This window comes from Malaclemys terrapin, chromosome 1 (genome assembly GCF_027887155.1).
Source record: "Malaclemys terrapin pileata isolate rMalTer1 chromosome 1, rMalTer1.hap1, whole genome shotgun sequence".
In the NCBI taxonomy this organism is placed as follows: domain Eukaryota; kingdom Metazoa; phylum Chordata; order Testudines; family Emydidae; genus Malaclemys; species Malaclemys terrapin.
Window position 1 is genome coordinate 154,698,885 of NC_071505.1, and position 114,437 is coordinate 154,813,321.

Below are 114,437 nucleotides of genomic sequence, written 5' to 3' on the forward strand. Positions count from 1 at the left end.
AACTCTGAGTGACATTCGGTGCACACTCTCTCTGCTGAGAGCAGTTAATATTCACTCATGAAGAAGAAGCAGAACAATGTCCCTGGAGCAGATTAGATGCCATTCTGCTAAGTGCCTTAGAAGTATGTAGAGAGAGGCTAGACTGGTTGGTTCATTAGGGAAAATGTCTGTGACACCATTGATCACAGGGTGAACTCAGTGTATCCACTGATAGCTCTGCATGAGTCGAATGACTGGATAAAACCCATGCTTGCATTATGGGAATGTAAGTGAAAATCACTCGGATGGGATTGACAATGGCTTTCCCCATACTTACTGATCCTGACTTTGTTCTGTAGCTGTGTCATTTGTTTATTAGGCCTTGTCTACACTGGGGATTTTAACCTTTGGTGGCTGGCTACTGGTGTAGCTGCAAACCCCTAGTATAGATGGGGAAAGTACCTCTGCAGTTTATTCCAGTTTGAAGCAGGGGTAAGCTACCCCTTTGTAAGCCTTGACATTGTAGCATGCTGCTGCCACAGCAAGATAAAGAAGTCTGGATATTGTGCCCAGCTGTTGGAATGAGTTGAGGAGAATGGGATTTCTGGTATCTCAGTACTGTACATGTAAACCAGACATAATGAGCACTTGTATCAAATAATAGCTTGATAAGGCAATGACTCTTAACACTCAGCTGCTGCCGTGCTGGAAAGAGGTTTCTATACATGCTTTGTTCTGTAGATTTAATTTTCTACTCGACCGGTTTTGAAAATAATTTCTCTCTCCGTACCAGGAAGCTAGCACACTACCTCTGGCTGGTACACGCTGTCGATATTTAACCACCTGTGTTCCGGTTCACCACTTTCCGGTCCTGAAAAGCTCTAGTTAGAACTGGCCCCTCAGAGTAACCATGCTGTGAAGAGCCTCCGAGGCACAACTGCTGTATCATCAAGGCCCAGAACTTGACTTTTGCTTGTTTGAACTTGATTCTCTTTCCCTCCATCATTAAGCTGCTCAGGCAAGGTCGATCCCTCTGGTCTGAAGTCGGCTGGAACTGGATTGCTACAATCCAAAGCATACGCTGGTCACTGGTGAATGTTTAAATGAGTAAATAGGCTAAAGATCATGTGGAAGTTGCTTTTCATAGTCACAGAGTTTAAGGCCAGAAGGGACCATTAGATCACCTAGTCTGACCTCCTGTATTGCAGAATCCCTTAAATTTCACCCAGTTACCCTTATACTGAGCCCGAAAACTTGTATTTTTCAGTCTTGATATGAAATAAGATTCTTCTCTCTCCAAAGTCTACAATCTGCATTGGTACAGGGGGTGATGAGGGAGAGAGGAGTGAAGCTTTTTCTTTATTGCTATGTAATTTCAAGTCATATTAAGCTATTCAGTCATGCATCAGACCTTTATCTATCACCCTTCTCCACATAAAGCACCTAGCAAACAGTTAAATTATAATGACACAAAACAACGAAAACATCCTGAAATAGCATAAAGCAAAACTCAGATAAAATGCTCATCGGCCAAATAAAACAGCCATCAACATGTGTGCTCAGCCTTCTCCGCTCCCCTCCACCCCCACTCTCCCTCCCCCACATCTGTCTAGTCTAGTTAGATTACAAACTCCTTGGGGCAGAGACATTCTACTCTCCAGTGTGCATATAGTGAGCTCCATTCTTGATTGGTCCTTAGGCACTACCATAATAAACATGATTAATCAGCATCCCAAGCAACAGAGCATTAGTGGTTATAGGAGGCCTCGGATACTGAATGGTTTAATATTGTTTTCAAGGCATGTTGGTTACTATTACTGGTTTGTGCGTAAATTTTCAATGCCACAGTTGCTAAATTCCTAAAGAAATTGTTAGAAAAAGAAACAGACTGCTACAGTTAGACGAATTACGCTCTGTGCAGCGAGATCGTGAAAATGTTGGAGGCAGTGGAGCTCTGACAATTTACACTGGCTGAGGAGCTGCCCCATGGCACCCATCTGTTTCCAGGGCTCCGTTCACCTAGCACAGTTGTTCGTGTGAAGGATCTCTGCGTGTTGCCAGTATTTACCCCTGCAGGAGAAGAATGACCTTTACATGTGTGGGGTCTGACTGTTGTTAAGCTGATTGCTACACATCCAGAGGTGTTCTCTGCTACTAGCGTTGGTGGCAGTTAGTGTTTTTAGAGTTAATAGCTAGGGCCTAGGGCCAGGAGTTACTGCTGACTTGTTATGTAACCATGGTGAGTATTTAGGGCTGGATCATGACCTGCCCTTACACCAGAACACAGGAGAGTAAGGGGTGCAAAGTCCTGCACAGGCTACCTGCATGACAGGTCACAGCATGCGGGGGAGGGGGGACTACTCTCCATCCAACTCATGGGATATAGAGAATGCATAGGCAGGGAATGGGCAGAGCTCTGCCACTGTCCCCCTCCAATACATCAGCTGGCAGAGCAGTGCTGAGCTGGCCTGGAGGGGGAATTCATCTGCTGCTGTCACAGAGCAGAAGCAAGCTATCTCCCCACAAGAGCAAGGGGGAACCAGGAGCAAAATGTCTCTTTCAGAGTTGCTATTCCCTCCCTGGTCTGCTTGTGGGGCAGTGTAATGCTCCAAGCCAGCTCTTAATCACCATGTGTTGCAGGGTCCCTTTTATAAAATGACAATGATCATTCTTATCTTTATAAAGCTCTTTGAGAGCCTCGGAAGTGTCAAAACAGGGCAAAGTAGTTATTCATTATGAACCACTAGGGTGCGCATGGCAACAGAGGTGGAAATCATTTGCAACTGCCTATGTGGAAAGAGCTAGAGGCAGCATAAGGACTGGCGTAAGCAGTGCTTCATTAAACAATGGTGAAGGTCAAGCAGGCCAATCTTGGAGGATTATAGACATGCTGTGAAGAGCTGACGTGGACTAGGAACCTCACATAGTACTTGATTCTCACTATCGCTGTTATAGTGAATGATAAACAGTATATATTGATTATGTCTAATTATTAATTAGATACTAATCACTAATAATTAATCAGTGTTAATAATTAAGTGTATTAACTATTAATAGTGGACACATATGTAAAATAATCATATATACTATGACAAAGTTCTTCCTCTATCTTGGTGGGTCCTGCACTTATTGGCAGATTTTCTTGCCTCAGAGATTCACCATGTGGGTTGGAGAACAGCCCAGAGACCTTCCCCTCTGGAAGAGCCCACAGTCCAGGTCAATTGGGAGGTTTGGGGGGAACCCGGGCCCGCTCTCTACTCCGGGTTCCAGCCCAGGGCCCTGTGGACTGCAGCTGTCTAGAGTGCCTCCTGTAACAGCTGCATGACAGCTACAACTCCCTGGGCTACTTCCCCATGGCCTCCTCCAAACACCTTCCTTATTCTCACCTCAGGACCTTCCTCTTGGTGTCTGATAACGCTTGTGCTCCTCAGTCCTCCAGCAGCACACCCACACCCACACCCACACCCACACCCTCACCCACACCCTCACCCTCACCCTCTCAGCTCCTTGCGCCTCTTGCTCCCAACTCCTCACACTCACAGCACAAACTGAAGTGAGCTCCTTTTAAAACCCAGGTGCCCTGATTAGCCTGCCTTAATTGATTCTAGCAGTTTCTTCTTAATTGGCTCCAGGTGTCCTAATTAGCCTGCCTGCTTTAACTGGTTCTAGCAGGTTCCTGATTACTCTAGTGCAGCCCCTTGTCTGGTCACTCAGGGAACAGAAAACTACTCATTCAGTGACCAGTATATTTGCCCTCTACCAGGCTCCTGTACCCCACTGGTCTGGGTCTGTCACAATACATAGCACAAACTAATTAGTGTAGCACCAAACTGTGGCACCCTCAATTACAAATTTTTACATTGACTTCAATGAGGCTAATTGTAGTGCTGTACAATGTACTATTCAATGAGAGTAAAGGTATCTGACCGATAAGAAGCATGTTGATAGCAAATTCTGCCCTGGGATGCACATGAGCCGTGAGAGCTGATGCTGCATATCGGATGCTAAATGCAGGGCACTCATGGAGCATAAATGCTCTGTGCTGCAGTCGGCCTGGCAGCCTGAATCTTCCTCTCTCAGCAGTTCACTCGGCCTACAATGTTTTTATTACCACAGCTTGTTGCAGCAGCAATTTTTCTAGTATGCTCAAAATGGCAGCTTTAGATGAGAAGGCAGACACAGCTTTGTATAGTGGAAGCAAAATAGACAAAGTTGGCTCTAAGGGCAGTATTGCATAAAGATGTTCAGCCCTCTCCTCCATCTCTGGTTAGTGGCCTCCCTTTCAGGCCTGCTGTCTGGGACAGTTAAGAGCTATTGCAGTTCTCTTTTCTCTTCTGGGCCAGTGGTTCTCAAACTTATTTGATTGCACAATATGCCACCCTTGCTTCTCCACTGCTGCTGGCGGAGCTGGGCAGCCAGCAACCGCCACTCTCTGGCCGCCCAGCTGTCACATAACTTAGGGTACAAGCTGGACTGTTGGACAGCTATGTCTCCTCAACTCTCCAACCTGGGGTGCCGTTTACACTGCTTCACTCTGAGAGCAACCCCTCCTGGCTTGCTCATGCATTGACTCCAGCATGTAAATCACTCCCAGCTATACTGTATGAGTGCTATAGCCAGCCACTCTTGAATTACACTGCAGAGCGACACCAGCAAATTCCCAGTCCCAGACTTCCCCCTCAGAAATGTGTGTCTTGTACTGCCCAGCACCCACCTGGACAATACAAGCTCATAAAAAGTCCGTCATTTCATTAATAGAAAATGATATGCATAAATCCCGTTATCTCAAATGTAGTTTCCCAAACACTGCAATCCAAACAGACTGGTTTAAATAAAATAATAAAACATGTTTTATTAATTACAGAGAGATAGATTTTAAGTGATTACAAGTAATGAGGCATAAAAGTCAGAATTGGTTACAAAGAAAATAAAAGGTAAAATGCAACTAACATCTAACTTAACAAGCTAAGTGGATTCAAAACGAAATATCTCTTTCACCACATGCTTTTGCAGTCTTGCTTGTAGCCAGGATCCCTCCCTCAGTTCAGTGTTGCTTCAGGTGTTGTTGATGCCGTGAGCAAAGAGAAAGGGAGGAGTAACTTGGGGTGTTCGTTATCTATTCTTATACCTTTCTTTCCTCTTTGAGAGTGATCTCGAGCTGGGGTTCAGGCAACAGCAAGTTTGTTGGGATGGGAACCTCCAGCTGTTCCTTTGCCAAGATGTATATTTCTCACTCACACCCTTCTTCCTTCCAAAGAATGGCCACTTAACCAGGTGCTGGTCCACTTGATCTCATTGAAACCTGGCTAGGGTGTTCGATAGCCTTTCCATCTGTGAGGATCTGGTGTGTGGGTGTTCCTCAGAATTGTAACATGTCTCAGTAGTACCATGCAACAGAAGCTTATATCTTTACATACAATATTGCCACACATATTTCAACATGACAATAATGTTCCGCAGATTATGCGTTTTTTTTCAAATGATACCTCACAAGGCATACTTTGTAGAAAACATATCATAGTCTTGTAAAAAGTGTGAATATGGGAGTACAGACTATCAAACCAGTTCTGAAGGCAGTGCTGCTACCAGCATCAGTGGAGAAATAAGGGTGGCATGGTATGGTATTCCCACCCTTACTTCTCTGCTGCTGCTGGCAGTGGCGCTGCCTTCAGAGCTGGGCACCCAGCCAGCAGCCACCCACTCTCGACTCTGCCTTCAGAACTGGATGGTCAGAGAGCAGCGACAGAAGTAAGGGTGGCGTATTGCTGTGGGTAAAATGTCCACAATACTTTTTTCCCCGAAAGCTTCTCACCCCACCTCCCTGAACACATTCCTTCCCCGAGTTTGAGAACAGTGACACAGAATGAGAGGCTGGGGAGGAATACTTCCTGCAGTGTTAACTAGAAGAGCGAATTGAAGGGCTGGAGTGATGTGAACTCATCTATACAATATAGGGATACACATAAATGAAAGCTTGGATGCAAATTCCATCTATCTACTGTTAGCTATTGAAGGTGGCAGCAGATGTTTCTGGAAAAGTTATTTCTCCTAGGCTGACAATAAAATCATGGATTTGTGCTATAACCTCCATACCCCCACTGTGTGATCTTCATGCGGGTCACATAAAAGCAGACACACATACCATTTGACCATAGATTTGCAAGAATTTTATTAATTTACAGAAAAACAGAGACACCACAGTTATTAGAATCCATTCATTTCTAAAATGTAAAGCCCCTTGGACATGGCTCTCCACTACCTGGAGAATAAGAGATTGGTACATAGGATTGGCATCAAGCGCGGTCTCCTACCTCCAGCCACGGCTTACACATGATGCTTCAGAGGAATGCAAAGGAAAAAATAAAGCAACTGATTCAGATCCATCTCATACCAGTGTAAATAAGGAGTAACTTCACAGAAGTCAGTGAGCTAGATCCTCCACGGGTGTAAATCTGCATCAAGTTACACTCTAGACTGATCATCACTTATACTGGGGGAGGACCTGTCCCAATGAATTTGCATTGTTGCAAAGTGGGAGGAGAATTAGACCCAATACATCTAGCTAATTCCCTTCTGAATCTTGCAGTTATCAGATGATGCCCTGGAGCATACAGGTTGTTTACTTATAGCTTATATAGTTATTAATTACCATAAAATTATCCAGACTCTTTTTAAAGTCCAGCCCCAATGTCTGACACCAACCTCCTTCACCTGTATCAAACCCTCTATGAAGTAGTTTCACCCACATCCTTGTCCTTTGTAACTATAAAAGTTCATCCAGGTGGAGGGGGGAAAGGGGGGGGTGCCTACACACAGTAATAAATAATTATTAATGAACATTTCAGAAAATAAACCTGAAAACAGTGCGGAAAAGTCCAGCTATAAATGGAATGATTCTCAGTCAGCTCTGCCCTAATGATGAATGGATTCTGATGTGCCCATGTTAGTTCAGAGATTTTATTTCCAATTAACAACTAGAAGAAGTACAAGCAGTTGCTGAGGATTGGGCTGGTGCATCCATTTAGTTAATTGCCTCTGGGCTTGGGCTTGGGCTTGGGTTTGGACACGGGCTTGTTGTTGGGTCTTCTGCGGACAGGTCCTTTATCCAGGAATTTTATGGCATCCTGCACCCATTTGAGATCAGGCTCCACGCAGATCTTGATGCCTCGTTTGGTGATGAACCTGCAGGGGAAGAAAAGGAAAGCCAGGCTGCCATTAAAATTCTTCTCTCCAAACCAAGGTCTTGTGTGCATATTTCTATTCTATGGCCTATGTGGTGTGGTACAAAGGTTTTGTCTGCAGGCATTTGGGATAGTTGCATCACTAAAGAGTCACAAAGCCAGCAATGAGCTGGTTCTGCTGTATGGTATGGACATCAACTCTACATACATGGCGTGTGTGTGTGTTTATATATATAGTGTATTCATAAACGTACATAGGCATATACTGTATAGCCAGAAATTTCAAAAGAGCTAAGCACCTGGCATATTGAGTTGGCCCTTTATTTATCCCACAAGAACCAAAATTAAATAGATGCTCATGAGATTGAAGGACCGGTCACATCCTCTAGAAGGAGGGATAATCACACTTCGCTGTTCTGTACGTTTCCTTCACACAGCTCAGCGCAATGCACCTCATTGCCCATTGACAGCACTGTTTGCTATTCCCCAGCATGCCACTCGAAACAGCTCTTGTTCTTTGTGAGATTTCCTCCTAATTTCTTGATCAAAAAGGTTTGTCTGTTCAATCAAAATTGTGGATGCTCCTCTGAACAGCACAAATCCTCCAGACCTTTTGAGGTTCATCCACTAACAGTTACTACCTGCTAGAAATGAAAGAATGCTCTTCAGTAGTATGTTTTGGTCAGATTGACGACCCTCATGCTTGCTGTGATTCAGTTCTACCCCTGCCCTTTCTCTCCTGATAGCAGCAGCGTGTGTCTCTAGATTAGTTTGAAGAGTGGTCCAGATACTTACATCACAGCTTTTACTGGTATGTGCTGCGTCTCATATTTAACAAGTCGTCTGATGTCCAGCTTCTGCGTGGACAGGTCTACACAGGCGCTTTTGGGCGCGATTTGACTTGCAACACTTCCTACAGGGGAAAAAAATAGATGGTAAGCTAATGCTAAATGAACAGTCATTCTTTACACTAAGTGGAAATTATTGCATGTTAAATTACAATTGAAATATCTATAGATGTATGTACTGGGATCCATTTCCTAAGTATGCTTCTTACATAGGAGCTATACAACCAAACTCCTGATCATCTGAGATCATTAAAAAGCCAAGGCAATTGTAAGAGTAAATGTCTTGGCCAAATTCCAGTGTGGATAGTAATTACATTCTGCCTTCCTAAATTGCCTCTGCACTTTCAATTGGGTCCATTCATGTAGCAGTGCTTCGCTATCAAAGAGCTGCTGGGTTCCCAGAGACAGCTTCATTTCAGTTGAAGCGATCTGTGTACATAAAGTATCTAAAGCATTTGGGGATCTTTTGGGATGTGAGGTTCTGGATGAATATGCGATACGTTAATTAAAAGTGGGAATGTGAGCAAGTGTGTGCCTGTCAAACAGCGTCACTCGGAAATAGAAGGGTATCACATGCTTCAACCAGGTGTGTCCATGTAATAATACTAAGAGTTGGTGCTTGCGTAGCACCTTTCCTGGTAGAATCTCAACATACTTTACAAAGGAAGATCAATATTATCATCCCTGTTTTAGAGGTGAAGAAACTGGGGCACTCTGATTTAGGGTATCCAACTTGAGACTTCCTGGGCCTGATTTTCAGAGGTGTGGATTACCCAGAAAGTCATGGAAGCACCCAAAAACCCAGGCAACCAGCAAAAGTGCCCACTTTTGAAAAAGTAGGTGTAAGAAGCAGAGTGGGATTAGAATTTGGGAACTCTGAATTACAATCCTCAAATGTAGCCAGTGGATTTACTGCCTGCCCATGTGGGATTATTTCCACCCTCTCACACCTGGCTCGAAGAATATTCCCTATACAAGCAGAGCTTCTCTAAGCGGTTTGGAAGAAGTCTGAGTAGATATCCACTTTTATGGTGCAAAGATGTGTGCCTATAACTCCCCTCTCTGCCCATTTCTTATCACTGCCCTTTCTGATCCCTTTTATGCTGCTCACATCCCTCTCCGCTTTCCTCTCTGCCTCCCACATACTTATGTGACTCCATTCTTTTCTTCTGCCTCCTGCTGCCTTCTGTTTTCCTCTTCACTTCATTTCTCTCCCCACTTTGCTGCTGCTGCCTTCCCCTCCATTCCCTGGGGCTCTTACTCTCCTTCCCAGCAAAATCTTTGTCTCCCTCTGTTCCCTTTAACCAAAAATTTTTTAAAAATCAAACCCACTTGGAGGACAATTAACTACTGTGAAAAAAAAATCAAATACTTCAGTTTGCCTCTTTCCTCCCCCTTCCTATTCATCTGCCTTTGGAAAGTTCCATATCTTCTGCCCAATTGCTCACATCCACAGAATCACTTCTAAAGGGGCTACCACCTGAGACTTTTGATCTCTGCCCTATCTCCCCATATATTGCCTGATATGCACGGTCCTTCTACAGAAAGTTTCAACTACATTTTATAGCAAATTATCCTGCCAGGGACACAGGGTTGGAACAGCAACAACAAAGACATACTACAGGGATGAGCCCTCTGGATGTCTAGTGCAGATTATTTTGTGTTTGTGTGGGAGGGTCTGTGTTTGGGGTTTGTGGAATTTTGTGAAGGTACTTTTTTTATATTCATCATTGTGTATTCTTGTGGTTCTGTCTGAACTGGGTATGACTGTGGTTGTGCATGTGGTTTTTTTGTTCTTGTTGCATGCATCTGTTTATGTGTATTTGTATATGTGCTTGTGTGTGTGCGGATGAGCTTTTGCAACAAGTGTGGTCTATTACAAGTGTCGTGGTGTATTAATTGTTCATGATTAATAGGAAAAAGATCTAAGTGTCACTGTGGACAGTTAATTTAAAAGACCAATATGAAGCTGTGCTCATAAAAACAAAACAAGTGTGTAAACCTTATTAAGAAAGAAATAGCAAATAAGACTAAAAATATCATGATTTCATTGTATCAGTGAATGGTGTGATGTAGTCTTGAATGCTGTCTTCACTTCTAGCCACCCCACCTCAAAAAGGATTTAGCACAAATACACAAGGATTTCACAGAAAGTCAATGAAAATTACTAGAGTCTTGGGAAGATTTCCATACAGGGAGAGACTAAAAAGACCAGGACTATATAGATAAGAGAGGAGACAAATAAGAAGTGACATGATAAATATAAGAGTTGCCATCCTGGGTCAGACCATGGTCCATCTTGCCCAGTATCCAGTCTCTGACAGAGGGCCATACCAGAGCTTCAGGAAGAGAGTACAGATTAGCACAATTATGGAGTGATCCACCCCATCTTCCACTCCCAGCTTTTGGTAGTCAGAAGTTTTGGGTTGCCCCAAGCATGGGATTGCGTCCCTGACAATGTTGGCTAATAGCCATTGATGGACCTATCCATAAAGCCCTGTGCAGATACAAAATTTGTATCTGTATCCGATCCACAAAAATGATCCACAGATATCTGCACCCGCAGATACGAATATCCACAGATTTGCAGGGCTCTACCCATCCTCCATGAACTTATCCAGTTCTTTTTTGAACCCAGCTATAATAAGACAAAGGTATATACAATAATGAACAGACTGTAGAAAATGAATTGGGAGCTCTCCGATTTCATAACATTAGAAGAAGGGCACAACCAACAAAATTAAAAGGCAACATCCTTGAAATTGCCTGAAAGACATGCTTTTTATAAAATGCATAATCAACCTGTGAAACTCATTACCACAATATATCAGTAAGATCAAAAAAGGTTTAGACATTTATTATGGATAATAAGAGCATTCATCGATGCTTTAGTTAAGCTCAAAGGATATATATCCTCTTGGGCATAAACCAACCACCAGTTGATAGGGGTTAGGAAGAAACTTCTCCTATGGGCAAGTTATTCCACAACTGTTCACTATTAGTTTTCTCACTCCTTCCTCCTACATATCGGGTACTGGTCACTGCCCGAGACAGGGCACTGGATTGGATGGACCACGGGGCTGATATAGTATGGCTATTACCAAGTTCCTGAAGAGTTAAACACTTACCTCTCACGGTGCTCACAGCAAAAAGGCCGAGCCAGAAAATGACCAGGATGTCTGTTGCGTGGAGTTTCATTGTTGATGGCTTCCTTGGAATACCAGAGGAGAAAATGATAATCGGAGCCCCTTTCACTGAGCTTTTATATATCTTGCAATGGTCAGCTCACTTCCTACACCCAATGAAAGGGGCGTCATGGTGGGTGTGAGCAGAGACGGAAATTTTGAGACGCAATCAGTACTTTTTTTTAAAGGTGCAGAAAAACTCCTCTTCCCTTGCTAGACCCCTGTTAAGGCTTTTTCCTGCCACAAACTGAGCTGTGGTTGCCTCTTGCTGACACTTTGCAAGCATGTCTTATTTTAGGCTGAAAAAAAGTCACCTTTCTGCAGTGGAAACCAGTAATGTTCCTGTCCTTTGATATCTAGGCTGTGAGCATACCAAGCTAAAACCCACCACAGAGGCAAAGAGTGACGGCGCAGAGCTAGGTCACTCCTGGACCACTTAAAGGGAAACATGAGTTACAAGAGGGGAGGCTTTGCTAATGGAAACAGGAATCAATTGGATTGTCCTTAGCAGCTGTACGTCAGAGGTGGCTGTGACATTACCCTGGCTACAATCTGGACTGATGGACAGCTGCGTCCCCTCAATTTTCAAACCTGCGATGCCTTTTACACTGCTTCACTGTGAGAGCAACCATTCCTAGTCTGCACACCAGTGACGTATTAACTCAGAGGCCCATAGGCCTCGTGCCCAGTGCCCCTGGCCAATTTGGGGGCCCCCACAGGAGTGCCAGAACCTGTGTAGAAGTGACGGGCCATCAGCACTGGAACTGTGGTCCTGCCCTACTACTCCTATTCCCCTGGGGCCCTGTCCCCAGCCAGGCCAGGAGCCAGAGCCAGGCTGTAGTAAGAGCCACCCAGGGAGCCCAAGCCACTGTGGGGAGCCCCGGACTCTACACCTAGTCTGGGGGTCAGGATGCCCAAAAGCAGCCCCCGGCCCATGTCCCCGCCCCCTGGGGTGCACCACCCAGGGCAGCTGTAGGGGCCGAGGCTCCCCACTGAGGCCCAGGCTCCCTAGGTGGCTCTTACCACAGCCCGGCTCCAGCTTCTGGCCTGGCCGGGGCCATGGCCTCGGGGGAAGATGAGAAGCAGGGGCTCCCCTGCCACTTCTGTGCTGCGCTTGCCTGAGGCTATTATGCCCATGTTAAAAAGTGGGTGGGCATGGCCCCCCTTACCTCTCTCCAATTCTGGCACCCCCTGGACCCCTGGGGTGTGTGAGGCCCAAATGTTCTTTGTGCCCAGGGCCCCAGTAAATGTTAATGTACCTCTGTTGCTCACGCACAGCCTCCAGCATGTAAATCACTCCCAGCGTTTTTGTATGAGGGCTATAACCATTAGCCAGCCATCCATGAATTACACTACAGGGCAACTCCAGCCAACGCCCAGTCCCAGACTTTCCCCCAGAACTGTGTGTCTTGTGCTGTCTAGCACCTTCCTGGACAATGCAAGCTCATATAAAGTCCGTCATTTCATTAATAGAAAATGATATGCACAAATCCTGTTATCCCAAATGAAGTTTCCCAAACATTTCAGTCCAAACACATTGGTTTAGCTAAAACAATAAAACAAGTTTATTAACTACCGAAAGATAGATTTTAAGTGATTACAAGTAATGACGCATAAGAGTTAGAATTGGTTACAAAGAAAATAAAAGGTAAAATGCAAAGAATATCTAATTTAACAAGCTAAATGAATTCAAAGCAAAGGTTTCTGACACCACATGCTATAGCAGTCTTACTGGCTGGAATCCTTTCAGCTCAGGACCCCTCCCCCAGTTCAGTGTTAATTTCCTTGTCCCTCAGGTGTTGTTGATGCCATGGGCAGAGGGAAAGGGAGGAGTGTTTGGGGGCATCTGTTCCCCTTTCTTATAGTGCTCTTCTTCTTGGAAAATCATTTCCAGCTGAGGTTCAGGAGACAGAAGATCTGTGGGGATAGGAACCTCCAGCTGTTTCTTTGCCAAAAATGTAGATTTCTCACTCATACCCTTTTTCCTGCCAAAGAATGGCCACTTAACCAGATGATAGTTCATTTGATTTTGTTGATACCTGGCTGAGGTGTCAGTTTGCCTTTTGTCTTTGAGGAACTGGTTTGTGCCTGCTTTTTTAAATTTGGAACATGTCTCAGTAATGTTATAGAGTAGAATATTATAACTTTACATACAATGTTGCCACAAATATTTTACCAGGACAATAATGATCAGCAAATTATGGGTTTTCAAATGGTACCTCACAAGGCACACTTTGTACAAAATCTATTATAGTTTTGTAAAAAGGGTGAACGTAGGGATACAGACTGTCACAGTGTCTCTTAAAGCTATGGCAGGTTTAGTAATAGGGAGATATTCCCTGCCCATTCTGTGTGGTGGATCTTGTTAAAGCTATTTTGCTCTCCCCTTACATGCACAGGCCCCACGCTGACATCCCTAGGCATAGGCGCTGACTTCCCCTCTTTTCCCTGAGTGTTCGACCCCCTTCTGCTCTGGTCCCACCCCCAATCCACCCCTTCCATGAGGCCCTGCCCCTGCCCCGCCTCTTCCCATCCTTTCCCCACCCCCATTCCAACCCCTTCCCCATAGTTCCTGCCCCAACTCCACCCCCTCCCTGCCCCATTCCAACTCCTTCCCCAAATCCCCGCCCCTCCTCTTCCCCGCCTCCTCCCCTGTGCGCTCATGTTCCCGCTCCTCCCCCCACCCCCAGAGCTTGCTAATGACACCAAACAGCTGTTTGGCGGTGGCTGGGTGGGAAACACTCTGAGGTAGGCGGAGGAGCGGGGATGCGGTGCGCTCAGGTGGGGAGGGGAGTTTGGCTGCCGGTAGGTCCAGAGCACCCACTAATTTTTCCCCGGGGGTGCTCTAGCCCTGGAGCACCACAGAGTCGGCACCTATGTCCCTAGGTGTTTGGGGCATGTTGACAGAAAGAACAAATGCACAAAGGCCTAAACCTCAACTTGCAAGATACAAGTAACTCCACTAGCCTCCATATGAGTTACCCATATCCTGTGCTGGAGAATCTGGCAAACAGGATCTAGTCTAAACTTGCAGGGAGTGGGTCCTGTTTTGGCAGAAGCAGTTTCTAATTTGGTTTCCTCATGGTTGTGTCAGACATTATCAGGTTTCTCACTCCTTCACACAACGCACAGTCAACCTGTGGAACTCATTGCCAGGGGATGTTGTGAAGGCCAAAACTGTAACAGGGTTTTAAAAAGACTTAGATAAGTTAGTGGAGCAAAGGTCCATCCATGGCTATTATCCAAGATGGTCAGGGATGCATCTCCAAGCTTCGGATGTCCTGGACTCTGACTGCCAGAATCTGGAAGTAGACAATAGGGGGTGGATCATTCGATAATTGCCCTGTTCTGTTCATTCCCTCTAAAGCACCTGGCATTGGCCACTGTCAGAAGACAAGATACCTGGCTATTGGGCTGACCCAGTATGTCCGTTCTTATGTTGTTATGTTGAATATGGCCCGAGGAATAGCAATAGCTGCACTCAGCCACATTCCCTCCTTCACCAGAGATGGCAGAAGCAGAAGTGAACAGCGTTAGGCCAAAGTGGCTTTAAAGAGTTTTAGGAATCATTTCTGTCATGGTTCCTGTAGGTATAAACAAGGGAGCTCAAAAGACCTTCCATGTGGGGTCAGAGAGGAGAATCTCTCATCTCTCATAGGCCTAGTCCACAGTAGGAGTAGAATCCAAGTTCATTGCAACTATATTTAAACACAGTGTTGATAACAGGGATCTAACTATGGTTTCCAAGAGCACTGGGGACAAAGACATTTTTATATTAGATCCTTGTTAAAGCAGAGTACTACTGCCACGTGCAGGGCAGTCTCCATGGTCTTCTCTCCACTACAGTTGCATCTATTTTACAGTCCCTCATTTGCAACATTGCTCCACACCAACCGTTTGGTTTTTGTAGACATTCTATAGCCATGCGTTGGAACCTAGGCTGCTCCGGTGGAAGGAAATGGTCATCTGTCCAGTTCACATTCATTAGCACCTTCATTTGTAGCCTCAGCAAAGAGGTCCAAGATTGTGCTAGCTATGGAGATTGAGCTATGCCCTGAGGGCCCCAGATGCCCTAGACACTTTTTCTCAAAATCCCCTCCCCCTGTTTCTAAAACTCCCCCATTGGTAGCCATGGTGATAACACTGGCATAGACAGGCAGCTAGCAGCAGCTGAAGCATCTCCCTTCCTGGTGGTAGGAGACTGAGGCACACAGAGATTAAATAACTCACATAGAATATTTGTGACAGACCTAGGATCTGTACCCAGCTCTCCTGTGTCCCAGCCCTGTGCTGCGACCACAAGACCATCCCTCCCCGCCAGATGAGACACATGGGAGGGGCGATGGGCAGGGTCACCCCCCCACACCCACATTTGCTGCTTGGCTTGTACTGACCATGCTCACATGGACTGAGCATGCTCAGTAACACTACTGAAGTCGGCTGCCCTCACTCTGCCCTCCCCCGCCACTATCGGCAGGCATGGGTCACCTCTGCTCCCCGCTATAGTCTCTTACGACTAGAAGGCACATTTTTTATCTTCTGTGAATATGCGTGTTTATACTGAGTGCTGTAGGCCCAGTTCTCCTCTACCTTGTACCCAGGATAGCCATTTTCATCTGTGCAAAGGTGTGCTCTAGTAGAGTCACCAGCTGCCTCTGAAAGTGCACCAGCAGGGCATTGGGGAGCCAGCTCAGATAGATTAAGAGAACCTCCCTCCCTCAAAACCTTGACCCATTTTTAGAATCTCCCCTGAAATGAGGTTTGGAAGTCTTCCTTCTCCGCCATTGCTCATTCAGAGCCAAAGTCTCACCGCTTTTAAGGCGTAAAGCAAAATGCATCTCTTTCTGCAGACTCTTTCCTTTCAGAGGGCATTAGTATCTTCTTGGTCATCAGTCTGGGTAGCTGGTGTTCCTCAGCTGGGATCTGTTTTCAGCGGGGAGTTTCATAGGCTGATACGGGCTGCAACGTAAAGCACAGATTCCCAAACAATAGTTGTGATCTGAGGGGATCTGGTAGGACACTTGGGGTTCAATTCTGATTTACACTAATGCCACTTTACACTGCCAGAAAGATGTAAAGGGGGCTTGGTATATAGGAGAACCAGATTTGTGGTGTTTCGTGTTTCTAGCTGCTAAGTTGCATTAAAAAGACAGCTACAAATACACAAACTACTTTCCTTAATATTCCTTTCACATAAGCAACCAGACTGCGGAAGGCTTCTATGAAACTTTGGAAGGTCACGCAACCCAGATAGAGCTGGGTGACATTATTCAGCCAAAACTTTTTTTGGCAAAAAATGTAGATACAGAGACACCAACATTTTTCTCAATTTCAGTTTTGCTGAATTGTTCATGGGGGGGGGGATTTTTAAAAATCCCCCAAAGTTAACATTTTTATTTCAACATTTTCTAAGCAACATGTCAGGATTTTTCAATTCAAAATTTTATTGAATTTTTTTAAATAAAAAAAGTTTTTAAAATGCTCCAGTTCAAAACAAAATGTTATGTTCAATCCGACATGGTTTTTTTTTAACTTTTCAGTTCACCAAAAATTTCTAAAATGTTTCATTTTGCGTCTACTCAATTTTTTTTTTCGATTTTTCAGAACAGCCAGCAACTTGAAAGATCAGTTATTCACATAGCTTTAATCACAGTGTACTTTGAATGCTTCAGAAAATGCACTGGCATGAAGCAAAGTGACAATGTCCAGTATGTGGTACATCTCCCAAAGCAAACTGGATATCCAGTAAAGTTGAGTTTAAATGAGACAACTAGCCCTGGATTTATGAACAGTCTGGCTACATTTCAAAGATCATCTTTTTACACAGACAACAGAGGTAACATTTTTGGAGCTATGTGCAAGCTTGAAAGCTTGTCTCTTTCACCAACAGAAGTTGGTCCAATAAAAGATGTTACCTCAGCCACCTTGTCTCTCTAATATCCTGGGACCATCATGGCTACCACAACACGGCATACAACAATGGGAGATATCCTCTTACACAGACATTTGGTGGACAGAGGGAGAACAAAAATATATTATGTGATTGCAGGACTCTTTAATTACTTTAATTGCTAAGTAGTTAATTATTAAACTCACCTCAGCCACGATAATGACAAAATGCTCAGCAACAGCTAGGCAATTTCTGTGACCGCTGCTCAATATGGGTCTCATTGTTACCATGGGCTCCCCTTGACTAGTTGTTGTATTCACCTGTTGTCTCTTATCATATACTCAGATTGTCTGAGCTCTTTGGGATGGATTTTTATAGGTATTTAGACCCCTAAAGGTGCAGACAGGTGCTTTTGAAAATCCCACTAGGCACCTGTCTGCATCCTTAGGTGCCTAAACACCTTTAAAAATCTGGCCCTTTCGGAAAGGGATCCTCTTTCATTATAAATTTGTGCAGTGCCTAGCACAATGGGGCTGATCTCTGTTTGGGGCTTCTAGGGACTAATAATTACTAATAAATAGCACTAATAAATAGCACTAGATAAGGAATAAGGCCAATAATTAAATAACAGTGGCTAATAATTTGATTGATATCAACAATCCATTAACTTGTACTTGGCACTGTGCATTTTAATTTGTTGTAAAAGTACCCAGAGCGATGGATGGGCACTTATTCTTAATCAAAATAAACTGACTCTAATTGAAATACAGAGACACAGACTTGTGCATACACACAGCAGTCATATAAAGTTTTATAGAGAGGAGCCAGCAATTGAAAAGCTCCAGATTCAACAGCGCCCTCAGAGAGCAGAAGCAACAAAATCCTCCATGACACCAAACTGCATAATTACAATAGCCACAGTAGAGAAGGCAACCTCTTAACGGCAGTATCCAGAATGACTAGCAATAATGCTAATAATTCATAAAAATCTTGCACTTCTGTAGTACCTTCCATCTTAGGTTCGAAAAGCTCTTCACAAATGTTATCAAAAACAAACTTCTTAGCCCCAAAGTGAATCAGGATAGTACCATCCCCGTTTTACAGATGAGGAAACTGAGGCCCGGAGTGGGGAGTGGCGTGCAAAGTGAATGCAAAAGGCTATGTGGGTGTAAAATGCTACTATTTGATGTGGTAGCATGCTACACCCACTTTGCACTTCACAAAGGTGTGAATCATGACAGCCCATGAAAAGGAAATGGAAAACCAGACCCAAGGAATTAGAGTCTCACAGCAAATCTGAAGCAGAACCAGTAATAGATCATTCCTGTGCTATCACTATATCACACTCCCTGCTTTGATTTTTTTACTAAGATTACAAGCAAATTTGGAATAATTGTTATTTAACCGAGAGCTTCTACTCTCAGTTACATATTAACACCACCACTGAAGTCGATGGGGACATTCATGTTAGGTGTAAGTGAGAGCAGAATAGGGCCTAGTATCATAATAATTTAATTATTTTATTCTGTTCTATATAGATGCTGATACCATACTTATCACCATAGTAGCTGAGCACCTACATTTGAATGGTCTACATTTTCCTATACCATATTAATAAACCTGACTGACATTGGTTATTTGGTCTCTTGAGTATATGTCATAATGAACCAAAGTGTGGTCAAGCAACTGACTATACAATCTATCAACAAGTTCAGTTATATTCCTCATTATGGCATCTTTAAGTGTCTGTCTGCCTACTTCCACACACCTGGATTTTAATATTTAATTCCATTGCACCTGAAATTCCAGAAATGTTCTTTATTGAAATCAGATATCCTGGTGCTATTCTTTTAACCTATTCCTTAATACTAGAGCTCATCAATATTTTTCTGTCAAAACATTTTTGGAAAATGGCTTTTTCGACTAAATGGAAATTTTTGCAAAAATGTCTGTTTTCATCAAAAAATTTACATTGTCAGCAGAAAAAGAAAAGAAAACTGGAACATTTGGAATCTTGGCTGCTGATAAACAAAACAATTTTAGTTTGGGGGTTTTCAATAAAAATCAACACAATTTTGAGGAAAACAAAAAAATGTGTTTTCATTTAATTTTTTCATGGGAAAATGATTTCCTATCAGCACTGCTTAATGCGTTGGATTCATATAAATAGATAATACTTAGTGCTGCTTTGAATCCAGGAGACTGGACTAGAAGACCTCTCGAGGGCCCTTCTAGTCCTTTATTTTTATGATTCTATGATTCTATAAATAATCACAAGCACCAATCTTCCGTAATGCCATTACAGTCTCAATTCATTTTCTCTTTGTTCTCTTCTGGATGGATTCTTTCTTTTCTATGTCACGTCATTAAATTGTCTTGTGTACAATTCAAACCTCTGCATAAAGAACATCTTTGATCAGTAGTTGGCATTCACATGATTTCTGAGTAATTGGTGTCCCCCATTAAGGGTTTGATCCTGCTCCTGTTGAAGTCAATGGCAAGACTCTCATTATCTTCAACAGGGCAGGACCAAGCCATAAGATGGCATCCTGGTTGCTTTCAACTTCTTCGTTAATTGGTTCCTCGTTAATTGGTTTAGGAATTCTGGGCCAGACCTTCAACTGTTGTAAATCAGAACAGCTTCACTGAAGTTAATATACCTACCCCAATTTATATCAGTTGAGATTCTGTCCTTTTTCTATAATATGTTGATTCATTCATAGTCTCTTTCTTTCTCCCCTACTCCTCTTGCCTTCCCTTTCCGCCATCTCCCTTCAGTCCTATTATAGATGCCCATGTCAATTAAGTTTCTCCTTTTTCTCATTTCTTGTATCCTCATCGTATTTTGCGGCTGCATTATTCATTGTCAAGTTCATAACTGGTCAAATAATTATCTGAACTTTATATCCATTTTTCCTTTCTTCCATTATTTGACACCTCCAGTCAAATTTTATCTCACTGATTCTGTAAATGCTTTTGATGTATAATTCCACCTTCCCTTTCTACAAGATCAGTGCTGACATTCCATTTGTACCATCCTATCTGGCTTGTTATGCCTCACTGCTGTAGGTCCTACTCCTCATCATTTAGACTCTGATTCAGCAAAGGGCTTATGTCTGTGCTTATCTTTAAGCATATGCTTAAATCCATCCCTACTGAGCAAAACACTTAAGCTATTCCTTAAAGTTAAGCATGTGATTAAGTCTCTTTGAAGTCAAATGGGATTTCAGCACATACTTATGTGCTTTGGTGTACCATGGCCTTAGAAACTTTTCCGGTTCATCTTGCTTATTTGCAGTACTCCTGGCATAGAAACATAAGCATATTAGCAACCTTATTCATATTAGACACCTTTTGTTGCAGACCATCTCTTCTTCTTCTATGATATCATTTGTATTGGAATTTTGTACTATGTTTTCTTAGTCCAGCTAAGCTCTCTCCCTCAATGGGACATAAATCCAACAGGCACTTTTGAAAATCATTTCTTTAGGCATCCAATTTTAGGCATTCAAGTATGAAAAAGTAGGCCCAGAATAACCTGGTTTGGAAGGGGCCTCAAACAGGTCATATAGTCATCGAAATCTTCCCATATACTGCAATGGGTGTCAGATCTCAGCCTTGACTGTCTCCAGTGATGGTGATTCCATAACTTCCCTTGCCAGATTGTCAAGTGACTATACAGGAACATAATACTTACTGCTTATATAGCATTCTGTATGTTCAAAGCACTGTACTGGCATTAACATGGATTTTTCCATACCAGAGAGATCTTCAGTCTCTCTTGTTCAGTTTCAGTACCGTGTCTTGATGAGTGGTGTTGCAGTCTGCTCCTACAAGTCTGTAAGAGGAAGTCTCAGATACCTTATCTATCTAATCTTACACAATCTGAACTACTTTAGGCACGTGTGGTCCAAGGTGCTCATCAGCAAGCTAGCTAAGCACTTTGCAAAACTAATGGCACAGCGAAGCCATGAAGATGCTATTTTCTCAGTCTTCTCCCTGTTCCTTTTTTCATCCTATCTTATTCCTCTTTCTTTCTCCTCTTCCTCACCCTCATCCTCTTGTGGGGTTTCTTTCTTTCTCTCTAATTTCCAAATGAGATAGCGAAAGCAGGTTCAGTTTAATATATGCTTGCATAACTCCTCTACAATGTCTGAGATATGGAAGCCAATTTGCATCCCATTGATTTTCAGTGGGACCAGAACAAGGCCTATTGAGTGCAGAATAAATATTGAGTCTTGGTTAGCCAGGTGTAAAGAGTTTCTGTGGAAATTAGAGATGGACATAAACCAATACACTGGATCTCAGCATCCGGGGACTTTAGAAGGAAGTTCAGACACAGATTATCTCTACAATGGGCCCTCTCTTCTCTCAAGATTTGTAGAAGTTCAAAACTAATTTTGCAGCTTGGGCTAATTTGCAGTGCACATATCATTTATCCCCAATGCACTGAACTTTCCTTAACACCATTTGCTAGAGTAAACTAAAGCAAGCAAGGAAGATGATTTCGCAGCGTTAACTCCTTTAATAAAGTGTGAGGGTGGAGATACACAAAGGAGAATGGAAATAAATTGTTTCTAGTGCTTCCTGCTCCTTATGATGTATGAAAGTGGCCTCATGAAGGTTTTTCAAAACCATTTTTTCTCTTTGTATTTTATATTAGAAATATCTGGTCCTCATATCCCTCTTTTTGCTGGAGGACTTTGGTCAACTTTTGGAGGACCTGAAAGGTAACATCACAGCTCTAATGAGCTGCAGCAATCCCAGCTTTGAACTAAGGATGGGAGAGGTTTTTGATTGCCTAAGGCTCAACAGGCCAGACTCTGAACTCCCCTACAGTAGAGTAAGTCAGGAATAACTCTATTAAAATCAACCGAGTTACAGCAGTGTAACATCAGAGTAAGCAAAACCAGGACAACACGCAGTTGAAGGCTGGGATGGATCCACCATAGGTTGCAGCCGTGAGCTGTGATGTTACCAGCCAGATCTTCCAAAGATTTGCCAAAGTCTTCCAACAAAAAGAAGGAGAGATTAGGCCCAGATCTTTAAAATACAAATTACAATCAGAAAGACTTCTTTGGGAAGAAGAAAAGAAAAGAACCCGCACATTTATGAGGCCTTCTTTCTCCTTCCTAAAGAGCACATCTTTTTAAAAATGAATTGTTGCTTTGTCGTTCATCTCTCAAATGATGTACAAGATGAGCTGTCACACTTTCTAACCACGCCATTGATGATGCATGCTGCCGAGCCTCATACTGGTTACTATGAGCTGGCCATTTTGTGGCCACATCCTGCTCCACAAACTACTACAGAACGGCTAAAAACAAAACCCAAGCAACTGCTCCTTATCTAGTGCATGAAATGTAACTTGAGGCTCACGCTTTCTCACTCTGGACATGACACAAGGCGAGAGGAAATATTTTCCTTTCGGTGGGCTTTTTTTCCTTAGATATTCACTCTGTGAACCATTGAGAGTGCAGGCGTGTCAGTGGGAAGGCAAATGAACACAAAATGACTAGGGCCAGGAGGAAAAAATCAGTCTATATCGTTTGCAGTGAACACCCACTTGTCTAAAAAGTTCCACACTCTGAACTTTCCAAAAGAGAATCCTTGGGGTTTATTTGTTCTGTGGGTTTCCCCCTCATAACCACTCCTCATCTGCATATAAAGGCTTTTTAAAAACACTGCACTTGTTTGGCTCATTCACTACAATATGCACAACACTCTTGGTGGGAGAAAACTCTTTTCCCCTTAGAAATAATGTACATTTTATGCTCTGAACTCTTAAAGGATGAATTATATCTATTAAATGCTATTTCACCTTTTCAGCATTCAGCAGTTTAGCCTCACAACAACATTGTGAGGTCGGCAAACGTTATCCCCATTTTACAGCTATAGCAAACCAAGGCACAGAGAGGTTAAATGACTCAAGTCTGCATTGGAGTCAGGACTAGAACGCAGAGTTCCCAATGCTCATGCCTTTGCCATACTCACAAGGCCATCCTGCATGTAATCAATGCTTACGCTGGCTGTATATCTATTTCCGTTCTGAAAGCCAGCCTCTGTGATGTGGGCAGGGAGGAAGGTGTGTGAGATGGCCTATGCTTTCGAAAAGCTCCAGCAAAAGATGGTGAAATTGTTTTGAACGTTTAAAAAATACAAACAAAAGCAATCGTATTTCCTCTCCTTGACTGTCCTTTGCGGACGTGGCGATAAATATCCAGATCCTCACCACGTGTAAAACCAGCATAGCTCCTTTGAAGTCAATGGATCTGGCCCCATGTGTCTGAAGCTCCCGATGCTAGTCTGGCACTTTGGGATGTGCTCCCCTTGCTTTTTAGGAAGAATAGCACTGCAAAAATGTTGTTAGAACTTCTTGCACTTGCAATGCCTGCACAGCATCCACCTGTGTGTTTTACAAATGTTGATTATTCTGTTGGGTTTAGATGCTTGGGATAAGGCCATTAGCTCAGATCCTGTTGAAATGGTACCACCTACAGCTGTTCCTCCTCAGTGTGAACAGGAAGCCACAAGAGCTGGTATTACAATAGCTCCTCCAGTCCTCCTAACTCTGTCTCATAGCTCAGTGCCTCAGGTCTGGAAAACATTCAAAGCCCCCATACCCAGCATTTGTATTGGGAACTCTGGGAGAAGGAGTCCCAGAGTGCACCCAATCTAAAGCAGGCTGTAAATAGATATGCCAGAATCATTCTGTCAGAACCAAGTGGTGCCATGTGAACATTGCTGACCAAGCAAAACCAGCCCTTTCATGCAATCAATGTACCTACAGTAGTTCTCTTGCAGGGCATGGACACATCACTTTTTGGAGCATACCTGATACCTATTCAATGGCCTGTGTGAATTGAGATGGTATTCTCAGTCCCCTTCTTAATGGACAAGTGTCTGCATCACAAAAAATCCTCACTACTTGACAGTATGTCTGGCAGGCTCCGCAGAAGAAGCCAAAGATTTAATCGGCCCTGGTCACGGGATTCTTCTCATGAAAGAAAGAACAAAATCCAGATCTCCTAACATGTAGTCCTCTCTTCCACCCACAACCCTCTCCAGTCTATTTGCTATCAATCCAGGCCAGAGTGGAACTAGTACCATAGAGATGAAAGTGTGTATCCTCTTTCTCCTCCCTGGATTCTTCAAATCCCCTACATTCTTGACCTTTATACCAAAGGTACTGGATTATGGAAAAGAAAATTAAATCATCCTCTAAAAAAAAGGGACAAATCCAGGGAGCCAATCAGGGCCGGCTCCAAGCACCCCACAGGTGCTTGGGGCGGCCAATTGAAAGGGGCGGCATGTCCGGGTCTTCAGTGGCAATTCGGCAGCTGGTCCCTCAGTCCCTCTCGGAGGGAAGGACCGGCCACCGAATTGCTGCTGAAGAATGAAGCGGCGCGGTAGAGCAGCCACCGAAGTGCCGCCGATCGTGGCTTTATTTTTTTTTTCTCTTCGCCGCCTGGGACAGCAAAAAAGCTGGAGCCGGCCCTGGAGCCAATGCCCAGTCTTGGTAACAGGCTGTGTGTTGACTATTGGCCTACTGGGAGAATGGGGAGACTCCTCTCTCCTACAGGCGATGAGCTGCAGACACTCTGTAGAGGGTACTGCAGCCCAAAGATTAACTTTGTCCTCTATGACCACAGCGTGCCCCTTGAGGGAGGGAGACCTGGAGATCTTTCCCAGCAGCAGCAAATCCTCTAGTCCAGAGGTTCTCCAACTGTGGTCCGTGGATCACCAGTGGTCCCTGAGCTCCATTCAGGTGGTCTGCGGATAGTTCCCTCTAAGGTGTGCACCTGGGCAGCCACACACAAGAGAATGAAGGGCCACCCACCAAATTATTGGGAAGGAGATGGAGCGATGGGGAAAAGAGGGGGACAGGGGAAGCGGGGGCAGGTGGGAAGAGGCGAGGGAAGGAAGGGGATGGGATGGGGAAGAGATGGAATGGTGGGTAAGGGGCATGGGATGGGGAAGAGAAGGGTATGGGGGAAGCAGGGGTAGGGGGGGAAGCTGGAGCCCTGCATGCGGCATCCTGTTGACAGAAGCTGGGGATCCCTGTTAAGCCGGCCCATCAAACCCTCACCCTGACAAGCCCCACCTCCCCTGCATCTATACCACCCCGATGAGTCCCCCCCAGACACCATCCCCACTGAGCCCCAACCACCTGCACCTGGACCCCACCCAAATGATCCCCACCTCCCCTGCACCTAGACCCCCCCTGCTGAGCCCCAAATACCTTCACCTGGATCCCTGCAGAGCCCCATTGCCCCTGCACCTGGAACCCCCCCAATGAGCTTCTCTCCCACTGAGCCACCCGCACCCAGATTGTCCCACAGAGAACTCTTACCCCCCTCCCCCGGATCCCCCCACACTAAGTTCCTCTGCACTTGGATCCTGCTGCCCGGCTGAGCCTGCTCACCCACACCTGGTGCACTGGCACAGGGGGGCAGGGCCCCAGGGTGTTTCTGGGGTAGGCCTGACCCTTGCACTGCGTCAGGGTTGGGTGCAGCCTCACTGCCAAGTCCCTGTCCTGGGTGGGGTAGGGTGGGGGGAGGCTGCAGGGTAATCTCCCACCTCCATGCAACCAGTGGCCTGTGCTCCCCGCTGCCATGTTGGAGCCTCCACAATTATTTATTGACAAATAAAATTTGCAGAATTTTAAAATATAATGTGCAGAATTTTTAATTTTTTGGTGCAGAATCCCCTCAGGAACATGGGGTGCTGTGCAGCTGTGATGGTGGGACTGTGAGGAAGGTGCTGCGCAGTGGGGAGGTCTATGGGTGGGGGACGCTGGGCAAGCGGTGTGGTGTGCAGGGTGCTGTGCAGTTGTGGTGGGAGGCCAGCGGGGGAGGTCTCTGGGAGGGGTGGGGGCTGGGCATAGAGATCTGTGATGGAGGTCTCTAGGTGAGAGACGCTGGGCATAAGGGTGGGGCACTGGGCAGGGGGTGGTGGTGCAGGCCTGCCTTCAAGGGGAAGGGGCATGCTGGCAGCACAGGGCTGGGCAGGCCAGTGTGTATCTGGCAGCTACAGGTTTGTAAACAGTGCCCTCCTGCTGGGCTGTGCGGAGCGGGGCTGCTCCCACCGCGCTGTGCCTCATTGCCCCCAGCCTGCCCTTCACTCTGGAGACTGACCATCCCTCCCCCCTGCACCTTGCCCCATGGGGGCCCACAAATATGTTTGGCACCGAGCTCACAAAATGTTAATCCGGCCCAGGACCCACAACTTTTCTGCTGCTGGGTAGCTTGTGCAGCTGCGAGAAGTGGATTTGCCCCCACGAAAAGGCTTTCAGCCATTCACAGAGCAGCAAGGTGTCCTGCCACAGGGAGAAAACTGCTTTCTTATGATTGATCGTGGGTGGGTGTGGAATTTTAGATGGTTAGTACAGAGATGGGGGTGATTAGTTTCCGGCGGAGATTGGAATAGTATTCTGATTCATTTCTAAAGCCATTTGACATTTACACTGATGACAAGGGGCAGGCTGGGAGGGAGCAAACGGAAACAGTGGGAGTGGTGAAGCCACAATCAGGCTTTTGCTCAGCAGATCAATTGTTTCATTGAGAAAAAAATGCACCTGACAGGAGCTCATGTTTCCTCTAATGCTGATCATGTACATTAGCCTGCGTGAGACCAGCTGGTAGATCTCATTCCAGTGCTCAGTGCATGGCTGTCCAGATCACTAACACCACCATTGGAAGTGGATGCTAGCTGGCTGCTGGGCTGGCAGCCTTGGCAAAGAGGCCAGGGAATGATGGGCCACAAGGATAGAGTGACACTCTTGCCACTCTGTATGATCCCTGGAGGTCAGAGCATTTGTAGGGGGAGGACTCCGGGAATCTTGGACTGCCCCTGACCATGCTGTTGTGGTTCTGTAGTTAAACAGAGGACTTCTGTCGCCAGGAGCATCAGTGCAGCAATTTTCACCAGTGCTAGAACTTGCTCAAAAGTAAATTTAAAAAAAGCAAGCAAGAATCATCTGCACAGGTTATAACGAAAAAATGTCATTGCAGACCTTACAGAGAGCCTAAAAATAAGTCCCCGGACGCTTTATGAGAAACGGCAATGGAGGGCACACTCCATTTATGGCATGTCTGAAATGTTTTCTTAATGCAGCCTAGAATTGATTTATGACCACACCCACCCACCTGTTTAGTTAGAGCTTTCAACCAATATTTAAGAGCAGTTTATTATGCTCCCCGTGGCTGACATACTGTAGCAATGCACCAGGCATGAATCATTAGTTAAGCCCTGACAGAATGCAGGCAAGACAAACAAAAGACCTTAGCTTGCCATGCCGCTGACCCAGCTAGAAGAATGTGTTTAGAACAAACCAACCAACACATGGATATTTTTTGCCTTGCAAATCTGAGGAGCTGCTAAATGAATTAAAGTTCCCCAGAGGAGCACAAACTCCTTCACGCTACAGCTCAGTGTGTGGGGCAGGAGTGGAGTTAGGGTATCTGTGTTCCAATCCCAACTCTGCCCCTGACTGATGCTCTCTCCGGCCTCTGAGAGGTCTCTTTGGGTGCTGCTCTACATTGGTTTACCTCTACTCCCACTGAAATCCATAGTGAAACTCCCATTGAGTCAGGCCAATGCGAGCGCTTTTGAAAATCCTGTCCTTTGTGCCTGGGTTTACCTACCAAGAAAATGGAGATTATAATCCTTCTCAACCTCACAGGGGCCCTGCTCTTACCCCCAAAGTTCCCATTGACGTCAACGGAGCGGGGTCAGCCCCATGGTGGTATGAAGTTAACTAATGCCTGTAAACCGTGTTGACATCCTCAGATTTAAGGTACCACCATGTGGGAGAGTGAATTACTGGTATATACACCACAAAAGTAAAAACTCTCTCAAGTGCCTTTGGAGTAAAATTGAGCAAAATAAAAGTGTAGGTTAAACATTTCCTAACGGTGCGGATCTGTTAGACTGTGGACAAATCCCCCAAGAAAGGTCATGGAAGCTCCAGTGCTTGAGTCATTTAAAACAGGATGGGGGCTAAAGCTGTGAGGAATATGCTGTTGGGAACAATCTTGGGTTCACCAGAGGATGGACTAGATGAAACTTAATCTCTAGGGCAAAAAGTCCTGAGGTCTTTACTCAATGTTTACTAAGTCCTTACTCCCAAGCAAAACTCCCATTGGCATAAGTGGGAATTTGACCAAATAAAAAGTGCCTAAGGACTTGAGGATCTGGCCCAACGGTTTTAGGCGTAAGAAGCCAAATTCAAAGGTGGCTGTAGTTCTCCATTATCATGGGAATTCTTTTCAGTAGAGCTAAAGCAAATGCTTGGAAAGAGTTTCTCACCTTGGAAGACCCAGCTGCCCTATGGGTTTTATGCTAGTCTCATGGTTCAAACCAAATAAACATCAGCTCCTGTTCTCTGGCTGGTTCAGCCAAGGATTGTATAAACGGTTGGCCAGGAGGCCTGGGGTGCACAGTGTTGCATGCATGACTGTCTTTCTGCTTGTGCTCCCCAGGTGGCATGGGCAACCTTTGTGGTGCAAGATGTATGTTCTCCTCACCCAGAACCATCCTTTAAAGTTTACAAAAGCAGACTAGCACAGGGAGTGAATGGTCAGTGAGCCATTGAAAGCTTATGTAAAATGGGACAGTGAAGGAGATGCCAGGCCGAGATAATACTGCAAGGAACGGCATGTAATGTGAACACTCCTTCCCCCTCGCTGGCTCCAGGTCAGATGTGCTCAGATGACAAGTCAAAAGATGATGGGTCAAATTTATCCCTAGTGTAAGTCCATTCAAGTCAATGCAATGGATTCAGCGCCTTACCCTGCCCACAAATCAGCCACTGGGCCAGATTCTCTGGTGTAAAGGGTCATAGGTATATTGGCTTCCATGCATAAGCTCATTTACAACTGCTGAGAATCTGGCCAGCTGGCTTAAAGTCACAGTTACACACACTCTCTCTCACTCTCTCTCTCTCACTCACTCACTCCCAGGGCTTGAATTTCCTTTTCTTCTTTTTTCTTAATTATGAAAATGTCTGTTAATGTTGCAGTGCTCAACACAGAAAAGTCAGGAAAAACGAAGCGCATCCTGCAGGAACATTTCACACCTAAATCTCTTGCCAAGCTACAGGTATAAGCAGGCAGTGCAGCTGGCAGGGTATAGGCATCTGGGACTTGCCTAGGCACATGCCCTCGAGTGGCCCTGCTCCCATGTTTTGGGCTAGCTGCAGCCCTCAGTGGATTTCAGGAAGAACTGATCAAACATCAGACCAAACAAATATTTAGCAACTACTGAGGTTTCCAATTGGTTCACCTATATTCAAACCCTTCAATATTTGTGAATTCACACAGCTTCAAAACTGCTCTGCGTGGCTCTGTCAAACACACACAGTCAACACTGAATACATGTGCCTTACCCATTAAAATACTTGGGTGAAACAACCTGGAAGCACGTATGACTGCATTGGAGGGTTCATGAATAATCCCTAGACTTCTATACCATCAGGGGAGCTGGAACAATTTGTATAGTGGGAGGTGCTGAGAGCCATTGAACCAACTGTAAATCCTGTATATGATGGAAACCACTTCAAGCCAGGGGGTGCGGTGCGGTAACACCCCCTTCACCCATAGTTCCAGCACCTATGTCTACTTTCCCTTTGCTGAATATTTTCAAATTCTGAATAGATAAGCAAATAATACGTCTGGGTCGTGCACGCTTGGAGAAGCTGAAATGAAGCCAAAATCTGCCTAATTTTGTAATGAGTGGTGGATGCAGTTTGACCAGGTCTAGTTTCAGGAGTAGCCCTAAATAGAGTGCAGTGCAGAATACTAGCCAACAGCAGAGTGCGCTCTAGCCTATGCCGTTGTGCAGCGCCATGGGAGGGAGGAAAGGCCCTTTGCATTGCCTGTGTTAGCCCAGGCTGGACTGAAACACAGGGGAGAACAAGGGCTGCTCTGGCGATGCTTCCCATTGGGGAGCAAGTGGATGGGGGTAGACGAGGTGGAGCCGGGGCTCTGCCTCCTACATGCCACCAATGTAACTGGCTGGACATGGACGGGGGAGTGCCCTGCATTCCATAATGGGATGTTGCATGTTGATCCCCTTCCCTGGGGCAACAGGGTTGCTCCTTCCTGGAGGCACTGTGCCTCTCTGAGTCTCTCAGGGATCCCCTAGGGCAGTGGTTCTCAAACTTGGGCTGCCGCTTGTTCAGGGAAAGCCCCTGGCGGGCTGGGACAGTTTGTTTACCTGCCGTGTCCGCAGGTTTGGCCGATTGCGGCTCCCACTGGCCGCAGTTCGCTGCTCCAGGCCAATGCGGGCTGCAGGAAGGGCGGCCAGCACGTCCCTCGGCCCGCGCCACTTCCTGCAGACCCCATTGGCCTGAAGCGGCGAACCATGGCCAATGGGAGCTGCAATCGGCCGAACCTGCGGACGCAGCAGGTAAACAAACCGGCCCGGCCCGCCAGGGGCTTTCCCTGAACAAGTGGCGGCCCAAGTTTGAGAACCACTGTACTAGGGTGATACATAGACATACTGTCTCTTGTTCAGGGCTATTCCCTAGAGCCACAGTCTAGCCACTAGACCCCAAGTGTTTCACTTGAGATTGCCTATTGTTCATTTGCCCTGTCAGCTGAAGCAATGATCATGGGGAATTGTAGGAGTAACACTCTACTCTGGGTGATGCTGGTGCTGCTGGCCCTGGTGTCATTGAGTGGTTTTTTTTCGCCCTGAATTACTACTAGACTCTTGTTAAATACTCCACTGGGGTTTTCCCACTCAAAGCACAGCATGTCCCCGATGTGATGGTGGTGTATTTTTTGTGAAAACACAGTGTGCACCTGACCAGATTTGGTGCCAATAACAAAGGAGGAGGAGGAGGAGCAGTGTTACAAAGCACAACCTGCTGTGGATGCCAGAAATAGCTGATAAGAATCCTTTGAGCAATGGAGAAATAACAAACTCGTATCTTAGCACCGGCAGAGATCACTGATTAAGGTGCGGACTGGCACTCGGGATGGCTGAGGGGCTGGTAATGGGATGTAAAGATTTTCATCACCGTGTCATTGATATGAATTCACGAAGTCAACAGTGACTGAAATTCATTACAAGCTGACAGCCCTTCAGTGTGAAATAAGCTGGGTGCCTCTGGCCAACTGCTACTGAACCAGTGGGTATGTCACCAAAATCACCATCACATTTGAGCCAAGGGTCCAAAAACTGTACAGACTAGGGAGGCTGAACTCCACTCTTGTTCCTACAGGGGGGTTCTCTCAGACAGGGCTCAGGAAATGCTGACAGGGCCGGGCAGGGGACCAGCCTTGCTGTTGCACCTGCTGTACTTACTCTGTGGAGGAAGGAAGTTCTTCAGGGCTCTCAGTCTAGGACCTTTCAACAGCACTAAATTCAATTTGAAGACCAAGCGACTTTGCAAAGGAGCTATTTTCTGTGGTCATTGGCTTGTGACTAAGGGTATGTCTACACAGCAATCAGCAGTGTGACTGCAGCGCATGTAGACCTGCCCGAGCTTGCTTCAATCTAGCTAGCTTGGGTACCAAGAGCAGCATAGCTATGGTGGCACAGGTTTCATCCTGGCCTAGCTACCCGCATACATGCTCTGGGTCCTGGGCAGGTCCTGAGTGCTGGAGTCCGTGCAGTGGTGGCTTCCCTGCTGTTGGTACCTGAGCTAGCTAGATAAAAGCTAAGTCAGGTCTGTGTACACACACCCCAACTGCAGTGTAGCTGAACCCGGAGAGGGAGGGCATTGGAAGGCTGTGGAGGGAAAGACGCCAACAGGGTCCTTACAGCCATCTTCAGCCACTCATCCCCTTTGCACCCGAGAAGGCGGGCTGGCGCTCGGGGAGCTAGCAATTCAACCCGTACTTGCTTTGTGAGTGTGAAGTTTCCCAAGCCACGCTCCAGTGATTGAAGACAGAATGATCTCTCCTTTCTAAATCCTGTGATGTGCTTTAGGGAGTGGCTGGGCTAACAAACATGAATTGGATTCTTCCTAATGAGAAGCAAGAAAGGCCGTTTGAACAGAATAATAACTCCGTTTGCAGTTGTTTGCCAAAGGTGGGTAAGCTGGTGTTTCCTTTGTCAGCTTATGGAATCGCTACTGAGATGGTGTCCCAAGCGTTTACTCCTCTCGCTTCTTAACTCCCTCCAGTCCAGTGTTTTTCCTCAGCGCTGCAAACCCAGGCCTGTTCTGCTAGCTTTGTTCTCAGTGTTCCCATTGTTCGGCAGAGTACAGTAAACAGAAGGCTCTAACTGCCATCAGACCTGTTCTATGAACTCTTGTACAAGATGCCTTTACTACTAGTGTTTTGCATTTCTTTCCCCCCATACACATTAACAAATGAAGCCTCACAGTCCCTTTTGAGGGCCTGTGGGCAAAGGATCACTTCTTCCACATATATCCAGTAGGAACCGGTTCTCCCACCACTGAAATTCAGCAGCTGTTTAAAAGTGCACAGCAGCAGCACTCAACAGCAGTTTAGGATGCAAGGTGAAGAAAAATGCTAAGGGCCAACTGCTCAGCTGGGGTAAAACAGCATAGCTCTCCTGAAGTCAGTTCTAATAAAAAAGGGTGCTTGATTTAGATTGTAAGCTACTACAGTTATACGAGATTGAATTTCTATAGCATCTCTCATCTGAGGCTATCACAGTTACTCCTGAGGGCATTCTGCACCAAAAAAATTAAAAATTCTGCGCACGGTATTTTAAAATTTTGCAAGCTTTATTTGTCAATAAATAAATGCAGAGGCTCCAGCATGGCAGTGGGGAGCACAGGCCACTGGCTGTACGAAGGTGGGAGTTCACCGTGCAGCCTCCCCATCCCCCACCCCGGGGACACGGACTCAGTGGTGAGGCTGCACCTGACCCTGACACAGCACAAGGCCTGGGCCTACCCCAGAAACACCCTAGGACCCTGCTCCTCTGTGCTAGGTGCACCAGGTGTGGGACAGGCAGGCTCAACCAGGCAGGATCCACGTGTGGAGGGGCTCAGTGTGGGGGGAGAGGATGCTGTGTGGGACAATCTGGGAGCAGGCCACTCAGTGGGGGGTCTAAGTTTGGGGGAATTGGGATGCACAGAGGCTAATTGGGGGACTTCCAGGTACAGGGGCAATGGGACTCTGCAGGGGCTTCCAGGTGAAAGTGGTTGGGTCTCAGCGGAGGGGTCTGGGTGTGGGGGTCTGAGCAGGAGGATCTGGGGGAAGTGGGGCTTGGTGGGGTGGGGGTCTGGGTGCACCTAGTTGGAAGCATCCCCTTTCTGTTCTTTTATCCAGTCCTGTTGATCATTCAGCTCTGCACAGCTCTCTATCTTGCAAGCAGCGCTGCGTGGGCGGGTCTCTGCACCCACATGGCACCCCTGTGCAGTGAATGGGGCTTTGTGTGGGTGCAGGGCTCTGCTCACATGGAACAGTTTGCAGAAATGGGGGGCTTATGTGGTCAATCGCACCTTACCGCTCCTCCATTGTTCAGAGTAACACAGTCTGCTTCAAGCCGAGGCCGCTTCATTTGTTCACCTTATTTTCCTGTAGCTCTCTTTTTGATCATTTAATTTTAACTCCGCTTTGTTGATTTTCTCTTTGATGATTTGTGCTGGCCAATGCAAAGAGACACCCACAATCAAACCCTGAGCTCCTTACTCAGTAGTTTTTACTTAGTCTTTACTCAGGCAAACCTCCCAGGAATTCCCCATCATCCCCCTGTGATCTGCACATGGCTCTGACTCTTACTGCATAGAAGAAAGGGGTGTCACCTGCTCCCCTGACAGGTGACATGTGCTCCATTCCCCCACTTTCATTGCTCTCTGTGAAGGTCAGAGCTGCATGGAGGGCACTGACAGGCCTGTAGCACAAGTGGGGAGAGCAAGGTTAGGATGGGGTGGGGAGATTCACACCTAGGGCCAAGGCTAGTGAGCATATCCCTGCTGCAGCATTCAGAGTCCAGCTCTGTGCCTGGTGCCTTATCTGAAAGGTCAGACAAGGGAGAAAGAACAAATAGCACCAGTAAAATATTAAACCACATTCTCCAGATAAGCAACTGGGGCTGCTTCATTAAGGAAACATGCCCAGGGAAACCATCTGAAGTTGGCTGGAGAAGGGATTTTTAACTGGCAGGAGCCTCACCCTCCCACAGATCCCAGAACACAAGCCTCCCCTGACTTATATTCACTTTAAAAAAGAAGAAGTGAGGAGCCATCAAACAATGGTCAATCAATCCCATTTATTCTGCTTAATGGAGAACAAACTTGCAGCTTGGACTGGTCAGTTATAGCTCCAGGTACATTTGTTCCTTCACCATTATGTTCGCTGTGGCAACTGGATGATTAAGGATGATGGTGATTTACATGACCTGCGGCTGCATAAGGCACTGCTGTTCCAGCAGCCCTGGAGCACCTGCTAGCCAGAGAACCATCCTCGATTCCCTATCTCCGGTTCTGTTAGCCTTAATCATGTGCTTCAGTGCTTTGCTGAATCTGGACCTACTTAAGTAGAAAGGTGGTTGGTTATCTGACAGACCTTAAAGACTAGACTCCTCTAGACTTATCAAGGGCCAGACTATGATGATGTATATCCAGAATAATCCTGTTGAATGGAGATCCTCTGCATTTGTACTGATGTAACCTACTAGAATTGGTCTTGAGGACCATGGGCCATTCGCATCTCCAGAGACACTCCACTCAGCCAATGGGACTACTCACGTGACTGAAGAACGTGCAGGACCCTTAAGTTGTGTAACCCTTCTGCCCATCTAAGTTGGCAGCAACAAGGGCCGGGTTCTGTATTCAGGGGTTCCGTTTCAATAACGCAATGCAAAACCGGCTCGAGCCCCCACCCAGTGACCTGGGACAATTACATACCACCCTCTGGGCGCCTCTAAGAGGCAATACTTCCCCTCTCGCAAGCACGGAGTCTGAGTGTTGCAGAAAATGTTTAATAACATGAGGTAAACGACATCAGCATTAAATTGGAAAAAACACTACAAACAGGATTCATAACACAAACCATGAACAAAAGACCCACCCCAGCAAATTGGGCCGTGTCCTTTCCCTTTGGTTCTTGAATCCAGCAACCCAAAAATCACCCAGAGTCCCAAAAGTCCAACAACCCCCAAAGTCTCTGTCCTTGGTCAGTGCAGCCCCAGAGTAAAAGGGGGGCACGCAGAGTGTTAAGGGGCACCTTATGTGATCCGAGGCCAACCGGCTGTCTCTCCATGGGGTTCCGCCACAGCCTTCACTACGAGCCAGTCCACTTCCTGCCGTCCCACAAACTGCTCTGCTCTACGAGCTGCTCCGCTCCGCTCACCGACCTGTGAGCCGCTCCAGCCGTCCCCGCAAACGGCTCCACCAGCCGCTTAACAATATAGTTTCAGGCTCTCCCACTAGTTAACACAGCACTCAATGACTTCAGCTCTTAGTAACTTTAGTTCTTTTTATGATTTCAGCTCGTAGTAGGGGAGCCCCAGTGCTGGTGCACCATGGGCCCAAAGTGAATTCAGCTCAGCAGCCTGTAACTGGACTCTTAATGGAATCAAAGTGAGCTCTGACATTCAACAGTGGAGAGAGGAGGTGGTGCAATTGGTGTTTCAGGCCCTCACAGGGGGGTGGGCAGGGGGCATACCACCAGGTACAAATACCTGTCCCCATCCTCCCTCAATTCACTGGGTTGTGGAACCCATGCCCCTTGTCTAGCGTGTGCTACTTAGGTGATGGTAAGACCCTCTGTCATAAAACAGTTTCATTGTCCTTGATTCACATAATCAGGGTAACAACACTTTATTCCTCCTGCCCCAATAACAGAGAAACTGGGGATCCCACCCCATCCAAAGTAACCACTATCAGTTGCTGTTGTCTCATGCCAGGCGGGTGGGTGTGCCTATGCAAACAAGATCAGCCCCTAGAGTTCTTTTCCACACTCGCCATAATTCATCAACAGATGTCAGGCTAGAGCTCATCCTGACTCTGCTTACAGTTGCAAGTGCCTCAGGGCAGGGGCCCTGGGAGCCAAAAAATCTTACCGCGTTATAGGTGAAACCGCGTTATATCGAACTTGCTTTGATCCGCCAGAGTGCGCAGCCCTGCCCCCCAGGAGCACTGCTTTACCGCGTTATATCAGAATTCATGTTATATCGGGTCATGTTATATCGGGGTAGAGGTGTATATATATAAAAGAGCCGGATCCTGGTCTCTTGAAGTCAGTTGCCATTGATTTCAGGGACACCTAGATTTGGTCTGAAATAATAAGTACCACAGAGCGTAGCTGGGGGCAAACAATCATGTACACAGATTTCAGACACCACTTTTCAGGCTGTCTGTGGCCCCACAATAGCTACAGTGACAACAAAGAGAAGCACTAACTAGAGCTGATTAGAAAAGACCAAGTGTCGTCCTCTGGAATTTTGGGGGGAAAATGAAACATTTTGATTTTTCCAGTTTCTTTCACAAATATTTCCCAGTTTTCTTGACAAAGAATTGAATCCCAAATAACTTTCTGCAAACTGGAACATTTTAGAACCAAGAGAAGATTTTCACAGAAGATTTTCCATATGGATGGAAGACTTTCAACCAGCCTATTCATAAGCATGTACCCCCTCCCCATCCTTTCAAGGTTTGCTGAGCACACAAGAAAAATCAACAAAATGGTCTGGACAAAACAGCTCCAGAGAGAAGGACAAAGAAAATCGCAATGGTGACAGAGTAGGCCAATTCCATCTCTGCTGTAACTCCATCCATTGAAATGGCTTTACACCAGGAATGGTTTTGGTCCCGGTAAGTTGTTTCATTTTCCAGAGCGTTTGCTCCATGCAACTTTTTTGAATCCATGATTTAATGGCTCTCTCTACTCAGAAATAAAATCTGAAGACCGGGAAACTCTCTCCTCAGATCCATCCCCCTCTGGATGTCAGAGTCATCTTGTCAGCCTTGTTTCTTTTCTGAACGGTTCTCAGGCATGTTTTAAAATGTCACGCACTCTATATTCTGGCATCATTGCTCTCGCTGTCACCTTCACTGCTAGGAGTCTGAGTTTCAAGAACAGCCTTAGAAAGCGAATGGGCTATCAGTGGATGGATTTACCTGCTTTACTTATCAGTAGGAAAATCATAGTATAATCCCTGAGAGGGCTGCAGACAAGAGCAAGATCTGTGGCTGACTAACACAATGTGGATGAGCACTTTTATATAATAGGGAGTCATAAGTGGAAGAGGAAGAAGGAAATGCTTTGGGCTGAGGAACCCCTGTCCCTACCTCCCAGTTACAGTACAAATGTAAAAACAATAGCCATCTCTGGGAATATGACCCCTGGGCACAACTGTGAGTTTCACACTTGGTTCTTTACCAAATTTTAAAATATACTTTTCCCATATGCAAACTAGAGAGGGGCTCAAGTTGCACAGTTCAGATCTGTATACCAATTTTGAACATCCCAAGGACAATCTAAAGACAAAGGCTAGTTCAGAACTCAGATCCAGATCTCAAATACTCTAAAGCTGGGAAGTGCTGAGATCTCTATTTTAATTTAAGACCATCACTATCACTTACATGACAAATGTCCTCATTTAGGAGGTTGCAGTGTTGTTGTAGCCATGTTGGTACGAGGCTATGAGAAAGACAAGATGGGTGAGGTAATATCTGTTATTGGACCAACTTCTGTTGGTGGAAGAGAAACTTTCGAGCACCACAGGGCAATTCTTCAGGTCTAGATAAGGTAACCAGAGTGTCACAGCTAAATACAAGGTGGGACATATTGTTAAGCATAAGGGTTAACACACGTTGTACTAAGTGGGTTATTAACACCTTTTCAGTCATAGGACAAAGGAGGCTTAGTAGGTTACAAATTGTTGTAATGAGCCATAAAACCAGGGTCTCTGTCGGGACCATGATTTTTAGTAGCTAGCAGAATGTGGCGCTTTGTTCAGGACACCCAGTACTGTAAACTTCTGTGTTACCCCTCTGCCTTAGCAAAAATTAGCTTTACTAGAGATTAGCCTGTGTGTCAGTTCCCTGCCACACCAGTCTGTCTACCTTACCAGTAAACTCCTCAAGATTCTGCCAGTCTTTACCTTGCCTGGCAAGTAACAATCATTGAACTCCAATTCCCGAGTTCCCCAGAGACAGCTCTCTGCCGTGCCCAGTCTCTCTCAATGAGCACTCACAGAAAGGATTAAGTTCACTGCCTCCAAAGAGACAGAGAACACACCAGCCTGTTAATTTTGCTTTACTTCAATATAACAGCACTGAGATGGTTTACAGTAAATCTAAGTTTATGAACAAAGAACAGAGATTTAAGTGATACTAAGCAAAAGAAAGAGACCAGTGTGGTTACAAACAACAAAAGAAAACACGCTTTCCAGTGACTAGAACTTACTTTTAGCAAGTTGCAATCTGTGCCTGAGCAGTTTTCTCACTTACATCAAGATATTGGCATCTCTACCGCTCCAAGCCATGGGATTCAACGTTCACAGAATCTGAGGGAGCTGCTCCCTTGGTTTCTTAAGTGATGGATCACTAGCATGTCTTTTTGCTCTCTTTCCCCCCGCAAAGTCCATTGTCTTTGTCTCAAGAGCCAAGAAGACTTCCTGGGGGTGCAGATTCAGACTCCCAGTGTTCTCACTAAATTGTTTCCTCCACAGTTTGTTAGCTTGATGGCTTCGATTACCTTATGTGTAAATGTACCTCAGTGTCCTCTGCCTGTAATCAAGCTGGTCAGCCAGGTAAATCCATGTTCCTTTGTTGAGGGCAGACTTAATTTATGCACTGCCTCCAAAACATATTTTAAGAATGTATTTCCAGCACACATACATAACTCCTTATATCCAACCCATACACACATCACACAATGATTTTCGGGACCACTGTGTCACCAGTTTACATATGATACCCTACATGATACCTCTTACCTAAATATTATGACAACAACGTGTTGGGGGTACTGATTGTTTCAGCCTTGATATGAGTTACCGTACAGTAGGCTTTTTGCTTGTGGGCATTGAGGGGTGCTTAGGGTAACACAGAGTTATGAATTCAAGTTCCCAAGCTCATCTTTTGAAGGTGTGCAAGTTTCTTTTGAGGACAAGGACTGATAGGTCAAATATGGAGGGACTTAATGGTGCCTATTGCTCAGCAAAGTATCTCAATTGAGTTCAACAGAATGGGTCCCTCCATTGGGTTCAGTTGCCTCATCTTTTTCCCCCCAGATATTCTGATTGGATCTTTCAGATGTTAGCAGGTTTGAAAGGGATCTGACCAACCGCTGGTACCTGGGTACCATTTTAGATGGGTGAAAAAGTGTAGAAGCTGCCCGCCCCTCACCTTTGGTCATCCCCATTGGTTGCCTGTCTGTTGAGTCAAAGAGCAGCAGCTAAGACTGTATGTATCATCACAAGCTGGTATGTACAGTATTTGGAAGACATTTTTCTGGAGTTGACTACGCCAAATAATTTTTTTCCCCACCCCATATACAAATGACTTTTGGGAGTGCATATTTCTCATCCTCTAGCAATACTTATATGGATCCCCTGACTTGTTTGATCTTGAAGCATCAACTTTCCCTCATAACCTGAAATCATCCTGGGTATCACACCAGTAACACATCAGTCAAAACTGGGGGAACCCTCAGGTGGTTGGATTTTAATTCCTCCCCAGGCACACAAACATACATGCACACAGAACAAAATGCCTGATGCACACTCAACCAATTGGCGATTTCCACACATTATCTAGTTAGGAGCATCTTTTTGCAGATGCATTTGAAAATGTGGGCCAAAGCACATAATATTTGCCACAAAACAAAAGTCATGTAGACAATATTTGATAGCAGAGCTGGTCAAAAACTGGGGGGAGGGTCCATGTGGAATGTTTTGGCAATTTTTTTTTTTTAATATTGAATTTTCACTGGAAAATTTGAACTTTTTATTTAAAAAATTGGCCAAGATCCCAAAATAAATAAATAAATACATAAAAATCTGTTGGGGGTGAGAGGGTTGGTTTGCCAATGAAAAATTAATCCTTTTTGAGGAAGGCAGCCCTTTTTTTGTGAAAAAAATTATTTTGTCGAAAACCCAATTTTTTTATCCAAAAAAAAAAAAGTTTTGATGGAATATTTTCAATCAGCTCAATTCCATGGAGCATCAAGCAAAGAAAAAGTCATCATGCGCTGATCACGTTGGACCAGAAATAAGAACATGCTATCAGAACACAGCTTCAAAGCATGCCTCATAGACAGCATGGGACTATTCTCTGAGAATTCCTGCTTTAATCTGTTGACCACAGTGTTCCTCTTGGTTTACGCAGCTGCTTTCAATGTACTGCTTTTTCTACTGACATTCATATAACCATATTGCTGAATAGGCTTTACAGAGATTTTTAAAAGATATAGTCCTTGCCACAAAGAACCTCCAGTCTAAATCAGATAAAGAGAGGAAACGAAGGCAACGCATAGAAAGGGAAAGGCGGAGTGAGAGCTGAGACAAAGATAATATCAGTGCTGTCATACGCATACATGAGAAAGTCACTGACATTCTGATGTTTTTAAATTGAGGCAGACTTAGGGCAAGAGCAGAGGGATCGCCAGCACAGGAGTCAGAGCCAGCACCGCAAAGGTCGGGAGGGATTTGAAGAAGAGATCTGAAGAAGGTGACTGAGGCCAGCTGATGCAAAGGAAGTCAAAGCACATGGGGAAGCGCTAGCAAAGGCAGAAAGGTAAGAGCTGGCGGAGAAGCCCCACAGAGCAACAAGATGAAAAGAGCAGGTGCAGGGCAGGGGAGAAGCATGACCGCCTTCTTCTTGTTCAATGTTGGGGATTAAACTAGGAGCCTTCAAGGCTGAAAGCATCAGTCCATTCATCTTGAGATAAAGAGACAAACTTTGAGGGAGAGAGTTGTCACAGACTATACCCTCTGTGGATCAGGCTTCGGGCGGGGAGGAGACACGTAATGCACACTGACCAGACAGCTGCATTGTCAACCCCAACATTAAAAAATAATGTTGGTCCCCCAAAAAGCATGAGATTTATAAGAAAATATTTTTGGGGTCTTTTTTCTTTGCCTACTGGTTTGAATTTTTAGGGTTCTCTTGGATCACATTTTTAAGCTATTCTTCACAACCAGGAGGGCAAGAAACTAGATCTGGTTGGTAATTTTTCAACAAAACACTTATTTATTGAAAAATGCCAAATTATCAAAACCAATTTTTTTTCCCACAAGAAAGGGTCATTTTTAACGCCCCCAGAAACTTCAAAAAATGTTTGAGTCAAGGAAAGTTTTGCAATTGTCCCATTTTGACATTTTCAAAATGAAAAATTCCAGTTTTCTGGCTTTAAATGACTTTGTTTTGAAATTTAACTAAAATTTTAAAAAATTGTCAAAATCTAAATGACATGTTTTGAAACTATCAAAAACAAAATGTTTCAATTGTTCCAAACCAAAACAAATGTTGGATTTTTGGTTCACAAAAGATTTGAAGATTTTGAATTTTCATCCTGATTTGTAATGGATTTTTGTTTGTTTGGCAAATCTCAATTTTGGTGGGACAGGAAAATCACTTCCTACCCATCTATTAGAAATTTCTTTTTTTTAAAAATGAAAGCTGAGATTTTCACATAATCACATGACTCCAGCAGCTGGAGCTTTAAGAAAAACATCCAATATGATGAGCGTAAAATTGCCAGAGTTGGCAACATTGAGTGGGGTACAGTATTGCTAATGAAGTTATGACATCTCATCTCTCATTTCCTTCTGTAACCTACTCAATGTTGCCAATACTGATAATTTTACTCTCATCACCCATAGTCAAGAAACATGAATTTAAACTGGAACAGGTGCAGAGAAGAGCTACAAGAATGCTTAGGAGAATGTAGGGTCTATCTTATGAGCAGAGACTGAAAAAGCTTGGCTTGTTTAGTCTTGTAAAAAGGAGGCCGAGAGGACATATGATTGCTCCCTAGACATACATTTGGGGGTGGGGGAAGGAAGGGGGTATAAATATCTGGGAGGGTGGAGAGCTATTTAAGCTAGAAGATAGTGTTGGCACAAGAACAAATTGATAGAAACTGGCCATGAACAAATCCAGGCTGGAAATTAGAAGACTATTTCTAATGATCAGAGAGGGTGAGGTTCTAGAACTGCCTCCTAATAGGAGTTGTGGGGACAAACAACTAAAAATCGAAAAATAGAGGAAAAACTATCCTGGCATGTTTTCCAGCTTTTACTACTTTATACCCCAAAGAGTCTCAGATGGATTTCAGATGCTTCTCAGCTAAAACTTCTGATCTTTAAAAATTATCATAAATTGTATGTACATTTAACATTCACAAAAATGGCTGGACTGTCATCCCTCGAGACTGAAATCTTCCCTGCTCTTCCAACATGTCTCAGCACTGTTGGGGTGGGGTGGGGGAAGAATCCCATTCTATCTTTTGCCTGGCTAATGAGTCTGCCAAAAATGGTACAGGTACCACCAATTGTGGTGATAGGTGGTTTGTTTCTGTGGATACTTGGCCACTGGAAACTTAAGCAAGACCTGGGCACTCAACTCCCAGTGATGAGTGAGATATAAATACCTCAAGAATGATAGATACATAAACCAACCTACCAAACTTATTTCTCATAGGTCACTGGGCTGAGCTCAAACCAGTGACTTACAGGCATTAGGCTATTATCGGTTCCCGGAGCTAACCAATCCCCACATCACTAAACCTTCGGAGATTTACTCACTGATGACAGAACCCTTTCTTGAAGCTTTTGCCCAGCACTATATTTTTTGCTTCTTGAAATGAGGCAGGAAACTTCTCCCCACACAGAAATTACCTTTTCTTGGCAGGTGTGTTTTGCTCACTCTGAAGTGACATTGTCTACAAGTAGCCAAAAAAACAAACAAACAACAGTAAATTTAAAATAAATTACATTAAATGTTGGTGAATAATCAGTGTTCATTTATAATAAGGTGTGTCATATTAACTGAGCACAAGCACATACATCAGGGAGGATGGAACCTGGCGTCAGGCAGCGATGCAGTTTGAGATGTGTGTTTTATGCTTTAATATCTTCCAACTACAATGTCATTGAAAACGTTGCTGGAAATTTTTCATAAATGGTCCATCTGGATTTATTGTTTGTATAAAGGGCCTGATCCAGCTCTACTGAAGCCAACAGGAGTTCTTCCATTGATTTCTCTGGCGGTTGGATCAGGTCCAATGCCTTTCAGAAATATCTCTTTAAAGGAAAAGGAAAAAGAACTGCTTAAAGGGACACGGTTAACTTCACTTGGGTTTTGTTAAGAAAAACACGTTTTACTAAACCTCATAAATAAATGTTCACAGGATTTTTAACAAATTAAAATGAAAACAATTTGGGAATGGGGGATCGTCCTAAATTTTCCCCTGCTATGCTAGAGACCCAAGCACAGGGCTAGTGCTTGAGAACCAGAAGCTGATGAAACTGACTAGCATTATTTGTATAATTTGTAGCACCTAGAAGTCCCAATCAAGATCAGGGCCCCATTGTGCTGGGTGCTGTACAGATGTATAGTAAGAGACAATCCCTTCCCCCAATTAGCTTATACAATCTCAGACAGTGGTTCTCAACCTTTTTTCATTTGCGGACCCCTCTGGACATTTTGAATGGAGGTGCGGACCCCTTTGGAAATCTATTGTCTGTATAGATAGTTGAATTCTGTTCAGTCAGTTTTCAGTCTAAGTCTTTCGTGGACCTCATTAACATAGTCCATGGATCCCCAGGGGTCCATGGACTACAGGTGGAGACCCACAGGTCTAAAACAAGACAGAGTGAAAAAGAAGCAAAGTGGCGTGTCCAAGATCAGACAGATATCAGGTCTCATGAATCCTGTTGCCCAGTGCTCTAGCCACTGGATGACACTGCTTTCTTAACAAGGCATGAAAAGTAAAACAGCCCAGATTAGTGTTACTGTCCGGGGGGCGGGGGGAAAGAGACGGGGCGTGAAGCACAAACAGGTAAAAGAAATAGCATATATGGTAAAATGTGAATTTTTTTTTTTTAAAAAAAGCTTTCATTTGTAATAATGTGCGCATAATCAACCAGGTGAAGATTATCTCTAACTACGAAGCCAAATTCATCCCTATGAGCTCGAGTTTTTGTCCTGACAGTGTCTGTAAAATGGTGAGTATTCCTGGGGCATAATCTTTTGTAGCACCCTATGAAACCGACGTCCTTCCTTCACTTTATACACATTCTTTTCATTTGAGAGCATTTCCAGAAATAACCATGGTTTGGATGTTCATTGCTCTGCATAAACAGACTGCTTGGCTGAGAGACCAAGTGTAGTATCTGACAAAGGCTCCAGCAGAGGACTGTACTCCTGGCTTTGCCTGGGGATGGGTGGGATACCCGTCTCTCCCCACTCTAACCACTGTGATGCACTGTAACATGCTGGCCTTGAGCATTTGAGAAGTAAAAAAATCAGTGGAGAGAGGTACATTTGGAGGTCAGAAAGAAAATAATTGGGGCCTCTTTGTGCCAGCTGCCTGCAGGTGACTCAGTTCCTCCTCTGTCTGCACCCTGATGGCAGGAGACTGCATTCACAGCTGTGTGGAGGAGCCAGCTCCAGGTGTAGAAAGAGAGAACGCTGTAGCCTTAGTCATGTCAGTGACAGACTGGGTGCCTCCCACTCCCAGCCTCTAACCAATCCAGACTTTCCTTTCCTTAAAAATAAAGGAGCCCATGGCCATCATGAGGCTTTCACACAGGTCAGCTCTGTGCAATGTGCAACTGTGGTGGGACAAGGGAGGTGAATAACCCATGAGGTGACCAACTTTACCCTCTAGGGATGGGATTCATTTTTGGAGGCTCCCCTCCACAACCAAAAGGGTTTGAGACTCACTATATTTATTTACTACGATGAAGGCTGAGATTAGTGCTGACCTCCAAAGGCTCCCCAAGATCTATGATCCTGTGCTTTGCAAGTCCACGAGCCAGACCTCAGTTCCAGAACCAGGAATGGAGAGCAGGAGCCTTGAGCTCCAGTTCTTTGCTTCTAACGCTCCCCAGGCTTTGAACACATCGGGTGTTTAAAAAATTAGCAAAACTCAAACCTGCTGTACTCATACTAGTGAATTGTGTATTTATTTAGAGGTTTGCTCCAGGCCATTGCCTTATGTTTCACATTGATTATAATGACTTGCTGGTTATTTTTAATGCTGCTAATGAGCACTGTTTAATCAATCACAGAAAATACTGCTAATATAGCATGTTGCTCAATGGCTCGCTTGACTCTCCGTTGTTTTACTGAATGGAAGTAAAATATTGTTATCACTGGACTAGAGATAATTGTTCCGGTGACGGCCTAGTTGAACACCAGCCCTCTGACATCATTCAGCTGAGCTTCCCAACCCCCTCCCCATTAGCTGCAAATAGACAAACCCAAATTCAGTGCAGGTGCCAAAGGTGGCTTGTTCTGCACTATACACTTGGCTTCTTCACTGTGGCACTCAGTGGCATCAAGTTTAACAGGTGACAGAGCTGTTGCTTCTTTGGCCAGTCATGACTGATGCATGTCAACTGATTCAACATACATTAAATCCTCGGTGTGTCTAGGTGATGATCTCACAAGGCTCCACTATGAGCTGAACCAGCTTATAAAGATCAAGAGGATTCAATTAAGAGTGAGTTTAAAGAGCACAAATGCACCCCAGACACCCGAAACATTTTCATGGAGAGCATCAGCGATGTGTGGAAAGGCCTCCAGCAGGGCAGTGTATGAAGTTATAGGGAATGCAGAATTCCAGTAACTCAACATGAGTGAAAATGAGTTTTGTTGAACCAAAAGGCTTTTGCTTAATTACCCTTTCTTCCTCCCTATAACCTTGCATGACAGATACACAGATTCTGACAAGTAGATAGTTATGCTTACCACTTGGTAGCTAGGAAGACACTGATCAGTAGACAGATCCCTACTGGTAAGTAAGTAGACATCTGCCTTCAGTTATACAGTATATCTGTATCTATCAACTAGCTCAGGGATGCAGTTAGATGAATAAGCAACCTCTCTAGGCAGTATTTCAGGGGTTGCCTCCTCCTGGCCAAAATACAACTCAGGACTTCTCCAGTAGAGCTTTAACCCTCTTGCTGCTGCTACCCCAGCACCCACAATGTGTTGGGTGCAGTTAATTTCTCCTTTTCTCCCCATCTCTATTCTTTGCCAGGGAGCAAAGTTTTATGCTGTGTAGAGACAGTACAACTGGCTTTGTGAGGTGCTATGTTTATTTTCTCTCCCTGACTCCAGATCAAACCGACCCAAGTAAAACCATGATTTTTTTCTATCATCCTTGCAAACTCTTCTGGGTTTTGGCTACTCGCCTGCTTTTTTACTTGGGCCTGAAGAGCTGTCACGAGCAAGGGTTTCTTAGAATCATAGAACTGGAAGGGACCTCGCCAGTCATCTAGTACAGTCCCCTGCTCTCAAGGCAGGACTAAGTATTATCTAGATCATCCCTGACAGGTGTTTGTCCAACCTGCTCTTAAAAACCTCCAATGATGGAGATTCCACAACCTCCCTAGGTAATTTATTCCAGTGCAATTTAACACCCTGACAGTTAGGAAGTTTTTCCTAATGTCCAACCTAAACCTCCCTTGCTGCAAGTTAAGCCCGTTGCTTCTTGTCCTATCCTCAGAGGTTAAGAACAACAATTTTTCTCCCTCCTCCTTGTAACAACCTTTCATGTATTTGAAAACTGTTATGTCCTCCTCAGTCTTCTCTTCTCCAGACTAAACAAACCGAATTTTTTAAATCTTCCCTCCTAGGTCATGTTTTCTAGACCTTTAATCATTTTTGTTGCTCTTCTCTGGACTTTCTCCAATTTGTCCACATCCTTCCTGAAATGTGGCACCCAAACTGGACACAATACTCCAGTTGAGGCCTAATCAGTGTGGAGTAGAGCAGAAGAATTACTTCGCGTGTCTTGCTTACAATACTCCTGCTAATACATCCCAGAATGATGTATGCTTTTTTTGAAACAGCGTTACACTGTTGACTCATATTTAGATTGTGATCCACTATGACCCTCAGATCCCTTTCCACAGTACTTCTTCCTAGGCAGTCATTTCCCATTTTGTATATATGCAACTGATTGTTCCTTCCTAAGTGGAGTATTTTGCATTTGTCCTTATTGAATTTCATCCTATTTACTTCAGACCATTTCTCCAGTTTGTCCAGATCATTTTGAATTTTAATCCTATCCTCCAAAGCACTTGCAACCCCCCTAGCTTGGTATCGTCCGCAAACTTTATAAGTGTACTCTCTATGCCATTATCTAAATCATTGATGAAGATATTCTTGCTAGATACAGACCAGAATTAATCTCATTAAACATCCTTGGTTTTAGTTCAGATGAGTAGGCTGTAACTCAAGAGAGACACAGGTTATTGGTGTGGTGGTACAGGATTTTTAAGGTTATATTGTAAATAATAAAGTTTGTGTTTTTAATATATAAATCTTTCCCTCCTCCTTGGTGTCTTGTTTATTACAGGTACTTATTTTAGAGGTATTATTTCACTCAATGGCATTCACTTCTTTTAACATCTGTGCTGATGGACTTTTATTTATTTTGGTTTATAACAAATATCACAAAAGAAATCAGTTCAGGGCTCTAGATGCCTTTGCCAAAAGTTCAATATAAATCAGATCAGACAAAACCAGCAGCTCCTTGCCCCCAAGCGAGCTAAAATAATTAATTGCAATAAAAGCTAATTCTGCCTCCAGGAGAAACAATGGGCCAGATCCTCAGCTGATGTAAATCAGGGTAGCTCCATCGAAGTCAATGTTGGCCAGCTGAGGAGCTGGACCTATATTTTCAGCCTATATTATCCTGACCCAGGTTCACTGTGCTTTTCCCCAGGACCTAGAAATCCACTCATTACAGATGTAAGGACAACAAAGTAGGAAGTGCGACCGTGCCTGCGTTTACCTGCATCTGCCTACAGCCCTGCTCCTGCAGATGCCATACTGCTCTTGAGCCACTGAACCATCCCATATCACCTGTGCATGATTCTGTCTCAGTCTAATGCCAGCAGGACACAGCAGACTTCTCAGTTCCTCCTTGGGAAAGTGGCACTGTGGCTTTGCTGTAGGTGTCCTGGCCTGGCTAGTGAGGGAGAGGGAGCTAGAGGCTATGGAGCCATAGAAACACATGAAGGTTTGGGGCATTGTCACAGCCTTACTGGGACTCATGGAAGAAGAGAGCAAAAGGAGGTGTCATGGGTACAGAGAGGTAACAGGAGTCCCAATCAGAAATGATAGGGGACCTAGATGAGACCCTATTCATAATATTTCACATAGAGCCTTTGAAAATATAAGGCCAAACTTGAGGGGGGATTCATAGGAGAGATTATCTTCCTCTGCCTTCTGCTCATACTCAGCAATAGGATGGGAAATTATGATGAGCAGATGGAGTGGTCCAGGACTCAGAAGTTTCCTTCTTCTTAAGGAGCCAAGGTAAGAATACAATCAGTTTCACAACACTAACAACTCCAGTTCCAAGAGTATGGGCTTTTGATAGCCCCCGTGCAGAGGAGCGGACTCACCCCTGCGGCGCCTCCTGCTGGTCGTCTCGGGAATTAGCTCTTCCATTGTCTTGGAGCACCCCCTTCAGGCCAGTGATCCACCTGTCCTCTGGCCCCCATGTCCCTCCTGGACCCTGGTCCCCCTGTATCTGGGGTGCTGCCCCCTGGCAGTACACCCCTCAGTAGGAGGGTCTCCCCTCCCTGGGGAACCCCCACCCACTATCCCTACCTTACCTCAGAATAAGGCCACTGCCAGTTACCAACTAGCCCCCGCTCCCTGGGGCAGACTGCAGTATAGGCCACTCATCACAGGCAAGGTTGGGTTTGGACCTGCTGCCTTGGCCTACCCATGGGCTGGCCTCTGCAACCCCCAGTACCCCTTGGCCTCCTACTAGGCCACAGCCTGGGGCTATCCAGGCTGGAGCTATCCAGGCTGGAGCTCCCCAGCTCCTCAGCCTGTCCCCAGCCCTGCTGCACTCAGGTACCCTGTCTCTAGCTCCCTGCAGCCAGGCCCTTCTCCCTCTGAACACAGAGAAAGACTGCTGATCTCGTGGCGCCCAGCCTTCTTATATAGGCCAGCTGGGGCCTGATTGGGGCGTGGCCCAGCTGTGGCTACTTCCCCAGTCAGCCCAGTAGCTTTTCCCTTTGCCCCAGCCCTCTGCCAGGGCTGTTTTAAACCCCTCAGGCAGGAGTGGGGTAACCACCCCGCTACACCCCGGAACTGAACTCTTCCATTTAGCCACCATACAGGCACAGTAGCAAAGCAATCTTACCTCCAACTGTCCAACTCACCATGACCCTATTGTTCTGGGACCATCTCTAAGTTGTCAGGGTATCTACCCCAACAAGTAAGTAGTCTGGAAGGGAAAAAACCAAACCATTGGTTATCCTAGCCAATAACACCCAAAGGAGTTCTGTTGCTTATACAAAGGCTGGGAATAGTACATGTTAGAGCTGATTAGAAAATGGAATTTCCATTCTGTGGGAAATACTGACATTTTGAAATATGTTCACATTCCAGATTGGAACGAAAATTTGATGTTTCAATTTTTTTCACAGAAAGGAAATTCCCCAAAAAATTCAGTTTGGGAACATTGAAATGTTTTCTTTAGATAAGGTAAAAAAATATATATAAAATATTACATGTAATTATATATAATATATTACAATTATAATATGCAAAAGTCTAAATGAAACAAAACAATAGTCAAAATGAAATGTTTTTGGCTTATCAAAATGAAACACTTTGACATTATTGAAATGAAACATTCTGACATTGTCAAAACAAAATGAGACAGTTGACACAATTTGCTTCAACATTTTTCCATTGAAAAGTTTTGTCAAACTTGGCCCGTTTCCACAAAGCATCATTCTGACAAAACTGCATTGTCCTACAGAAAAGTGTTACATGGAAAATGATTTGCCCAGCTCTAGTCAGGTAAGGATCAGGTTTGTTTGCCATGATACAGTCTCACTGTTTTGAGTTGAAGCCAGTTGTTGTCACTCAGATGCCATCAGTTCAGGAATCGTATTTCATGTTTGTAAGTTCTGGCAGATAACAGAAGTTCTCTCTTTCCTCCTGGCTCCCATCTCTGTTTCCTTACCTCGATCTCCCGATTGCCATTTCCTTTCCCCTTTTGAGGAAGTGAGCAGCCTTCATCCTTTAATTCATGCTTTTAAGATGGACCCTTGGAGTGCTAAATGTCCTCTACCCACCTACTCTAGGCTTCTTCCTGCAGTGGAACTCATACAGAGTCATGGTGACCCATGAATTGTGGCCTAGGTGTATGCTGTGATAATCAGGGTCCAGAAGCCTCAAGGGGAGAACAGAGGATCTCGGTCCCAAAGATTAAGCAATTGAATCAACCAGGTGTACATAATGTTAGTGGGTATAAAAATATGTTGAGTAAGGTCTTTCATGAAAGTTTGTAATGTTCTGAACTTGATGGTCATTATGCAATATATACGGACTGTAGTTATGAATCTGCGTACAGAATACTATTCTCATGACCTGTACTACAATTTCAACCACACCTCACAGCAGAGAGGGGCTCCTTTCAAGCCGGGTGTTTACCCAAACCAGATGCAAGTAACTATCCATGGTACAACCCAGGAAAAGACAAATGAAGGACCATTACAGTTAAAGGGGAAGACACCGAGATGCCCTGGCTATCAAGTCGAGAGGGAACCTCCTTCCTCCTTCCCCCTCCTCCCCACAATCTGAATAACCATGAATTACCGTAGTCTGAGAAAAAGAAAAAAGCCCTGTAATCCCTGTTAAAAGGGAAGAGGTTTGAAGTGAAAGGTATCCAGAACTGAAGGACAGTCTCGAAGGCAGAGGACTGGCTGTGAATGCTGGATCCTCTCTGTGATGGGGGCATGCTGGGAAACTGCTCAAAGGCAATGGCTGACTTCTATTAGACAAGGGATTTTATCAGATATAGAGATATAAAGCCTGAGATTGTGTCTCTATGTTTATTTTCTCTGTTTGCTTCCCCTCCTCTTTCATCTTGGAAGATGTAATTTGCCTATTAAATAAAGTTTTGTTTTTTTAATTTTCACCCCAAGCAGGTCTCTGTTGTGCCCATTGTGTGGAGTGTGCGTGTGCCAAAGTGAGCTGATAACTGGCGGGCTGGTTTCACACCTTCGAGGGTGGCAGTCTGAGCGGCTTATTTATTTATGCTTGGGGCAGCAAAAATGGTAGAGTTGAATTAAATGGGTTGAATGAAATGTTTTGTTTGACCCAAAAAAATCTGATGGAGAGGGGAGGGGTTTGGTTTGTTACATTTTCAGGTGTTTTTTTCCCTTTTTTTAAAAAAATGAAACAAATCTAGCTAAGTTTTGAAACAAAATATTATTTCAAAATGAAATGTTGAAACGTTTCATTTCCCAAATCTCAAAATGGCCAAAATTATTCATTGAAGTTTATGAGAATTTGTAAACAGTTTCTGTGACAGACTGACAATATCCTCAAATGTCCTGAGCAAACCCTATGGAATAAAAATAATCTTTACTGAATTAAGTAAAACCTTATACAATTAGAATTAATACTTTTGGGGTACATTGTATTAAAAATGCAATTGTGTATGTGTTGCTGAGGCATTGTATGGACCTTCTCTAGTGGGGAGGGCTTCTAATGAACTTCCTTTGTTATCAGCCTTTGAAGCCACCCCTTGGAGTGGTGGTTTGTATATAACTACTTCAAACTGGATTCTCCAGGGACCAATAGACAAAGAAAAGAGTTTTGGATAAAACAAAGCCTGGGTTTTAAACTGACTGAATCCAGCAGACAGGTCCCCTGGTCCATGGGGGGCCCCAATCCTTGGGATAGGATTAGAAGGACTTGACCTACCTAGAATCCATGTGAAGGTAAATTCTAGTAAGGTTATTAACACGCGTGTACGTTCTTTTCTTGTGTTTTCTCTGTAATGCTGTTTACCTTAAGAACAGAGCAGGCTTGCTTAGAAAGAACTGTGTGGTAACTTGTATCAGTAGCATCACTCTTTCATCAGTCTCTGAAGCCAAAGCAAGCAGGTCTGTGTGGGCAGGTTGTCTTTGCTGGAAATAGCGTGTAGGCAGGAAACTCTTCAGCCTGGAATATCCAGTCAGAAGGGAGTGAGACATGGGTCACCACCCAGAACGGGAACAGCTGAGGGGCTGGAACCTGAGCTTGGTTGCCCTTGCTGGGCCACTGATGGGAAGCAGAGGTGCAGTTGCCCTGAACTATGACAGTTTCCATCATCCCCAAACTGCATTTTTCAGCAAATTTACTGTTTAACTGGAATATTTCTTCCCACTCCACTTATAGTCACTTAAACTGATCTATGAATTTGGTCCTTCAGATTTTAAAGCAAAACCTGCTCATTCTAGTGGGAAGCCATTTCTCTTGGATTGGCTGGTATCACTGAGTTATTTAGCCAACGGCTCTTCTAATTTCATTTTACAGGTTGGCTTTCAAAGTCTGTCTTTTCAGAACTAGCATTCTGGCTGCAGTCTCGTAAATACATCGAAGGCTAGACCAGCCAGACACCGCAGTATTGGCGCTGATGCCTTTTGATAGGTTGCTGGCTAAAGCAAGGATTCCGATACCATAACTTTGTGAGTCTGAGGGACTCATGGGCAACTAATGGTCTGTAAGTTACATTTAAATTGATTTTTTAATAATTAAAAATAAATGCCCACAGCCACCTTTGCTTATACTTGTACCTGCCTTAGAAGAGGGATAGAAATGCTTGGATTTGTGTTGATCAGCAGTATAAACCAGCCACTCCATAGCTCTCTCCTCACCTGGCAGTTTCAGGCAAAGAGCAGCCAGCAGTGACATTTGAGGACTGTCAGTGCCATCTTTGGGCTTTGAGCTGCACTATGGAATTAACTCCAGATCTCTCTGCCCCAGACAGATTAGCTGGATATACCTCCATCCCAATCAATGCCATGCAGCCATATCACGAGTGTACAACAGCAATATCCCAGCAGTGCACAATGTGCTGCACAAGGGTGGGGAGAGGAGACATTTTGGCTATGGCAAACTGTTCATCTTAGGACGAGGTCCGTGAGACCTTGAGGGATCTGGCCCCAAGTGACTTTCTCAAGGTCACACAGAAAATCTGTTACAGAGCAGGAAATGGAACCCACGTTCTCGTCTAGTTCCCTAAGCTTTGTACACGGAAGAGTGACTGCAAGAAAGGGCATCTTCAATGATGGGCCACACTGCTTCAGAGTGAGCGTCCCTCTTCTTCTGCTGTGAAATAGCCCGAATCTGTTCACCTTCCGCACAGGCTGCAAGCTTCATCTTACCAGGGGAGCTGCTGAAGCAGCAAATATTGCTGCTAGCGGCGATGGTTAAAGAAAAACAGGGATTTGGTTTATTTTTGTGTTGCCTGGTTACTTGAGTGGTATTATGTGCTAGGGGGCTGGTGTTTCTCCCTTTGATACGTTGTATTTTTAAGTGTGTGTCAGAGGGGCCTAGTGTTTTCAGGAACATGCCTCTTACTGTTTGTAACTTTAGCGCCCTCGTAGCCAAGATGGAGTCTGCTCTGCAGGCTGCTCTGGCCAAGAGATGGCACGCGCAGAAAAGCAGCAGGAGAAATCCCTTCCACCCCAGGGGCACCTGTTCCAAACCCCCCAGAGTGAACACACCCACCCACAGGAAAAGTACAGTGGATATAACAAGGGAAATATTTATTTACAGAGGGATGAGAGGAGAAAAACAACCAGGGGAAATATAGGGGGAGCAGTAAAACAGGGCTGCATCCAAGCCAAGGCCCCACAGGCCCAGTAGTAGCACAGTCTGGAAGGGCAGACACTGAACAATGTGTCTGCACACAGAGTTCAGGAGTCCTGAGCAAAGTTCCAGTCCAGTGGTGAGTCTTGGGTGCTCCTGGTCATCTTCGGCGCCAGTGAACTTTCCCCCAATAAACCCCTCCAGTCCTCTCTTCTGCCGCTCTCTGCAAAGCCACACAGAGCGACCACCTCCCCACTTAACTACCTAGCAACCTCCCTCCTTGTTCCCAATGCAGAGTCACAAGCCCCAGTACTCACAGCCCCATGCAGCTCTGGGCAGCAGTGATACTGGGTCCAGCTCCGGCCTGTCCTTCTTGGCAATTCCTCCCTGGCACAGTGCTCCTCCTGGGGTGTCCCCGAGCGGCCCTGTCCTTCCCAGGCTTCAGGCAGGTTCTCCCTCCTTCACTTTTCCAGGGCCTGCAGGCTGCCTCTCCCTCTCCCTGGAGCTCCAGCGCTGCCCCCCTGGAGTTTCCCTCCTTTCTTCTTACTCTCCCCCTCCCCCTTAGGAAAAAGATTTAAATGGCCATGCTCTCTAAACCCCAAAGGGGTTACATGTTATTTTTATAAAGCTAAAGACTAAGTGATTTGGATTTGTCATCGACTACTTCAAAATGGACAGTTCACGTCTATGGATAACCATAGCAATCTGAGTTATAATAGTTAATGCAAATGTGTGGCGCTCCCAATCCCTACAGAGCCCTTGGAAGAGCTGGCTGCAGCTCCAGACCTACTTCCTACTGCCAATTCTCCTATGATTTGAAGACGCAATTTGCCATTTTGGAGATAGGGATGCACAGCCTGCCAGACAGGCCATGTACTGCAGCTGCAGCTGGCACACAGCAGGCCAAGAACCCTAGTATAGGGCAGAAGAAACAGGTATGGTTGCCAGGCATCTGGTTTTTGACTGGAATGCCCCGTCGAAAAGGGACCCTGGCGGCTCCGGTCAGCACAGCTGAGCGAGCCATTCAAAGTCCAATCGGCGGTGCAGTGGGGCTAAGGCAGGCTCCTTGCCTGCCCTGGCTCCGCGCAGCTCCTGGAAACAGCCGCCATGTCCAGCTCCTAGGCGCAAGGGCGGCCACGGGGGCTCCACGTGCTGCCCCTGCCTTGAGCACCACCTGGCTGGAGCCCACACCCCAATCCCCTGCCCCAGCTCTGAGCCCCATCCCTCATCCAAACTCCCTCCCTCCACATCCTGCCCCCAAGTCCTTGTCACAGTCTTGAGCCCCCTCCTTCACCCCAGACTCCTCATCCCTAGCCCACACCCCAGAGCCCACACCCCCAGCCCTCACCCTTTCCCACACTCCAGCCCCCTGCCCCAGCCCTGAGCCTGCTCCCACACTCCGAACCCCTCGGCCACAGCCCATCGGCCTGTCCTGCACCTCAAACCCCTTATCCCCAGAGCCTGCACCCCCAGCCAGAGCCCTCACCTCCTCCCACACCCCAACCCCCTGCCCCAGCCTGGAGCCCCCTCCCACACCCTGAACCCCGCAATTCTGACTCCACGCTGAAGCCCACACCCCAAGCTGGAGCCCTCCCCCACTCCAATGAGAATGAGCGATGGGGGGTGGTGGTGGTGGAGGAGGGGGCGGGGTCTCGGAGAAGGGGTGGGATGGGGCGAGGCCTCAGGGAAGGGGCTGGGCAGGGGGCAGGGCAAGAGGGGGTTCAGTTTTGTGTGATTTGATAGTTGGCAACCCTAGAAACAGGCCCAGGGAGCAGTCTGTCTTTGTTGCCCCTGGGAGCTTGAACTGCATGTGAGAATCAGCCAGAGACCAAAGGGAAGGAGGCTCCCTGATCAGTGACTGAGGGGCTGATGCCAGAGGGCACTGGGGCTGTCTGTTTGCTGACAGAGGGGACTGTTGATGATAAAGGTGATTATTACTCATAAAAGGCATTGGAGTGATTTCTGGGTGAATTCTTGTCTCCCCAATGGCTGTGGATGGGGTGAAGACAAGGGGCGGGAGTTTGGTTCTAGCTTCCAGCTGCGGGGAGCCCTAGCATGCCATGCTTCTTTATATGGGGAGTACGGTTCTTTGCTTGCTGCTTCTCCTCTGCGTCCATCATAGTTGCTCTCCTGACCCAGACATTAGTTAGCTGCAAAAAACCCACCAACACCACTCTCTTCACAAACTGAAAGCTCTCTTCTGAACTTGCCTGCACACTGCCATCTCGATGCCACCCCCCACACACACACACCCCACAGATGTAACAAGACCCCGCCATCTACATGCCACCAAACTCAAACCTCCCCCATCCATCTCACCACACACTTCACTCCATGAAGAAATCTATTTTCCAAGCCAAGAGGCTGCTCTGATCTTTAAACCTCACTCGTTTCACTTTTTGTACAGGTGTTATCAACTACTTTCCCTGCTGTGCCCACAGCTTCCGTTTCAGCCTGGTTCTGTCATCCCACTGAAACGGATGCTTGCTGACATTCGCAACCAGTCCACACAGAGTTCCTGCCTATTTACCACCTCATAAAGAGACAGACAATAGGTATCGATATTCCAAATGAATTATAGTGATGGTGCAAGGAAACTGAAATCCTTCACCAATCCACAGCCCAGGTACAACGCGAGGAACCGCAGTGTGAGGCCTCCCACCAGTGGGCCTTAAGCATGACATGGAGGGATTTTTTCTTGGGGGGAAAGGTTAGTTTAGTCTCTATGGTTTTTTCAATCCTTGGCCTCTTGGCTGCACCTGTTAGTGACAGTGCCATCGTTGTTAGTTCTGATTCTCTATGACCCCATTACTTTAGTGTCTGAACCCTGGGAGGAAGGGATGTGCTATTATTTCCATTTTGGAGATGGCAAACAGAGAGACTAAGTAACGTGCCCAAGATTACATATGAAGTCTGCAGTGGAGCAGGAAACTGAGGCAGGTTTTCCCAAATCACAGGTTAGCACTCTAACCACTGGACCATCCTTCCTTCTCTGCTGTACACACCTTTCCATTAAGAACCGATCAACAGCCACAAATTCATTTCACATAGGCTATAAAACAATCAGCTGGTGATGACTTTCACTCACGATTGATCTGGGTGAGATGCCGTGCAACAACCTAGAAGCGAAAGGCCTTGTTTCCCATTCCCAAGGCCCTGAGCCACCCAGTCCCCTCTAAAATATCCTTTCTTGGCTCTTTGTCAGGAGAATGGCTTATGGAACAGTAGAACACTTGAGTCCATAAATCACTGAAAGGCTGGCTGTGAATCTTATGGTATGGGAGATAACATTTCATGTGGAAATGAATAAATCATTGCTACCTGCAAATGATCTGAAATGCTATCCTCTACCTTTTTGTCTGGATGAATATTTTGCTGTTGATTGGCTGGCTCAGAAAAGCTGAATTTTTCTTACAATGTTGACAATATGCTAGCAAGAAAACTTTGTGCTTTGCAGGCCCCTCTTCTGCTAAAAATAGAGGTGACTGAAACAAACGATGTAGTTCTGTATGTAAAATATGTGTGTATAAAGCTGACACATCTATGCTAAGCTTCCAAGTCATTCACTGGAGGAGGATTCAAATAGCCTTGACAACTAGGTTTCAGACTGAGAGATGACATGGAAACCGCCACTGGTGAAAATCTCACCCTGGCACTGGACAAAAGACGAGCATCTCTGAATGCAGACCAGGCACTATCAATCACAGAGTTCTGATGACTAGAATACAAATCACCAAGCTGGCTCTGCTCCCTCCTCTCAGACAGATCCCAGAGAGGCATGACAGCGGTTTGATGAGCCTTCTCACATAGAGTCTTGCAAGGTTTAGCCTGTCTAAACTCCTAGTCAAAATATAAGCCCTTTTGGAGAGGACAAGGTAAGCCACCGCAGGCTATAAAGCTAATAACTTGCTTCCCATGTCTGGCTTTATTATTTCTTTCTAAGCAGATCTAGTCAAAGCCATTTTCCAGATATCCTGGTAGGTCGTGGCTATCTGTCAGACCACCTCTCTCCCCACGCACCAGCACAGAAGTTGAGCTTCTTAGAGGAGCTTGAGCTAAGATTTCAGTATCTAGGAGCTGAGTGGCAGAGCAAACACTTAGTGGAGGGTCCTTAACTCTGGAATTTGCCTCCCTCAATGGTCTAGCTAGCAGAACCTAGATCTCCAGGGCACCATGCAAGGCTCTTCTCTCAGTAACTTGCCTGAGCTGAGCTTGGGTGTCATTTTGCTTCTGGTTTCTGATAAGAGGCAAACATTTGGTTGCTTTTATTAGGCTTTGTATATGTGCCCTGAGAGACGGAAGCCTTCTGCTCTCGTACAGAATGGATACAGTGCCAACTGCAGCACTGCAAGCCTCCCCAATGCTGCCCCTCTTCCAGCAAGTAAGTTTTATCCCACAACTAGGGGGGGAAACCCCTACAGCCCATGTCTCAACTAGCAAAATGTGGACCCATAATTCTCCGCCATTGCAGCTCTAGGGTTGGGAGCAATGGTGGAGTGTGTTGTGTAGACAGGGAATAGGGATTTTCACCAACATGTCTCCGAATAGGAAACAAGAATGCCTGTTCCTGCCTCCTCTACAGCCTCTGCCATTGCTATCGCAAGTGCAGCAGCGCTGGTGGAAAACAACACGTTCACTTTTTCCTAGGGTAGGCAATGCCTACGGGTGAGAGGGGAATTCATTCTCCAGGCCCGTTCACTCCTTGGCCTCTCTCCTGAGACTTCCAGCAAAAGAGTAAATAGTACCAGCTGCAGCAGAGGGTAGCTGTCTACAAAGCGTGGCTCCAGAAGCAGGAACTGGACCAGCAGCTCTGTTGGAATTCCCAGCTGCCTCTTGCCAACATCTGCACTCAATCACAATTCTAACCGTAAAGAACAAAGTGACAGCAAGACCTTTCCAGCTGCTGATCAGTGTTCCAGACACACCAGGGATTGTTGCTGGGGATTAAAGTAATAAGGTTAGCCACAGGAGACCATATTGGAGTGATATTTGTTTCCACAACGAGAATGAGAGAAATCTAGGTTACTTGGCTGCATTAACACCTTGAAAGGCGTTGGTTAATAATCAACCTGTTACAGGCCTAGAACCCTGGGGATTTTACACAAAATGTGATTGATTAACCAATATACCTTATTTGGCTTTGATCACTCAGTGGGTATTTTATGGTATGTCTACACTGGAGTCAGAGGTGTGACTGATCTACCCAGGCGAGTTTTGATCTACTATCTCAAACACACACGGGGTGCCTGGCAGGTTGTACAGCCCATGTTGCTGCAGGTTCACAGCTATTGTTATTCAAGCTAGCTTGGATACATCTACACATGCTGCAGTCATATGTCCAGGGATTTTCCTGCACCCTCCCCCCCTCAAATTTCCCCAACACCCCCCTCCAGTTACATTGCAGTGTTGCCAATTTAGTCATTGGTTGGAAATTTGAATTGCAATTGAAACATTAATACATACTTTAAAAGCATACACAGTATATGAGAAAATACTTGTACCTGAGAAAGCATAATGGGTTTGAAGAGTATGAACAGACTAGCTTCCTCATACAGCTGTTATTTATCACAATTTTGGCACATTTGTTTCGGCAATATTGACCTACCTAATAATTTAAATTATGATTTGTAAGCAAGGTCTGAATGAGCTCTCCCTGACAGCTAGTGATAAGCCAGTGATGGGTGGAAAGGCTTCAGGACCAGACTGTATTTACATGAACACACCTACTCTGCCTAGATATCCAGCAGACTGAGCTGTGCTGCCGAAGTGATCCATTTTGGCTGTTGTTGGGTTACAAATCACTTTAGTATTGAATGTAGGGGTCATGAAATGTTGTTATCCTTATTGTATGAGTAAAGAGCAGCAGAACTGTACTTAGCCTGCCTAATGAGGGGGCATACCTCAGTGCTTAATTTGAGCTAGGGCTTGCCAGGACTGAGCCCCGACACCTCTAGGTTTGGCAGTTCATAGCCCTGGGACCTCTGGGCTTGCTGCATCAGTTATAAAAGTAACAACCTTGCTTCAGCCCCGACACCTCTTTCATTACAAATGAAGCACTGGTTACCCTCAGCTGAACTGCACTCCCTAAGCAGGAGGTTTGGATGCCATATCCTAGTAAAAAGAGAGAGAGAGAGAGAGAGGGAGAGGGAGGGTGGGGCACAGGTGTTTTGTTTGATCGTGTGGGCTTTGCCTAAGAGTCACAGGCACTATTTGATCTGCCCCTCTCTCCTGTTTAGAGATAGACCTGATTAGGCTCCATAGAGAGTCTTTCGGTTTGTTAAATGACCACTAGAGCTGAAATCACTGATAACCAGATCTAAGTGCTTAGACTTGCTGCGGGACAGTGTTACTGTGGAAGAGACGGCCCAGTCTGCACTAGCAGTGAGGTTCCCCACTGAGAGCTGAAATCACTGAGAGCTGGTGGAACCTCAAGAGACCGACTCGCAGAGGTCACAGTGGCAGCTGACTGTCTAGAAGCATGTGGTGCAACAGTGAAAAACTCAGCAGTTGAAAAAGTGAAGAACTCACCATATTCAAAAAATGTGCATACATTGCTGATGAATGCACCAATGCAAATAGGCATCAAGTATTAAGTCATTGCATATGTTATCTTGATGTCCACGGTAGGCCAGTAGATGCATTCTAGATATTCAGGTTATAGAAGACACATCAGCTGCATCTGTGACATCTTAGAAGAGTTAAATGCTTGTAAATTGAACCCAAAACAGATGGTTGCTTGTGCATTTGATGGAGCTACAAATTTCTCTGGAAGACATAGTGGAGTACAAGCTTTGCTCAGAGAAAAGTGTAACTCTAATGTCTCCTATACACACTGCAGAGGCCATCTACTCCATCTAGCACTAGTATGAGCTGCAGAATCTTCAAAAGACATTAAAAAGCCATAAATTTAATGGCTTTGTTATACTCTTTTTTCAGCAAGAGTCCAAAAGGACTGAACGTCTTGGAAACAAATAGAAGATACACTGGCACTTAAGTTCAAATTAGTCCAACCTGCGAAAACCTGCTGGCTTTCTCATGAGCGATCCTTGGCTGTTGGCTGTTGTCTTAAAATTACTGCAACTGTTATTACTGGCTTTGGAAAGTATCTACCAAGATAGGACAGATCTAAGTAGTGAGGCTGGTGGATTACTTTTGTTACTAAGTTCAGAGAAGACTATGACCATTCTCTCTCTTGTATGTCTACTGTTGAAACCACTTGGGTCATTAAACAATGCTATCCAGGCATCTGCTACAGCATAAGCTAACCTTGGGTCAATAAAAGAGATATCCATTGAAAATGTACTGGAAGAAGCAAAGACTTCAGTCCAGAAGTTGACTAATGAAGGCACTTATATTGACTCCTTAAGTGAAGAGGACAAGAAGTGTTTGTTAAGCCAGCCGAAAAAGTACACAGACTTGATTCTTACAAATCTACAGTTTCTGGATTCTATTCAACTTCTACGTAGCTTTTGCAGATGCCTGTCTTATAAAACACCTACAGTTGAGTGGAGTGAGGCACTACCAGCAATGAAACTGCTATGTGATCAGAACAGAATAGAGAAGTTTGAACACAATGGAATATATGACAAATGAAGATTTAACTTCAACTTCTTCATTATCATCACTAGTGGTTTGACCCGATCTTTGTGCTATGTTTCCTGGGATGAAAGAAGTAGGAATCCATCTCTTGCTACTCCCAGTCACAACAGCTACTGTTGAGCGTTCTTTTTCCTCACTGAATAGAATTTTGTGTTCTGAAAGAAGTTGCCTTCTGCCTGATGATGAAGGACTGGAAGTACTGGACACACAAGAAGACACCAAAGAGTTGTACAAAATTACAAGAAACCAAGAAGGATGTAGATGTAGTGCTTCATAGTAGGCTTCAGTAGCCAACTTTAATTTCTGTGATGATTTTAAAACATGAGTTAAATCTAATAAAATGGTCATGAAACATTTTGCAGTTTTTACTACTGTGCCATACAGCTCACCTTTGTCCTCAAGGTCTCAACCCTCGTCAGCCCTCTCTCTCACACTCACACACACACACACACACACGTATATTTGAACACTCCCCCCCAATTTCAATTCCTGGGGAAAACACTGCACATGTCTGATTGCAGTGTAGACAAACCCCAGTGATGAATGGCCCAATCCTACATACTAGCAGATGTAATGACATGAGCAGCCTATTGGTTTCAACACTACTACGTGCAGTGGTGAGCACAATACTCAGTTGTAAGTGTTTGCAGGATTGGAACCCAAGGAGTCTTCCAAGATCATCAGTAGGATGTGAGAAGTTTCTCCCACAGCCCATTCAGCATCAGACCTCTCTAAATCTGAGCTACAGTTGCGGCTCTTGACCTGCAGAGCAGTCACCCAGGCTGCTGTGACCATCACTTTGCTGCAGATGCAGGTTACAGATTCTGCAAATCAGTATAGCTAAAATGTTTCAAAAAGCATTAAATTAGCTTTTCTTTAAAAAAACTAAACAAAACAACCCAACCACATAGAACTCAGCTGCAATCAAATAAGAACCATCCCTGTAGCGGTCCTAGGAGTCCTTGTGCCTCAGAAACACCCTGACTGAGTCACAACCTTTCTCCTGTTTCCTTGTTGCTTCAGCAGGGTAGTTTTCTGCTAGCCGATTCTAGCAGCCCATTACAACAGCCCCAGCACTAGCTCAGCTGTGCTGGCCAGGAAGTAGGAGAAGCACATCAAAGGGGAGAGGGCTAGCTCAGTGGTTTGAGCATTGGCCTGCTAAACCCAGGTTTGTGAGTTCAATCCTTGAGGGGGCCATTTAGGGAACTGGGGTAAAAATCTGTCTGGGGATTAGTCCCCCTTTGAGCAGGGGGTTGGACTAGATGACCTCCTGAGGTCCCTTCCAATCCTGATATTCTATGATTCTCTGCTGGTTCTTTGTCTATCTGCTCCAATGACAAAGTCAGAGGCAGCAGAGCCCCACATTACACCTGCATGCCCTGATCTAGCAACCAGGTAGTCCGTCTAGGGTCCCAAGGAGGTTTGAACAGGAATTATCTTGGGGAAGTCCTATGGTCTGTGTTGTCCAGGAGGTCAGACTAGATGAGCACAGTGGTCCCTTCTGGCCTGGCAATCAAAGAATCTATATCTCTCCCTTATTCCCCTGCTTGGGCACAGAAAGACAGCAGTCTAGCCCTATACATGTAGCCTTTTGACTCTGAACCTTTGGGATGCTGAGTGAGAATAATCCTATGCCATACTAGTCTAACCTAATTCCCCTTCCAAAGCCTTTTGCAAGATTTTGAACAAGAGTCTTATACAGAATCATAGAATATTAGGGTTGGAAGGGACCTCAGGAGGTCATCTAGTCCAACCCCCTGCTCAAAGGGGGACTAATCCCCAGACAGATTTTTACCCCAGTTCCCTAAATGGCCCCCTGTTATAAATCCCTTATAACAGCTTGCTCTTTTATGAGATTCCTACAGTACGAATTTTACAGGAACATTGCAAAATAAAGGAAAAGGGAAGTAAAACACTTTCACTAAACATTTATTAAAGAATACAGTCCAGTTGCAGTCTACAGGTTTTCTGGAGTCCTTCCAATGCCAAGCAGTGTGCAATAGTACAACAGCATATAAACAACTGGTAATAATATTAATCCATAAAGATCCAGAGTAGTTAGGTGAGGCTGTGGGGATCCTAAACTTGCACCCCCAAATCTTGCCTCTTTGGGTAAAGCTTTTCTATTTTTTCTTCCTTCATTCAAGAAGTGTTCCCCTTTAAAGGAAAGACACAAAAAAAGAAAGAGGCTTCCTAACGATAGGGTCGAATCCTTAGCTGGTGTAATTCCATTGGCTTCAATGCCAATTTACACCAAATGAGGAACTGGACAAATCCCTTTGATTGGTATCTCAGCTGAATCAGGCTCTAACCTACACAAAGGACACCCTCAGTATTGTCCCTTTATAAAATGCATGCAAGCTGCAAATGATGGATGTAGGACACACACACACACACACCCCAGAGCCCTGAATATGTGTGAGCAAAAAAAGCAACTTCCTGTTTTCTGAGAAAACAATTAGACATACTGGGGACTCCTGGGGACTTTTCTTCTTAGAAACAAACTATATTAAGAGTCAGGTTCTCAAAACTGCTCAAGCTCCATTTCAGGCACCTACACAAAGTGGCCAGGTTTACAAGAATGCTCAACACCCAGCAACTCTCATTGTCTTCAGTGGGAGCAGCTGGGTGTTGGGCTCTTTTGAAAATCTGGCCCTGAATGTTCTGTATGACATTGTGGTAAACCCATGTTAGCCCCTGGTGAGGCTATTCAGGCAAACCTTGGGAAAAGGATCACTAATTATGGGTGCATCCATTTGTGGGTGCCCACCCAGAAATGCCTGGGGCCTGATTTTGAGAGATGTGGAGCACCTGTAACTCCAGTTTGAAATCAATCTGAGTTGAGGTGCTCAGCACCGGTCAGGAGCATCAGACCTCAGATCAGTGACTGAAAATGTATTACCCTCTGACCGCTGTTGAGGGGCCTGCATGAGCTAGGCTGGTGTCAGTCCAGTTCCTAGAGACCACATCACAACTCACCTTTATTCTGCCAAGCTCAGCACAGCAGACAAGGTCTGACCCTTGACTGAACTAGTATGCCCTCCCCAGAAGAAGTCCCTGCAGAGCAAGGCTAAGACAAACTGGCCGCTGCTGTCTTGTGGAGAGAGAACTTCACCTCCATGACTGCCAAGAGGGCACCCTTCACCCTACACTCACCTATAAATTAGAAGGAAAAGCATGTGATTGCCAAGTGGGATGAACTGTGCCCTACGGCTCCAAGGGACAGTGTTTGGGTGGGAACGCGGAAGTGAATTTGGTAAGCCAGGTAACTGCCAAGTAGGATAGCCCAGTCTCATTTGATCATCTTATGGAAGACCATGCTGTGTCTAGTATGTATGTGAAGGGGCGAGGTAAACCTGTGTTTCAGAGGAAAACCTTTGAGTGTCCTGGTTATGTGGGTTTAAAAGAACCCACCCTGAACAGTCCATGCACATATAGCAGAAGAGTTCTCCCTTATCCCAAAGTTTCCTTCTTCTCGCAGCATTTTCCAGGTTTCATTTCAGTCCTCTCCAAGGGCGTAAAATTCTCCCTTTGACCTTAATGAGAGGGGGCCCAGATTTACAAAGCTATTTAGGCACTTAATTATGCATATTGAAAGTCCCACTAAGCATCTATCTGAATCTTTAGATGCCTAGATACCTCTGTAAACCTGGCCCTGGGGCCCTTTGGGTTTGATCCTACAAAGTGCTGAGCTCTCTCATTTCAGTGGGAATTGAGGGAGCACAGCTCCTTGCAGGAGTGGGCTCTTGGAGGCAGCTCTGTTGTGCATATTTCAGTATAATACCTCCATGAAAATACAGGAACATAGGGTCCTCCCCAGTGGATTAGTCCATCTGATGTGGTTCTTGCCTCTAGCACTAGCCAACACCTGAGGCATCAGAAGAAAGTAGAAGTCCCCCACCTCCCCATAATACACCTAGCCAATGTTGTTTGGTGGAGTGTGTGTGGTGGGATTGGGTTGGGGATGGGGGCAGGGAGGGAGAATTGCTTCCTGATTCTTGCAGGTAATCAGTCTGTGCTCTGGAGTCAGAGGTTTGAGTGCCCTTATCACGGCCTTAGGCTAGGTCTACATTAGGAGCATGTTGCTGGTGTAGTTGTACTGGTACACTCTACCAGCAGGGCGCTCTTAGCATGGCCACAGATTATACAAGCAAAATCTATGTTTTTTGCTGGCATAGTTTATTCCAACCCCCTCAAGCAAAATAAGATATACCAGTAAAAGCGCAGTTTTGCCAGAATAGCTGTACCTACACTACAGGTTTTTGCCAGCTCAGCTATGTCTGTCCCAGATCACACAGCTATGCTGGCAAAAGCGTGTAGTGTAGACCTGGCCTTAGACTGCAGCGCTACAGGAATTATTAGTGGCAATAAAATATCCAAACCTTTTTAAAAATCTACCCAGCGTGTTTGACTCTGATTGCCTGCAGTTATGCATTCCACAGGCTGACTACACACCGTGTAATGAAATATCTTCCTCTTAAGAGAGTTGGACCCAATCCAAAACTTCACAAATTTGAACACCCACTTACCTGGATCCAAACTTCCCAACTGGCCTCCACCTCTAAAATGAGCCATGCCAAAACCTGAGATCCAAACAAACCCTGAACTTCATGACTGAGGCCCATCTCCTCTGTCAACATGTTTCTCACTATACTGCCCTTTAATGCGTTCAACATTCCCCTTGTTTTCATTCTATTGAGCAGACTGATCAGTTTTCATTGTCACTTTCACTGATTTGAATAATTTAACCAAGACCCTTCTCACTCTTTTCCTTTAAAAACTAAATAATCCAGTTCGTATATCAGCCCCATCTAATCCTCTAACCATCAGCTGTGTTGTCCTTCTCTGAACTTCTTTGGTCTCCACTATACCTGTCTTAAGTAAAAAAAATTGGAATTGCGTCCAGGCTCCAAAGGATGGCAATGTCATTAACATGGCAGGTCAGCTATGTTTAATATGTCATCATAATACGTGTGTAGAAACAAAGATATTCACTATATTGGATCAGACCAGTGATCCATCCAGTCCAGTATCCTGTCTCTGATGATGGCCAGTACAAGAGATGTCAGATGAAGGTGTAAAAATACCTGTAATGGAATAGCTTGTCTCTAAGGAACCTTTTTTTCTTACCTCAGACATGGGTCATCTTATGCCCTGAAGCAGGCGGACATCATAATCTTATACATATGCATCCTGTGTCATGCAATTCTGGATGTTCTTATTATCCATACAGACGAATAACCCTTTTCTGAATCGTTCTAAGCTCTTGGACACAATAATATATGGAGATATACCTATCTCACAGAGCTGGAAGGGACCCGTGAAAGGTCATTGAGTCCAGCCCCCTGCCTTCACTAGCAGGACCAAGTACTGATTTTGCCCCAGATCCCTAAGTGGCCCCCTCAAGGATTGAACCCACAACCCTGGAGTTTAAGTAGGCTAATGCTCAAACCATTGAGCTATAGCCCTCCCTGCTCAGACAATAGTGACAGTATTAATTATGCATTGTGTATTCTCATTTATCTCCCAGGTTTTCCACTGTCATATCTAAGCATCAGTGTATTTGCTCAGTGTTAATCTCTATCCCTATTTTAAAGCAGCCAAGCACCCTAGTTTCTGTTTTGAAACTGCAGTTATACAGGTCATTAAGCTGCCTGCAATGACTCCATCCTAACCCTTTGCCTTTAGAGGATCCTGCCAGTCCAGGTGTAGAGAAACTTAGATTACCTTTGCCAACGGGCATTATTGGAGCCTTCTCTATGTAAAATTTCATCTGACATTGCCCTGCCAAACCATCAAGATGTTTAAGTCCATCTGGAATTTCTAACAATCATCCACAGCTTTCGCTAACTGAAACAAATTACTGTAATGAGCAAAATTCCCCAGCTCACTGTCTATTTCCTTCTCCAGATAACGACTGCATGGAGTGAATACCACCAAGCAGACCCTGGATTGTTGATTCGTGGGGCTGTGCACCATTAACCTCTCTTTGTTCTGAGAGAGCAGTGCAGAAGGCTGCTGAACTATAAGGTGGAAGAATTACAGGGGTCTCCTGTCTGTGGTCTGGTAGCTTGCTGGTTTTCCTGGGGGGGCGGGGCCAAGAAAGCCTCTCTGCTTCTAATCTGTCCAATTGGGTGTAGAGGGGTAAGTGGGAGGGACCAGGTGGGAAAGGGATGTCAGCTACATGTGGGCTCGTAGGTGCTCGGCTGCTCTCAGGATTTGGCCCTCTGTCAGTTGGTTGCCTGGCTGTAATTCCTGGGATCACTCTCAGTTCAGTTTTGAAGACGGATATAAGCACCTGTTAGCGAAAGGTTGCTACAATTTGATTTTGTTCAGCGTCGTTCATGCGAACTATAGCTCAAAGTGCAGCCGAACAATACTGTCTCCGAGCTATGTGTGTGAATAATATCGTTCCGGAGAATAGAGATTTCGGCAGAGATGGAGTTCAGAGGGTGGTGCCTCTCCTGCCTCAGAAGTCTCACTCTCCATTTCACCAGGATGGTTCTAGGCTTGGCATTGCCGGGGTTACAGAGGGTTGGAAAAGTGAATCTCATCATTCCTCTACAGGGGGAGCCAATGGGCTGGAAGGAGACTAACAGGCTACTTGGTGGGGGACAGAACGGGGCTTGGAGCAGCAACTTGGCTTCCATAAAAAACAAGAGATGTTCCTTCCTGCTCATCTCTTGCCACTTCTCTTCTCCTAGCCCAGATTCTTAAAGGCAGCGATCAGAGGAGTTCTGCCTGCCCTATGCAGGAGAGCTGTAGGTTCCCAGCCCGGCAAGCACTCTACACACAGGGCTGAGGCCAGGCGAGATGCAATAGAAACAGAGAAGTAGTCATTTCCCTGACATGATGAGGGCCCACCAGGAGCTGTTGATAGAGAGGATAGGGCAAGCACACCCTTCCCTCCAGTTTCAATAAGCTGTTCCCCTAATGGTCTGGGTTAGCTCCTCTGAGCAGTCTGGCCTCCTTATATAGGCAGGATGTGCCTGGGCCTCCTCATGCACACAGCAATGAAACTGAGCCCTTCGCTGTAACTCAACTTGCTATTCTGCCTCAATTTGTGTTTGCCCAGGTCCTGTGTCTACGGCACCTGGGCTACATGTCTTCCTGAGCATCGTACACCATGTGCCATAGGTTCTTGTCAGGAGTCTCTCTGGGACCCTGGGGAAACTGGCTGTTCCCTGACCCTGGTTGGAAATTATCTTCCAGCGGTAACTCAAGCCCAGCATGGTGTGGGGGGCCCAGAATTTCTGATTGATCCATACCACATTTCACTTTAATCCATCCTGGGCAAAAGGCTCAATTGATCAATATTCAGCTACTTGCCTTTCAGGCACTAAAAGTTGTTTTAGTGCTTGTTGACCAAGACGTGAGGCCCATGGAATTTTTTGCTGCTGGATTTGGATAGTAAGCTGTGTTTGTCACATCCCCACAGCAGTGATATAATATGCATGGAGGAGGGGGGTGTAGGCTTGACCAGGATGCAGCAGTTGGTGTTATTTCAATACTTGGCTCACCATTAAATTGCAATGCTTTAAGCTGTCCTTTGGCTGATCCGATACCTCACTGTTTTGTTAGGCTGTCATTAGACACCCTGGCATTTCCTCATTCATCAATGACCTGTGTTCCAACAACCTAGCTATGAAAGAGGCTCCACACTCACCTGCAGGATCATTCCTGAAAGCCTGGCTACTTGTAAGAAGACCTCTCCCAAGTGCAAGTGGACATCCTGTCCCTACCCCAGCACACCCACACAGCCTTTGCAGGAGCTGCAGGAGCTACCACTGGCAGGCACGAAGAGCAATAGAGCTGTACGCCAACCATCAAAGTGTGTTATCTGTCTCCCTGCATAGCCAACCCACGGGCAATGTGTCTGTTGCAGCAGTCAGCTACAAGAAGTGGTCCTTTAGTTCAAGCTGCAGAGGCTCATTTTTTAGCTCAGGAGGTCCCTCGTTCAGTTCACCGTGTTGGATGAGATAACGCAAGTCACGCTTCTTCAAGGCAGGCCTGCCTATCCCACTCTGAGAGACAAGGTGGGTGAGGTCATATCGTGTATGGAACCAACTTCTGTTGGCAAGAGAGACAAGCATTTGAGCTGACACAGAGCTCTTCTCCTGAGTCAGGAACACACAATCTTTACCTGGTGCTGTGAGCAAGCCGTGCGCTTAGCTCCGAGTCAACATTTTCAGAGATGCCCAGCCTGCAATGCCATGGCAGGTAGCTTGCAGCTCAGGCTGAGGTGCACCACCATTGCTGTGTCACGCATTCTTCAGCTTTGCTCGAGTCCTTGGGCATTTCTACATGGTGCCATCTTCACAGGCTGTAGGATATTTAAGCAATAATGGTCAACGAGGGGGGATGTTTCCTGGCAGACAACGACCAGCTAGGTGAGGTCAAATGCCTGTAGCCATCTATGAAGTGCCCAAGTAACTGCCTCATGCCCACCCTAGCATGTCTTATTGTTATTATTAGGGTCTCATCACTTAATTTAACAACACTTAACTAGTTGTTATATTTTGGACACATCCCTTCCACCTCACCCCACTTCCACCTAAGCATTCCTCCCCACCCTGAGTCACATCACCCTTCCACCTCCAAAAACCTGTTCCCCCAGCCATTCGTCTCCCACCCCTTCACATCACCCCTCTCCCCCCATGACATTCTCTCTCACCTCCAGATGCACACTCCCCTCCCCAAGCTACTCCATCACCTTAAAACAACCATCTTACACCCACACAGCCACCCTAGTCACCTTCCCCTCCTCCTTCCACTCCTCTATGACACATCGCCTCAAAACCACGACCTCCGTTCACCTCGTCACACGTCCCCTTATTTCCCATGGCTCAGGGACAGATCCACCATCTGACTCCCCCATAATTGCCAATCCCTCCCTCCTGCCACCAGGGCTCCCACCCCAATCATGACAATCTTAAGAAAAGTGTCCTGGTTTGGTGGAATTCAAAATCTGTTCACTTTTAGCTGTTAAAATGTCTTTCACTTTCCTGAGTACTAAAAATGCCTGTGGAGTTTAATCACACACACAGAGAGAGAAGCAAAGGCATAAAAGGCAGAGCAGAGTGCATTTAAGCCACGTCTACACTTAGAGCTGGACTCCTTGGACATGTACTCAGGGTGGCTAGCTTGTGCCACTGTTCACTACTGCTTGTAATACAGTACAATTGAATACACTACTATTTTTAGCGTGCTAGCTTTGATGAGAACTAATGCAAGATTTACATGAGCTGAGAATCACAGTCCTAGCTCCAAGTGTAGACATAGCCTTAAGAGGATTTGGTAAATAGTGTAGGCACAAAAATTTGACCTGCCTTCAAACTATTAATATCTTTTGCAGAACAACCCACAGATTGTAAGTATCTGTAGATGCTGAGGTGAAAACTGGCAGGTACAGAGCACAGAGGAGAGACTGTGCAGCCAATGTAGAGAAAGAGACACTTTCTACTCCAGTGTCCCTAATAGGAGGAATTCCCTCCAGTTATCAGGAATCTTAAAAGAAGAGTGATCACCAAAAAGTTATTAGAAAAAACAGTGCCTGACCCTGGGAGATAGGAGAAAGATGCCAAACATGGCATCATGCCTCCAGATCAGGAGTGGGCACTAATGACAAAAGGGGCTCAAACCCCAGACACAGTGTGTAAGCTATCCTGGGTGGGTTGTACCTGTCCTCGACAGATACCCCAGGGGTCTGTCTTTTCCTTACCCTTTGCCTACACTTGTATAGCTTGTGCTGCCAATAAAGTCTCATTGAATTAAAGTAAATGGAAATGGACTGTGTTTTTTCATATCTAGCTTCCTCTTGCTGAACAGCCACACATGGCCTCTGGCTCCCTGTCACATAGAAATCAGTGTGCATGCCTTGACATGGACTCGCCCCCATTAAGGCAACAGGACCTTGCATTGGTTTTGCTCAGTCAAGGCAACTATCCAGTCAGTAGAGGGAGCTCCAGTTAATTTCTTTCTCCAAATGAAAAGGACAAACCAAAAGTAGGGTCACATTGTTCTTTTCAAGCTTCTAAGGAATCACAAAGAATCAAGTGTATGAATCCTTCAGCTACTATCTAGGCTGGGATTTTCAAAGGAGCCTGACTGAGGGAACGAGGCACCCAATTCCCATGTGGGATTTGGGCTGCCAATTCATGTAATGTATGTCTACATTGCAAACCCACTGGGCTGAGCCCGAGCTCCATGAGCCTGAGTCAATTGACCCAGGCTCTGAGACTTGGCACCGCAGGATTTTCTGTGCAGTGTAGACATACCCTTAGCCTCCTTCGAATATTCCAGCCTGAGTGTAGCGATCTCAGAAACCTGACCATGTAGAAATAGCCCCTTACTCCACATATCTGGTGCCTAGATTGGAGGCTCCTCAGAGCTTTGCCTGCCCTGGTACAGCTTGATCTTTACCCGATGCTGTAAACTGCCTCCAATCACAGTTTTGTGGGTCAGTTTTGCCTTCCCACTTTCAGATATCATCAGCCTCTCCATGAGTCCCTGTGCCGCTTCAAGTCACATTGGCACACGGTACTGACCAAACATGGGCTCATTATCTAGCTTTGTATACTGCCCCCATCACCACAAGCAGCTGAGCACCTCAGGAGTTTTTATAACCAAGTGAAGTAAGTTTCTCTCTTTGCTTGTAGTTGGGAGAAATTCTTGTTCTGGTTAGAGGGTGTGAGGAGTTTTATCCCCCTTTTAACTGGGAAAAAATTATGGAGGGGAAGCTAAGTGGAAGAAAAGAGCTTTGCATTTAGTTCTGAAAGCCCTGAAGTTTTATCTCCACCCTTATCCCTCACTCAGAATAGTGCCCTAGTGAAAGTTCCATCTCCTGCACTCACAGGGCTCCCCCTAGTGGTCCACCACGTCATTGTTACCATGGAATGGTGCTGTTATGGGAGTGGGGGGAGGGGTTGGGCGGTCATGGTTAGGAAGGGAGTGGTGATCTCACAGCTATCTAAGGTCAGACCCCTGACGGGTTTTGAATATTAATGTAATGTATAGAAAGTGGGTAGTATCCCTTTAAATAATTTGGGAGCCCTCTAGCCCGATATTCTGTTGCTGAAGCCATGAGAACCTAATGGAGCAGCAATGTAACTAAGCCTTGTGTGTTCTACATAGTAAACGAGGCTATCTGGAACCCAGCTGCATCCATTTGGTTATCGCATATCCTTACTGTTGTGTAAAGAGTAAAGACACAACAATGAGGGAAAAGACCTTGGATTTCACTGTGCTCAAAGGGGAGCCAGTGCAGAGAGCAGAGCCCTAGCGTGATATACTCCAACTAGCCCAGAGGAGCCGCATAATACAGCTGTGGGAAAGGGGGCTGAATTCTGTTCTGGTTTGTGGTCGGGTCAAGCCTCAGTGCTGCCATTCAGAAACAATCAAATAAACAGCTTTTGACTCAAACAGAGCCCATTAGAGGGGGAATCTTTGAGAGAGAATAGATCTGGGACTTCATCATTCCATTTTTACAGAGTCCTTTTTCCATTTCTTCCACCAATTGACCCCCATGCAACCCAAATGACTCTGCGGGTATAACTGAGAGCAGAGTTTAGATCTACAACTGAGCTTCAACAGTGTCCCTTTTAACAGTGATCAGACGACGTTTATTAAAGTTACAGTGTAATCTGTAGCAATGAGCTATCATCAGGAAGTTCAGTTTGGTTCAGAGGTGCATCCAAAGCCTGAATGCTTATGCAAACCTCTTTGATTCTGAAATCTCATAATAGCTGGACAGTCTTGGGCTGTCTGCTTTCAGCCAAGCTGAAATTGCTCTAAGAACAGCTTTCTGCAGCTTTTTGCTAGTGTTTCGCAAAAGAGTTACCAAGCTTTCTTTGAATAGCACATATGAGAAGAGGCTGTACTTGACTTTGTCCTAAGCAACACACAGGTGTTGGTTCAGGGCCACTGGCAAACAGCAGCAAAATCTAAATAAGGAATGATAACCTCATGGTTTGTACTGTTTGTTCGACGTTGAATGGGGTCATACAGGTGCATCGGAGAGTAGAATTTGGCCCTCATGTTTTAGGGTATTTTGCTATGTTCTTAACTATGCTGTACAATCCCCTGAATGCTTCACTTTAATAACAAAAATATTGTTAAATTGGGGGGAGGGAGGCTGATTCTTCTTTCACGCTAGTTTTACTTTGATGTAACTCCACTGACTTCTGTGACATTTCTGCTGATTTACACTCATGTGACTTAGATCACAAGCGGGGCCATTCTATTTTTTCTGGTTGTCAACTAGTTGATGTTGCAAGCCTATTTCACGTGGCCAATCAGAAATGATTGTTGTAGTTACATTATGGTAAGGAATGTTGACCAAACTCTTGCAAGAAAACTGGGGCTCTCTCCTTTTGTTTGGGACAGGTAACAAGGGAGGGTGCAGGAACTCCTGGCTACGGATAAGGAGAGAGACTGTGGGTAGGGTGACCAGACAGCAAGTGTGAAAAATCAGGACAGGGAGTGGGGGGTAATAGGAGCCAATATAAGAAAAAGACCCAAAAATCGGGACTGTCCCTATAAAATCGGGACATCTGGTCACCTTAACTGTGGGGTTGGTTCCAAATTGCTGTGACAGGGAAATTGGAACGTATAAGGAGGACACAGTGAGTGGCAGGACTGTAGGGTAACAAACCCCAAATTCACCCCTGCCCCTCTAACATGAACTTCTCACACCTGTCAGATACCCCAGATTCTGCTGGTTAGAGATAATAACTTCCACTTTTGACCCCTCTACATTCCTATGGGCTAAATTATAGCTTTGCCGCAAGCCCTGTGTGACGGGGTAGCATGTAGCTGCCCAGGGAAGGATTTGTGCACCAAAGGCTTCCTCTACACTGCATGCTTCTTTCAGTGGTGTGTAGAGTAGATACTCCGCTGGCCACCCTAACACGGGGTTAAGTAGCAGTGTAGACAGCGAGACATGGTGAATAGAGCACAGACTGGGGGTGCGGGTATGTATCTGAATACGTACCTTACAAATATGACTCTCTACTCACCCAAGCCGTGCCTCCCCATGTGCACGGCTAGTTTTAGCCATGTAGTGTCCCACTGCCTCCCAACTGCTGGAGCCTTTCCCGGCTGCAGGAAAAGACTCCAGCAGTGGGGAAAGACTCTAGCAGGGGGAAGGCATCCAGGAAAGACTCCAGCAGCAGGGGACGGCTCTGGCAGCGAGGAGGCAGAGGGTAAAGACTCGGGCAGCTCCCCATCGCTGGAGCCTTCCCCACTGCAGGGAAAGACTCTGGTAGGGGGAAGGCATCAGAGAAAGGCTCAGGCAGCAGGGGGAGACCCTGGCAGGGAAGAGACAGAAGGGGAACACTGCAGTGTGGACGCAGCTTGCTTTTCACTGCTACCTATAGCTAGACATACCCTATCCACTGCAGAAAGAAGCATGCAGTGTAGACGTAGGAGGTACAAGCCCTCCCTGCACTGAGGGGGTAATTATTTGTGCTAGCCTGTGCCAGCAGCACATGAGACACCCCTGGTCAGCTGCACTGGCTGTAGGGTGACCAGATGTCCCGATTTTATAGGGACAGTCCCAATATTTGAGGCTTTTTCTTATATAGAAGCTTATTACCCCCCACCCCCATCCTGATTTTTCACACTTGCTGTCTGGTCACCAAGTGGTCACTAACTGGCTGGCCCATTGTGGGATAGAGCCAGGGCTCTGCTGACTACCTGCCCACCCACCACTCACCTGCTCCAGGGCAGAGTAGTGAGTGCAAAGTGTCCCCACTTACTCTTGACCATCTGGGTCCTAGGTCCAGGTAGCCCGTGAGCAGCAGATCTAACTTCTCTTCACACCCCCACATGGCTATGCAAACCAAGGCACAATCTAGCCCTAGGTGTTTTGCCCAGTCCAATTCTAAATGATCCAAAGTGATGGGGCGTCTACCACTTCCTTTTGGAGACAATTGCACTGCTCAGTTATTGCAGCGATGGGTGTGGAGGAGCTACATAGTTTAATATAACTAGACAGATCTCCTGGTCAGGAATGTTCCTGTTACATTCCGCCTACATTTTCCTTGGCTCACTTTCATCCCATCGCTCCTAGCTATGCCCCTTGTACCATTCTGAATAAGGCCTCACCCTCCTTGTCCCATCTTAGTTGTCATCATTTAACAGAGCCATGCAGATTTCTTCTTTTTCATTTTTCCTCATCAATCAATCTCCACAGATTGATTGCTTGCCTTTTCCACACTGGGAGCCACCGTTATTTCCCCAGCTTGGCATTTTTTTTTTTTTTTGCACTTTATGATGAATCTCCACATTAATGTTTTCAACAGAGGAAACCCATACATATTTTAGTGACTCAGTCAGCAGTTTCCAGCAAGCGCATACATGACCTCTGCAGTTACTAATGCTGAAGTGCTGCATACATTCCAGCCGCTGAGATCGGAGCCGGCACTGCTGGGAGGGCTGAAATAAAGGAGAGACAGCCCCCTGTGCTAATAGGAGTCACTTACAGGGGGTTACTCTCACCAGGGGAAAGAAGGAAATAACAGGTGAACAGAACAAGATCACTTCCTTTAAGAAAATTCAGTAAGGAAATGGCTATTTACGCCAGCTACTGGGTAAATTCCAATTTAAGTAATTACATTCTGCACACCTAAAGTCAGCCTGAAGTTTCTTTTGGCTATCATCTAATGGAGTGTGCTAGGGGTGAAGAGCGAGGAACGCCTGAATTCTAATCCCAGTCCTGCAACTAATTTGCTATGTGGCCTTGGGCAAGTTACTTAAAACTTCCAGTCAAGGATCAGGGAGAGCCCGACTCTGGTAGGCTCTATACAGTGCCTAGCACAATGAGGCATTGATCCTTGACTGGAGTTCCTAGGTGCTACTGCAATACAGATCATAGTACCGTATTTTCCGGCGTATAAGACGACTGGGCATATAAGACGACCCCCAACTTTTCCAGTTAAAATATAGAGTTTGGGATATACTCGCCGTATAAGACTACCCCTCTTCCAACGCACACCAAAAAAAATTTTAAAAAACATCAGATTTGATTTCAATATGGTAATTTTAATTCAAATGCTTATGACATGCAGGTACTTAGCAGGAAAACTGTCACTTATAAACATAAGGCTGTTTGTCATCAAACATGTAAACATAAAACAGTGCAAGTGGATTAAACTTTTCCTAATTCACTCTAAAGCTGAAAGGAAGGATAAGACAATAAACCCCTGGGAGCTGCCATGCTGTTTGTTTTCTAAGCTGTCAACCAAACTGGAACTGATGATGATAGGAGGAAGATAACAAACAAGAGAGAGAGAGCAAGTGCTGGGCAAATCCCTGGCGAGTTAGCAACGCCCATCATAACTGCAAGCTACGGTATTTTTACAGGTTTTGCTGGCGTGACAGTTTCCCTTTAAAAGCCTTCAAAATCCTCCTGTTCGTCATCTGATATCATAAGTACATCAATGATATCTTGTGATACATTTGTAAGGCAGTCATCGTATGGATCGAATTCCATATCAGATGGTGTGGTCTCAGCTTCGGCTTCCTCTTCATCTTGCCACAAGTAGTCGTCCTCCATACCATCTAATGAATTTGATATGCCACACTTCTTGAAAGACTTGATTACTGTTTCTGCATCAATATCATTCCAGGCTTTTATGACAAACTTGCACAAAACATCCAACTGTGGAGCACGCATGTTTCCTCCTTTTGTGAATGACTTTTCGCCGCTAACCATCCATTCATTCCACTGTTCTTGAATGCGATCTTTAAATGGCTTGTTTAGGCACACATCCAGTGGCTGTACCAACGATGTCAATCCTGCAGGAATAACTGCCGCATCTGTGTTTAGTCTTGCAAGCATTTGCTTGGTGCTGGGAGTTAAATGAGCCCTGAACATATCCCACACCAGTAGACTACATTTTTGAATAAGTCCACCTGGTCGCCTGCTCCATACATTATCAAGCCATAGCTTTACCCCTTCTTCATCCATCCAGCCTTTTTCATTCACATGTACAAAACAACCAACAGGGAACTTGAATTTCGGCATTGTTTTTCTTTTAAAAATAATCATTGGTCTCAGTTTGGCGCCATCAGCTGTGCATCCTAGTACCACTGTAAAACTGGACTTCTCATGTCCTGTTGTTTTAATTAAAATTGTTTTTTCACCTTTTTGATGGACAGTTTTATTTCCAACCATATCAAAATTCATTGGAATTTCATCCATATTTCCAATACTACTTAACGCATAGCCATGTTTAGTGCGCTGTTGTATTACTTATCGATGGAAACTATTTACTTTGCTATCAAGATCTGCAGGTTATTTTGGGGCAATTTTCATCTTTTGCCTCAGTACCATATTATGCCTTCCCATGAATCTAGTACACCAGGATACAGTGGCCTTAAATCTGTTGCTGTGATCTGGGTTAGATTTGGCCCACTGAAGTGCAAACAAATGTATTTTATTTCGTGTCACTACATAACCGTTTTGGCGATGCTCATTCACCATGTCTGCTACATGTTTTTCGAGTTCTGGCCAATGTGGAGTGCCTCTTCTTAATGCACACTTACCCCTTGGCATACTCTTTAATGCTTTTTCATTTGTTTTCCAGTCCCGAACCATCTTTTCTGTTACTCCATATTGTCTTGCAGCAGCACAGTTATTATGTTCCATGGCAAAGTTTACAACTTTAAGTTTGAAACTGGCTTCATATTTCTTTCTTCTTGCTGGTGGAGCCATGATGGGGTTTTGACTGTTGGACATTTGTATACTGTACTGTATGTACTGGTGCTATACTGTATGAACAGGTACAGATACTGGTGCTGTACTGTATGTGGTACCCAGTATACAACAACCAGCCAATCACGGCAAGCGATGTACCTTACCGGCGATTGGCTGGTTGTTGTATACAAAGCCTGCTTGGATTGGTCAGCTCTCCCTGCCTGCCCAGCCCTCCCTGTCTCCAAGACTATCAGAGTGGTAGCGCAAACACGCCTCTTTCACCCGTCTGGCCCGCCCTTGTATCCTATTACCTCCTTCTCTGCCTCTCAGATCTCGCACATGCGCGCCTGCGCCGCTTCACTGCAGTCCTCAGGAGCGAGATCTGAGAGGCAGAGAAGGAGGTACGGTAATAGGATACAAGGGCGGGCCAGACGGGTGAAAGAGGCGTGTTTTTCTGGGCACAGCGCCGCTCTATCTCTTTTTTCCATACCCCGGGCGTCCCGGACGCCTGCAGCTTGCTCCGCCCTTCACTTACACCTTCCCGGTGAGGCGCCCCCTCACCTCGTCATCGGGCGGGGATGCGGCCGCGGCCGTTTTTGAGCTCCCCCCCACCATATGCGGCGACCGCAGATTCTCCAGTCCGGCTCGGAAGTTTCAGCACCCGCCCTATAAGACGACACCCGGCGTATAAGACGACCCCCGACTTTTGAGAAGATTTTCCTGGGTTAAAAAGTAGTCTTATACGCCAGAAAATACAGTAATTAACCAAACAGCATCAGTTTCTCCTTCTGTAAAATGGGACACAGTAGTTGTTTGTTTACATTCTAGGACTGTTGGGAGGATTATTATGACTTAACCGGAGAAAGGGAGGTCTTGTGATCAAGGCAGTGGATTGAGACTCAGATGATGTGGGTTCATTTTTTGACCCCGCTACAAATTTCCTGTGGGAAGTTGGGTAAATCAATTCATCTCTCTGTTCCTCATCTGTAAAACAGAACTAATAACAGTTCCATTGTCCCAACCTGTATCTGCCTTGTCTCTTTAGGCTGTAAGCTCTTAGGAGCAGGGACTATGTCTTACTAAGCATATGGGCGGCTCACAGCACAATGGGGCTCTGGTCTCAGCTAGCGTCTCTAGGTACTGCCATAATACACAGTCAGAATTCACCCCAGTTAATATTTGCATAAGGATCTGAAAATGGTACATGCTAATTATTGTTATTATCCTGCATCTTCACTTCACTGCCTGTTCCAAATTGTGGGCTTGGGTTGCTACGCACTGTTAAGCAGCAACTGTGCTCTGTCCCAGAGTTGGCTGCATTTACTGGAGGGTGAAATTAGCCTTTCATGTAGACTGTAGGAAGCTTTGGGATCCTTCTGGCTGAGAGGTGCTGCAGAAATGTAAATTGTTAATAACAGAGGTGAATGCAAAGCTTACGGCAACGACTCCCACTGTGCAGTCGGTGCTCTCATGTCTTTTGTAAGCATCACTGGGGAGGCTGTTGCTCGGCAGCTTTCTGCCTCCAATATCTGCTTTTTCCAGCAAAACCTTAGTGCAGCATTCAGAGCATAAATCCTGGCAGAGTGCAAAAGGACATCTGCATCCCTGAATTCAGCTGTCAAGAAGCTTCACTAGCATCCAGCCCCAGCAGTGGAAATGGCAATTAAGGACCCTGGGCACGTCACCACTAAACTGAGCACTAGCCTAGAGGATCTTGATAAATGTGGTATGGCTGAAGCGATGTGTGTGAATCACAGGACAGCTGGTTTCCACTGAGTAATAAATCCCTGCACAGAAAACTCTAAACTGAGAGGTAAAGTTGCTAGACTGTATCTTACTGACACAAACCCTAAAAACCAAAGAAATGTGCAGCAGAGTCATTCTACACCCCCACCTACATTCCACTCATCAGTCGCCCTTCTGCTCTCAGATCCCCACCCTCACAAGCCCTTAAACTCAGGCCTGTTTGGGGGTTCTATGTACAGATATCCGACAAATGGTCATTGTTTTCAACTTGTTTCCCTGCCCCCCCCCCTTTTCTTTTTATTAACACCTTTCTCTTTTTGTTTCTTTTTTCCTCCCCTTTTGGGTTGGGATGGGTGGAAGAAAGGAGGGGAAAATGGAAAAACCAAAAACCTGTAACTTGACCTTGCTAAAATTGAGCAAAAAGTGCTACCCTGCATCTACGCTGGCAAAGCGGTTGAGTTTAGATCAGGCTTAGCTAGTTTGCCAAGCCCACTTCAGAACTCAACCACCTTTCCCGAAGTAATCAAAGCCTAAATTGTTAAAGAGTTTGGGAGGCAATTTCCCAGTTTTTTTTAAGAAGTACGGCTCCAGGCTGGTGGTTATTCACATTAATAGCTCTCGTGGTCAATATGTATCATCCCTTTGCTACCTGCAGAGCCCTGATTTCTTCCATGGCCCCTGGGGAGCTGTACTCCTTCCCTGTGTCCCACCATACAACAGACTGGCCCCATGCTTCCCACCCTGCACAGCCCTGTTCCCCCCTCCACCCCCCGCTGCTGTACCTCAGTATATCTTCTATATCCCTATTACATTCAGCTCTTAACTATTCATGTGTCTCAATCTTCATACAGATTAAAATTGTGCTGGTAAATAGAAACACGGCCAGTTCAGGGTCATGGCTGCCAGAAGAGAGGCATCTGAAGCAAGAGTGTAAAGGCATGATCACAAGACAGAGATGAAAACAAAAGACAAGGGGGGAACCAAATAAACAAACAGGTACAATACGGGGCCCAAGTGAGGAAGTGAAATTGTTGTCTGTAGTGTTTGCGAGTGAGGGCGTTGGTTCTGTACTGACTCAAGGGGAAGAGTGCCACCCGCTGATCGCAAGCAATGCTGCCTGTGGCATCCCAACCTCACAGAACAGGACACTAGAAAAGCCCTGTTAGCTCACCCATTAGCACAGCCACACGCAGTCTGGCCCAGTACTGTGGTTGGCAAAAGAGCTGCATTCTATTCTGCTCCAAACCTGTGGTGTGAGTGAGGTGAGTCACTTCCTTTCTACGCCTTGGTTTCCCTCTTACTTTTGATCATTTTATCTACGTAGGCTGTAAGCTCATTAAGGTGTGGACTCTTTTACTTTATGATTGACCACTGCCTCACACAAAAGGCCTTGATCTTGGTTGAGGCTTCTAGGTGCTACTGGAACATGACTAATAATCTTCAGCCAGCCCATTGCCTTGGAAGCCAATGCAGGATTGTTCCCTACACTTCTTAGTGTTTAGACCTGTTTAAATGTAAAATTTCCAAGAGATGGGACTACCACCATGTATTCCACACCTAAATACATGTAATTGTCTAGAAATCTTCCCTGGTATTAAGAACATAAGAACTTCCATACTGGGTCAGACCCAATGATCCATCTAGCCCAGTATCCTGTCTCTGACAGTGGCCAGTACCAGAGCTTCAGGGGGAGTATACAGTGTGACACTGGCAGACCAGGTGCCAGCTCATGGCAAGGCCCGTAAGTCCCAACTGAACACTGATGAATGCATAGCTGGAAACCAGTCTGGCACGCCTGTGCGTTAGTATTGTGAAAATTTATAAAAATGTGTTTACTGATTATGAAATGCTTGTAGGATGCTGCATGCATTCATCTCACAATGTCTGTGACCCACGTTATGAGATTATATTAAATGTTTGCTCTGAAACTGCAACACACACACACAGTCAGGAGAGACGCATTACTAAGTGTGAAATACTAGTTTTCCACAAGAGGTGTCATTTCCTGCCCAACAAAAGAAGGCCCATAGACACTAGAAAAGCCATTGTGTAACATCAGTGGCCAAAAGACTTTGGTGATTGTTCCCCCCATTTGGTGATTGTTCCCCATGAAGAGGAGACGTTTGCAGCTGGACCCATCCGATCAGCTTGAACTCTGGGGGAAATGAATAAAAATCCCTGATGAGAAGGAACTGTAGATCTCTAGGCATTATATTATACAGGCATCCTCAGCCTAAATTTTCCCTAACTTAATTTCATCACAGTCTTCCCAGCTATAGGCCTCATGTACCACACTACGGCTACTGCTACACTTGGAGCTAGCGGTGTGATTCCCAGCTCACACTGACATACTCACGCTAGCTCTCCTCAAGCTCATGTGCTACAAATAGCAGTGTAACCATGGTAACATGGGTGGCAGCAAGCAGTGGCGCAGGATCGCCGCCCCAAGTATGTACTCATGGGATTCAGGCAGGTTTGTGTGCAAGCCACCACTCAGCATTGACCATGTGACCACAGCCACGCTCCTATTTTTAATAGGCTAACTCAATGAGGTCTAGCACAAGTCTGTCCCCTCAGGCAGAGAATCGTACCCGGAGCTCCTAGTGTAGACATAGTCTCAATAATTCCTTTCCCTTCCTGAGCTAATCCCATTCAGATACTTGTAGACTGTTGTCATGTCCCTCCTTAGCTGTCATTTATCCAAGCACACACAGTTAGCTCTTGTAATCATTCCTCTTAAATCAAACCTTCCATCCTCCTGATTACTTTTCTTGCTCGCCTCTGAACTCCTTCCAGGTTGTCAATAGCTTTCTGGTCACGTGGTGCCCAGAACAAAATGCAATATTCCCTCATTAGCATTCTAAGAATGTCCTGGCCAGATGAATAGCTCTGTCATAACTTGCTGCCAGATGACTGTGTTGAAAAGTTCACCTTTTTAAAACGCCATCAGATTAAATCATATTAATATGGTTCCTCTCATAGTGTCACAGCAGCCATGCGTTTCAGTCCAGGTGTACATGGGGAGGAGAAAGGCGCCCGAAGGCATCAGTTGCTAGTGATATGGGAACTTTCTACAGGTGCTGAAAAGAGCCGGAGCACTTCCAGCATCTCACTTGATAGAATTCTGCCCACGGAGTGCTGGTATCGTGGTGTCATCATGCCTCATTCAGACACCCATCTTCTGCAGCACCATAGCCCCGTAGCAGAGCTAGCCAGTTTTAAATATTCACCACTACTATGGGGTGCCATTTGTCGCTCATGGAGTTGAACAGCAAATGTGCGGGCATTCCTTCCCTTCCTGGCACTTCACCGTGAGAGCAAATGGCTTTCCATCAAGCAATAATGAGTGGAGACTGGAGAATGGCTGGCCAGCAACTAGCTTCATAAGCCATTTCTCTGGTTGTGGAGGGTATGAATACGCAGAGATGGAAAATCAACAACTGATTATGGTTAAGACATTTCTATTATGGCAGCACCCAAAGGTCCCAGTCATGATTGGGGTTGCATTGTGCTAGGCAATGTGCAAACACACATAAACGTGCTAGTGATGTTCGCATAACACCCACTATGCTTGCATCCCACATAGCAGAGAAGAACTATTATGGGACAGAAAAACTACTCCAAATAGGCTATAGCCATTGTTGTCTGCAGTATTGTTGTAGCCGTGCCGGTCTCAGGATATTAGAGAGACAAGATGGTAATATCGCTCTCAGCAACAGAAGCTGGTCCAGTAAAAGATATTACCTCACCCACCTGGTCTCTTTTTAGCCATTGTGTTATTTGTAGAAAATAGGTAGTGCATCCAGTGCAGTCCAAGTATATTTATTTACATTTATAAGCACACACCAAAAAGGGCATCTCTCCATACACTCTCGGCACCCTTGACATCATTTAGAAATATCCACATGAAAAGTAACACTCCACCATGCAGTGCAGCAGTGCCATTCAAAGTAACCTATAAGTAGCAGAGCACTCACATCAAAAACTAAAACCACCCTCCCTTTCCGAGAGTTTGCCGGTGTGTTTTTAACCACAGTCGAGAGTTAATTAAATCTTCTTGGCTTTATCTGGGAGCGTGCAAGCAGCAGGATGGATGAATTTCAGTGCAGAACATTTTATCATTTGCAATTTATTTGTTTCAGCGGTAGCTCATGTATCAAGTGGTTGAGGCAAAACACATGTCAAAGAAGAAGAATGGGCCACTGGTTAGTGTGAGTCTGAGATTTTGGAGACCTAGGTTCAGTTCCCTGCATTGCCACAGGCTTCCTTGAGCTCTCATCACAGGATTGCTCTGTGCCTCAGTTTCCCACATGGCTAATGGCACTTCCCTTCTTGACAGGAAGTATTGTGAGAAGAAGTGAATCAAAGACTATGGAGTGCTCAGATGCGGTAGTAATGGGATTGTCATAGAAGTACCTAAGATAGATCCAGTTCTGTCAATTTAGTATGCTCCAGCTAAATTGGCAAATATTGTATTGGAGAAGGCTATCATGTTCCACGTGACACAGAAGTTTTAGTTGATATGGTAGAAGTGAAAGGGTTGATATTTACGAGCATTGTGCTCTGTTAAGAGGCCCAACATACTAAGTAAGATTTATGTGCACAGACAAGATACTCACCTCCCTCCGAAGAACAGTGGGAACAATGCTTTTGGGTCAGATTTGGCCCTCGTTTACTACAGTGTGAACTCAGAGTAATGCATTCTGGATTTCTACCAATGTCAATGAAAGCAGCTTCTAGCCCTTCAGGAGCTAGGCCATTGAGATATTTTATTGCTACCCCCAGTTTACCATTAGATATTATGCTTGATTCAGCCACTATTAATTTGATTCTGCCTTCAGTTACCCCAAACGAACCTCTAGACTAGCTCCTTTGTATGTAACTGAGACCAGATTTTAAAAATAACAGCCCCTTTGTGCTTGTTCTGTAACTTTAAATTCTCCCTTACACAGATTTTCTGGCATCAAGGACACTTTTTCTTGTATCCAGCATCATAACTAATGGCTGGTGTCAAAAGATTAGTTCAATCAGTATGGCAGAGTGATCATTCAGGTTTCAGTCCCATGCTATTGACATATCCTGCCCCGTTTTGCTTCTAGTTACAGGTGTGGTGTCTAGTTACAGGTGTGATGTTCAGAAGAACTCAGCACCCAACCAAACATTCCCATCAAGAACACTGAGAGCTGCTGGGTGCCTAGGTGCTGCAACTGGGGTACTGGGGGTGCTGCTGCAGCACCCCCACTATACACATTGCTCCAGCGCCCCTGGCTGGGTGTTGCACACTTATAAAAATCTGGCCATTTAATTTAGCTCCTGCACAGGAACTGAGCCATTTTGAAAATCTGGCTCTACATCTTCTAGTAGGGCTAGAGACTGAGCAATAGGGCTGGTCAAAAATGTTCCATCAAAATTGGTTTTTGATGGAGAATTGGGTTGTTGGCTAAATGTTGTTGTTTTTTTTACTGAGAAGTGTCTATTTTCTATGGAAAATTTTCAAGTATTTATCAAAAACTTTGGGGCTTGGGCCAAAAATGTTCAGTTTTTCAGTTAAAAGATTTCCACAGAAGAAAATCAGTTTTCTGACCAGCTCTACTGAGCACTGAAAACAGAGATGACCAACTGGACACTCCCATAATGTGAGAACAGTGCCAGATCCCCAGGTAATCTCTTTCAAACCTCCTGAGTAAAGCCCCACCTATTCCATGAAGCATTCCAGCTATGGCTACACACCATCTTGTTCTGTATCCTACTGAACTGTGTTTTACTGACTTGGGCCTTTAGATTTGTTGCTCTCAAAGGCTAGGATTCTGCTATTCATTCAGCACTTTTTTACCCCTGTACAACACGTGTAGCCATGGAGACACTCTACATGCATGAGAAACGCATGAGAAATCTTTTTGTCATAAGAGCTATCCTGTGGTTGTCAGTTTTGCAGATTATTGAGCGACTAACTGGGCAACATTTAAAAGAAAAACCCTAACCATTGTACTGATATGTGCAGATAAGAATAACACCTGCAGACGTATTATTTTGCTATGACATGTCAGGAAGGCAGGATGGCTGGCTGCTTGAACCACCGGTTTGTTGTGGTGTAGCAGAGTGACAGGAAAACAGATTAGATCAGGGGTTCTCAAACTGGGGGTCAGGACCCCTCAAGGGGTCATGAGGTTATTACATGGGGGGTCGCGAGCTGTCAGCCTCCAGCCCAAACCCCGCTTTGCCTCCAGCATTTGTAATGGTGTTAAATATATTAAAAAAAGTGTTTTTAATTTATAAGGGGGGTCATACTCAGAGGCTTGCTGTGTGAAAGGAGTCACCAGTACAAAAGTTTGAGAACCACTGGATTAGATTGCCCGTTGTTCTGGAGCGATGAGACAATTCCCGTATTCCAAATTCTCTTCTCTCTCGCTAGCATCATCAAATGACTCTGCTGTGGGCTGGAGGGGTTTCTCCTTTCATTGGTGTTAAATGCCTTCGGAGGGCTTTCCTTGCTGGTGTTGTGCTGGCAAGTGCAATTTGACGTGCTGCATTGCTGCGCTACGCTGTGCATTGCAATATGGGGAGCAGCGCATGTCAGCTGACGGGTGCTAAAGACTGCAGTGCAAACTGTCTAGCGGCTGCCTAAGGTACCTTGTGCTAGTGCTGCAGCCCTTTGCGCTCACAAACTTCTTGTCTGCACTTTGATGCCTATGAGCTATGTTAAGCAAACTTTTTTCCTGTTTGGGGTCTCCTCCTGCAACCAATTCCTTTCGTATTTATTATATGTCTCCAGACTGATGTCTCTCAAAGGACACCCTTTTCTTAAATCCACCGAGAGCATCTCATAACTGTTGTGTTTTTCCTTCTACTATTGCAGAATGACAGGTTTCAGAGTAGCAGCCGTGTTAGTCTGTATCCGCAAAAAGAAGAACAGGAGTACTTGTGGCACCTTAGAGACTAACAAATTTATTAGAGCATAAGCTTTCGTGGACTTTCGATGCATCCGAAGAAGTGGGCTGTAGTCCACGAAAGCTTATGCTCTAATAAATTTGTTAGTCTCTAAGGTGCCACAAGTACTCCTGTTCTTCTTATTGCAGAATGCTATTCGGTACCTCTATCGCAAAGGATCGCAAAGCACTTTACAAATGTGAATTCCTCCCCGCAGCCCCCTCTCCCCAGGAACCAGGTCAGATATTGTCCTGCCCCGTGGCAGAGCGAGGCACAGAAAGACTAATGGCTTGTCTACACTAGAAGCACTACAGTGGCGCAGCTGCGCCGATGCAGCACATCTGGTGAAGGCTCAGTATGCCGACGGCGCTTAGGCCAGTGTGACTTACGTCGCTCGGGGAGGTGGCTAATTCACACCCCTGAGCCACGACATAAGAGGTAGTGTGACCAAGCCCTAAGAGTCACTGCACCAGAGGTTGTGCTGCCAGGGCTGTGATCTGAGCTGCAGAGGGCTGGCACTCTGCCCTGGCACAGCATGGCTCATGTGCAAGGTGAACACAGGGCCCACCAGAGGCAGTGAAAGGAGGCAATAAATCTGCAGTTGTGCCCCTGGCATCAGTGCCCTCAGTGCTGATATTCTACTGCCCCTGCTAGAGTGAGGCTGCCCCTCTTGACCTATATCCAGCAAGCAGAATAGTAGTAGTACAACCGAGGGAGAAGGAACAGCAACAGACCTAGACACAACCCCACATCCGCGGTCTTCCTGGTTCACTAGGCAGTCGTGTGGGGAGAGTCATTCCCTGTGCCAAAGATCCTGTGCATGTGAGATAAGACCAGGGATGTCCGGGGGGGAGGGGTAAATGGGTCAATTTGCCCCAGGCCCCACAGGGGCCCCGCAAGCCCTGGCTGAGGTGCCTTTTTAATTTTTACTCACCTGGCAGCGGTCCGGGTCTTTGGCGGCACTTCGGCAGCGGGTCCTTCAGTGCTGCCGAAGACGCGGAGCAAGTGAAGGACCCGCCGCCGCCGTCGCCAGAGACTCAGAGCGCTGCCCGGTGAGTACAAGCGCCGCAGCGGGTAGCGCCTTTTTTTATGTCCGCTCCCCCGCTTTGCCCCAGGCCCCCTGAACCCTCTGGGTGGCCCTGGATATGACCACCAAATGGTACAGCCATATAAGCAATGGTCTGCTTTGCCTAATGCTCATACACCCCTAAAGCGTAACCATAACTTCAGTCTGTCTCAGTGGGAAACAATGAACCGGAAACCAAGCAAAATGGCAATTTGCCAACTGACATGTCAGCCATGCTCTCAAATACACGTAGTACAGTAAGGCCCCAGGTTGTCTTAGCCGCTACAAAATGTAACACCTTCCACTGAGCAGACTGACACATTATTGCTCGGCTCATGCACACCTCAGCACACAGCACTGGTTACTAGTGTCTATGCACAATCAGCCTTGCATACAACTCAGAAAGCAAGGAGAGCTTTATTTAACCAAAGTGATGCTGCATCTGGAAACAGAAGGGCAATTGCTGATGCCCGGCAGCATTACAGTCTGTTGAATGTATTTATCAAGGTGCTCTGCCATTTATGTTGGGTAAGAAAAATTTTATTGTACACGTGACAAAAAAGCAACAATAACATCAAGCTTAAATGACAGCAGGCGACATGAGCAGTGTCTTTGCTATCTGTTCGGTATATGCCCATGAAGCAAATCATCTGGGCTGGGCACACGGCTGTAGAGAGGAAAATACTTTTTTTTAAATGGCTACTGCTTTCCCTAGCTTTATCTCCTGGAACGTGTGCTACACATAGGTACTAAATCATCAGTTAGATCCACAGTGGACCACATATGTACTACTGGATCACTGTGTTGTTCACAGGTTGCCATTGACCACAAAAGTGAACCACAAAACATACCAGAAAATGATGACCGCAAATTCCCCTGTCTTTACATAAGAAAATTGCCAGCCATGGAAGGATGATCCAGTGGTTAGGGCATTAGCCTACAAGCTGGGAGACTTGGATTCAATTCCTTGCTCTATCACAAACTTCCTGGGTGACCTGGGGCAAGTCACTTAGTGCCAGATTTCCAAAGGGATTAAGCGGCAGATGAGGGCTAGATTCACAAAGGTTCTTAGGCACTGCACCTAGGTGCCATGTTGCCTTGTGGATTTCCCAGGAGCCAGGCTCCCAGTGCATCATCTGGGGAGATTTAGGTGTCTAAGAAAGGGATTCTCAGAAGCCAGGGAGCTGCCTAAGTTAGCCAGGAGTGAAATGCGGAGAAAACAAGTGGGTCTCAGGCTCAGCTCTGCAAAGTCAATTAGGTGCCTAACTCCCATTGATCTGGGCTTTAGCCCTCTCCTCTGACTGATGGGCCAGAGGGAGGCACCTCCCTCTGCTTGGGATTCTCAGCTGCGAACCCTCTTCTGGAGTTAGGTGGAGAGAGGGCAGTGCCCTCTTCTAACCAATAGGCTGAGGGCTGGGGTACTCCCCTGGGCTGTGGGAGATCTGTATTCTAGTTCCTGCTCTGAGGCAGAGTAGAGATTCAGAACTGGCTCTCACACATCCCTGGCGAATGCACTAAGCACTGTTGGGCAGTCTGAGGGCCTGCCTGCCAGAAGTCCCTTGTACTATTTGCAGGTACTGGGACAGGTGGGTCTAGGCCCATCCAAAGCTAGAGGCCAGCAGTCCCTTCTGTGGGGCCCCACCCTGTAGGTACATTCAGAGCACACCTACAGGATTAGGCCCTGCTGGCAAGACAGACAAAGGAACACAAAGTTTGAGGATCCTGCTTCAGGGCCACCAGGGCAATCAGGCTCTGAGGAGCTCATTAGCTGTGGCATGGCATAAGGGTTTAGGCAGTTCTGTGCACACCCATCAGCAGAAACTTATGCCCTCCCCCCCCCCCCCCCCCCGGGTTAGGCAGCAGCTTAGTAGTGGTTTTGAGAATGTCACTGCTGCCTGAATATCGGATTTGGGTGCCTAAAGAGGCAGTTTGGTGCCTAAGTACCTTTGTGAATCTGGCTCTAGTGATATTTTCCCAAAGTGCCTTGGTTCCTAACTCCCATTGATTTAAATTCAAGACACCTATCTGCCTCTGTGCTTAGTTACCTTTTGTACATCTGGCCCATAGTCTTTCTGTGCCTGAGTTCTCCATCTGCGTAATGGGGATCATAGCACTTCCCTACCTCCCAGGGCACTGGGTGGGTAAAAATCTTAAAGATTCTGAGGTGCTCAGGTCCTTTGATGGTAGAGGCCATGTACGTATCACACACACTTTAAAAAATTGCCTAACGGTAAGATGCTGGGCATTAAGTAACAGGTAGGTGCTTAAATTCCCCTAATGAGGCTGGTTATTGGGTTAACAAAACCACAAGAGGCACCATCACATACTCTAGCCCAGGGGTTCTCAGGACAAATTTTTTGGTGGCCTCAGAGTGCAGCTGCTCTCACACTTTTTCCTAAACTAGTTAATTAGCTTTAGGAAAAACAAAGAAATATGCACATACACACGTCCCAATCATTGTAATGTATTTATTGCTAGCGAGGAAGTCTGTTGTGAAAAGTGATATTAACAAACATACAAGTATCACTTTTCACAGCAGACTTACTCAGCCCTGGCAAGCCTAGGGACAAATTAAGCCCCGGATGGGAGGTTGGGGGAGGCAGCAGGGGCCAGGGACAAGGGGATGGGTGGGCGGGGGGTAGCCAGAGCCTGAAGCCCCATGGCCAGGGGACGGGGCCTGGGGATGGAGTCCAAAGCCATGTGGCTGGAGCCTGGGACCTGCTGCTGTGCAGCCGGAGTCAGGGGATGGAGCCCAAAGCCCCATGGCCAGAGCCTTCTTTCCTGCCACCCTCGGGCTGAAGCCCAAAGCGTGAGCCCCACCACCCCTGACAAGGTGGGGAAATCACTGCCTGCCTGCTCCTCCAGCGTTGTGCCCCAGGTGTCTCCAGAGGGGGGCAGGGCCCAACCCCTGCTGGTGGCCCCAGCAACCAACACCAAGACGGTGTATCCAGGAGCAACAGGAAGGGGCGGGGCCGCTACTTCCCACACACACACCCCCAATCACAGTCCAGGAGGCTCTGACCACAAGAAAAGCCCCTGGTAGCCTGATTTGAGAAATGCTGCCGTTCAGCCACCTCTTACAAGTAGTTAAAACCACATTCAGTACAATTAGTGTAAAGAAAAGAAATAGCAACAGCCTCACAAAACAGAAATAACCACATCTGCCATCCTGTGCATAAAATACAGAGAAACACCCCCACCCTTCCTAAAATTCATTTGCAGGCAGCGTTTCCCTCCCCAAAAGCAGAGTAATTATGCACCCATCTATCTACTCATGCCCCTGAAAAGCTTTGAAAACTCCTGTTCAGTGCCTTAAATTAGTGAATGCAAAGTTGCCCAATCAGCAAGACAGCAGGACAGACAGATAAGGGTTGCCATTGCACACTTGCTCAAACACGTATCACTGTGACAGAAAGGAAAATGCCTCTAGAATAGCTAAACACGATACAGCAGCTCCTGATCCAATGGCTCCTTGAGGGGTGATGTGTCAGCGATGTATGACTCATAGGATGCTTCTGGCTATTTTGCCTATATATTCTGTATGACAAAAATAGCATCAAAAGTTATCTGCATATTCATAGCGTGAGAACTCTTCTTATTCCTATACGTTTCCTCGAGCTAACTAGAAGCAGTTATAGTGCAACCAACAGCAGTAATGACATCGAGGAACCCTGCTGCAAAGTCTCTGCTGTTTCTGAAGAATACATATAGGCTGCCATATGGTTCTCCATAGCATTGAGGAGTTTTGTGAAGGAGTGATTCCCCCCATCCCCTCTCCCTATGGTGACCAGATAGCAAGTGTGAAAAACTGGGACAGTGGGTGGGGGGTAATAGGAACCTATATAAAAAAAAGCCCCAAGTATTGGGACTGTCCCTATAAAATTGTATCAGAGGGGTAGCCGTGTTAGTCTGGATCTATAAAAGCAGCAAAGAGTCCTGTGGCACCTTATAGACTAACAGACGTATTGGAGCATAAGCTTTCGTGGGTGAATACTCACTTCGTCATGCATCCAATGAAGTGGGTATTCACCCATGAAAGCTCATGCTCCAATACGTCTGTTAGTCTATAAGGTGCCTCAGGACTCTTTGCTGCCTATAAAATTGGGACATCTGGTCAGCCTACCCCCCCAAGCATTACACTGACATCCTCTGGAACCACTCCAGATCCAGAATGACTAAGAAGACCAGAAGAAGAGCTCTGTGTCAGCTCGAAAGCTTGTCTCTCTCACCCACAGTAGTTGGTCCAATACAAGATATTACCTCACCCACCTTGTCTCTCTAACAAGGCTAACCCTTCCTGTAAAGCAGGCAGTGCATGGAGTTGACTTGATCCCCATCTTCCAATTCCCACGCAAGGCTGCTGTCGCATCAAGGTTACTCTGTCTCTCCCGGTGGAATTTTGGATATGCCCTGGGTCTGGCTGATCCAATGCTCTAATGAATTCACCTCACGTGCCTCAGAGTTGCATCACATTCCCTTCTCTGCCATCTGTGCCACCAAATCGGCACACGTCATGTGAAGCCACTGCATGGCACTGTTGACAGACTTTATACAGCAAAAGACTTAGGGAACATCTACACTGCCCCGCCATTTGGACTATGAGGGTGTGACCCGCAGTGCATACCAAAGTGCTCTGCTGTAACTTGGGACCTTTAAGTTTGCGCCTGCAGTGTCCACGCAAGGGAGTTACAGCACAGCACTTTGGGGCGCACTGCAGTTAATATCCCCGCAGTGCAAATGGCAGGGCAGAGTATACATGCCCTTACTAGATGGAATAATGCCATGCTGAAAACGTAGCATACCATGAGCAATTTCACTAATCCATGCAAATACTTCATTCCGTGGATCGTCACACCATTTTCATTGCAGTTCTTATCAGATTGACCCAAGCCTGTTGCCAATCATACATTTCCCTCACCATAAAACAGCATATTAACTTCATGCAACACACAACATCATTCATATATTGCACTATTTCAGACTGCACAGCTACGGACACATATGAACATGGCAGGTGTGTTATGCATCTAAAAGACTAGACTGGTCCCTGAGAACTGCCATTGTAGTGCAAAAAAGCCACCATACTTTGAAAGGCAGGCTGCCAGGACATCAACCCCTGTGCACAGAGCATGCTTATTAACACATACAGCGTTATTTCTCCATACTGATGAAGGCATCGTTAGCCTCTATTCACTATAAATGGTCACTAGTGACCTTTCCCAAAAGCCTAATTAAAAATCCTCAGTTAGACATTCTTGACAAGCCATTAGACTATGACAATCTGTTCAATGGTTAAAAACACACCTAACAAGCAAGGCAGCATTATTCATAAGAATTTGTCGAAGGACCACACGCTGGATGAAAAGCAGAGTATTACATTCATTAATATCCATGCTCAGGCAACATCCGCATTGCTGAATACTGTATAGATCATGCAAAACATGCAGTCATTGCTGTCCGCACATGAGTGTAACTATTCTTGAACGTTCTCACATACACGAATACAACAAATGACGTTGAGCGTTTCACTGTGAGACAGATGCTAATACCCTTTCTCCCACTGAGTAGTATCTTACTCCATGAGTAGTCCTATTGATCACATTGGCACTACTGAAGTGAGTTACTCAATATGAGTGAGAGTATCAGAATCTGATCTACACATTATTATTAATTATTGGTCTGGTGATAACAGAGTCCCCAGCCCCCTCATGCCAGGCACTGCACAAACCCATCACAAAAAGATGGTCCCTGCCCCCAAGAGCTCACAATCTAAATATAAGATAAGAGACAAGTGGTGAATTCAACAGATGGGGAAAGCACAAAGAAACAGAGAGATGACTCTGAACAGCAGTGGTCACAGCAACCCAGCTGCCTTGCTTGGCTACACACATATTCTGTCTTGCTTAGATTCATAGAAAGAGAACACGCACTGGGCCAACAAGCGGGGGGGGCGGAAGCCGGTACAAATTACCGGGGTCCGGCAGTCCGGAAGGGGACCCGGGGCCTGGCACCCCCCCCCCCCCGTCTCATCGGCCCTGTTTAGCTGGTCCGCCCTTGCTGGGAGGCCCAAAAAATTTTTCACTGGGGCCTGAACCCGCTCTTGGCAGCCCTGAACACGCATATGCAGACCCCATATTTCTATATAGACACAGGGACATAAATACCTATTGCTATCAGAGAACATAGGTTTCCATGCAGATGTAGATATTCATAGGCACCTACGGAGCCTCCCACCAGGGCCGGCTCCAGGCACCAGCCCACCAAGCATGTGCTTGGGGCGGCGCCTGGAGGGGGGCGGCTCGGCGGGGTGCTCCAGCCCGAGAGCGGGGCCGCGACTGGGCTCGCCGCCCTCCCCCTGGCGCTCCAGCTGGTCGGGGAGAGCGGGGCCCTGGCTGGGCTCGCCACCCTCCCCCTGGCACTCTGGCCAGTCGGGGAGAGCGGAGAGCCGCGGCGGGCTCGCCGCCCTCCCCCCAGTGCTCTGGCCGCCGGGGGCTCTCCACCCTCCCCCCCGGCGCTCTGGCCAGCCGGGCTCGCCGCCCTCCTCCCGGCGCTCCGGCCGGTCGGGGATTGCGGGCCCACGGCCGGACTCGGCGCCCTCCCCTGCCGCGCTGGTGGGGAGGGAGGGAGCGGCGGGTGGCTTTTTTGCCTAGGGCGGCAAAAAAGCCAGAGCCGGCCCTGCCTCCCACAACTATGCTCCCTCCTAGTTCAGAAACATATTGGGTTCAATTCTCCACTGGGGGCCTGTGCAGAACCTGGGAGGGGATGGGGCTGAGAGGGAACTGACTGTGGCTCCCTGATTCTCAGCTATCCAGCCCTGGTGGAAGCTAAAGCTCTAGGGATGCAGCTCTTACTTTTGCCACAGTCGTAAGCTGCACCATGCTCCCTCTCTCCTCCTCTCTCCTCAGGCACCCTCCCTTTTCCCCCTGAGCTACCCCTGTCTCTCCTCCCTGCCCCCAACATGCCTCCATACCCATACACCAGGTGGCAAAAGAAGCAGCAAGTGGCAGACTTGATATAGGAGGCAGCATAGCTCTCTCCACCAGCTTTATACTGGCTGCTCCCATGTTATCTATATCGGGGTGGGAAAACTACGGCCCGTGAGCCGCACCACGCGGCTCGGCCCCATGCTGGCGCTCCAGCCAGGGTGCTGGGTTGGGGCCAGCACCCGCTCCGACTCCTACGCACTCCAATGGGAGCTGCAGGGGCAGTGCCTGTGAATGGGGCAGCGTGCAGAACTGCCTGGCTGCATCTTCGCATAGGAGCCAGAGAAGGGATATGCCACTGCTTCCAGGAGCTGCTTGAGGTAAGCGCCACTTGGAGCCTGCACCCCCTAGCCTCTCCCCACGCCCCAACCCCCTGCCCAAGCCCTGATCCCCCTCCTGCTCTCCAAACCCCTCGATCCCAGCCTAGAGCACCCTCCTACACCCCAAACCTCTCATCCCCAGCCCCACCCCAGAGCCTGCACCTCTTCCTGCACCCCTGCTCCAGCCCTGATCCCCCTCCCACCCTCTGAACCCCTCGGTCCCAGCCCAGAACACCCTCCTACACCCCAAACTCCTCATCCCCAGCACCACTCCAGAGCCCACACCCCACAGCCAGAGCCCTCACCCCCTCCAGAACCCAAATCCCAATTTTGTGAGCATTCATGGCCTGCCATACAATTTCTATTCCCCGATGTGGCCCTCGGGCCAAAAAGTTTGCCCACCCCTGATCTATATAGTTACACACATGCACGATTAGTTCACTTACAGCTAAAGAAGATAGACTGCATAGCCCACCAACAGGACTCCTGAGAGCAAGTTAATAAGCAGTTAAGTTTTCAACACCCAATTAACATTCCTCATATAAATTCCTCTTCTCAACCTTAGCAACCTCCCACTGCCCATATTCCTCTATCAATCTCTTTTATGTTGGGATTGGTTCAGTAGTTGCTCAGGGTGAAGAGCCCCATCTACTAAATCACCTAAACTGCTTCTTTCAGCGTACCAGGTTTTCCTGGGAGATCTCCTGTCGTGTACCAGCCCAACCCAGCTGAGCTGATGAGATCTCTCAGTTTCACATGCTGAGGAGTTATGGCCACAGGCTATGCAGGGACACATACACTCTTATACCCAGCCAAACACTTTAAGCTGGTGCTAAGCACATATCAGCAAATAAAACATTATCAAAACATTGTAGTTACCATAAAAAAAGGTAGTAGAAAGATGGGTAATTCAGAGTGAAGGTTCCATAGAAAGGTTTCAGAGTAGCAGCCGTGTTAGTCTGTATCCGCAAAAAGAAGAACAGGAGTACTTGTGGCACCTTAGAGACTAACAAATTTATTAGAGCATAAGCTTTCGTGGACTACAGCCCACATCCGAAGAAGTGGGCTGTAGTCCACGAAAGCTTATGCTCTAATAAATTTGTTAGTCTCTAAGGTGCCACAAGTACTCCTGTTCTTCTTTTTGTTCCATAGAAAAGAACCCCAAACTTTTGAAACTATGGAAATTACAGGTAAGGCTACAGCTCTCCCCCGGCCCTAGCAACACCAATTCCCATCTTCCCTTCATGACCGCTTTATAAAATCCAGTATTTTGGATCAAGACTACTTCCTACAGTGCAGCTCCTGCTCATTCTGGGAAAACACTGAGTTCCCATCACCCTGATAATATTGTAATGGACACTCATACAGAGGACTCGATGTGCAGTTTGGAGGAGGGACACGAGTGTGCTATCTCTGCACACAATGGCATGAGGTTGTCACACAGGCAAGGCAGGACAGAGGAAAGCTGGCCCAGTGGTTAGGGCATTGGCCTAGGTGACAGGGTTCAAGCCCCTGCTCTGCCATGAACTTCTTATGTCACCCTAGCCAAGCCACTTAGTCTCTCTGAATCCCCGTCCCCCCTCTGGAAAATGGGGAGAACAGCACTTCCCTACCTTACAGGGGTGTTGTGAAAGGTTATGAAATACCTTGAGAGCTACTGATGAAAAGCATTTACCAGAAATGGGCATTATTATTCAGAGATAGGATTTGCTTTTTAGACCATGAAAGATTTCCCTCTCTCCTCTATACCTAAGTGAAGGGGACCCTGCCTCTCTGGGCTTTGCTAAGTATTCAGATGAGGTATGATATGCAAACTGTTTCTTCTTAATCTGATTCTCTCTCTTTTTTAAAATACATCTTGTTTTAAAGGAAGCTATTCTTGTGCATGCGTTTCACTGAGTCCACTCAATGTAACACCGGGGGAGTATGGATCAATGCTCATGTTGCACTTCCCATCAGTAACTGGCCCAAACCAGGGAAGCTAATGATCCAACCAGCTGACCAAATTCGGTGATGAATCGTGGTCACGTGCATCTGTTGAGGCACATTGCGCATATGCTAAGAAGACTAAGTCCATTCCCAGAAAGAGCAAAGTCCTTCAACCTCTAAGGAGAGGTAAAGAAGGAAAAAGGTGTGTCTGGAACCTAACCCTCCACCCAGTCTTGGTCAGAAGGGTATGGACAGAGCTTTCCTTTCCCAGCAAGGGATGCCACAAAAGACTATGATGGGCATACACAAGAGGAGAAAGCCTAAGGACCTAAGGGGGAGACACTGGTAGGAAGGGTGCAGGAGACAGTAAGGTCTACCCAAGTGAAGCTGTCCTCAGCATTCCAAGCACCGAGAGCCATATCATTACTTCAAGCACCTGTCACCCTGTTGGCACACCAAGGTCCAAATCCACAAAGATATTTAGACCCCTTGATCTCAGTGGGAGTTAGATAAATAACTTTGAAAATCTGAGACCAAGTGACTAGTGCAGCGTTGGTGCCCTGAGTGTCTGGGTTAATGAATCATGTGCCTTGCAGAGCTTATCAGTGCCTTCAGTCCCCGGGGACGTATATCATACCCTGGCATCTTGTAGGAGGCTTTTGGGCCCCTAGAGAGTCTCAGGAGGCTTATAAGCTCCAGTGCCTTATAAGCTCTGCAGGAGGTAAACCCAGGCCTACAGAACTTTGTGTATGTGGGGACTTCCGAGAGTGTGTGTGGTTGAGTGCTCTGGTTTGCTGCTGCTAGGCTTGTGGTCTAGCAAATGCAGTGATGCTCCCTAGTACTCCACCTAATTTTCTAAGCATCTTCAGAGCCCCGATGCCTCTCACAGAGGCCTCCAGAGTCCAACATGGCCCACGTGACATTGCTAGTTCACCATTTAATAACATTTAAAATCTGATGGCAAGATTCAGATGCTTGTTTCTCTGCACCCTTAGGTGGGTCCAAGAAACTTGATTTTAATCCTTTCCCGCTTTCCATCCTAAGGATACAATCCAACAAAAAGCCCAGCCATGTTTTCTAGCTATGGGGAACGCTTGGCTTTGTTTCTTAAAGTCCTTTTAGAAACAGCTCACCTCAAAGTTGGTAAAAGTTCTCCACTGCACACAGACTGGGTTTGAAGACTTTTCTTGGGGATTTCAAAGGTGGGACTTCCTAAATCAGTCTTGTGATGGAAACCAAGAGTCCATCTGAATTATGACAAAGCTTCTGCCACCCCAGGATAGAAGAAGGTGGGCTGCATCAAACTAGTGGAAGATTTGTGGTGACCTTGGTTATAAAAGACCAAAGAAAGGTTTCCCTGATCATATAACAGGCCATTATAAGAGTTAATTTTCTGAAACCAATATGCAAAAGTCCAGAAAAAGCTGCCTGAGTCGATCATGGGTTTCTTGTTTGCGGTACCTGAAATGTACTCGTAGGTTTTCACACCTCTGACTTGGCGGGAGGGGATATTTTAAGTTATCTGGTTCATCACTAAGAAACGGAGCATGAAGTCACACCCACAATGGTCAGATGTGCTGCAAGCTCACAGGAGCCACAAATGATCATTTCAGTTGTTTACCTGGGTCTAACATGGGTTGTTTCTCACCCACTTTTCACTTTCACTTCACTTTCTTCTTGATCATTTCTTTACACTCTTTTAATGCAGATACATCTCTCTGCTTGCAGCAATGACTGTCTCTCTCTGCCTCAGTCTCTTCTTTTATTGCTCTCTTTTCTTCCCTACTACACAACAGCACTGTCACACCATCAACCCCACCTCCCCCTATTTATTTATGCTGGCAGTAATATCAGTTTAGGCTTGAACTTGCTAAGCAAGGCCTGGCAAGGTCAGTGCTTTGGTGGTAAATAGTTCGGTGCAGCAGGAAAATAGGGTCGAGGATTCAGGAGATGGAGGTCTTCCCTCTCCATCAGTACTGATGCAGAAAATTCAGTATGAAAAGCTATGCGAATGGAATGGACAGGCTGACAATGTAAACATACAAGAGTCAGAAAATCAAAGGTTAAAGTTCCAAGAGCCGTAACTCAGCTGCGGAGATGATACTATTGAAAAGCGGCTCAGCTCTGAAAAGTGACCATGTAAAAATGGCCCCTTCCAACTCCACAAATCTGCTCCTTGTGAGACTCAGACTATGATTAGCTGCTTTATGGCAAAACTAAGTGTTTACTGCTTACTACTCCTGTCAGCCCTGCAGATGCAACCCAGCTGGAGTGTATTCCTCATCAACAGATTTGTTTAATAAGTCCCAATCAATTACACCTGTTGAAACCCTTTGACAACAATGGGTATCACATGTGCCCAGTAGAGCTTTCATTATTATTGGTGATGATGCATGAGAAGCAAAGAAATCTGGGCTGACTCTAAGGGCCTACCTTTTAGGTGCCCTACTGGTGAGTGGAATCCATAACCGAGTGGAATGCCCTGATTCCCTGCACAATGCATAGCGAAAGTTAGGCACCTAAGAATTGGATTCGCAGAACCAGCACTCTGAGTGGGGAGCTGCTCAAGCTAGCCTGTCAGAAATACTGAGGAGAGGGGTAGGGCTTATGTTTAGGCCCCACCTCAAAGGGAGTTAGCACCTAGGTCTGGGCCAGAGGGAATCACCAGCTGCACTTAATTCAAAGCAATGAACCCCCTCCGGGAGTTGGGCACTTAAGCCAGGTCAGCTCTTTCTAGCAACAACAACAACAACAAAAACACAAGGAGGAGGCAACCCCCTCTCCCTTATACACAGTAGCCCAGTGGTGAGGGCACTCACCTGAAAAGTGGGAGAGCTTGCTTCAAGTCCCTGCTCCAAATCGGGCACAGCAGGGACTGGAACCAAGTGGCCAGTAGATAGGCCACATCCTAAAGGAGAACCCTAGCCACTGGGCATGCAGGCACCAGCCCTGTTGCCTGTTGTGTGGGGTAGGCGTGCCCTGGGCATGCCTTCCAGATCAGGCCCCAAAGGCAAGATAGGGAGGGAACACCTCATTTGTGAATCCTGCTAGGGATCTGAGCAGCTTGGCAGCATCAGAGGATGTCACTGGTGGAAACTTAGGCACCTAGGGGGTTGGCAGAAGCTCAGCAGGGGTTTTGTGAAGGCCAGCAACATCTAAATGCTGCATTTAGGCACTGTGACGGGACTCCTCTAGTGCAACCGGGACTGTGGGACCACTGAGCCCTCTAAATGCACCAACCTGGGCTGCCTCTCACACTGTGACGCTGATGTCAAGCTACAGACCTCTCACAGGAACTGCACTGCCACAGCCATCCACAGGCAGGCACTCACCTAACCGAGTTACATGTGTGACCTCCCAGCCACTCATGAACTGTCAGTAGAGAAGCTCCAGCCAATTCCCCCCAGCTCCCCAGCCTGACATCCCAGAACTGTCCCATCTTGCACTGCTCAAGGTTCCCTTGGACAGTGCAAACTCATTAATAAGTTTGCCACTTCTTCATAGAAAGTGGACATGTGCCAGCCTTTGTAACCTGAGCTGAGAGTCCCTTAGCATTTCAACCAAAACCACACCGTTTTAGGTAAAATATAAAACAGATTTATTAACTATAGAAAGATAGATTTTAAGTGATCATAAGTAGCACGCAAAGGGATCAAAGCTTGTTACCCAAGAAATTAAAAATAAATTTACAGTCTACATTCTAACTTAAACAGACTAAGGAAGATTTGAATCAAGCAGTGTCTCACCATAACGGATGGCACAAGCAGGTTACAGTTCCTCAGTACACAGACTGGGCCCCTTTCCAGCCTGGGACCAAACTTCCCCAGTTCAAAGTCTTTGTCTTCCAGATGTTCTTCCAGGGGTTGAGTGAGGGGTGAGGGGGAGACCAAGTGATGATGTCACTCTCCCTCTTTTATACTTTCTTCCAGCTGCCAGAAAGATCCTTGCTGTGACATGTGTTAGTCTGATAGTGGATGGTCATTGAGGAGCCATTAAGGCCCGGATGGCTACTCCTTTGTTGTAGCTGAAAGGCTGGCTGTGGGTGTCTCCCAACCTCACAAGATATTACAGTAACACACACATAGCAAAACTTCATAACTTCATATACAATTATAGCACATATGATCCAACAGGATATTAAAGCTCAACCAATCACGACTTTTAAAATGATACTCCACAAGGTATACTTTGTACAAAACATATCATAACCATATGACAGTGGTGAATATGGAGGTTCCAGGGTGCTACTTTGGGGTACAGAGTGTCACAGGCACCTAAAGGGGCAGTTAGGTGCCTAAATCCCCCTTGTGAATAGCCCTTAGAGCCCAGATTGACTTTGCAGGGATGGCAATTAGAAAAAAAATGCCTTTTCACTTATAAAAGGAGCACATTTGATAGAGAAGTTGAGGAGCAATAAAACCAAATCATTATGCCATTGTTACAGTAATACTGCATTTTCAGGCACACATTTAACAGCAATCACAAAAGGTATGTGACACCCCTTAACTTCTTCAATAGCTGTTGGAAACAGTTTGGATCTGTTCGCTGTAACAGACAATTTTCATTTTCAATTGAGGATGGTCCCGAGAGGATCCATTGCTAACAACAAATGGCAACAACGGGTCATTTTCCCCTGTGTAGGTGCACCTTCGGGCCAATATCCATATTGACTTTTCCATTACCGTAGGCATAATACTGGACTCCATGGTCTCCATGGCACATGGCAGCGTAACAACCTGTAGCCCAGTATCAATCACCACTGTTTCCATTATATAGAAAGGCAGACTTTCCAGAAATACTCTGGGAATTGTAAAAATAGCATTATGGGCATGGAAATCATTTCTGCCACTTTCCAGTGGCTGTCTGCCACTACTGTGTACTTTTTTGGGAAGACCAATATGGGAATCTTATCCAGGCCTGAACTGGCCAGGCCAAGGTACTCACTGTAGTTGTTCTATTTTAGCAACATATTCTAGGCATTTTTTAAAAAATCCTATACTTTTATTAAGCCTTGGCAAACAGAAATAGCGTAGCCGCCAGAAATAGCTTCATGGCCAGGCCTCGCACCGTACATCATCACTACGATTGTTTCTGCAGTGTAAAACTTCTGGCTCAGTTAAGTCAGAAGTCTAATTAACTATCAATCCTTGTTAACACTGAGAACTACAGTCTAATCAGCCAGTAAGCACTCCTTGCTCACAAAATAATAGGCATCATCAGCCACACATAGTAGAGGTTTGCCACAATTTGTTCATGTCCACAGTCAGCTGCGGATGAGGACTTTGTGTGCTCTGTGTCATGTCTCAGATATCATTAGAAGGCTCCTCCCCTGTCCCTCTTTCGGATACCACAGTGTCGTTGCTAAGGAGGCCAGAGTTAAAAGTGACCTGAAAAGGAAATATGAACATTACTTTAAACCACAGAAATACATAATATGTGCTCTCACTAACACAGCTGGGCAGGGCATTCAACACGTTAATAGGTAGAGCCCTGCACGGATACAAAAATTTGGATCCACATCCAATCTGCACCTGCAATTAATTTGTATCTGACCCCTGGGATCTACACTCCACCTTTTATATGTATATCTATTCACATCCACAACAGCACCCTATCTCACTGTTAGAGCCCTGCACGGATGCAAAAATTTGGATCTGCATCTGTGAGGTTTGGTTTAAATAAAAATCTCATAAGAACATAAGAACGGCTATACTGGGTCAGATCAAAGGTCCATCTAGCCTTGTATCCTGTCTTCCAACAGTGGCCAATGCCAGATGTCCCAAAGGGAATGAACAGAGCAGGTAATCATCAAATGATCCATCCTGTTGCCCATTCCCTGCTTCTGGCAAACAGGGGCTAGGGACACAATTCCTGCCCATCCTGGCTAATAGCCATTGATGGACCTATCCTCTATGAACTTATCTAGTTCTTTTTTGAACCCTGTTATAGTCTTGGCCTTCACAACATCCTCTGGGAGAGAGTCACACAGACTGACTCTGCGTTTGTTTTAATCCTGCTGCCTATTAATTTCATTTGGTGACCCCTAGTTCTTGTGTTATGAGAAGGAGTAAATAACACTTCTTATCTAGTTTCTCCACACCAGTCATGATTTTATAGACCTCAATCATATCCCCCCTTAGTCATCTTTTTTCCAAGCTCAAAAGTCCCAGTCTTATTAATCTCTCCTCTTATGGAAGACATTCCATATCCCTAATCATTTTTGTTGCCCTTTTCTGAACCTTTTCTAATTCTGATATATCTTTTTTGAGATGGGGCAACCACATCTGCACGCAGTATTCAAGATGTGGGCGTACCATGGATTTATATAGAGGTAATATGATATTTTCTGTCTTATTATCTATCCCTTTCTTAATGATTCCCAACATTCTGTTCGCTTTTTTGACTGCTGCTGCACATCTCAGAAAGGAAACTTTGAAAGTCACATCACAGATGGAAAATATCTGACTTACCTGGGACACTGTGAGACACCCAGGCCCTGACCCCCTTTGCAGGTCAGCACTTAAGCAATGGGACTTCGGCATATGCTTAAAGCTAATTTTATTTATGATATTTTGCTGTAAATGCAGCGAGGTGTGAAGCAGGAAGTCAGGCAGAAGTGGGAGCGGGGGGAGGTTCTAAGCAGAAGTTCTACAGTGAAAGAGAGAGAGAGAGAGACAGTGGAGCTTTAGGAATAATACCATTTTCCTTATTCTAATAAAGCTCCTTGTTCAGTGTTAGAAGAAAGTGACTCTTTATCATTGGCACATGAAAGCTGGTACTTCTGGGGCCAGATGCAGTAGACTGGGCTACAGTTTTACCATTAACAATCACTCCCAGTGAAATGCACCTAGCACAATGGGGTCTTGCTGTAAGATTAGGGCTCCTAGGCACTATGGTAATACCAAGAATACATCATCATTATAATAACCCAAGCGATATTTTCCTTAGAGAATCAAATATTTCTTAAAAAAGAGGGACTGTATCACCTTAGTGGCACCGATGGCGTGTCACTGAGCACGCACACAAGCAGAGTAAGGAGTGCGACAGGAAGTCACGTCAGCTTCTCACATGCTTCAGGAGCCACAAACCAGCATGCTCACAGAGCTGCCTCTCACCTCGTATAACGTTCACATAAGATCCATCAGCGTCGCTCTCTCCCGAGCACATGTTAGGGCCATAGGCACCAACTCCATGGGTGCTCCAGGGCTGTGGGAGCACCCACAGCGGCTCCTCGCCCAGCCCCAGCTCACCTCCACCCCTGAGCGCGCCACCGCGTCCTGCTTCTCCCCTCTCCTTCCAAGCGCTTGCTGCCGCGAAACACCTGTTTCACGCGGCAAGGCACTGGGAGGGAGGGGGAGGAGCAGGAACGCGGCACGCTCAGGGGAGGAGCTGGGGAAGAGGCGGGGCCGGGACAGGGATTTGGGGAAGGAGTCCAATAGGGGCAAGGAGGGGGCGGAGTTGGGGCGGGGCCGGGGGGGGGGGGGCTCAAGCACCCACCGGTGCCGGGAAAAGTTGGCACCTATGGTTAGGGCATCACTCGAGACGGTCAGACGGGAGAGCAGGGTATGGAGGGGAACCACTGCTGCAGGGTGCAGTGAGAGAGACACCGGGCCCTGTCACAGGCAGACTGGTGTGGGGCTGGGACCTCCATCAGCAGCAGCACTCCGGACGCTTTGCCTCTCTTCTGCAGCAGGAAGCATTGCGGCTCCCATGGTCCCACCAATGCTCCTTCTCACCATTGTGGGCAACAGGCCATCTCCTCAAGAGGGTCCTGCCTCCCTCCTTGGGCCTACCCTCTCCCCACCGGGAGGGCACCAACCATCCCACTCACTAGTGCCTTACTTTCGCCTCCACCCCCAGTGATGGACTCTACCCTGTTTCTTCACTACCCACTGCAGTCAAAACTAGGGAGGTGATGGAGCTGACACCAAAGCTACAGACTTTTCCAAGGGCAGGGAGAGGTGGGGAACTGCCCCCAAGTCCTCCTGGAAAATGCTCTCATATTTTGTGCCCTCTCAGGATCAGGCTCGTAGCTTGTCCCTTCTGCAGAAACATGAATTGAATTGCTGCTCAGTAACCACTGGTTCTGCAGTCGCCAGCCAGCCAGTGTAAAACCAGAAGCTACCTCTGAAGGAGGAAATCTTGTCTAATCTCAATTGCTTTTTTTCAGACGGGCATGAGACCTTCCACGCTAGCGTGTGCAGAAACACACCGTCACCAGCAAACCTTTGTGATTCACACAACGGGACCCAGGTTCTTTGGTACAGCCTGGGTGTTCTGAGAACAGGGCAGTGAATAGGCCTACATTGATGCCGCAGTAAGAACTCTGGGACTAGAAAAAAACGAACAAAGGAATTAAAAGTCATGCATTATGGCTGCAAAATCAGAACCCCAGCTCCGCTGCTTCCCACCGTCACATTACAGAAAATAAAAACTGCCATTGAAAAGGCACTAAAACACTAATTACTGGGCATGATCATTCAATAAGTACAATAAGGAACCAATTTTTAGCTACTGGGGCATATGTTCCCCACCCCAACATAGTGCAGAAAAGAGCAAAGCTACAGAAAGTATCTGGAAAACAAGATGGGGATCCATGCCTCTCCTGCCTGCGTTGTTGTTTGCAGTCTTCTCTGTGTAACAAAGTCAGTTTTTGATATGGAATAAGGAGGTATGCACAGCAGAAGGGAGCTCAGGGCTCATGCAGTTGTACATGGCAAATACTCCACTCAGTAAATTTATGCTAGGAACTGAACCTCAGAAAAGCAGTGGTTTCCCTTCTCAGTAGTAACTTTCCCTTCTAAATAGTCACATCAAATCTATCAGAGGAGGATGGGGGTAACCAACAGCAACACAGGATCCAACCAAGCACTCAGGATGGTGCCCAGTAGTCCAGCTGTTACACAGGAATGCCTGAGATAGTGGGGAGCTTGGGTCCAGACTTTGCGTGCTAAACAGTCTGCAGGCTGTCTTGCTGATACTGCATCACCAATAGCCCTCACTGCAAAAGGGAAAACAGCAGGTGAATTTCTCCACTTCCTGCGTTCAGGTGCCTTTTTAAGTCAGATCTCCCTCCGCTGCAACTTTTCATGCATGACCCGCTATCAAGATAAGCTGCTGATATTCTTTTTAGAAAACAAGCCCATGTTAATAATAATAACCCCCGAGATTATTCAAATGGAAAGCATTTTAAGACTCTATTAATGTCTTACTTTTATGCTTCACTTACCTGTATAGTGAAATTAGACCAGTCATTATTATTATTGAGCATTACAGTAGGACCCATCAAGATGGGTCTTCATTGTACTAGGCTGGTGCTCTCTGTGTCGACACCCCCCATCCAGGTCCCAGAGCCCTGTCACCCACCCCATCTCAACAGCTGGCACATGTGCTCCTGCCCCTACCCTGAGCTGGTGGCTCTGCCGGGACCCAGAGTGGCTGGAAGCAGGGAGAGAAGAGCCAGCCCAATCTCATGCACAATCGCAGCAGCCACTCCTCTGGGGCCCCTCTCACCTCCACAAGCTACTGTGGGAGTGGAAAGCATTGGGGGAGGCAGAAGCATACATCCCGCCAATATGTCCACTGCGTGGGCATTGGCCTCCCCTCGATTCCACCGTGCCTGCCTCTGTTGTAGGGGGAAAGTTTACATCCAAAAATAGCCCCATTGTTATAAGATTGAATAAAATTCCATGACAACTGCGTCTTTTCCCAGAAGCTCCCGAGTTGCGACCCAGCTCTAGCACTGATTCGCCCCCTGGTCTCAGGACAGGTCACTTGATCCTTTCACCTCACCAGTGGTGGTGGTGGGGGCGCTGAGAATGAACAGCTCCTTAGCGTTCAAATATTTTGAAGCCAAAAAGCACAATATTAAGTCTGGGAGGTAAAATTTCTTGGCAACCATCCCTTTAACTCACACCACAGCCACTGCACTTTGTCAGTAAATGCTTGGACCCTATGAGGCAGGATGGGGGAGTTGGTTACCTTCCAAGCAGTCGCCTGGAGCCTGGCTTTTGCTTATCAAGGCTTGTCCTTGAGGGCTGCATTCCCAGTGAAGTGAGTTCATTTGTGTTTCATTCGCGAGGCACTGAATGGTTATTTCTCATGGCACAAGGGAGCTGAGATGCAGCATGTTCCCAGAATGTATTTGTTAATGGTGGGAACAGCATTAGGGGGCAGGTTTTGGGAAGCTGCCATCCCTTGCTGACAGACATAGAATATCAGGGTTGGAAGGGACCACAGGAGGTCATCTAGTCCAACCCCTTGCTCAAAGCAGGACCAATCCCCAGACAGATTTTTCCCCCAGATGCCTAAATGGCCCCCTTGAGGATTGAGCTCACAACCTTGGGTTTAGCAGGCCAATGCTCAAACCACTGAGCGATCCTCTCCCCCCCCCCCAGCAGTTCCTAGGCAAAGCAACTTAGCAGGGAAAAATGGGGTTGTGCCCTGTTTGCTTCTTTATGGTGTGTCAGGAAGGCTTGAAAAGTGATGCTGGTTGGCTGGATTTGAACCAGTAACCAGGGGGAGGTGAGCAGGGCACTCGGCCTGGGGGGTGCCAGTTTCCAGGGGGTACTGCACCACTGTACCATTCAGCTTTTTTTTCCCTCTCATGATCTGGTTGGCCGGCCGTTTTTGCTCCACTGATTGGCTGGCTGTTTTTTGTGGGGGGTTGCTTGACCCACTTGGTGGGTGGGGGGGAACCACAAACATTTTCCTCCCTAGCCAACAAAACAGCTAGGGCTGTTCCTGCCAGTGACTGGGTGGTAAAAGGCCTTCGAGCCTTCCAGCCCCTTTGCTGTGGCCTAGATCATTGCAGCTACAGCTGCTCATGAAGGAGGTGTGAAGATGCTGTACCGCACCAACCACACACACACACCCCCGCCCGACCCAGGTCCGCCAGGCGCCAGAATTCTTCCTGCTACAGAAGCTGCAGCTCCAACCATCTTGGGGGAGGGTGGCACATGTGCTCACTTCATGCCCAGCCAGCTCCACTGGCCAATGTAGCGAGGCTCACCCTGCATCTTTTAGTGCCACCACTGGTGCTAACTAGTATGCACAGGCTGTGCACTCCCCACTCAGACTGCAGCAGCCCCCGGTGCAAGGTGGTGGCGCTCACTGAATCCTCTCCCCATCATCCTGGGCAGAATCAGCCACAGCCTCACCCTGCATATGTAAGAAACACTGGCATGAAATGCTGTCAGCTCCGTTCCAGGCATTGGGACATAGTTTGTCAACGTGGAATTTCCAGTTACTGCAGTGTAGCCTGGTGCACTGGGTTAACACTGATAATCAGCATTTGCCCACAGCTACCATGCAGTGGTATCCGAGATCTTCACAGCTTATCCTTAGACTAGGAGATACCTTAGTAACCATGTGGAAACAGTTGGCAAGTGCTGCATTTTTATGGCCTTACTTTATGTGTGGCTGGCTTCTGCTTTCTATATGATTTGGAGCAATATTACTAAAGCTAAATGAAAAAGCCTGTTCTGACTTAATTATAAAGGGGCCTCTGTAATAATCTCATGCACTCCCAGCAAGCTGAGAGGCTGCATCTGTAACTCAGTTGTAAAGTGATTACCTGCAAAGAGGGAAATCTAGGTTAGACCGATATGGGCCATCAGACAACAGCAAGCCTCGATGTGGTCATATATTTCGCAGCTCTGATCTGCTGAGTTGCCACCTCACCTGCAAAGGAGCAGGGTGAATCGGGCTGCAACGTCCGGGAGGATTTCTACCAAACCAAAAGGGAAAGCTTGAAAATGGATTCTGCAGTTTAGGAGTCTGCAGGCTGCTTTAGGACCTGACCTTGCAAGGTGCTGTGTGGCCTCCGCTCTCACAGACTTCACAGGAAACTGAAGCGGCCTAGTACTCTGCAGGAGCAAGCCCTTAAACTGTAACGTGCATTTCCAGGACAGCCCCTTAATTAGAGATGGGCCTTAGAGACCCAGGCCCCTTAATTAGAAAGGAGAGATGCAAAATTCAGATCTGGTTTTCCAAATTCCCCAAAGCGGGGAGTGGGGGGAGAGTTTCCACATTCAAGATCCTAGTTCAGCAAATTATGGAGCTGGGACAAAGTTCAGATCTGAACTTGGATTCTGGAGGAAAAGATTCTGGGCCTGTTCAGTGGTTCTTAGTGATCCTGTATGATTCTTATTTGGCTGGTACATTTGAGTGCTATTTTTTTAAATGTTCATTATGGCTAATTTAGTGCTGGTGAAAGGTGCTGGACTAAGAGCCTTGGAAATGGAAGGCACAGAGCAGGGCAACAGCAGAGCGGTTTTTCCTCACGCTCTCTCCCTGCCAAGGTGCAGACAAGCTATTACTTGCATTGGTGCCCAGTTTCAACACATTCAAGCGAGATGAAAAGGGTTCGAAATGAACATTTGAAAATACATGTGTTCTTACACCTGAGTGCTTCACAATGACAGGCCGCTTGAGTCACCAATGGGGTGGAAGAGAGGGACGGAGGGACAGGTGGGTGAGGGCTTTTCATGAGTGCTCAGTGTCACAGCCAAAAATAACAGCTGTCACAGCTTAAAAAAAAAAAAAACTCACCTTGACTGAGCTTCCTGGATTCCTTTTCTACCTCTAAGCAGGCAACCACTTAGCCATGATGGTCAGCACCCAGCTTCACAGTTAACACCCTGTTAAACTGAACAGCGGAAAGCTCACCGTGCTCATGGGGGCAATTTGTTCTCAGCACAGGAAGAGAGCTGAAGATGACTGCATACCCCACAGATGCTACTTACTCTTGTGACCACAAATGATATAGCTGCTGGCTCATTGCTGGGAAACTGCCCTCACTCCACCCCGCCCAGCCAGTGGCGGGCTCCAGAATCTCCATACATGTAAAGGAAGTTCTAGCCTGAGGTCATAGGGGACCAGGCTCAGCAGAGGCTGAGTGAGAGCAGGTGCAGCAGGCAATCTGAGAACAGCAGCTGAGAGCTGGCCAGAGACACTCCCTGCTGCAGGCAGGACACAGGGCAGCAATGGGCAGGCAGAAGAACAGCATGGAGGGGTTTGAAGGCGACGCCGACCATTACACCCCTCTGCTGGACTGTCCCTAGGGGTTAGGTTAGAGACTGTGGTTTTGATCTTCATTATTATTGTAACAAAGGAACTGTGTCTAGTTTCAGGCCACCCTAGAAAGGGTGCTACTTCCTCAGAGCATGTGAGTGTTTATGGGAATCCACAGAAGGCTAGCACCTCTGTAGCCTATTGCTTGGAGTGCCTACAGCACCTGCCTTTGAGCTTGTGGTACACAGAGCACTAGCAGACATCTAGAGGGGACAGGTGTACTGCTGCACCCACAGGGACACCCTGCAGTAAGATTGGTTACATCCTTACTATTATCTTGTTCCCCAACGAGCCTTTACGCATTTGTCTACCTGTTACAACTTGTCATGTTCCTATATTGTGAGCTCTTGGAGGCAGGAACTGTCTTTGTTTTACTTACTGTAGAGCACCAAGTACAGTGGGGCCATGACCCCTGAGTGGAGCATGTAGGCCCTGTCACAATAAGAAAAACTAATCTGTTCAACCAGAAGTCCTAAGGTCACATTTTCTCCCTATGAAAATTTAGATTCTGAAGGATGCAGCAAAATATGTGGGAAGACCTTAAATCCATCGCTTCTGTGGCATGTCCCCATTTCACATCTTTCTGCGGGTACTGCTAGTCACCTCCCACAAGATAAGCAGGGTTAGGCTTTGCCAGAACTTCGATGGCAGACCTCCAAGGAAATCCCACTGTGTTTCAGGAAGTTGTGTTGAGGATTCAGTAGGTGGCATTCTTACCTCTAAATCGGTACTGAACCAATGCCTCAGGATGGTGGGGCATCGAGCACTTACTGCAGAGAGAAAAATAGACATGAATTTACCATGCAACTTGGTAGCCAAAAATGCCGGTGCGCTTTTGGCATGCAAACACAAAGGAGTCATGGCAGAGAGAAGCATAAAGTTCTGGTGTGACTGCACCTGAAATACAGCATTACATTCCATGCACCTCAGGACCAGAAAAGTCTCAAAAAGCTGGAGGGACCTCAAAAAAGAGCAGCAAAAATGATCCCTAGCATCATTTCACTTTCTAGGATCTTAGAACCCCTGAATACCAGGGAATCTTGCCCACAAGTAAACAGGGCCCCAGTGTTATATCTCCTCCAGAAAGAGACAGCCCCAGAAACGCTAGTACCTTTTACATATAAATCTAAATTGAACAGAGAAATAAATCCCATAGATTCATTGAAATTGTAAATGAAATAGTCCATTGCTGGGCTATCGCTTGATCATATGTCTGTTGAAACCAATGGTAAAGTCTTATTGACTTCACTGTGGCTGGATCAAGAACCTAATCTAGCTCCCTCACACTGCAGGATTGATCCCTGGAGACAATACTTTCTAGTGGTTTGTTCTGTCTATTATTATTACTGTTATTAATTGGTGTTGCAGCACGACCCAAAGACCCCAATCAGGATTGGGACCCCATTGTGCCAGGCACTGAACAAACACACAGGTAGGTACAGTCCCTGCCCCAAAGGGTATGTCTATCTACACTGCAATAAAAGACCCCAGGGCACATCCACAGCTGGCCCCGCTCAGCTGACTCGGACTCAGGGGGTTCAGTCTGTGGGGCTATAAAATTGTAGTGTAGACATTCAGGGTCAAGCTGGAGCCAGGCTCCATGAGGGGGGAGATTCTCAGAGCCCAGGCTCCAGCCTGAGCCCAAATGTCTACCCTGCTATTTTTATTCCTGGAGCCCAAGCCCTTAGAGCCCGAATCAGCTGACCCAGGCTCTGATACTGGGTGCTGCGGGTTTTTTATCACAGTATAAACATACCCTGAGAGCTTCTAATAAATGGTTTTCAGTCCCAAGCAATGGGGCTTCCACTATTTCCCTTGGCAAACTATGGCACAGATTAATACATCCATCTGTCAGGAAATACCACAGGGGAAATGTGGTATTATTATAAGACGTTTAAGTATTATTAATCACACTGCCATGCACTTTTGCTTCAGAGCCTACAATCTTAGTCCAGTTCTCAGTGGGCAGGCATCCACATGGCAACAACCAATTAGAATTGACCACTTTCTCCTTGGCAGTCTCGGCAGAGTGGTGCCAGAACTGCACCGAAGAGCACAGGCCCCTCTGATGGATAGAGGTAGTCCCTGCAGCTGCGGTTTAAGACACCTACACTGGGGAGAGGGGGGGTACGGACGTGTGAGGTTCACATTGCTTTGTCTTTTATCTTAAATCAGTTCTGGGACTGGGAAGTGGCAGGTGCAGCCAGAGAGGGCTGAATCTTCTGAGCGAATGTAGGAACCTTCAGCGCCCTGTTTTGTTACCACTGGTAGTACACTGAACACATCTCTGAAATGAGTCCCGAGTGTTTACAGAACCATAGGGATGGCTTGAACCACAGAATTCCAACTATATCTGGATTTAAAATACTCCAAACTATGTGACCGTTCAGGGCTGGGGAGGGCGGTTTGGCCCATTGTAAAGAGAGGGGACATTTCTGAGATTCATTTCTAGCTCTAGGCTTGGCTTCCAAGTGCCACTTAGCCCCCAGGGGTTTGGTTCAGGCCATCTCACAGCTCTCACGTTATTTAAACCAAGACATATTTCATTTGTATAAGTTTCAGATAAGAGAATAATAGCTTCTCTGTGCCTATTCTGCAGTGTTCTCTGAGGAGACCAACGAGGCTGGAGCTCTGTGGTGTCAAGGGCGGCTACAGATCACGTTCACTACCCAGAATATGCTTTGCCAGCTCCTCGCTGTGCTGCAGAACGGGCCAGCTCAGTGGAATGTCACCTTCGCTAGCAGCCGTGATGGATGAGGCTTCTATTCCGCCAGCTTCCAACCTGCCAGATGGCTGGGGAATCACGCATATACTGAACGAAACTGCTCACGGCTCAGAGCAATCCCTCGTCACACCTCTCTCACACTATTGTGCCACCACAAATCTGTAAATCTGATAAGAACAATCAGACTCAAATTCATATCCGCAATGAGCGGGCACTTTAATGTTAATTTGCACAGTTTGTGACTATGGGTAGGGACAGGGGACAGAGTCTGAGATGAGGGCTTGATCCTTCGCTCCCTAACCAGGATTGGCTAGGAAGCCAGACTACTCAATTCCTGGGGTGTAGAGGGGAGAGGGAACACCTTGTGTCACTCTGCAGTGACCCCTCTGGCTGATGCAAGAATTGCTCGGATGGGCTTTGAAGGGGGTCATCATAGTCACCAATCTTATGCCATGGGCCTGCCGTGATGCAGAATAATCAAATCCAGGGATACTGGAAGGGTGTTAGCTGTTAGGTAGGTGCACTGAGAGGGGCTCAGAAAAATTTTTCCCCCAGAGAACAAATAAAATAAAATCCTGTTATATACTTTGAGGGGAAATAGAGGCAAATGTGATTGATTGTCATTTGTGAAGCACCCCAAAGGTCTTGTGGATGGGGAAGGAGGCACTTTTATTAATCATTCATCATTTTTCATGGAATCCCACTTACCAATAACTCCGCCTTCTTACAAGAACAGATATGAAGTGAGTGGGAGTCAGGACTGCTGGGTTCTGGTCCCTCCTTAAAAGCATGCTATTGTCCAGCCAGTCCTAAAGACAGGGCCGGCTCCAGGGTTTTGGCCGCCCCAAGCAGCCAAAAAAAAAGCCGCGATCACGATCTGCGGTGCCAATTCGGCAGGAGGTCCTTTGCTCCCGGCGGGAGTGAGGGACCGTCTGCCGAATTGCCGCCGAATACCTGGACATGCCGCCCCTCTCCGGAGCAGCCGCCCCAAGCACCTGCTTGCCAGGCTAGTGCCTGGAGCCGGCCCTGCCTAAAGAGACCTTCACTGGATGCTATGGACCTTGCCAGTTCTTGCCCAAATAATTCCATCCCCAGCCGGGTTCTCAACCAGGTTTCAGACAATGAAAAGGGTGTACCCATGTATTGTACTGTACATGAGAAAGTCAGCAGATCTGCACTAAGAGTAATTTGCAATTAATATTACAGCCGCATTGCTGCGTGGGTTCAAGTCCTTTTTTTAGCATCCAAACCAGAAAGCACTCCACTCCCTTTCTGGGAACTGTGAAATGCATGTGCTCCTTTGAAGTTGATGCCATTTAATGGTGGCTTGATGCCTCTAAGGATTGTTATTTTTTGCGACACAGATTTTTTTTATAACTAAAAATCAATGGAGCTATTAGTAAGTCCTCACAGTATTTCATTTCTTGGTCATTTGCTATTCTGACAATCTGCAGTTTCAGTGGCAACGTTTCCAGCATTACTCTGATGGAGCAAGCCACTCTCGCTTTCTCTAGGAGACTTGTCACACTAGTCTGGCAGCAAAAGAGCCCTGTCCA

At 46.2% G+C, this 114,437-nt stretch overlaps 1 protein-coding gene and 2 long non-coding RNA genes across 3 annotated transcripts; 1 reads left to right on the plus strand and 2 right to left on the minus strand.

Annotated features, from left to right (window-relative positions):
* Positions 1–5,906: 5,906 nt before the first annotated feature.
* On the minus strand, positions 5,907–94,051 carry LOC128845599 (monocyte chemotactic protein 1B-like). Its single transcript, XM_054044433.1, has 5 exons — positions 94,015–94,051; positions 69,556–69,735; positions 11,137–11,219; positions 7,956–8,073; positions 5,907–7,161 (listed from the first exon to the last, which is right to left on the minus strand). The coding sequence occupies exons 3-5, from the start codon at positions 11,204–11,206 to the stop codon at positions 7,005–7,007; spliced, it is 345 nt and encodes a 114-aa protein (XP_053900408.1). The 5' UTR covers positions 11,207–11,219; positions 69,556–69,735; positions 94,015–94,051; the 3' UTR covers positions 5,907–7,004.
* An 899-nt stretch (positions 94,052–94,950) lies between these two features.
* Positions 94,951–106,271, plus strand: LOC128845613 (uncharacterized). The gene is made up of 3 exons (XR_008446688.1): positions 94,951–95,153; positions 103,352–103,413; positions 105,253–106,271. It is a non-coding gene; the product is annotated as an uncharacterized LOC128845613 (long non-coding RNA).
* LOC128845616 (uncharacterized) lies at positions 100,731–106,646 on the minus strand. Its single transcript, XR_008446689.1, has 3 exons — positions 106,312–106,646; positions 103,553–103,730; positions 100,731–102,469 (listed from the first exon to the last, which is right to left on the minus strand). It is a non-coding gene; the product is annotated as an uncharacterized LOC128845616 (long non-coding RNA).
* Between the last annotated feature and the right edge of the window lie 7,791 nt (positions 106,647–114,437).

Bases quoted from the DNA above. Each gene is read 5' to 3' on its own strand.
- LOC128845599 (XM_054044433.1), bottom strand. From the start codon at position 11,206: ATGAAACTCCACGCAACAGACATCCTGGTCATTTTCTGGCTCGGCCTT. The intron at 8,074-11,136 runs GTAAGTGTTTAA...TTTCCCCTGTAG, and splicing joins TGCTGTGAGCACCGTGAGAG to GAAGTGTTGCAAGTCAAATC. The intron at 7,162-7,955 runs GTAAGTATCTGG...CTTCCCCTGCAG, and splicing joins ATACCAGTAAAAGCTGTGAT to GTTCATCACCAAACGAGGCA.